The 141,462-nt window shown below is 49.6% G+C and overlaps 2 protein-coding genes, 2 non-coding genes and 2 pseudogenes across 10 annotated transcripts; 5 read left to right on the top strand and 1 right to left on the bottom strand.

Moving 5' to 3' along the window:
- The first annotated feature begins 4,188 nt into the window (after positions 1-4,188).
- Positions 4,189-71,408, top strand: ZNF710 (zinc finger protein 710). Of its 5 annotated transcripts, none has more exons than XM_060097383.1 (7): positions 4,189-4,347; positions 5,753-5,833; positions 6,326-6,417; positions 59,609-61,097; positions 63,936-64,127; positions 64,617-64,791; positions 68,675-71,408. In XM_060097383.1, the coding sequence occupies exons 3-7, from the start codon at positions 6,344-6,346 to the stop codon at positions 68,842-68,844; spliced, it is 2,100 nt and encodes a 699-aa protein (XP_059953366.1). In that variant the 5' UTR covers positions 4,189-4,347; positions 5,753-5,833; positions 6,326-6,343; the 3' UTR covers positions 68,845-71,408. The 5 variants fall into 5 exon arrangements, with proteins under 5 accessions (XP_059953366.1, XP_059953369.1, XP_059953368.1 ...); XM_060097384.1 differs by lacking the exon at positions 4,189-4,347 and adding an exon at positions 5,017-5,320; XM_060097386.1 differs by lacking the exon at positions 6,326-6,417 and having other exon boundaries at positions 4,190-4,347.
- A 1,311-nt stretch (positions 71,409-72,719) lies between these two features.
- On the bottom strand, positions 72,720-90,134 carry IDH2 (isocitrate dehydrogenase (NADP(+)) 2). Of its 3 annotated transcripts, none has more exons than XM_060097388.1 (11): positions 89,890-90,134; positions 80,225-80,316; positions 79,085-79,250; positions 77,347-77,507; positions 77,119-77,262; positions 76,015-76,151; positions 75,676-75,827; positions 74,058-74,170; positions 73,786-73,883; positions 73,597-73,689; positions 72,720-73,119 (listed from the first exon to the last, which is right to left on the bottom strand). In XM_060097388.1, the coding sequence occupies exons 1-11, from the start codon at positions 90,002-90,004 to the stop codon at positions 73,032-73,034; spliced, it is 1,359 nt and encodes a 452-aa protein (XP_059953371.1). In that variant the 5' UTR covers positions 90,005-90,134; the 3' UTR covers positions 72,720-73,031. The 3 variants fall into 3 exon arrangements, with proteins under 3 accessions (XP_059953371.1, XP_059953372.1, XP_059953373.1); XM_060097389.1 differs by having other exon boundaries at positions 90,052-90,113; XM_060097390.1 differs by lacking the exons at positions 79,085-79,250; positions 80,225-80,316; positions 89,890-90,134 and adding an exon at positions 78,324-78,409.
- Positions 90,135-94,460: 4,326 nt separating this feature from the next.
- Positions 94,461-94,533, top strand: TRNAG-UCC (transfer RNA glycine (anticodon UCC)). The gene has a single exon. It is a non-coding gene; the product is annotated as a tRNA-Gly (tRNA).
- A 1,513-nt stretch (positions 94,534-96,046) lies between these two features.
- LOC132488189 (acireductone dioxygenase-like) lies at positions 96,047-98,356 on the top strand (annotated as a pseudogene).
- A 13,019-nt stretch (positions 98,357-111,375) lies between these two features.
- On the top strand, positions 111,376-111,935 carry LOC132487595 (molybdopterin synthase catalytic subunit-like; annotated as a pseudogene).
- A 29,171-nt stretch (positions 111,936-141,106) lies between these two features.
- TRNAV-UAC (transfer RNA valine (anticodon UAC)) lies at positions 141,107-141,180 on the top strand. The gene has a single exon. It is a non-coding gene; the product is annotated as a tRNA-Val (tRNA).
- The last annotated feature ends 282 nt before the right edge of the window (positions 141,181-141,462 follow it).

Raw genomic sequence — 141,462 nt, forward strand, 5'->3', positions numbered from 1 at the left:
AAGGGATACGCTAAAGAAAAGGAGAAAACAGAGATGCTGAAAGGAACTCCCAACTGGAAATTCTGGCTGCAAATTCTGGCTCAGTCACTCAATAGCTATGACCTTGGAAAACTTTTAAACTTTGCTGTGCCTCAGTCTCCCCAGCTGTAAAATGATGATCAGAATATGACATTGGGAATTCACTGGCAATCCAGTGGTTAAGACTCCGCCCTTCCACTGCAAGGGGCACGGACGGGTTTGATCCCTGGTTGGGGAACTAAAACCCTGCACGCCACGCAGCACGGCTCGGGGGGAAGAATATGATATTTACCTGGCACAAAGGTGACTGTACAGTATGTCTATCATAGTGGGTCCATAAAAGTGAAAAACTGGAAATATCCCACAAGTCCAGCAATTTGTTTAAACAGGTAAGATAAATGCATACCATGGAATAATATCATTTGTTAGGAATGATAATGTGGATGTTTACAGACAGGGAAAGCTATTTGTGACATATTATGGGGTAAAAGTGGTTGCCATTCAGTAGGAATAGCGTTACGTCATTTTTGTAAATTTTGTTAATATATTTACATGTATAGTCATTCATTTAACAATATTCACTTTGCATAGTTTTATTACTATGTGCATTTTACATGTAGATATGTGGATATAAAACGTCCAAGGACACATACAAAAATATAATGTCTCTACTGGAGTTCTCTGTTTTGCTTAGCTGGTTATCCTCACAATGAACTTGTGTCATAAAGAAATAATAGAAGCGTAAGAGGTTTACAACGCAGGAACTGGAACCCTGGTGTCTGTCTGGATCCAGGGGGCATTTAGTTGGTGCCAAGTTCATCTGCAGGTTGCTTGGAGAATGAGGAACCCAAGCAAAGGACTAAGAGGTTTTGAGGGATTTAATTCAGGCTCTGGAAGAGTCCAAAGTCTCTTTCTCCCCCTCTCTCCTCCCCGGTGTGAACTTCTGTGTCTACTTCTCTCCACTGAGCAAACACAGCCAGGCGCCTGCTCCAAGGGGCCCTCCAGGATTTTACGAGGCCCACTCTCTTCTGATTCCTATTTGTTCTTCAGGCAGGCTACACCTCCACTGATCAGGCCAGGCCTTGGTAACCACAGTCTTCACATTCCGGTCCTGTTCCTGAGACGACACACTGGCCATCTTGGCCAGACGTAGGTATTCCCCAATCCTAGCCACTTGTGGGGACACAGGGTATCTTCTGAAGGAATGCTTCCTCCACAGTCCGCTCATTGCATTTCGAGCATGGTGACTCACTCTAGTTTCAACCCAGAACATAAATCTCGTTTCTGGGTTGTAAGGGCACCTCCCTGTCACTCCTTGATCTATAATAACAGTGAATAAAAGCTACCATGTATTGGAGCTTATGTGCCAGACACTGAGCTAGGCATGTCTTAAGCCTTTTAAGCCTTGCAGAAACTCTGTGAGTCAAGTGTTTTCACCCCATTTCACAGATGAGAAAACTTATATTCAGAGAGGTCAACTGGCCCAGGGTTATGCAGCAAATAAGCCTGGGCGCTTAAACATAAGACACTGTCTCTGCAGCCCACCGGTCTTCTTACCCCCATCTTATAAGGAAGGAAACTATAATCACCCAAGTTCATGAAGTTAGCAAGTGGGAGAGGCTAAAATCTGAAGAGGCCCCTGATATCCGGCCCCCTCCCTTACTTATTGCCTGACCCACTCCCCACTCTCCCCTCCCCCGCCTTGTGCCCTGACACCAAAGTGTCCCCACTCCCCCACTGTACTCTCCACTGCAGCAAATACTTGTGGAGGTTCCCAGAATCTGCAAGAATGTGCTCTCTTCCCTTGGGGCCTTTGGACAGGCTGTGCCTTCCTACGCGTTTACCTGGCACAGGCCTACGCATCTAGATGTAACCTCCTCCAGGAGAAGCCATCTCTGACCACCCTAGTCCAAGCACCCTTTTTTTAGGTGCTTCCTTGGTTCATCCTTAACATGTAACATGTGGCATTGTGGTTGCCTGTCTTCTTGCTTCTTCCCCTGCCAGTCTGCAAAGCCTAAGTGAGGACCGCGTGTACCATTGGTTGTTAGGTCCTTAGCACCCAAGCATAGGAGCAGGCACAGAGTAGACACTCGGTAAGCATTTGTTACGTGAATGCTGGACTATCAGAGCTGTTTTGCTTTATTTGGAGGGTATAGCTTAGGTGCACTAAACAGGACCTAAGATGACAGAAATGTAGCTCCCTGTACACCCCACTAAGAGGGCAAAGTAGGGGGGATGCTCTGGGGTCATCCAGGGCTCAGTGCACTGACATTAAAATCATGGTGTCCTCCTTGCTAAAGCAAGTACCAGGCTACTGTTTTCTCACTCCCAGTCAGAAACAAATCATGTTCTGAGTGACTGGAGTCATTGCTCACACCAGGAGCTGGTATAGGGTGGGGTGAGGGTCAGTGGCCTTGGGGCTCCAGTCTGTAAAGGCCCAGGCCTGCGGGCTGGGGGGAGGGGTGAAGAGTGGCAGGTCCTGTCCCCGGGAGGCTGCAGTCACTGAGGGGGAGAGACAATGAGGCTCAGCATCTGCTCCTAGCTGGGAGAAGGGACCCTCCAGTGAAAAGCCAGGGAGAGCAGGGAAGTGTGGGAGGAATTGATGAGGAGAAGGGGTGGAGCCAAGGAGACGCAGCCGGGAGGAAGGAAGAGAAGGGGAAGGAAGAGAGGAGGGAGGGGAGAGGATCCAGGCTTTCCTTCCTCTCGATGACCTGGTCCTGAGCTGCAGTCTCCTCTGGCATTGTTTCCTGTGGAAACTCTCAGGGCCCATGAAGACTCACGTTTCTCCCCAGCCCCTGGCAGTAGCCCCAGTCCAAGTGCCGGGCATCCAGCAGGTGCTCAATACTTCCTTGGGCAAAAGAGAAATGTGGCCAACTTTGCTCTGGGAACTTTCCCCGTTTTCTCCCCACCTCTCTGGAGAAGCAGAAGGCAGAGCAGGTCTTGGGAACACGCCCAGGCGCCCCATGAATAACTGACCCTTCGGGGAGGCTCTACCGCGCGTCCTGTCCGAGGGCTCGGAGTGGAGAAGCGGCTGGAGGTTAGAGGCCGAGGGTCGGGTCGGAAGCCGGGGAGAGGCAAGGCTGTGCCAAGCCCCGAGGCCCTGCAGGAAGGCGCCAGGGGCTTGACCCCCGCGCTGCCAACGGCCACGCCTCGGCGCCCCCCAGCAGTGCGCCCGGGGGCGAAGGCCCGGGCCGTGGGATTGGCGAGCCCACGAGGGGCCGATCCCAGCGGCTCCTCGGAGCCCCTTCCCCACCCGGGCCCTGGCGCTCGCAGTCCGCACCGCTCCCTCGAGTCTGGACGTCCAGGGCTCTGCAAACAGCTGCTTAAAGGCTTCTAACAGTTTAGTGCTCCGCGGGGATGTTTGTTCCACGCCCATCTGCCTACTTTAAAAATACATAAGTGAAGAACACACCCAGCCTTCCACCTCTGCCTGGGGAGGGGTGGGCTCCGCGGCCCCCGCCCGCACTTCAGAAGGAACCCGCACCCAGAACCCGTGTCCCCCACCCCCAGCCCCGCCGACTCTCCTCTCGGGAGGACGCCCCAAGCTTCCCACGGTGGGGGAAGCTGGCCCCCTTTGTGGCGGGCAGGACCGGGCCCCCCATTTCCATGCGAGGTTCTGATGCTCCCCCTCTCTCCCGCTTCAGTTAATCTTTGTTCCCCTTTTCTGCTGAGGAGAAAAAAAGAGAGAGAAAGAAAAGGAGGAAAAAAGGCGTGACTTGATTTTCAAACGAAACTCCCACAGCAAACAAAACCCTTTTAGAGAAATAAGAAAGGAGGAAGAAGGAAGAAAAGAGGGAAGAAAAAAAAGAGAGAGAGAAAACCCTCCAGGCTTTCAATTTGAGTGGGAGAGTTGAACCGAAAGAAAGAGAAAGAAAGGAAGAAAAATCCTCTCTGCGGTAGAAAGAGAAAAGAAAACTTGGGCTGACAAGAGGGGGGTGTTGGGGGGTGGAAGGAAGTGAGAAAACAAAAGAGAGATAAAAGGGCTGCTTTTCTGTCTCTCTTCCTCCGCGAGCTGGGTTAGGAGGAGCTGTTTTGCATCCCTTCACGTCAGCCCTGCCTCATTCCCTTCTTCCAGGGAGGGAGAGAGAGCGAGCGAGCGAGCGAGAGAGAGGGGGGGGGGAGAGAGAGAGAGAGAGAGAGAGAGAGAGAGAGAGAGAGAGAGAGAGAGAGAGAAAGAGAGGAGCCGGAGGGAGGACGGCAGGAGCAGGCGGCGGGCGCGCGTGGAGGCGGGCGGCGGGCGCGCAGCAGCAGCCCGGGCGGTGGGCAGCCAGGAGCCCCCGGCCCCGGCCCGCCACGGGCCCCAGCGTAGGAGCCGCGCCCGGACCCAGGGTGAGTGTCCCGCGCGGGCCCGGGCCCCCGACCCCGCAGCCCCGGGCGGCGCGCCGGCGGGGGCGCGGGGGGCGCGGGGGTGGGTCACTGCGGCCACGGCCGACCCGCCCCCCGCCTCTCCCCGGGGACGGCCGCGCGCAGGCCCGCGCCGCAAACATGTCGTCTTTTCCTTTCACTTCCACATTCCCTCATGCCGGAGAGCTGGAGGGAGACATGGAGAGCTGGGGAAAGAGGGAGAGATGGCGTCTGGCGGGGGGGGGGGGGTGTGTGGAGGGGGAGGGGGAAGGGAAGGAGGGAGCGAGCGAGCGAAAGAGGGCGAGAGCGAGGAGAGCGCGCGAATGAGATAGAGAGAAAGGGAGGGGAGAGAGAGAGAGAGAAGCAAAAATGAAAGGAAAGCGCGGCGGCGGCGGCGGGGCGGGAGGCCCGGAGGCGGCGGCGGCGGCTCGCGGGCCCGCACGTGGGTGTCCCGGCGCCCAGTACGCTCCCCCCGCCGCCCGCCCGGGACTCAAAGTTTCACCCCCTCGCCGCGCCGCCCCGCCCAGCCGCTGCCCACAAACTTTATTCTCCCGGCGGGTGGGGTTGCTGCGCGTCCCCGCCGTCCTGGGTGGGGGAGGGCTGGGCGCGCCGCCGGGGTGTCGGGGGCGCCCCCGGGGCAGCAGGCCGCCGCACGTCCCGCTCCCCGGGGCGGGGACCTGTTGAAGGCGCTCGCCGGCCGGCTGGGTCTCCATGGCCTGTCCTTAGCCTCCTCAGTCTCAGTTCCCCTTCCTTGTCGCCCACTCTCTCCGTCTCCTCGCGGTCATTTTCCTAATTGGACAGAGCTGTGGGGTGTGATCGCCGGCGTCAGATTAGTGGCCCCGAGGCTGCCAGGTGGGCGCGGGGACTCGGGGACCAACGGGACAGCCCCCGCCAGCGTGCAGAGCCCACAGATCCGACCCTCGTGCCACCGCCCCCCTAACCGCGGACTTGCTAACTAGTGCGTATCGGGTTTTTTTCCAACTTGCCTTTTAAGATGACTTTTATGGTGGCTGCAACTGCTTCCCTCCAGTCTGAGCAGTAGTTTGGGAAGATTTAAGAGGCCAGGGAGGTGCTTGCGTGGGTTTTAACTAACCCGAAACGATCATTAATGTATCTCTAAGCTCTGCGATGGTTCGGGCAAGGCGTAGCCGCAGCCCGGTGCGTCTTCACAGGGTCACTACGAGGTGCTGGTCCTTCCCGGTCTGAGCGGTCCAATGAGGGACTGTCCTCGTGGCCCACCCTAGAGCAGCGGACCGAGCGCCCTAACTGCTAAGGGCACCCAGAGCGCCTTTATTTCTGTGCAAAATGGAAACTCCCAGCCAGTGTAGACCTGGAGGGGACATGACCAGTTCCGGTGGGCGCCTGGGAAACTCACAAGATTCCTCCATAGGTGTGCGGAGAGGGACTTTGAACCTTGGGGCTCACCCAGGCAACTTTGAAGCTGCTCTTTCAGTCCTGCCTTTGTACACGTGTAAGTAAAAACAGTCAAAGTTCATTTCTGCCAAGTAGAGGGCCTGGAGCCTGCATCCCTGTTTTGCCCTCACCAGGGGCCTTCAAAGGACCCGCCGGGCCAGGTGGGGGAGGGGAAGTAAACCACCCCTAATTGTCTTTAGACTTTAGAAAATGCATTCTTAGTGTTTGTGATCAAAGCCATGGGCCTGTCTGGTTTTGACTTTTGAGACTTAGTATGGCTGTCCCTTTCTCGTTTGTTTTAAAGCGAATGTTATTTTCTAGAGCTCTCATGGTGGTTTTGTCAGCTGGCCCTCGAACCTTGCATCCCTCTGTGCCAGGCACCTGCCAGTCTGGGAACAGGACCTCTAATTGGTCACCTGTAGTTCTAGCCGCACTAGTGCTCCAGTAACCTGCAGGACCTGGCTTTCTTGCATGAGGGCAGTGGGGGTAGGGCTGCTTTCTTTAGGGTAGGGGGGGTTGGCCATTTGGGTCACATTTTTCTTTCCTCCAGGCTCACCTGGTTGCCTGTATGCCCATGGAGGCAGGTGCAGTGAATTGCAGTGGGAGCAGAGGTTCACTCTTCTCCTCAGAGCGGATTCCCGGGTGAGTCCTTGTCCTGTGGTGTGTGGCCAGCGGGCCATTTGTTCTGCACTTGGGTCACTTCCGTTCCAACCAGGCATTTTCTACCAGGGAGACTTATTTTAGGCTCCCTGTCTAGAGACAAGGAGATGGACAAGGTCTGGAATGGTTTTTTGAGTTGGAGGAAGGGAGACTAATGGGCCCACCGGAGATTTTGCATGCCTTCTATTTTAGGTTTGCCTTGTGGCCCAGGGATATTTCTATCAGAGTTGTGCTTGGAAAGCTCAAGTTTGAAGTTAGAAGGGAGTAAATAAGTAAAGGAGTAGTCGGGTGCATCTCAGGATGCTGTCCACAGGCTCTTCATCGGCTTGCTCACCCCCCGGATCTGAGGGCAGGGGCTCATTTTTTGAATTAAGGAATCTGTGAGTCTCCTGTGTCTCATGTTAATGGTGGTTGATCCCAGCCCTTAGACTGCAAAGCTGGAAGAGGACCTTAGAGGTTATCTGAAGAAAGTGAGGCATGAGAAAAGCTCCATGCCTGAAATCACACAGTAAGTGACAGAGCCAGCACTCAAACCTGGGCTTTCAGAGTCCATTTCCAGTGCTGTTAACACAAGGCTGCTGCCTGTATTCCTGCCGGGGAACCCAAATCAGGCTTCATCCAAAGAATGTGACTGTGAGAACATGAAAACATGGGCTTATCCTACCCTCATGAGATAAGTAAATGAAGGACCTTATTTTCTAGTTGTGTTACACATACTGTTCTGGAGGATTTGACGGCTGGTGTGACTACTTGGGGAAACCGGGTGTTTCTGGCTGTTATAATGCGTACTTCTTCAACGTCAACCAGTTTAGCGGGGCAGCAGTTTAGTCATCAGGATGTGCCCAAGTCACACTGAGCATTTTTTGATCTGGAATGTTTTCTTCATGCTTTGTACTTGTGTGTGATTTATTTAGGCTTAGTCAGGGAAAAGAATGGGGACGTAAGGAAGGGCCGGAGACCCGAACTGATCTCTGTTCGTGGGTTAGATCTCTTACTACTTTCAGTTCACGAGGATAGAGGTCTTTCTTTGTTCATTGCTAAGCCCTTGTGCCTAGAACAGGGCCTGGCACATAGTGGGCCCTCGATAAATACTTGTTGAATAAAGGTACTGGACATGAGGAAAAAGATTTCCCTCCCAGCAGGGACCCACAAATGACACACAGAGGCAGAGACAGGGAGGTGATTGATGGGAACTGCAGAGTTTTGCAGTGAGTCATTGCTTAGAACAAGCTCCAGACAGGTAAGGCAGGAGGGGCTGGGAAGAGTAAATTTTGAATGAGGTGGAGCCACTGGGTGGAGACTTGTGTGAAACAATAGAGAGATCTTGAATTGGACCGGATATGGGGAGGATAATAATAATCGTAGATCTTGGGCCAGGCTTGTGTAAGTGATTTATGTGTATCATCTCCCTTAGTCCTCACAGGTGCTAGTTACTGCATTGTTATTCCCATCTGGCAGATTGGGAAACTGGAGCACAGAGAAATTAGTTACATACAAGGGCACAGAACTGGTGGTGTCTGAACACAGGCGGACTGACTTCAAACTTGGCCACCCTAGAATGATGATGAGTGCAGGTATCTCTGCCCACTCCAAGGAGCTGGGCATTCAGAGCTTTGGGGTTGCTAGAAAGGATGGCAGCAGAAAAATTGGAAAAGAAATTGTTGGTCTGCAACAGAATGAGGCTGGTCAGGGAGCAGACCCTCTGCTTCTTTTGCCAAGGCCCTCACAGTGTCTGAGGACTGTAAGGGAATATTTACTGGGGACCTAATTATTCCCCAGGCAGAGTGGCTAGTACCAGATTGGGACTGTTTTGCAGTTGATAAAGACTTTATAAAAAATTTATCCCACTATTCAAATTTATTTTTATTTACCACATATATTTGTTCAGTACATCTTTGATAAAGGTTTAGGAGACTTTTTTTTTTGGTAAGGTTGCTTTTCAAGTTACATTTTAGTTGGCATGTATTTGAAACTGGTGGGAATTTTAAAGGCAGAAGTGTCACCCTTGGCCATGAGGCCTCTAGAAGGTGTTTCCCACCAGTGCAAGCCTTCCCTTCCTCCTCCAAGGATGCTGGTCCAGGCTGCTCCAGCCCACAACAGCTGCCCTTTTATCGACAGTATGCTGGTCCGGTCCTTGTGGAGCTTGCAGTCTCCCTGGGAGACAGGCATTAAACTAATAATTAAACAAATACTCTTTAATTACAGTTGTTATAAATGCTTCAAAGGAAAAAGTACAGAGACCATGGGAGCTGATAATCAGGGAGGACGGGGGAAGGGAGGCTTTCCTGAAGAAAGGGCATTTAAACAGCCATGCAAAGGGTGGGTGAAGAGGCTTTAACTAGGTGGGATAGTCCATTAGCCTTGATAGTCCATTAGCCTTGCTACTCTGTATGTGGTCCATGCACCAGCAGCATCAGCATCACCTGAGAGCTTGTTAGAAATGCAGGATCTGGGGCCTACCCCAGACCTGCTGAATCTGCATCTTAACAAGATTCCCGTGCGTGGTAAAGTCTAAGAAATACTGATGGAATCAAAGTACCGAACTGGGAGGTTCACAGCTTTGCTGCGAATGAGTTGGGTGACTCAGGCAAGTCACCCAACTTGGAATGACTTGGAGGAGTAATAACGAGGGAATTAGATCATCCCACAAGTTCCTTCTGGCTTCTCAGATCTTTGGCTTTTGCTGGTGTGTGCTGTCTCCAAGCTTACTGAGGGAAAGGACCTGGCATTACACAGCATACACCTCTACGGTGCCTTTGGTGGGGGCCAGCATATGCTACTAGTCCATGCTCTGGTCTGACTTCAGTAAGCACTAAAGGGGGGCCAGACCATCCTTTGGAAAAAGATGAGAATAATTTGCAAAAAGCATGTGGAGGGCCTCCCTGGTGGCGCAAGTGGTTGAGAGTCCGCCTGCCGATGCAGGGGATACGGGTTTGTGCCCCGGTCTGGGAGGATCCCATATGCCGCGGAGCGGCTGGGCCCGTGAGCCATGGCCGCTGAGCCTGCGCGTCCGGAGCTTGCGCGTCCGGAGCCTGTGCTCCGCAACGGGGGAGGCCGCAACAGTGAGAGGCCCGCATACCGCAAAGAAAAAGAAAGAAAAAAAAAAAAAAAGCATGTGGAGCTTTGTGGCACAGAGAGATTGTCTTAAGGTGACCCAGAGATGAGTTGACCTGAAGCGAGAGAAAAATTGGTAAGGGTCAAAGGGCTTTGAGGAAGAAAGGTGTAACATTTCTGCCAAAAGTGGAGCCTAAACTGAGGGCAGGAGGAACCTGCTTGACAGTTCCATGCATATGAACATAATACTTCAGGAATTACCATGGTATTCTGCCCCTGAGATCCTCACATCACTGTAGAGAGAACCAGAGCGCTGGAACCAGGGCTCCTTGACCCTTGCCGCTGTGGATGGGCTTCAGCTACACCTGCAACTGTGCAGAGGGTTACATGTGTGTGCACTTTTCTAGGGAGAGGACCTGTAGCTTTCACCAGCCTCAAAGGGGTCTGCGGCCTCCCAGAACTAGGGGCAAAGGGCTTTCTTGACTAATCTCTCCCAGCTCTTTTATCATGCAGTGCTTACTGCTATGCCAGGCACTTTCCATATATTAGCTCATTTAGGTTGAATACTTTTCCGGAGTTCACACACCTAGTAAGTTTCAGAACCAGGATTGGCACCCAGGCATTCAGGCCCCAGAGTCCCTGTTAGCAAAGCCTACCTTAGTAACAGGGCAGGTGGGGCTAAGGGAGAGCTCTTTTTGGTAGAACAAAAATTGAGATTATAGAGGCCCCCACTTTACAAGTAAGCATCTCCCAATAGTTCGTGTGTAAAACTGAAAGGATTTTCCCAAGGGAAATGTGTTACAAATAGCACAGGGTTGCCAGGCTAGCCCGTGAGAGCCTGTGTTGCTGTTGGGCCCAACTCATGATTGTTTGCAAAAAAAAAAAAAAAAAAAAATTTAGAAAACAAGACTGCTGCAGTACTGCAAGGTAAATTAAGAATTCTAGAATCAGATAGAAGGTGCTTGAACACAGTCAAATAAGGGGGGGTGAGGTGGTCGCAGGAAATTGGGGTAGATTCTGAAAGGGGGGGATTAAAGGATGTTAGAGGCCAAAGCAGAGCCAAATGTATGTCGAATCAGCAGCTTCAAAAGGTAAGATAGGGCTTCCCTGGTGGCGCAGTGGTTGAGAGTCCACCTGCCGATGCAGGGGCCGTGGGTTCATGCCCCGGTCCGGGAAGATCCCACATGCCGCGGAGCCGCTGGGCCCGCGAGCCATGGTCGCTGAGCCTGCGCGTCCGGAGCCTGTGCTCCGCAACGGGAGAGGCCACAACAGTGAAAGGCCCGTGTACCGCAAAAAAAAAAAAAAAAGGTAAAATAACTGGCTTTTATTACCTACTAATTAATGTATGTAGCTCACAGACCTGACCCTTCTGCCACCCCTAGTGCTTTACCCCAAGTACAGAGGCCTTTGTCATCTCTCTTACTCATTTGAATATTTACCAGTATGTATTATCTTTATAGTCTATATATTTGTAAATGGAGTAAAGGGACTATTAAAAGTGGGTTGATCTCTAGAGAGGTTTTGGTTCTGTCTTCTACAACCATCATCAGAAAGGAGTTTCTGATATTAAATACATATGCTCTATCATGTGTATATTTTGGGAATACTGAGAGAACTGTTGGAAATGTGAGGATTTTCAGTGCAGTTGGAAGTTGAGAATAAGGGATCACATTGTGGCCCAACTGCCTTCCTTTTCTTCCTTCCCTGCCCCCCAGGGTATAATAAACAGGGAATCAAAATCAGGTAAGAATGATCACTACAGAAAGCAGGAATGTCCACCCTGCAGATTTACATGGGAGACTAGAACTTCTGTGATGACTCTCGGTTATGTGTGGTTTGTCTTCTGGATCGGGAAGGTTGTCCTGCATGGTTTTGGTAAAAAAAAAAAATTGTACAAACTTTAATGGTTGCTTTATGCACCACGTCAGAATGTCCTCACAAGGACCACACCTGAGCGGGCCTCTCAGTAAGCATTAGGGACCCTTTGGAGGCTGGCGGTGCTGGTTGGTTAACCCCACCCTGTGATGTCCAATCCTGGGGTCCCTAGGCCCACAGTCTCAACCTCCCATCCATTTGCTAGCCACAGGACCACTGTGGACTTGCCATCACCTGGAAGCAGGTCACCTCTGAAATTCTGAATCCTTCCAGGCCCCCCACTGCACAGCCCTACTTGAAGCAACCCCGCCCACCGCTGCCCCAAGCTGGGATACCTCTGCCTGCTCGCCTGGGCCTCATGCCCACCATCAACCCTCGTTTCCATGTCCTGCCCAGGCTGCCTCCCTACGACTGAGCACTGGGCATCCTCCTGTGCCCCAGTTCCCCGCTACAGCTACTGACACACCTGTCTCCCTCTCCTTTGGCCCTGCCTCTCCCCTGCACCCCTCCCATTTCACTTCTCTTCACCCTAGGACTTCACAAAGAAGAGGCCACAATTTCCATCTCTACTTCCTCTCTCCCCCTCTCCTCTCCAGCTCTGAAGCAGCAGGTTCACCCCCACCCCACTCCCAGAGGTCCCCAGCCACCTCCTGATCACATCTGGTGGCCTCTACTTACCTGGCTTCTCTGTAGCTGTACTGTCGTGATACTCTTGCCTGTCGTGGGTTCTGGCTCATCACTCTGGGTCCTGCTCCTGCCTCTCTATTCCTGCTTTTTCTGCCACTCCTTCCTCTCCTGGCTATGCTTTGGTGCCTCAGCCACGGTTCTTTGCTACTTGCTTCCCGTCCCTGTCTATGGCTTCACCCTGCACAGTGAGGACTCTCTGGCCTGTATCCCTGCCCTCATGTCTCCTGTGAACAACCTAGTGCTGGGATTACATTAGTTATAGTTTTGGGTATATATGGATATCTTCCTACCATCTTAGTTTGTGTTTTCTGTTTCTTCTTTTTCTGATTCTTTCCTCTGTGTTTGTTTTGTTTTGGTTTGGTTTTTTTCTCTGCTCTTTTTTTCTCTTTACTGCTTTGGAACTTACATACTCTATTTCTGTCCTTTTGATGCATGCAGACTGCATAAGGTTTAAAGTTAGTTGGTATCCATATCTTTCTTCAAGTAATGCAGTGCAATGAAAGGTTGGTTAACTTTTGATTTTCCACATAGTTACCATTTTGTTTACCCATATTTATCCCTGCATCTCAGGCTTTCCCTCTGGAATCAGAACATCATGTGGTGGAGGTGTTTTAATCATAAACTTTCAGTTCCTGTTTGGCTAAAATTTTATTTCATATTTATTGTTAAGAGATTGTTTTACTGGGTATAAAACATTAGCTCGACAGTTATTGTCTCTTAGTATTGAAAGATGGTATTCTACTATCTTCCAGCTTTCCTTATTGATATTGAGAAGGTAGTAGCCCAGTTATTGGTCTTAGGTAATTTCTTCTCTCTGGTTGTTGTTTTGTTGTTGTTGTGGTGGTGGTGGTGTGTGTTCACGCACATGTGCATGTGTGTGTGTGTTTTGCAGTTTAATGCATTTAGGAGTGGATTTTATTTTATTTGTCTAAGGATTCATTAGACTTCCTGAAACCAAAGATTAGTGACTTTGATCAGTTTTAGAAAAGTTTCATCCTTTATCTCTTTGACTTTTATCTCTCTATCATTCTCTCTCTGGTTTCTCCTTGGGAACTCCAATTAGATATATGTTCGATCTTATTCTATCCTTTACATCTCCTTGACATCTTCTTTTTTGTTTTTTAATTTTTATTGGAGTATAGTTGCTCTATAGTGTTAGTTTCTGCTGTACAGCAAAGTGAATCAGTTATACATATACATATATCCACTCTTTTTTAGATTTCCTTCCCATTTAGGTCACCACAGAGCACTGAGTAGAGTTCCCTGTGCTATACAGTAGGTTCTCATTAGTTATCTATTTTATATATGGTAGTGTATATATGTCAGTCCCAATCTCCCAATTCATCCCACACCCCCCTCTCTTAACTTCTTTTTCATTTTCAATCTTTTGGGTTTTTTTAGTGTTTTCTGGGTAATTTCTTATTTGTCTTCCAGCTCATTAATTCTCTCTTCAGTTATCTCTAATTTTCTGTTCAGTCCTTCCACTGAGGTATTTTTAATATCACTATTAACTCAGAGATTAAAAAAATAATAATTTTATTTATTTATTTATTTGGCTGCACTGGGTCTTCATTGCTGCCTGCAGGCCTTCTCTAGTTGTGATGAGTAGGGGCTGCTCTTCATTGCCGTGTGCAGGCTTCTAATTGCGGTGGCTTCTCTTGTTGCAGAGCACAGGCTCTGGGTGCACGGGCTTCAGTAGTTGTGGCACGCAGGCTCAGTAGTTGTGGCTCGTGGGCTCTAGAGCACAGGCTCAGTAGTTGTGGTGCATGGGCTTAATTGCTCCGCGGCATGTGGGATCTTCCCGGACCAGCGATCAAACCCATGTCCCCTGCATTGGCAGGCAGATTCTTAAGCACTGTGCAACCAGGGAAGTCCAACTCAGAGATTTTAATATACTTTATGTGTTTTGATCCATTGTAGTTATTTTCTTTGATGTTCATTCTTTAAGTTTTTAATCTGGATGAGCATCATGTTTCTATTTTATCATTTTTCAAATATGTGTGACTTTTTAAAAATAATTTCTTACTCTTTAAAAAAAATTTTTATTTATTTATTTATTTAATTTTTGGCTGCATTGGGTCTTTGTTCCTGCGTGCAGGCTTTCTGTAGTCGCGGTGAGTGGGGACTACTCTTCGTTGCAGTGCGTGGGCTTCTCATTGTGATGGCTTCTCTTGCTGCAGAGCACGGGCTCTAGGCACGTGGGCTTCAGTAGTTGTGCCACGTGGGCTTAGTAGCTGTGGCTCACGGGCTCTAGAGTGCAGGCTCAGTAGTTGTGGCACACGGGCTTAGTTGCTCCGTGGCATGTGGGGTCTTCCCGGACCAGGGCTTGAACCCGTGTCCCCTGCCTTGACAGGCGGATTCTTAACCACTGTGCCACCAGGGAAGCCCAATAATCTCTTACTCTTTACCTGGGTTTTTAACCCCTCATTTCCTTAATCATATTAAACATGCTTTTTTTTTTTTTTTTTTGTATCCAGTAATGCTAGTATCTGAAGTATTTACAGGTTTAGTTCTGTTGTTTGATGATTCTGCTCCATCCCACTCATGAGGGCTTATTTCTTTTTGTGATTTTCTATTGTGAGCTTATATTTGTTAGAATTCTATCTGTGAGAATTCTTTAAGGTGTGGGATGAGAGTACATTCTTCCAGGGAGAATATGTGTTGCCTTCTGCCAGACCCCTTAAGACCCTACAGATGGGTCATTTATTTATAATTCTTAGCTTGCAGTTTTGAGGACCAGAGCCCAAACCCACTTGAGGGCTGGCTAATGACCACAGATTCTCAGAGGAGCCTTTTCATTTAAAACCCTGCCCACAGCTAACACTAAGCCAGAGTACTTCCTTCCTGATGATATACCACCAGACCCCCCACTTTGTCCCATTGTTCCCTTATTGCCAAATGCCTTCTCTCCATATTTGGACAAAGTCCTAGTCATGTCAGGCCCAACTGAAAACTATGTATCTTCTGAGCCTTCTCCATGCCATCCCTTGCAAAATTAACCAGTCCTTCTACATTCATTGGCCATTGTCATCTTATCTATTAGTCTGTGGATGTGTGTGTTCAGACCCCACACTGGACTCAGAACTTCTTAAAAGGTCAGAGCTGTGTCATTTATTTCTGGAGCCCCAGTGCCTGTTCACTGTTGGGCAGAGTAGTTGCTTAATAGATATCTATTGATTGAATGGAATTTATGGCAAAATCAATATTTCTGTTCTTCTTGAATAGTAATAAAAAAAATCACAAGCACTAAGCTACCCTGTGATCTTGGACAGGTCCGGTTTACCTCTTTGGATCTGAGTGTCCTTAGCTATAAAATGAAGGGACGCTTATGAAATCTCTACTTGCTCTAAGATACTGAGATTCAACATAATTTTTATGACTGTCAGTCATGATAACATGGATCAACTCTTGGCTCACAAATGGAATGAAGGGATGGGAGGGCCTTGGAGAGAAAGAGCGTGATTCTGAGATAAAGGGGCATGATTTGGAAGAGAAGAAAGAAAAGGGACTAAAAGATAAATTGATATGAAAGGTGACATTTTAGAAAGGTGGCATTTTAAAATTTGTGACTTGAGACCACCTGATGGCTGTCTAAAAAAAGAACACTTTATAACAATAAATTTCAGATGGATTAAAAATGTTAAATATAAAAAATGACCTCAGGGAAAATACTTTTTAACTTTGACTTAAAACCCAGAATCCATAGAAGAAAAGATTAATATATCTGACCCTACACAAGTAAAAAATTTCTGTGAGGCAAAATCATCATAAACAGTCAAAAGAGTCTCCTACTTCTCAAAACTGGGAAAACATTTTTGCAACATATATCAGAGATGGGGCTAATTTCCTTAATATCTAAAAAGAGAAAATCAATCAGAAAAAGACTATCAACCCAATTTTTAAAATGGGCTATGAACCAGTCACAGAAAAGGAAATACAAGTGGTTCTTAACCATATAAGGTGTTCAGCCCCACTAGTAATAAGAGAAGTGTTAACTCTGCTATGGAGAAGTGACAGTGGGAATAGATGCTCTCGTAACTGTTGAAAGAGTGTAAGTTGGTACAACCTGTATAAAGAGGGTTTTGACAATATTTATTTATTTAATCAATTTATTTATTTTATTTATTTATTTTTGGCTTCATTGGGTCTTTGTTGCTGTACACGGACTTTCTATAGTTGCGGTGAGCGGGGGGCTACTGTTCGTTGTGGTGCGCGGGCTTCTCATTGCGGTGGCTTCTCTTGTTGCAGAGCACGGGCTCTAGGCGTGCAGGCTTCAGTAGTTGTGGCACACAGGCTCCATAGTTGTGGCTCGCGGGCTCTAGAGCGCAGGCTCAGTAGTTGGGGCGCACGGGCTTAGTTGCTCCGCAGCATGTGGGATCTTCCCAGACCAGGGCTCAAACCCGTGTCCCCTGCATTGGCAGGTGGATTTTTAACCACTGCACCACCAGGGAAGCCCGGCAATATTTATTAAAAGTGCACAAGCAACTCCACTTCTGGGAATTCCTCTCACAGATATGAGCATACATGTGAAATGATGCATTTTTCAAGATAGTTCATTGCGTCATTGCTTGTAAAAGCAAAAAAGGGGTGGGGGGAACAACCTTAATGTCCATCACTAGAGAACTGGTAAATAAATTATCCTATAACCATGCAGTGCAACTCTGTGCAGCTGTACGAAAGAATGTAAAAGCTCCCTATGTATCGATGTGGTTGCTGAGATATTTTCTTAAGCAAGAAAGTAAGAGACAGAATGCCTGGCTATGCAGCATTCTGCAAGGATACCTAGGAGACTGGTAATAGTGGTTTCCCGCAGCAGATGCTGACTTTTCACTGTGTTCCTTTTTCTACATTTTGAATTTTGTACTTTGTGCATATACTACCTTACTTATTTATTTATTTTTGGCCATACCGCGTGTCTTGCGGGATCTTAGTTCCCTGACCAGCGATAGAACCCATGCTCCCTGCAGTGGAAGCACAAAGTCCTAATCACTGGACTGCCAGGAAATTCCCTATATTACCTAATTAAAAAAAAAATTTTTTTAAGGAGGTTAGGGTGGAAAGAAGGGAGGGTGGGAAGGAGGGAGGAATGGAAGAGGGATCACACCTTTGTTCTGCATTTTCATATAGGGTATTTTAGTTACTCCCCTCAGCAGCCCCTAGGGAGATTACCATTTTTATTGACCAAGAAACTGAAGCTCGGAAGTCTGCAATGACTTGCCCAAGTTCATGGAGAGAGCCTTGGAACCTGGCACTGAATCCAGTTCTCACTCCAGAATCATTGGGCTCATGTCTGTAGATCAGAATTTTCTTGTTTCCTTCCTTTATTTTTAACCGACTTCTCATAGGTCAAGGACCAATGGCTGTGCACCATGGCCTGGACAACCCCACCCCCCACCCCCTGTGGGAGTGAGTGCAAAGTTCCATCCCGCCTCCTCCAGCTGGCTGGCTGGCTCACAAGTCCTACTGGGCAAAGCTCAGGCAGTAGGTGGTGGAGCCAGCCCAGAACCCAGCCCTCCACATCAGACACAATGAGGAGGATTAGGGATGGGCTTTGCAGTCCTATCTTTGAAGTTCCCAGCTTTTATCAGAGTGTCTGAACCTTAACACTATTTCAAGGGAACTTTTATGACTGTCGTTATGAACTGGCCTCAGGTAGGTACCAGCTGCTGCCAGGTGCCAAGGGAGCACTTCCTGGTACCGTAAGCTGGTGCCTTCACTTTGTTTTACGGTGGGGACGTTTTCAGGGCTGAAAGTACTTAGTACATGGAAGATTCTGGAAGAACAACTTTTTCTATTTTTCTATACACAGGTGCAATCCCTTTAATTAAAGGGAGGAAGAGGTGGTTTTTTGATTTTTGTTTTGGTTTTTGTCTCACAGAAACACCTGTGCTGTTTTCAAAGTAGGGTATTGACTGCTTCCTCTTTGCTGAAGAGAAATTCTCCACGGAGAACAAAGCTAAAGGTGTTGGCCATATATAATGCGAGGCTGTAATTTATAGGATACAGCTTCACCTGGGGGAAGAATTTGATGTCTTTAAGAGACACAGAATCATCCAGCACCAGCTGTCCTCATGTGTGGTGTCATATTTATTTTCCAAGTTGGAGTCATCATTTCTTAAGAGAGAGTCAGGGTCCACTGGGGCTGAGGAATGCTCATGGGGGTGGGAAGCCTTCAGGATCCATGGGCCTGAGCTGGCATGTCCAGCACCCTGTCACTGTGCTACTTGGTATCTTTATGAGGGATGCATGCTAGTGACCCATGCTGTCCGTTTTTGTTTGTTAGGCCAGTGGAAGTGGAAGTGCTTTGAACATCACAGAGTGGCACCCACAGCAAGTTTGCACCTGGCTGTTTGCTGAATGCGTGCATGGATAGGAGGCACCCCATAAACGTTTCCCAAATCGATGAATTTTGATATCTGAGGTAGATTTTAAAGCTTTTGATCAGAAAGAGGACTGGATTAATTTAGACATCTCCCATTGCTCCTCAGGTTTTCCTGATGCTTGAATAATTAAGTCCACGTCCTGGGGGATTTTTCCTACCTTGGGCTCTAGGTCATCTTACGCAAAGGCCACCTTCTGTTAATGCTACACCTAGTACTCTTAACGCCCTCCCGAGCGTTCCACTCCGTTATCTTCTTGTGTTCTAGCTCATTATCTGGAAAAATTTCTGTGTAACATCAGCTAAGTTCTTTTGCTTCAATTACAGAGCTTGTCAGAATTTCTTTTCCACACCTCTGTTTGGGGGCTTCTATACCTTGGTTGTAAAAATTCATTCCCTGTTGCCAGGTAGATGAACAAATCTCACTCAGCTTGAATTCACTGTCTAAAGAGATAGCCATTGTCCTTTCCCTGATCAGGGACAAAAGTAACAATTGTTTTTTCACACCTTGGCCCCTCTGCCTGTTCTCATCCCCGCCCTCTACCCCAGCCCCTCCCCCACCACGGCAGTTACTTTAAGGACAGAAATGTTGGGTCCTGACTCTTCTGGGGATTTGGCTCCCTGGTCCTGACTCACCCTTCCTGCACTCACTCAGGCCTTCTGGAGGATTTTAATTTCCCTTCACTGGAAACCACCTCTTAGTCCTTGAAAATATTCTTAGGTGGTTTTAAGTGTCTCTGTCCAGTTTTGTTTTGTTTTGTTCAAATCCAGTTCAGATTTGAATGTCCAACGAATGCACAGTCTCTTGGATCTTGGATCTGTTCCTTTTGTTTTTTAGAAAATAGCTTTTATTGATTTTTTTTCTTGTTACAGAGAGATTTATGATTGTTGCAGAAAATTTAGGAAATAGAAACAAGCAAAAAGAAGAAAATTAAAACCACCTATAATTATTAATATTTCAGTATATGATATACCCTTCCACATATTTAAGCAATCCCCTAAATTTAGGTGTTTTCCTCTTCTCTCTTATAGAGAATGCCGTGGTGAACATCCTTGGGTATTTTTTGATTATATCCTTGGGATATATTTCTAGCAGGGAATCCACTAGGCCAAGGACACATTCTAAATGCTCTGGATATAGATGGTTAAATTGGCCTCCAGAAATGTCGTGTAGTATTTTTGATTCCTTTTAGGTGAATACTAAGTCTTATTCTTTTAAAAGCTGATTATGCGTTTTTAAGACACCGCTTTTCAACTATTTCACGCATGTTGGTTAAGAGGCACCGGCCTGGGAAAGGCCTGAGAGACCCGGGGCACAGCTGACCTATGTAAGAGAACCTCCCATTCTTGTCCCTTTGTTTGCAGTGGGCCTCTAGCACTGAGGCTGGAGGCCTTTCTTGTCTCCTCTGCAGGCACCTGGGCAGGCCTGTGGCTTCCCAGGGAAACCTCAAGGGGCCCATCCTTAGGGTGCCTGGGGCAGTGCTGACTTTGAGGATTCCAGACTCTCTCAAGGAGCTTAGGCTGGTCTTTCTTTGAAGAAGATGCTCATAAAACAAACATCCTGCCCTAACTCCATAGACTGAGGTTGGTTGGTGTTTGTCGGGGTGGCATGGAGATTTCCTGTGCAGGCTTCAGACCCTGTCCCGTGGGTCCTTCCCAGGGGAGTGTCTCTGCCCAGACCTTCAGCCCTTGCAGCCAGATTCCCCAGCCATCACTTTGCGGGGGTGGGGGGCTGGCGGGGGAGGGAGGTTTGACGGAATTACTGAGGAAGTAACATTTGCTTGGGCTAAATTGGGCCTTCCTTTCCAGCTCCTAGCTCCCTCTTCCTCCTTTTCTGCTCTCTTCCTCCTCCATACCAGCACATTCTTTTTTTTTTTTATTAATGAATTTATTTATATTCTTTTGGCCGTGTTGGGTCTTCGTTGCTGCGCGTGGTCTTTCTCTAGTTGCGGCGAGCGGGGGCTACTATTTGTTGCGGTGCGCAGGCTTCTCATTGCGGTGGCTTCTCTTGCTGCGGAGCACCGGCTCTAGGCACGCAGGCTTCAGTAGTCGTGGCTTGCGGGCTCTAGAGCGCAGCCTCAGTAGTTGTGGCGCGTGGGCTTAGTTGCTCCGTGGCATGTGGGATCTTCCTGGACCAGGGCTCGAACCCGTGTCCCCTGCATTGGCAGGCGGGTACTTAACCACTGTGCCACCAGGGAAGTCCCCCAGCACATTCTTTACGCTGGTTGATGAGGCCTCTGAGGACCTTCCCTACTTCTTAGTTCCTTCTTTCCTCTTAGCTCCTGGTGACACCTAGGCTGCTGCCTACCATCTGGACCTTTCACTTCCTGCTCTTTCCCTGCACCCACTCTGCTCTGGTTCCCATCCCCCCATCGATCCCCTGTCCAGGTGGTGTTGTCCCACTGAAGCTGGTTCCAGCCTGCCCTCCTTTCTCAGGCCTGGTGGGAAGGCCACAGGGGCTCAGGGAGTCCCAAACTCCATCCCCACCATCCCCCAGAGACACAGTGTGCCAGCTGCTGCCCGTTGGATTACAGAAAAACAAAAACACAAAACCCAGCCCCTAGAGATGAGGGACATTTCGGTTTCTATGAACTTGATGACTAGTGTGCTGGAAATGGGAGGCATGGGTAGGGAGAGGGAGGCTGGAGTTTCCCCTGGGGTGGGCTTTGTTTAAAATTTAATATGCTCTTTCTTTCTCTCAACAGGCCAGCACGGCTTCTAGCTCCTTTGTCATTTTAGCCCTGTTATCTGTCTGGTGGATGAGATCTCTTATCTGCCGGGTCCTGCCTCTCTTCCCTGAATGGCCCATCCCCATTCCTCAGTCTCTACCCCCTTCCCCCATTTGAGACACAATGTTACAGACCTCATTCTGTAACCTTAGATTCCAATGAAAGTCGTCACCTTGCTTCTTAACTAATTGATTTGGAGAAAACCAGGGTCCACTTTTAATGATGTTGGACCCACCAAAGGCACAAGAAATGGGCAGCTTTGGTGTCCTATGAGAGATGGTGTGGCCCCCACCCTTAGCAGTGTGGGAGAGTAGGGTCCAAGGGTGAGGGTCTTGGCTCTGGGTGGCCTGAGACGTAGTCGATTGTTTGCTCCCGTGTGTGCTATAACTTCTGACCTGGCCCTTTCTTGGCCTTAGGAGGCTCCGCAGGACGAAAACTACATTAATCACAGAAACACAGAGCTGCTCTTCTCCCCACAGGCAGGGATGGATCTAAAAGGTCGCCTGCCACGGAAGTGGGCTCACAGGCAAGGGGAGGACCTTACTGCAAGCCGTGGGACTCAGGATCAGAGGAGCCATGGCCTTCCATCCTGGCTCTGATGAGCCCCAGCCTCCCCAGCCAAGCCTTGATTTCGTGACCTGCGAAATGGGTTCATGTGCCTACTTTTCATAGGTGTGCTCTGTGTTGTGTGATACGTGGTAATCATTGTTACCTGTGGACCACAGGCCTGTGAAGTCTGGGAGAACCCCGCACCATTCTGAAAACTCTTTTCTGTTACAAACCTCCCTCTGTCATTTCTTTATTTCTTCATTCAATCAGCAAACATTTCCCAAGCACCTACTAAACTCTGATATAAAGGGGAATGGCATGGTCTTTGTCCCCAGCAGGCCCTCAGCCAGAAGGGATATGGGATATGCAGACAAGAGCACAGGAAATTCGCTTTTCAGACGTGGTGAAGGTGCGGAGGAGTGCAGGGAAGACTGGTGGAGGTGGTGTTTCGCTGAGTCTCAGCAGACAAGGGAAGCAGGGGCATTCCATTGGGGGACTAGAATACACGAAGGCAGAAAGTACAGGCACATTCAAAGAGTCAGTGGTGGTTTGGTGTGGATGCAAGGTAGGGTGTAGAGGTGGGATGGTAGAAGATGGAGCTGGAGGGGCCAATCTGGGAATGTGTCCAAAGACGTGAACTTCATCCAGAGGCCTGGGGGAGCCACCAGTGGGTTCTGAGCAAAGAAACAACGTGACAGATCACTTTGGCATAAGCCAGGGCACTCGGGGTTTTTGCTGTTACTCCATGTGGGGAAATCCCCTTGGAAAAATTGATCTGAGGGTTGAGAAATCCCTCAGAGGAATAAGTATAGCACTTTTGCTTGAATTCCTTCTCATTTCACCTAAAATTTCTGCTCTGTACCAGCTGTTTACAGATAATGTATAAAAGTACGTTTTCTGTGCTTGACCGTGTTTCTTAAAACTCACCAAGAAATAACCCCAAGTAAAAATTTTCCACTGAGGTGTATTCTTTTTTTTTTTTTTTTTTTTTTTGCGGTATGCGGGCCTCTCACTGTTGTGGCCTCCCCCGCTGCGGAGCACAGGCTCCGGACGCGCAGGCTCCGGACGCGCAGGCTCAGCGGCCATGGCTCACGGGCCCAGCCGCTCCGCGGCACATGGGATCCTCCCAGACCGGGGCACGAACCCGCATCCCCTGCATCGGCAGGCGGACTCTCAACCACTTGCGCCACCAGGGAGGCCCTGAGGTGTATTCTTAACACATAGTTACTGAATTGAAAATGTAAGAAGGTCTTCTGAAATGTTGCATGAGTGCATGAGATCTTCAGGATGGTTTTCCTCAATCCCAGCAAGGGAAGGAGAAAGAGGACCAATGTTTGTTGACCACCTGCTCCGGGCCAGACACTGGGCCAGACTCTTCTAATTCAATGACTCTGTAAGAAACAGCATTCCTGACCCGTTTTAACATTTAAAAAAAAAAATTTATTTTTGGCTGCGTTGGGTCTTCGTTGCTGCATGTGGGCTTTCTCTAGTTGCAGCGAGCGGGGGCTACTCTCTGTTGCGGTGCACGTGCTTCTTATTGCGGTGGCTTCTCTCGTTGAGGAGCATGGTCTCTAGGCATGTGGGCTTCAGTAGTTGTGACGCACGGGCTTAGTTGCTCCACGGCATGTGGGATCTTCCTGGACCAGAGATCGAACCCAGGTCCCCTGCTTTGCCAGGCAGATTCTTAACCACTGTGCCACCAGGAAGTCCCCCTGACCCATTTTAGAGGAAGAGAAACTGAGGTTCATGAAGGCAGCCACTTTCCCAAGGCCTTGCACCTATAAGGGATGGTAGCAGGATTTGAACCAGGTGTGATTGAATCCAGAGTTCACACTCCATTCACTGAACCTCTCTGCCACCTAACTCCCAAGACACACCAGAAAAGTAAAGCAGGAGATGCAGAGGTGGGTCAGATGAGCCGCTGGAGAGCCTATTGATTTCTAGGCAAAAATTAGAGCTGAAACACTTGCCCACTCCCATTCTCCCCCAGCAAGTTCTGGGGGCTGATGCACTGGTAGCACCCCCCCGCTGAAGAGCATTCTTCCAAAGGGCAATGGCTACATTCTGATTTGGGCGATTCATTCCACTGTGTAGACACTGCATGGAGCAGAGGGCAGGAAGTTGGTACCTGTAAGTGGCAGCAGGATGAAACATAGACATACTTGAAGGTCACTGCCCAGAACAGCCAGGGTGGTGGGCAGAGCTGCCTGGATATAGGAAGCCACAGGGGTGGGGGGCGAAAGTTTATCGAGAAAGGGACAAGAGATATTCCCAAGGGACAAGCCACTCCTGGGGCACTCGGCACATGCCAGCATCTTTTTGCCTGTCGCTGCACTTCCTCTGGCCCTTGCCATCTTTGCTTGGCCATCTTAATACATTCCCTGTGGGTCAGGATTCTCTTCCGTGACTTTCTGAGAGTGTCCCCAGACTCCCCGGGGCTCAGTGGAAGCCAGCTGAGGCATCTGTCTTCTAGCAGAGGACTTGGGTGAGCGAGGATGGAGGACAGAGAAACAGAGCAGAAAGACCCCAGTGTGAGATGACTCCTAGTAAAGGTAATAAACGCAGGGCCAGGGCGCCTGTGTGGTACCTTTGCCAGTCGCATGCTTGTGAAATGCTTCTGAAAGGGTGGGTCTCCCAGCCTCTCCCTTAGCTTCCCTCCCTGTTTTCTCCTCCGTCCCAGAGCAGGCTTCTGGACGTCTCTGGAGTTTATGGTCCCACACACGGAGCGCGCAGCTCGTGGGAGCGTGGCTGCCTCCTCTCCAGAGCTGCTGGTGTTGGGCTGAGTGGCAGGAGCTGGGGGCACAGCCACCTTGTCCATTTCCAGGGGCCAGAGCTCCTCTGGATTCACACGGGCTCTGCAGTTGACCTTGGGTTGAAAATGCCGTTTTGGAAGTGGGCCTCAGAGATCGTGCTGAGGTAGAAAGGAAATAAAAGCCTGCATGCATCAGTTGCAGTAGTTGGATTTCACTCTTTCCCTCTGAGGGAAAACTCCTCCGTGACAGTAATGGGGGGATGGTCATTAGCATGAGGAGCATGGAGGGACGAGGGTGGTGCACCTGGGGGCCCCTGGGGAGTGAATCCCCTCCCGCAGGGGGGACCTCCACAGCCTGAGTGACTGTGGGCTCCTCTCAGGGCCACCGTCTTCAGGTGTGGACACTGTTTGGGGTCCAAATCCAGTTATCCCTCAAGTTCTGCCTGGTGACTTCTTAACTCTCTGGCCAGGGGGAGCTTTGCAAAGACAAAGATCAGAGCAAGCATTTCTGTTACCAAACGTTTAAAGAAATCTTATTATGAAAATGGTAAATCTTATGCCTATATAGAAAAGTTGAGAATCCAGAAAATTGTAAAGAAAATAAAAATTGCCCATAATCTCACCCCTTAGAAATTACCAACCCTGTTTAGTACCTTTATATATTTCTTCACAGTCTTTTTCCATGCACATAGGTAAATATATTGTATTTTAAACTGGTTACAAACACCCTGAACTTTATATCCTTTTTCATTTGACATAACATTATGGCAAGCAAAAACTTTTCAAAAGCACTTGGGCTTTGCAAGCGAGCATATGCTCTGCAAATATTTCTGTCAGCCACCAGTAACCAACTGTAAGAACTCACGGTCTACCCAAAACAGAAGTTGTGCCAGTCAGAGAGTCCTGTGATCACCATGCAGTAAACCTTGCCAAAATATTATAAATTTAAACATTCTAGAACTAAAGCCTAACCACTTGAAATAAATTAAAACTCTCCTAGATTGCTGTTGGGTCAAGGAAGAAATAAAGAACATAGTGACAAATACTTAGAAAGCATTGAAAACCAGAGTGCCCCATAACCAAACCTATGGGAGACATCTGGCACTATTCTCATTGCCTTAAATGTTTTTATTATTAAAAGTGGAGAGAGAAAAAGAGAGTAAATAAACCAAGCATTCAGCCTGAGATCTTAGGGGGAAAAAAAGAATAAAAAACAGCCCCTAAGGAAAATGGGAAAGATAAAAAGTAAAGATAAAGGCAGAAATAAATGAATTAGAAAATAGAAATACAGTGAAATTAGCAAGTATATCCAAGAGCTGATTCTGTTTTTAAACAAACAGTAAAGTGGCCTAACCTTTGGCAGATCTATTTGAAAAATAAAAGAAAAGAAAAAAATAATAGGAATGAGAAAGGGGACATTGCAATAGGTAGAGGGGTTTTAAAAAATAAAAATATGTGCACACTAGGCTTAAATTTGAAAATCTCATTTAAACGAATGCTTTTCTGAAAATGTATATATGTTGTTAATTGAGAAAAAATTTGCAATCATCATCAACTACTGCCCCCTCTACCTAAAGAAGACACCAGTGCCAAGTGTTTTTACTAGGTAATTGTTTTAGATTTGATAATACTGATAACGTTAAGCTATTCCATGGCTTAGCAAAAGATGGAGAGCTCTCCAATTCATTCTTCAAAGCAAAATCAGCCTGATATTAAACATGGCAAAGAGACCATATTAAAGAATGAAAATGCTATGTCGGAAATAGAATTCAATAATATGTTAAAAAAATCATCCACCATAACGCAGTGGGGCAAGTGGGGGGGAATTGTCAATATTAGGAAAGCTTAATATAGTAACTGCGTCATGCTAATGGGTTAAAGAAGTAAAATCAGATTGATTCCAACATATGCGGGGGATAATTGATTAAAATCGAACATCCATTTCTAACTAATCAATACACCAAAAAAGGAATAGAAGGCTGCATTCTCAGCTTAAGGATATCAATTTCAAACCAATAGCCAATGTTAATTAACTGAGAAACACTAGAAGCATTCCTGTTGAAACCAGTAACAAAATAAGGAGGCCTGCTATCACCATCACTGTTTAACATGGCTTTTAAAATGCTAGTCACCAGGATAATACTGAAACAGAAATATAAAGGAGTAAACATAACAGTATGTACAATTTACTCTATAACAAATTTTGGGCTGGAGGTTGATTTCCAAAGTTGAGAAATAAAAAAAGTCATCAAAAAATTCAACAGATTTGACTACCTTTAAAAAATTGTAACTGCTATGTAAATTCTACAAAACAGTTGAGAGCTGTGGGGAAAAGAGCTTCTCATGAGACACTTGAAGGGTTAATATTTTAATTCTACCAAGAACCTATACATATTAGTTTTAAAAATCAAGATTTAAACTTGAAGACAAAGTGAACAAACTATATTAATAATTAGCAAATAAACACCCAACCCAAAGAAATGCCAGGTGGTATGCTCCATGAGGTCAGGGACCAGGTCAACTCACTGCATGAAAGATACTGTATTGAAGTAATATTTGTTGACTGTGTTGAATTATTATCTGTTGAACAAATAAATGGATGCAATGCAAATTTTTAAAGCATGATACCATTTTTTACCTTTTAAATTAGCAAGAGGTTTTTCCCCAAGGTTTTATTATGAAAAATTTCAAATATATAGAAAAGTTGAAAGAATAGTACAGTAAATACTCGTACACCCGACTAGATATAACAGAAGTGAACATTTGCCATATTTGCTTCATCTGTACATGTGTATGTTTTTGTCCTGAACCATTTTTAAGTAAATTGCAGAGCACATATCACTTCTCCCCTGAATACTTCAGCTTGCAAATGCTAAGTCTCCCAGAATTTAGCAATCTGTATGGAGGATTTGGGGAGCTGGCACACCATGCTCTGAGGGTGTCTCTGCAGATTGCCCTAGTCCTTGAGAAGGCACTCAGGAGTCATAGTCATGACCTTGTGATATATGAGAGAAAAGAAGTCACACATCTATTGAGTATCAGGCCCCTTGCTCGGTGTTTTACTGATGGTCTCCTGTTAAATCCTCTCCACAACTGTATGATGGAGGTGTTATGCCCATTTGGGAGGAAATTGAAGTTCAAAGAGGTTAAGTAACTTACTCAAGTTCATGCAGTGGCATTATTCAACCAGGCCCATCTGACACCTTCAAATTACACAGCATTTGCCTCTTCCCTCTATCTTTCTGCATGAATGCATGAAGGCATTTTGTGGGCAGTGTGGACAAATTGGAAGCAACCTGAATGTCCTTCACTGCAAGAATGGGCAGGCGAACGGTGATCTGTGCACTCTTCCGAATGTTCTGTGTTTATGAACATGGATTATTGATTATGAACATGCAACATGGAAACTTGCCAGTGTCATCCAGGGAAAATAAGCAGGACACCAGATTGTACACACCATGATCAAAACCATGTGAAAAGGGCTTCCCTGGTGGCTCAGTGGTCAAGAATCTGCCTGCCAATGCAGGGGACGCGCGTTCGAGCCCTGGTCCGGGAAGATCCCACATGCCGCAGAGTAACAAAGCCTGTGCGCCACAACTACTGAAGCTAGCGTGCCTAGAGCCCATGCTCCACAACAAGAGAAGCCACTGCAATCAGAAGCCTGCGCACCGCAACAGAGGGTAACCCCTGCTTGCCGCGACTAGAGAAAGCCCGCATGCAGCAACAAAGACCCAACGCAGCCAAAAATAAATTTAAAAAAACAAAACAAAACAAAAAAACATGAAAACCATACGCTTGAAGAGGATGAGGAAGAAATACACAAGAAGCGGTTGAGTTAGGATGAGAAGGAGTATTAATTTTTTTCACTTCTGTCTTTGTCAAACTCTTTGCAGTGGGTGGTTTTATTAACTTTATAATAGAAATTTTAATCAAAAACAATTTATACCCACTTTATAGTTTTGTAAGCTCATGGCAAGGGAAGGCTCTGCTCTCTTTATTGCTGTTCTTTTGTGTAGTGCCCAGCGCCATGCCCTGCATATTATGGACATAATAAATGTTCTGGATGAGTGCCCACTGCGAAACCTCTCAGAGGGGCTCAGCCCAGGGACATGTTTGCAGAGAACTTCCGCCAGCCAGCTGGTCTCCCCAAGAACAAGCGCAGGCCAGGTGTGTGTCATGGGGTGGGATATTTGAAGGGTGGTTAGCTTTTCCGGCCCATAACAAAAGTCTCTACCAAGGCTCAGAGACTATTCTGGCCATTCAGCATGTCCAGGGCATTTAGTGCTAATAAGAACCATCTGGAATAAACAAATTCCAGCTCACATGGAAACAGATTTTATGTCATCTCTGACTTTCAAAATTGATAATGATTATCTGAACAGTTATTATTTATTAAGTGCTTACTAGAGACCAGGCTAAATATGCTTACAAAGCCATTCCCTCATTTAATTTTCACAACAGCCATGAGAATAAGGTATTATCTCCATTTTATGGATGAGGAAGCTGAGGCACAGAGGACAGAGGCATGAGTCCCAGGGCAAGTCTTGGTTTCACCAAGAACTTGACTTTCAGCAAAATCACAAGCCTTCTGGGCTTTAATAACCTGGTCTGTGAACAACAGCTGACACTAGTTGAGAGTGTGCTATGTGCCAGGCCCAGCTAAGTGGAGAATATGAGACCACCTTCAACAAACAAATAAACTGAATTTATTCCGTGGGTCTCTCTATGCCAGGGCTTGATGTAGCACTTGCCTCAGTGGAATAAACCCAGTTGGTTTTGTTTGGGCTTGTTTTACTTTCCCAAGACCAAATCTTTTGGGCCATTGGTCACACCCCTTCACTCCTGGTTCTTATGCAGGAGGGCGCCTTCAGTGGCCACACCGTTTGTTATTCCCTGCTGGGGAGCTGGTTAAAATGCAGTTCCCTGTGTCCAGCCCCAAGTCCCCAGGATCTGGGCGGGACCCAAGCATCTGCATGTCGTAATGCCTTCAGGTGGTTCCCAGCTGCCAGTCTTGTTACGGCCAACATGGACCAACTATGAACTGTTGAAGCGGCCTTTATCTTTTGAGATTTAACCTATAAATGCTTCAGCTGGTATAAACCAAAGCCCGTTTTCATCTGTAGGAACCCATTGGAGCTATGACCATAGTTAAGGACTGCAAATTTTGTGCTCTGTTCTGAGCACTTGTGAATTTCTCATTGACAGAACATTTTCTTCACACCTCAGCTTCATGGAACTCAGCAGGTCACATGTCGTTGAATGTAAATTCCAAGAACACTTAAGGAACTTAAGTGTATTATTTTCCGTTTTTAAGAGAGAGGAGAGGCAGGAGAGATGATGGTGGAAAATCAAACACCCCAAAACAGTGAAGATTAAGAACGCATGTTTGAAATATTAAGAAAGGGCAAATTTGAGGCTCTCTTACCCGTGGGTAGAATTTTCATCTAAGAGGAAAGATACACCTCTGAATTAAAAATTTTTGAATTTGGGCTTCCCTGGTGGCGCAGTGGTTGAGAGTCCTCCTGCCGATGCAGGGGACAGGGGTTCGTGCCCCGGTCCGGGAAGATCCCACATGCCGCGGAGCGGCTAGGCCCGTGAGCCATGGCCGCTGAGCCTGCACGTCCGGAGCCTGTGCTCCGCAACAGGAGAGACCACAACAGTGAGAGGCCCGCGTACCGCAAAAAAAAAAAAAAATTTTTTTTGAATTTATAAACAGTCATACGTTCTTAGGCTAGCGCCACACAGAAGGATGGGCCATGGACCGATGCTAGCCAGCCATAGTTTAACGTTGCCATGACGACATCCAGGTGGGTGATCAGCAGCTCCATCTTGATCAGGGTGTGGACCAGGCTGGGCATCACTGACTTCACGTGACAGGTCGAGGGACCAGGAGCTGCCTGTTAGTCCTTCCAGGGATTCAAATAAAACCGATCTTCCAAGGCTTCCCTGGTGGCGCAGTGGTTAAGAATCCGCCTGCCAATGCAGGGGACACGGGTTTGATCCCTGGTCCGGGAGGATCCCACATGCCGCGGAACAACTAAGCCCGTGCGCCACAACTACTGAACCTGTGCTCTAGAGCCCACAAGCCATAACTACTGAGCCTATGCGCCACATCTACTGAAGCCCCCTCACTCTAGAGCCCGCGCTCCGCAACAAGAGGAGCCACCACAATGCGAAGCCTGTGCACCGCAATGAAGAGTAGCCCCCGCTCGCTGCAACTAGAGAAAGCCCGCGTGCAGCAACAAAGAGTCAGCACAGCCCAAAATAATAAATAAAAAAATAAGTAAATAAAACAGATCTTCCAATGCAGAGAGTTTGAGAAGCACTGGCTATGTTAAAAGATGTGCTCTTAAGTTGAAGAAGTGGAAAGCAGAAGAAGAGTTGGGGGAGAGGCGGAAGACTTCTCACCCCCACCCTCCAAAGCCCAAGAGGCCAGTTCATGCAGAAGGGAGTCCACTGCCACACCAGCTGACTCCTCTATTTTGAGCCGTTCCTCTCGTGCCATAGGATTCCTGTAAACCCTGGTCATGGAGCCTGGGGGAGAGATTGGTTGGTCCAGGGTGGAGCAAGGTGATTTAAGGGATGGTTGTCGGAGTCCTGCCAAGCCTGGCCTTGGAAACTCGGGCACTACTAGCTGTGACCTTGGTCCTCTCCCTTTGCTCTGCACCTCAGAGTTCAGAAAACGGGGAATGGCATTCCCTCCTGGAAAGGTTTTCGTGCAAGATAGAAATGAGATAACACACACGAGGGGCTCCGCACACCATCTGCACTTGGGAAAGGGAGGGTGCTCTGTGTTGTTTTGTCTAGGGTATTTGAAAAAGTGGCTGCATTGTGGGTCTCCAGGAAGTTGCCAGCTGCCCTCCCTGTTTCTGAATTCCTGTGTGTGTGTTTTCTGTGCTCGTGGTGGTGGTGGTGGTGGTGGAGTTGTCAGGAAATAACTATCAGTTTCCTGCTGATTAATTCGGTTCCTGGCGGGCCCTCCCTCTCAGGCCTGGCCTCCTGCTTCCTCGGCTTACTCTCCTGGCCCCTTCTGAGAGGCCTGCCTGCCCTTGGCCCGGACACTCTGCAGGCCTGCTGAGCCTGGCTTTGTCCTGGCCGTGGGCGGGGTGCCAGGGTCCAGCTGCCTCTGGTTTTGCCTGCAGGTGTGTTTCCTTTGCACACCTGGCACCTGCGGGGACTTAAGCCCCTTCCAAGTTACCCTCCAGATTGGGCTTGAGAGGTTTTGATGATGTGAACTACAAGCCCTTGGAAATGATGCTGCTGTAGGGTCCTCTGCCGCTTCAGGAGAGGAGGCCTGATGGCAGGGGCCTCGGGAAGAACCCCAGGCTGGGGCAGCAGACCCCAAGGTTTCCCTGCTGGTGCGAGGGAAGCCTGCAGGGACTCTGCCTTTGGTCTTCAGAAAGGAGGTGCTGGCAGGGAGAGAGGCCAGTATAGTGTTGGGATTTGGGGGTGCCTGGCCTGTATCTTGGCCCTTGAGTGAAGGAGCAGCAGAGAAGGGGAGCACTAGTAGGGGAGGGACCTGGGCTTGGCCGTGGTGTTGAGCTGGGTCCGCCTCAGCACTTCACTTGGAGACCTGGTGACCCACTGGTGACAGTGGTCTTTCGAATAATGTGGGAGCCACAGCACAAGGCATACTCGTGGTCCCAAACACCGCAGCTGGCATCCCCCATGGTGGAGGATCCGGAGGCGAGGAGGTCCTGATGCCTCCTCAGCCGCCAGCCAACTGGAAGGCGGGTCTCCCGGGACTGGGCGGGTTTTTTCAGGCTGGCTCTCAGCCTCAGCAGGGCCATGCTTTCTGCACGCAGCGCCGAGATCAGGACCCCTTGGTGCCTGGTGTGTGGCAGACCCTCACAATCTCTTTTTTTTTAAAAATATTTATTTATTTATTTGGCTGTGCTGGGTCTTAGCTGTGGCACGTGGGACCTTCGTTGCGGCACGCATGCAGGATCTAGTTCCCTGACCAGGGATCGAACCCGGGCTCCCTGCATTGGGAGCGTGGAGTCTTAACTGCTGGACCACCAGGGAAGTCCCCCTCTCAGCCTCTTGAACGCTTACACTTAAAGCACACGCACAGGCACAGCTCCGCGCACATTTCATTGGAGTCAGGCTCTTCAGCTGGGGTGGGGAGCCCTGTGCTTACTATTACCTGGTGGCTGAGTCAACAACGCCGGGCGAGTATTTGGTTAGCAAACAGGGAGAGCAGCCAGAGCCGGCCCCCGGCCTTCCTGCTTCTGCCTTTGTAGCAAAACGTCCTTTGGAAAGGTCAGCCAGGACTGGCTACATAATTTGCGCGGGGCCTGTTGCAAAATGGAAATGAGGGCCCCTTGTTTGAGAATTAGTACGAATTCCTGGACGGCCACAGCAGAGCATGAGGCCTGGGGCCCCATGGGACGGCACCCCGAGGTCAGCGTTGCCCAGCCTTGTGAACTTCTGTGTGAGGCTTCTCTTGGGTAGAGGAGGGACTTTACATCCAAACCAGCTGCGAGTTCTGAGACACGCTGTCCCCACTCTGCCCCATGGGCAGCTCTTCTCAAGGGTTGGAGTGACTCCCACTTCAACTTCTCTTTTCTGTTCCTCCTGCCCCTGCTTCCCCCTTTCTCTGTAACCTGAGAAAGCTCTGAGACCCTCCCTCCCTCCCTCCATCCCATCCCTCCTTCTTCTTTCTCTCCTCCCCTCCATCCTTGCTGCCCTCCCCCCTCCCTCCACCTCTATTTCTCTCTTCCTCCTTCCATTGCTTTTATCTGGGGGAAAACCCTTCCCGTGTTTGCTGTATAACATTTTCCACCCATTCATTTGGTGCCTTTTGAGTTCAGTGTCCCTTTGAAGGGCAAAGGGAGGGTGCTCCTTGGATTTCCAAAGCCTCTCTCTGGAGTGGTCCAAGCAAGCACCTTCCCCCACCGAGGGACAAGGGACGTCCCTTCAGTGGCCTCTGGTTCTGTCCAGATGGTCTTTGCCCACTGGGAGCCTGGGATGAATTCTCACTGTTAGCATGTGTCACTCACTGCCTCCACCCCACAGTCAGCTGTCAGCACTACTGGCCACAGTGGAAAGAAAGCCTGCTCCGTTCTTCCCTGTGACACGCGTGAGCCCTGGGGACAGACCTGGCATGGCTCCCAAGGCAGCAGCTTCCATGCTTCCATGCAGGCCTGGAGCCTGGGGGGCAGGGTGCTACAAGGGGTTAAGTAGATAAGCCCAGTGGGACACTGTCCTGGCCTTCCCTCACCCTCTCCACACAGTAACCAGAAGGATTTTCAAAACAGCCATCGGATCATGATATATCCTCTCCTAAAAGCCCCTCTGGTTCCCCCATGCCTGTGAAAGGCACCAGATCCTATGTGTGGCCTTCACGGCCTTGCCCTCTGGAGAGGCAGGCAGCCTGGGGTTCTAAAGGGACACTTGAGCCACAAGTGTCTTGAAGAATGCAAGAGGTCTTGGAAGGTGGGGAGAAGGAGAGGGATGGCAGGCTTCCGAAGGTGGGCATCAGGAACAGCTGGGGGTGGGGAGGGGCAGCGGGACTGAATTAAAAGTCTGGCTCAGTTCTGAGGACCTGGTCCCCTGGGAGATGGACTCCACCCTGGTCACATTTAGATCATCAGAGGGGCTTTTAAAAATTACCAAAGTCTCTGGAGGTGGACCATCCTGGGTGTTTGCATTTGCTCCCCCAGGGCCACAAGTCCAGGAATCCCTTATGAACACTTTGGGAAGGTGGCAGGAGGCAGTTGCCAGACTTGCCCAGCACGGGAATGCTCTAGGATTTTTCTTGGTTGATGGGAAGGCTGTCTTGCTCACCCAGCTCTGAGCCCTGATCAGGATGAACTAAGGGAGCACTAAGCAGAGGACCCCTAGAGAGTCAGCTGGAAGGGACCTTCTTCAGAAGGGGAAACTGAGGCCTGATCACCAGTGAGTACCGCCCCTGGGCAGCAGAGCCAGGAGTTTCAGGCCACCACCTGGCTAGGTGAGGGCTAACTAGAACGTTACAGTCAGAATGATCTCCAACAGGTGTGCTGTGGTTCTAACTGATAGAGCATCTTTGGCATTCATAATCCCCACAGTCTGCATCCTTGTCTTCTGCCCGCAAAGAACTCGGGATCTGGGGAGTGATGGGCCCAGGCATAAAGTACTACAATCTGGATGTTGTGTTTCCAGACCTGTAGGGAGATAGGTTTGAGGGAGAAGGTCCCCCCCTTCCCCCAGGGGAAGACTCGATGAGGAAGCAGAGAAGCAAGTGAGAACCTGACAGTGTCTACCCTCCTTGACCCACAGGCCTGGCTTGCCTGCCAACATGCTGAGCTGAGTGCTGGAGCCACTAAGCCGTGCCCAGGTATTGATTTCCCCTCAGCCCTCAGGCACCTGGGCGGGGCAGGGCTGTGTACCCCAGTGTACAGTCCCAGTATATTTCCCCATTATATTTTCCTGCATGAACTGTGCAGATTGGGAAGCACTGCAGTGGCTCATCTCTTCCTCATTAGCACATCACTTTCTGCATCGGGCAGGTTGGGTAACAAACCAAGATCGGCCCAACAAATGCAGAGAACAGTCACAATTCGCCTGCATGGTCTGTTTCCTCATCACTTTTTATTTTTAAATGTCAAGCCTAACAGAAAAGCTAAGAACCTTCATCTAGGGTCACAATTGTTACCATTTTGCCACGTTTGTTTTATCTTTTATCTCACTCTCTTTCAAATGGTTTTGCTGAATCATATGAAAGTGAGTTATAGGTAGCATGATGGTTCACCCCTGGAAAGATACTTCAGCAGGTATCTTTTAGGAGCGAAAGAAAAATTACCCTTATTCAATAATATCGCCTAGGGCTTCCCTGGTGGCGCAGTGGTTAAGAATCCACCTGCCAATGCAGGGGACACGGGTTCAAGCTCTGGTCTGGAAAGATCCCATGTGCCGTGGAGCAACCAAGCCCCTGCGCCACAACTACTGAGCCTGTGCTCTAGAGCCCGCGAGCCACAACTACTGAAGCCCACGTGCCCAGAGCCCGTGCTCCACAACAAGAGAAGCCACCACAATGAGAAACCCGCGCAACACAAGAGTAGCCCCCGCTCACCACAACTAGAGAAAAGCCCGCATGCAGCTACGAAGACCCAATGCAGCCAAAAATAAATAAATAAAATTAATTAATTAAAAAAATAATAATATCGGGGCATCCCTGGTGGCGCAGTGGTTGAGAGTCCGCCTGCCGATGCAGGGGACACGGGTTCGTGCCCTGGTCCGGGAAGATCCCACATGTCGCGGAGCGGCTGGGCCCGTGAGCCATGGCCGCTGAGCCTGCGTGTCCAGAGCCTGTGCTCTGAAACGGGAGAGGCCACAACAGTGAGAGGCCCGCGTACCGCAAAAAAAAAAAAAAATAAATAATAATAATAATAATAATATCACCTAATAAACAGTCCTATGCAAGTTTTCCCAGTTGTCCTCCAAAAATGTCTTTTTTAGGTTCTTTTCCTGGTCCAAGAAGGCTCACGTGTTGCATTTGGTTATGCTTTCTTAGCTTCTTTTAATCTAGAACAGTCCCCCTGTTTTGTGTGTGCGTGTGTGACATTGGCTTTGAAGAGTCCAGGCAGGCCTTGTAGAACGGATTCTGGCTTTGTCTGATTGAGTACATTCAGGTATAAGTCTGCATGGTTTTGAAACTCGCCTGATAATTGCTTCGTTGTGTCTAAAAAAAGTCCTAAGGCAGAAGGTACGGTGGAGGGTAACTCCTTTGTCCCCTACCCCTGTGTGAGTCTGGGATGTCCTGTCCAGCTACCCAGAAAAAGAGGGGGCTTTAGTAACTTGACATTATATTCATAAAATGCTTCAGTTGACTATAAAGAGCATTTCACTTGATCCACAGCAAGCCTAGCTTGATTGGGCAAAAGGCGTTCTCTTCATTTAGTAGATGGGATTCTGAGAGGTTGAGTTTGTGCCCAGGTGCGTGGCTTTGGCAGAACTGGACCAGAGCCCAGCCCTGCTGACCCACCACTGCAGTGGCATCTGGGAGATTGGGCAGAGTTGATGGCTTTGTTGTGTTTGCCCCAGGACTGGGTAAGTTACAAGGTGGTGTCACCGAACCTCAGCCCTGGACCCAACACGCGCATCCCGGAGTGCTAGACTGATACTATTGAATATGCTCAATACCTGTCACCTGTCCTGATGACTCTGAGTCATGGATGTGAGTCTAGTTACTGAACTGTGTTCTGAGGTGTTGCTAACCCCGCCCCAAATGGTCCCAGGCGGCCGTTTGGTGAATTTTTTATCCTGCACCCTCGCTGTCAGTTCTTAGACCCTGCAGCAGTGGCATGCCTCCCACTGCCCTACTGCTTCTAATTTGCAGCTTGCATCTGCTGTGGTCTGGGAAGCCAGATAAACAGGCTTGTGAGAACTGAGTCCAAAGGCTGTGAGTGAGGGGCTCTGTCCCATGGAGGGAAGAGTGACTGTGACACCAAAGGCCCCTCTTGGAGGCACTCGCTTCAGATTTACTTGTAGGCCTTCTGTGCTTTGGGGATAATACCCTGCATTCTCTATTCTTGGGGGAATTTTACGTTGAGAGGGAGGAGACCCCTGGACAAGTGGGGCGTTGGCTGTTACGTGTTTCAAGTTTAAAAGGTTTGGAAAAGATTATAACATACAGCAGGAGTGGCTGGTGAGAACAAGGAGCACACGTGTGCGAGTGCCAGAGCACGAGGGCCCTTCCGGTGCGGCGGCCACGACGCTGAGTGTAAGCTCGGGCTGGGGTGGGGTGAAGTGAAGGGCCCCCGGGCTCAGGCTGGCGCGCTCGACCACCACCCTCCCTGTATGTAGACCATGCTGCCTTCACCCAACTCGGCTGCATGAATACACCCCCTGAGGATCTGGGCCCTTGCAAGAGAGCACTAGGTAGCCGCACCCTGGTCTCTGGATCTCCTGGTTCCCCAGGGAAGGGTTCCTCGTGCTATGGGTCTCCTTGTTAAAACCACATGCCTGTATTCTGCAGGTTCTTTCCTCAAGATTTTTTCCCTCCGTCCTGTTCCCCCTAATTGTGTTATCTTGGGCAGGAGCCCACTGAATTCTGTTCTTTCTCAAAGCAGTTTCTATTCTCATAAGCGTATAAGCACGGTGCCCTTTCTGTTTCTTGGCTGAGTCCTCCAAGGAGTTCAGAGTGATCCCAATTTGACTTAACAGTGACTCCTTTGCCAAGCCTCTTTTGCTTGTTTGCTTGCATTTAATTTTGTCTTTTATCAAAGTAATGCATATGCATCTTTTTTTATGTCAAACAGTACTGAAGGGCTTACACGGATAAAGCAGCAGGCCCCCTGCCCACCTCACTCCCCGCACTCCAGCCCTCCAGACCGGTTCACTGTTCTCAATTCCTTTTAGTTTCTCCTTTCTGTTATTCACCTCTATACTCTGAACAAATGTTTATTCTACTGCTTCTCAATTTACCAATTTTGGATGTTACCGATTGTCTCCATATTACTGCCTTTCCTGCTAATATAATTCTATCATGATTTGGGGGTAAATTCACAATATAAATATTGTTCACTGCTGAGCCTAGCACTGAGCTATTACTTTTTTTAAATTTATTTTTGGTTGCATTCGGTCTTCACTGCTGTGCGTGGGCTTTCTCTAGCTGTGGTGAATGGGGGCTACTCTGTTGCAGTGCGCAGGCTTCTCATTGCGGTGGCTTCTCTGTTGTGGAGCACGGGCTCTAGGCATGCAGGCTTCAGTAGTTGTGGCACGTGGGCTCAGTAGCTGTGGCACACAGGCTTAGTTGCTCTGTGGCATGTGGGATCTTCCCGGACCAGGGCTCGAACCCATGCCCCCTGCATTGGCAGGCGGACTCCTAACCACTGCGCCACCAGGGAAGTCCCTGAGCTATTACTTTTTTAAAAAGAATTCATTATTGTCCTCACCTGCTTGGTTTTCTCTATCTGATTCTTTCCAGTACACCAAAAGATCGAGAAAACATCTGTCAGATATTTTACCTATTAGTTCATTCATCGGTTCTTTTTTGTTTTCTGGACACTGAGGTATCTCACCAGTGAAATTCTTTCAAGCTTCTTCAAAACAAAGGAAAATTTAGTTCATTTTGATATATTAAAAAGACTCCATGCCGCTTCCTCTGAAAAGGCTTCCCTGACACACCCACCCCCTCCGCTGCCCTGCCTGCCACCTCCCCTAGGCTGCTCCTCCTCTGGGCCCCCATAGCCCCCTGCTGTCACCGTCACACAGACCTTAGTGCACTAAAACAATCGCCCATTTTCTTGCCTGCCCCCACCACCACCGCTGGGTCCTGTTCACTGCTGTCTTCCTAGGAATGCCGAGGAGCTGGTGGGCACATAGCAGGTGCTCAGTAAATATTTGTGGAACTCGCATTTGTTGGATTGAAGTGCAAGCGTGATGATATGCTCCTGGTGGTTCAGTGACTTTTCTGGCCCTGAGTTCCCTTGCATTTTCTGTGTGCCCCCTTCTCCTGGCTTCCTTTCTTGGGTTTGGAGGCCCTTCTGGGCCTGTTCCAACTTAACAACAGCCTTTCCCAGGTGAAGCTAGCAAAGGCAGGGTTTTCATTCCCGGATCTGTGCTGCACCCCACCCCCATCACCCACTAGGTTGGCCTCAAGCATCTCAGGGCCTCGGATTGGTCCTCGTCAGCTTTATAATCGCAGCCCACGCTGCAGAGCTCCGCACAGACTGATTGCTCAATAGATGAGTGAGGTTGAGGCTCGCTCAATCAATCAATAAGCCAATCAGTCTTCCTCCACTCAGCCTCTCTGCTCCCAGGCATTTCTCATTATCCAGCGTCTGGATGATCAGAAGGAAAAAGAAACCTCTGCATAAAGGTGACCCCATTTCAGGTTTCGTCATGACTCACTGAGTATTGAGAGACAGGAAGAGCAAGAGAAGGGAAGACAAAGAGAGGGGCCAGGGACGCTCACCTGCGATCTCAGAGGGACATCTGGGGAGACATTTGGTCACTAGACTGAGGGTCGTAGGCGGGCAGGGACCATCCTGTGCACTGCTCACCCCAGAGCATAGCACAGGCCCCACACATGGTAGACACCCCGTCATAACCGATGTCTGCCTGCAGAAAAGAGGGAAGGACAGAGTCCAGATCCAGGCCTGTTTCGAAAGAGGGACTTGAGATAGTTTGGTGCACCTACGTGTGTTTTAGTCTTTGGGTCTTGGCCAACTCAGGAGAGTGCTGATCTGTGATGTGACCACAGTGCCCACAGAGGCCCCTCCCTTGTAAGGACACTGATCCAACAGTTGGCAGCCAGTGAAACAGATGAACACACCACCCTCTCACTCTCCTGGAACCACGGCCTGGCCTGAGCAGGCACTGGGCTTCCTTAAAGCAGTTCCAGGAGGGGACACCCCGTCCCAGGGCCGATTCGAAATGTCATTCCCTCCACTGGTATCCAGTGCCTCCTGAGTGGACACGGCCCAGGCTGGCCTCCAGCCAGAACAGCTGTCTTGCTCAGACCCTCCTCCTTTGCCCTCCTACCTGGGCTCTCAAACTCTCAGGCTAGAGCAGGAGAACCAAGAGGGCCAAGCTGCCCACGGAGGCCAGGCTTCACCCACAGTGTCGTGGCCTGGGGCTCTCCCGGCCTTGGCTCACCCGGGACCCAGTGGGAGGAGCCACAGCTGGGCAGCCAGGCCAGTGCAGGGGCGGCTGACCCTGAAATAAAGCTGATGGCTGCCGGCCTGTGCCCCCCACTCCCCGAGAGGGAGCACTTCTCTTGTGGGTGTAGTGAGTTTCGGGGGAAGTCTTTAAAGCAGCCCTTTGATGCTTCTCCAGGGGAACTGCATTTATTTTCTGTACTTTTAGGAATTAACTTGCAGTTCCCAGCCTCTCCCTCCCTCCCTCTCTCCCCAGAAAGGAGAGAAGGAGAAAAGAAAAAAGGGTCTGCATTGTCCCGGTGATTGGCACCTTCTGTGAATGAGGGGTCACTGCGTCTGGCTGCTCCTTTTCAAGCGCTCCCTTCTCCCCTGCATGCTGTATTCACGCTGGAACATTCTTTCTTTCAAAGCTTCTGTCTTTCTCTCCCCCTTTGTATCTCTGCTTTCCTTCCCTTCACTTTTCTGCCTTTCATTCTCAGCGCTCACCAGCTCCCTCGGGGACCGCTCTCTTCTCCTTCTCTTTTTTTTGTCTCTTTTCTTCTTCTTCTATTCAGTTGCTTTTTTTTTTTCTTTTTGCCTCTTTTTTTCTCTTTTTTTAAAAAAATTCCTTTTTCCTTTTTCTTTTTGAATGGTGCTTCTGTTTCCAAGGGACGGGATGAGTAGAGAAGTCGGTTTATTTGAGGAAGGGAGATTGTGGATGTTTTCATTTTCCCCCGCGCTCTAAATGTGTAAAAAAGAACCACCATGCAGGACACCGGCTTACTCTGGGCTCCTCCTTTGAGAGGGAAGGCTGTTCGGGAAGGGTCTCCATTAGACCGGAGGAAGCTGTTCATCACAGGTCAGGCAGTTCCTGAATCGGTCACCAGGACAGTTGGCTACAGACCTGGTGGCACTGCCTGCAGGATGCAGACACAGCCCTGGGGATGGGCTCCCTTTCTGCCTGGCCCCAGGGCGGGCCTTGATGTGACAGTGAGGACCAGAGGTGGATGAAGAGCCCCCAGACCTCCCTCTTCTGTGGGAGCCTGGCCTTCTGGCCGGGGGAGGGCTCAGGGAGACCGTGGGAACCTGGGGCAGGGCTGAGCACGGGGAGGAAGGCCAGGTTCACACACGGCATCATGGTTGTCTGGCGTGGCCCCGGCCGTGGAGACAGCGGGCCTGCCTTGGCTAGCCCTGGAGTCCTGGAGAGGAGGCTGGAAAACTGGGACAGCAGAAAGGAGAGAGCTGGCAGCAGTGGCTGGCTCCAAGGAGCCGAGTGATCCTTGGGGTTTAGACAGGTGCTGACTGATTGAAGGTCTGACGTCTAGGGAACGTTGCAGGGCCCGGGTAGAGGCGTGGGTCTGGTGGCATCAGCACAGAGGTGAGAGTTGAAACACAGGGGAGAGGCTTTCTCCGAGGGAACCCCTGTAGGACGAGAAAGCAGAGGCCAAGGCCTGAGCCTGGCACCACTGGGATGAAGGAGGCAAAGGAAAGGCAGAGATAGAGGGCAGCGCGACCGGCCGGAGCCGAGGTGGGGAGGCAGCTGTTGCCTGGTCGGGGAGAAGACCCAAATCAGAGCCTCTGTTTGCAGGGCTCACCTGTTACCTTCCAGAGGACAGTTTAGCTTCAGTAGAGGAGACAGAGAGCAGGGGTGGAGGAGGTGATGGAGGACGGGGACCCGTCCCCCGTTCAGGAGGTGGAGAGAAGGCAAGAGACTGGGGAGTGTCAGGGGCTGCACCTAGACATGGAAAGCCACGTGAGAGGAGCAGGGCTGCCTGAGAGGCCGGGGCAGGCCTGGAGGAGAGAGGGGCGAGGTCTGGGGGCCTATTTCTTCCCTGTGGAGGGAGGGCCTCAGCCTGCAGGTCTGGAAATCCCTTTGCACCCTTTCAGAACACAAGATAGAGGGCCAAGTCTGCAGCTCTGGGTCTCCGGGACATAGGGACCTCAGTCCAGCTCACAATTGCCCAGGGACCCCAGGACGGGGCCAAGGCACCTGGAGAGACACAGGGATCTCTGGGAAGGAGCCCTGGGGTGTGTGGCCGGGGTGAGGTGGAGCTTGGGCTCCAGGCCCGAGTGTCCTGGCACAAGCTGCCAGGCCTTGAGGTCTGGGTTGAAGGGAACCTCCCAAAGGTAAGCCCTGTATCTCCATCCCACCCAGAACAGCTGGCCCATAGTAGGCGCTTCATAAATGTTTGTTTTATGTTTTCTTTTTTTTTTTTTGGCCGCACCACGCGGCATGTGAGATCTTAGTTCCCCGACCAGGGATCAAATTCATGCCCCCTACGTTGGAAGCGCGGAGTCTTAACCACTGGACTGCCAGGGAAGTCCCTCATAAATGTTTGTTGAAGTGTCAATTGAATTTGTCCTTAGCAGTTGTGAAATGGATACAGCACAGCACACAGCCAAGTGCTGTGTAATTGGAGAGCCCCAAACAAAGGAGGGCCCCATCCCCTACCCGCTCAGGGCACAGGACCCTCCCCAAGCAAAACTGGGCCAGGGTCCCAGCCACATCCATGGAGGAAGGTAGAAGGACAAGTCAGCACCAGGCACAGAGGGTGGCATGAGCAGGGAGGGACAGCAGGACAGGTGGGGACAATGAGCAGGCTCATTGGAGGAAGAACGTCAGGGAGGTGGTTCTGAACCCCCCGAGGGGTGGTTTATTCAGGAGACACGGGTGGAGCACCTACTGTGTGCAAGTTCAGTGGATGACATACCCCTCGGGGGAGGACAGCCTGGGGCTCCAAAGGGCTGGGAAGAGGCTGTGTCCTCCCTCTGAGTCTGGGTGACCGAGACAGGTGAGCTGTGGGTGGAGGTAGCAAATCCTGCCTCCACGGATGGTAGGGATTTGTACTCCAGAGAAGGGATGGAGATACCCAGCAAGCAGACACCATCCCTTGCAGCATCTCCCTGGGGGCTACCACTGTCCCCCTGGCCCTGCCAGCCTCTTAAGACACCTTGCTGCCAAACCCAAGCCTGCCAGGGCAGGCCTGGCTGCTCATCAGGTTTTTCCAGTTTGGGCAAGAACATCTCCTTACACCCCATTAAGGCAACCACAGCACCCTGGCCTGGCGATGAAAGGGGAGCCTGGGAAGGCAGCTCTCTCCTGGCAGGAGCAAGAGGGTCTGTATTTGTGAACAGGCTTCGGAGACAGACATGTTTCCTGGGTCCCCCGATTCCAGGGTGGCAGAGGGCCTGATGGTCAATCCCCCCTTTAAGACCTGGCCGCAAGGAGCTGGCTCCTCTAGTAAGTCTCTTTGTGGCCCCAGGCAAGTTACCGAATGCTAATAATAGTAGCAAACAGGCGGCCAGGTTCTGCTATAAGCTCTTTGAATATTTTCATTCGTGAGGCAGGTGCTGTCAGCACCACTCCCCCCTTAGTCAGGAGAAATAGTCACAATGATGGGGGGTAGCAGAGGTGGGATTCAAACTCAGGCCTTCAGATTCCAGAGTCTGGACACTAAACCAGTACTTCTCAACCTGTTTTTAAACTATTATTATTCTTTCTTTTTTTTTTTTTTTGCGGTACGCGGGCCTCTCACTGTTGTGGCCTCTCCCGTTGCGGAGCACAGGCTCCGGACGCGCAGGTCCAGCGGCCATGGCTCACGGGCCCAGCTGCTCCGCGGCACGTGGGATCTTCCTGGACCGGGGCACGCACCCGTGTCCCCTGCATCGGCAGGCGGACTCTCAACCACTGTGCCACCAGGGAAGCCCTATTATTATTATTTCTAATCCTTGCAGACTCATAACTTATCAACCTTGCCTAGATATCATAGCAACGTCAAATTGCTGTAAAGTTTCTGAATGCTGCCGCTTATCCCTGTGGAAGCGGCCACAAGGAGCACACTGCTCTAAAGGCGTTCCTAACCTTTCCGTGTCTCAGTTTCCTTATACGTAGAATGAGGGGGGTGGTACCAGTACCAACCACACAGACTATGGTCGCTATTAGATAATGCGCTAAGAGTGCGCACAGGCTGGCACTGTAGCTCGCAGGACCGTCAGCCAGTCCACTAACATCAGGATTTTGCCACCTGTCGAATGGGAATAAGAGCAGTGCCCACACAGGTGCTGCCCATACGGCTGGCTGCTCAGACCGGGTGGGGAGGACCCAGTGGCATCGTGCCTGGAAAGGACTTTGTAAGCCGTTGAGGGCTCTGCCCGTGGAAGTGGGTGTGCTTGTTCCCCTGCGCAGCCTGTGTTTCTGGATCCCAGAAGAACTTGTTTCATTGTGCACTTTTACACTCAGATCTGGGGGTGTTCAGAGGAGGGAATCCACTGAGCCTCTCGGAGGAGGTCCTGAGTGTTCCTGACCTCCTGGCCGGCGCACATATAAGTGTGCATGGTCTTCACACAAGAAGCTTCCTGGGCATTTTAGTTTCAAGGAATTGAGGCTAGCACAGGAGTCTTATTCTCAGAATCTCCCCTTCACCCTGTGACCTATCGGGGCTCTGTTTGCTAAGGGTGGGTCATCCCAGCTATTAGTGGTGAGACTGAGAAGGTGCCCAGTGATCCCAGAAAGAGACTACATTCTGGTGAGGAGAGTTGGGTTTTGTAATTCTCTTAGAAATTTGGTCTTTTGAGCTACCCCGTTGAGTTGCAAAATTTCACGAAAGAGAAAACATCTGGCATCTGTGATGAAGGCTTCTCCACGTGTCCCAGGAAAGGTCTTCCCACCTCTCCACAGCTCCACTCTGGGTCCTGGGGCCCAAGGGACCCTCACGGCCCCCTCAGGCAACCCAGGGGTTCTTGTGTGGTCCAAAAACTTGAGCTAGAACCTTCCTTCGAGACGGGGTTCAATTCCAGCATCTCTCCCCTTGCACCTGATTTGGTTACTTTTTCTCCCTCAAAATAGCTGCTTTTTCCAAATGTTCATGCACTTATCACTCCTTTGTGGGATTTATGACAGATATTTTTAGTGACAGTAAGAAAATATCAAATATTTCGGGGCCGTAGGTGATTCACATTGTGTGTTTACATATGTTGCAATGGTAAAAGCGAAAAATTACCATTTATCAAATGGCAGCACCTGTGCCAGGTCCTTTCACTCACATCATCTTGGCCATCCTGTGGGAAAGGCAGCTGTCATTCCCATTTTATAGTTGAGGAATCTGAGGCTCTGAGAGATGAAGCAGCTTGCTTAAGGACTTACAGCCAGGAAGTGGCCTAGCTCACTCCAGACCTTCCTGCTGCCCTCAGCCAAGGGGCCCCACCCTGCATTCCACGGCCTGCCCTGAGGACCCTCAACCCCACAGGCTGTCCCCACCACAGGGAGAGTGGTGAGGAAACCTTCCAAGTCCACCGCAAACATCTCTAGCGATGGCCAGACAATTTGCTTATTCTATAATGGTCACCTCCATTTAAATCATTTTGGCCTTTGGGTCACATACCACATGCATTTGAATTTTAGTGGCTGGGGACACATGGCCCAGAGCTCAGCCTTCTGCAGGTGATTTCTTCTCTCTCTCTCCATATATATATTTGGCTTCAGTGTGCCGGGTCTTAGTTGCAGCGTGCAGGCTCTTAGTTGCGGCATGGATCCCTGACCAGGGATCGAACCCCGGCCCCCTGCATTGGGAGCGTGGAGTCTTAACCGCTGGACCACCAGGGAAGTCCCAAGGTGAGGTCTTCTAATGGACCTCAGTGTCATCCTTTATGATCCAGATCAAAGAGGAAACCAGTTCCCACTCTGGGCTGAGCTGGCCACCCTGAGCACCTTCTCCTCTGATGTCTGTGGACCCACCCTCCTCCAGGGACCTGCCCTCAAGGCCCTCCCGGGCCCCACTGCCCTCCGGTTCTCCTCCCACCTCTCATCCAGCCTGCAGATGAGATTCCCCCTCCCTGTTAGCTCCTGGTAGTGTACAGACCCCAGCAGGGCCTGTCTGCGGTGCCCCCGTCCTCTTCCCCCTGCCTTCTCTCCGCAGTCTCACCTGAACCTTTTATCTCATGTCTGCATCATGGGCTGCCCCATGCCCCCACATGCATCCTCCTGGCTGGACTGCAAAGTACTCAAGACCACGGGCATCCACCCATCATGTGGGTCCTGACCCACATCTCACTGTGTGAAAGTGTGGTTCATTAGGTGACTAAGGAAAGAATGGGCTGGGCTTCCCTGGTGGCGCAGTGGTTGAGAGTCCGCCTGCCGATGCAGGGGACACGGGTTTGTGCCCCGATCCCGGAAGATCCCACATGCCGCGGAGCGGCTGGGCCCGCGAGCCATGGCCGCGGAGCCTGTGTGTCCGGAGCCTGTGCTCCGCAACGGGAGAGGCCACAGCAGTGAGAGGCCCGCGTACAGCAAAAAAAAAAAAAAAAAAAAAAAAAGAATGGGCTGCACAGTGTTTCTGCTTGCCGCTGCTGATAGCTTGCATGGACAGCTGTATGCGTCAGATGTCTGCGTGTGTACACTCAGCCTAAATGTTTCCCCAGCTGTCCCTCCCCTCAGGAGATACATGGAGGCATTACGTGAATGAGAGAGACATTCTTTACTCCTCTCCTGGCAAAAATCCGTACTCGACTTGGGTGTGTGGGTGACTGCAAAATAAATGTTGATTACAGCATCAGCTTCAGGAGGCAGACGCTGCCAGGGACGCTGCTGGGATGGAGGCCGGGGATGAATCACGCTGGCTGCTGTGAGAGAGGAGAGGCCAGGCCACACTTCTCGGCTGTTCTCAGCCCACTGCTCTTCTGCATTTTTACCTTCCCTTCATCTCTGGCTGCATCAGATGGGGGAGGGGGCTTCCCAGCCAGGTTCTCCCGTCTCTAGGCTTCCCCATCCCCTCCGCACAACCTTTGTGTACTGCATACCACAGAACGTGCTCGTTGGGCTAACGGGCTCAGCTCTGGGAAGTGGGACCATCATCCCGTGTTACAGATGAGGGGATCGAGGCTCACCCAAACCAGTGTGTAAGGGGGTGGGGCTGGACCCCCGCCGCCCATGCTCTGAGTCTCTGTTGACTCCCAAAGTGCTGGTTTACGTGCAAGAATGTCCCTGACCCCTTAAATTAAAAAAAAAAAAAAAAAAAGCAGTTACTCTGTCCTTTTGAGGTACCCCATGCATTTTGTGCTTATTTCTTCTCTGATATCTTGCTGTCCTGTTTCGTGGTTCTTAGTCTTGTCTCTCTGACCAACATGTGAGGTCCCTGAGAGCAGGGATCTTTGTGTCCCGCCAGCAGCCAGAACCAGCCTGGCCCTGGGAGTGGATGATGAATGGAATGATAACAATAGCAACAGCTCCCAGTAATTGAGTCCTTACTATGCACCAGCCTTGTTATCAAACTCGTCGCAGTCGGGCTGACTGTACTATACCAGTTTATATAAGGGACTTGAACATTTGCAGATTTTGGTATCCACCGGGGTCCTGGAACCTATTCCCCATGGATACCTGTATTTCCCTTATTTCCTTTACCTTAAAGAGCACTTACGTTGACCCAAGAATGAAACCCGAACTCCGCTTACTCCTCTCGTGTATCTGGTGACCTTGGATGAGTCACTCAACTCCTCTATGCCTTGGTTTCCTCCTCTGTAAAGTGGGTTTGTTATCAAGATGTCATGCTTCCTGTACATGATTTCATCAGGCACAACCCTGGCCAAGAAGGAAGGGCTCAGTATGTGATGGATTCTTTTCATATCACTGTCCCCATCTTACAGCAAGGAAATCAAGTCCCAGGGAGGTTGAGGAACTTGCCCAAGGCTGCCCAGCTCATATGTGGCAGAGATGGGGAGGCCGGCCAGGCCTGCCAGACCGAGAGCCAGGTTCCTTTCCGCTCTGTTTGTTTGTGGAGTGAGGGGCTGTCCTTCCCTGTTCCCCTTCCCCCTCTGTTGCTTCCCATCTCTTCCTCCTCGGACCCTGCTCCCAGAGTTCCTGAGGCGCCAAGCCAGCCTTTTAGGGGAGAAGCAGAGCTGTCGTGTCATTGACACCTCCCTGGGCTCGGCAGGCTTGGGTTCCTGGGCTTTGCTGCGTCCTGGGGCCGGGCCTTGCCAGCCGCCCGGGGCTACTCCAGGGGCGCCTTTGGGTCCCAGGGCTTAGCGGCCACTGATACTTCCCCCCTGGTCAACAACACATCACAGCTCCAACAGACACTCACACTGCCTGTGGGGCTCCTGAAGGTCCAGGGCCCCTTTCTTCTCCATGTGGTTTTGGTTTCCCAGGGGACTTGATACCATTTTCCACAAGCCCCTGTGTTCTCTCTGTTGCTTTGAGACACTGGGGCCCCAGCCACGATCGGCTTGCTTTGTTTTCTGTGGTAAATCTGTTTCTCTTGTCACTTCTGATCACTCCAGATTAAACACAGAAATGTAGAAGGCAGGGGCTGGGGAGGCTGGGCTCTGGAGTGGCGTGACCCTCCCCTCCGGGGAACACAGGAGGAAGGAAAGAAAAAGGGGAAGAGCATGATTTTAACCTGCTCAGATCCCACCTTTACCTCCTATTGGCTCTGTGACTTGGACAAGTAACAGCTTTTCCAAGCCCCAGTTTGCTCATCTGTAAAATGAAAATTAAAATGCTCATCTCCCTGGGATGGCCTGGATCGTGTGCCTGTTTGGTAGTATAAGCTCAGTTAACGATGGCTAAAAAGAAGTTAGAAAAAACTGACAGCCCTTCCTCCTGCCTTAAACAGTGGAGACAGAGACATGGGTCAGACAGCCCACAAGTGGGTGCTTCCTTTTCTCAGAGGCCGTTTAGGATCACAGCGAAAGAGTGAATTTTGAAGAATGGGTGTGAATCTCACTATCCTGTTTGGAGTGAGGGGAGCTGGGTACCTTGACCATTGCTGTGTGCCTCAGCCTTGGGCCAGGCCCTGTGTCCCATTCATGCATTCACACAAGGCAGGGTGGAGCCTGGAGGAGGTATGGGGCATGGGGCAGTGTACGCATGGACTTTCCCTGAACTGCAGGAATTCCTGCAGAGGGATGCTGGGCCCCCACTTAGCCCTGGATCTAGGTACGACCTTGTTCTCTCCTGAGGGGGCCTCTGGCACCTCCCCTAGCCTGGCCTCAGAGAAGCAGGGCCAAACCCCTTAGGGTGCCTTCCCCCAGTGAGCCCTCGCCCCCTGGACACCTCCCATCTGTGTTTCCTTCCTCCCTGCAGTAAGTGAGGTCAGTAGAGGGCCTGCATGGTGGCAAGGCAGGGGGTCCATTCTGGGATCTGTCTGAGTCTAGCCCTTGGAGAGAACCCAAGAGAAAGAAGGCTGGGGCTGATGAAATGGGGTTTCTTTTTTTCTCCTTTCTTTCTTTCTTTTTTTTTTTAAGCAAAGAGATAAATAAATGTCGCCCTGAGATGACAAGAGAACATTGAAAGAGATAAAAGGCGAGTAAAAGGGACTAGAGACCAGAAGCAAAGGACAGGGAGGGATTTGGACTATACACTGCGATGAGGGGAGAGATGAAAGAGGAAAGAAAGAGATGGGAATGCAGGACCGAGTGGCAGAGCGGAGGATGGGGTTGCCACGGAAACGGAAGGAGGGAGAGGAAGACAGGATGGAGAGGGCTGAGAGCTCAGTGCCGGCGGGGCCTGAGACAAGGCTCGGGGAGGAGGAAGGGAAGCCATGAGGGGCTCCCAGGTCTGAATCAGGCCCCGGTGTGGAGAAACTGAGATTGGCAAGGGAATAAGACCCGACCCAGAAAACTCATCCTCGCCCAAAGGTGGTAGGGTGGAGAGAGCTGGGCCTGGGCCCCCCGGGGCTGACCCAGCTGGGGTCTTCTCTACCCTACCTCTCAGGGACTGCCACTCTTTAAGCCTCAGTTTCCACAACCGTAAAATGGAAATGGTACTCCCAACCCCAGAGGGCTGCCTAGGAGCCTAGAAATTGCACGTGGGCCTGACACAAGTTCAAGCCCAATAAATGCTCCCGTTGTTCCTTCATTTGTGGTTCTTATCTTTGTCCGTGAACTTGTGAGCCCAAGTTTTATTTGTTTTTCCCTGTTACATTAAGCTGGTGATCTTTGGGTCCAGCAGAGTGTACTTGTTTGGAGGATAGATGTGCTTTTTGCTTCTGGAATTGGAGGAAAGACACAGAGCCTTCCAGAAACATGAGACCTGCTGTCCCTTCCCCTGGGAACAGGGACTAGTCCTGAAGTTCAGGGAAAGGAAGTACAGACTTGGGGGTTTCCACCTGGGGCTCGGCAAGGGGCCTCTTTTTTCTTTGCACTTGAATATGGATATTCTCAAAAGGGCAACAATCCATTCTGTACGTGCACTCTGCTAGGAATGCACTGTGAGCACACGGACGAGTTCTCTGCCCTCTTGTAGAGTCTGTGATCTAATGGGGACACCAGACATTGAGCGAGTACTTACACAATCAAATCTGTCATTAAAAATTGTGATAAAGCCCAGGAAGGAAAAGTATTAACCTTATAACTGCTTAGAACTTGGGGGACCAGAACTGGTTGGGGAGAGGGGCGTCAGGGAAGGTTCCTGAGCAAGTGATGCCTGATTGAAAGCTGAAGGATGAGGGACAAGGAACAGCATGTGAAAAGGCCTCACGCAGGAAAGTCTGTTATAGAAAATGAGGAAAGCCCATGTGGCTGGAGGGTGATGAGTAAGGGGACAAGCAAAGTGCTGTGAAGTTGCCACATAAGCAAGGGCCAATCAAGCAAGTTCTTACAGGTCTTTGGTAACGTGTCTGGACCTGATGCAGGCCAACAGCCTGGTAGGAGAGCCCAAGTGTGTGGGGTGGCTGCCATGTTTGATGTGGATGGATGGATGCATGGAAATGCACCGGGAATCAAGAGCTCTCAGTTTGGTCCCCATTGTGGGGTGGGAGCCTTGGGGGCCTCAGTTTCCACATCTGTGAAATGACAGCATTGGACAGGTGGGTCCCCAAAGTTCCTTCCAACACTGCTGATGAAGATTCTAAGACCAGCCTCGAGGGTACACAGCCAAAGTGGCCTGGGCAAAGGACCTTCAGTGAGGCCACTGTCCTGCTGTGGGAGAGCCCAGCTTTCCTCCTTTGTGGCAAGTGAGGGGTCAGGCAGAAGGACCCAGGGCCCACGGCTTCTGGGTACCTGGTGACTTCAAATCAGAGGCATCACATCACTCCTTTACCCGCATCCACGGGAAGCGGACATGTGCTCCGTGTGCGGCTCTGCGGGCAGCTCAGCGTTTGCCCCCAGCAGTTAGTGTGGCAGACGCCCTGCTACTTTGGGCTCATTTCTGCAAGGGTCAGGGACCCACTCAGTTTTCCTCAGGACACAGGGGTCAGCGAGGGTTCCCTAGGCCGGCAGCAGGGGCTGGCCCCATCCAGGGACCAGGGCTCTCCAGGAGCCCACAGGCTTGCTTCTCTGGATGCACTTACTCCCTCCTCCTCGGCCCGGCTTGCTTAGGGTCTCTGCCCCCTGGTCCCGACTCCACCTCACGGCACGCCTTCACGTAGTCTTTGGTTGAGAGTGTAAGGCTTGGTGCGTAGCCGTATTTCCAAGAGAGGAACCTGCTTGGCCTACATCCGTCTGGGGCGTGAGGAGGAGCAGGCCAGCGGTCTGGCTGTTGGTCTCAGCTCCTGCATGAACCGCCTGTGGTTGGTGGGGGGGTGTGTGTAGGGGGTGGGAGTGGGTCTGCTGCATGGGGGCCCTGGGCTGGGCCTGGGACCCCTACGGGGAGAGGGAGGAGAGGGCCCTTCAGGTGTAGGTGTCACAACTTCAGGGGGAGGGCACTCTTCCCTCTCCTTCAAGGCTAGGTCACGTGAGAGTGCTTGTCAGCTCTTACCAATTAATTTCGAGAATCAGAATAAATTGGGGAGTTTGGGGGAAATACGATGTCCAGGCTCCAGACCCAGAGATTCTGGTGTCACTGGCCTGGGGTGAGGCCCGGGCACTGGTGCTCTCATCAAACAATGCCAGTCGGGCCCTGTGGAGCCAGTGTCTCTGCCCTCGGAGGAGTTTGAATTGAGAGGTCTCGTGCATACAGTGGGCCCAAGGTTGTGCCTCTCGCCGTGGGGACTCCATGCCTCCTTTCCTAGGGTTTAGGGGTCCCTGTGACCTCCCTGGAGGCGGGGCCCTCACACAGCGGCCGCTCTGTGGCAGCCAGGACTGCCTCAGCCCAGCTCACCTCAGCTTGTGGAGACAGAGGTGTGGCTCCCAGGATGGGTCTCGGTGCCCGGGGCCTGAGAGAGCAGGAGGGGAAGCGCTTTCAGAACAGTCCTCGCCGTCATAGGGCTGGAGGGACCTCAGTGCTCCTGGGCCTTCTCTGTGCAGCCTGGAGGCCACCCCAGGGAGGAGGCGGGACTGTCCTGGAGGTGAGATGGGTCAGGGCGTGGGGAAGAGCTCAGCATTTGTAGAACTCTTCCGCAAGGAGGCAGGGATTTCCCCTCAGTCTCATTCATTCATTCATTCACTCATTCTGGGTCCTCGACGACTAGGCTTCCTCCCTTCCCCTTTCCCTGCCCTGGCATCCTTCTCTTCGGACACTCCCCTGCTGGGCCCTCTCTGCCCACCCCCCTGCAGTCACCATCCTCTGAGGTGGATGTCTGGTGGGGGAGATGGCCCATAAACAGATACAACTATGAATCAACATGATTTTATCAGCGTTCTCTAGAGAAACAGAACCAGCAGGATATATACACACACAGAGAGATTTATTTTAAGGAATTGGCTCACACGATTGTGGAGGCTGGCAAGTCCAAAATCTGCAGGGCAGGCTGGCAGGCTGGAGACCCAGGCAGGATTTCTGTGATAACAGTCTCAAAGCAGAATTCCTTCTTCTCTGGGAAACTTCCGTTTTTCTCTGAAAATTTCAACTGATTAGATAAGACCTGCCCACATTAAGGAGGGCAATCTGCTAAAGTCAACAGATTGTAGATGTGTTGCTGTGTGGCTCACAGCAACATCTATCAAGAGATTAGCGTTTGGCCAAACAACTGGGCACCCAGCCTAGCCACATGTAAAATTAACCTGATGTTCTCAGGCTGTGGAAGAGGCCCTCGCCCTGCCCCTGGCTAAGGAATATCTCCCGGGAGGCAGTGCCTGCACTGACTCCAAAAAGATGAAGGGATATTCACCCAGTGCAAGGGAAGGGCAAGTCCTGGCAGGGGAGTCAGGCTGTGCAAAGGCCCAGAGGTAGGAAACAGCTCCATGTATGTCTGTGTTTGTGTGTGTGTGTGTGATGCAGAGGGACAGGAAGGCTTAAAGGAGGGTCAGGTAGAGCTTGGCTGGGGACAGCCTTGGGCAGTCAGCTAAGGCACGGGAACTTCATCCTATAGGCCATGTGGCTGAGGGTGGGCTTCCGGGCCAGAGACCTGCTTCACGAGCATTTCACTGTACGACCTTGGACCAGTCCCTTCCCCTCCCTTAGCCTCTGTTTCCTTATCTGGAAAAGGAAGTAGCCATACATGGTGAACGTCAGGTCCTCCTGTGGTTTGTGGGTTGGTGGCCCAGCCACTCTGGCCTCTGGAGGCAGGGCTTAGCAAATCTGTCCACAGAGAAAAGGGGAAGCTGAGGCAGAGAGAGGCCCCTATAAGGAGGAGACTCATACACTTCCCCCTTGGCCACCCCCACCCAGCCCAGCTGCCTCGTCAGCCCTAGGCCCGGAGCTGCTGAGTGGAGTGCGGCCTTGTGGGCTGGACAGAAGTGAGACTGTGCAAGGAGCTCTGAGGTTTGCACAAACCTCCAGCTTTTGCTTTCGCTTCCTCTTCCTTTCATGGGATGTGAGCAGAGTTTACCCTTAAGTCTACCATCAGGGGGACATGAGAGGAAACAAAGAGGGTGGTTTTGCTATAAGTTGAAGTCCCGTGAGTGGTTTTTTTGTTTGTTTTTGGGGGGTTTTTTGTTTTGTTTCGTTTTGTGTATTTTTTTTACAGCTGTGTGCATACCTGGACCTCCTTCTCCCCTCCCCGGGCCCAGCTACCTGTTCTGCCCCATTCCGGGTTCAGTTTTTCAGGACCCAGGGGCTGCTCCACTGGGCCCTGTCCCCACCCGACCCTGGCGCTGCACTTCCTACCTCCCAAAGATCCTGGCGCTTCAGGTTTTAGACTGAGCTCGCTCAGAGCAGCTCCCTGAGGATGGGAGCTTATCGTGCTTCCTACTGTATCCCCACGACCAAGAATGGCACCCAGCACCTGGCAGGTGTGTTGAGTCAGTGATTCAGTGGCAGGACTGGAGACCACAGCCTCAGAGTTGCCTGGTGATTCAAAGCCAAGGGGCGAACCTTTTCCCCCAGCAGAAGCCTGGGGCACTGTGGGGCCTGTGTCAGGGAGCAGGCCCTGGCACTTGCTAGGCCCTCAAAAATAGTCATCAGGGTGCTTGGTGACATCCCAAGTCTGGGCTCACAGAAGCCCCAGAGCATTCCTATGTCTTAAGTTTGAGATGTCCTGGTGGTGAGCATGGGGCAAAGAAGAGCCAGCTGGTCACCAGGTCCTACTGGTTCTTCCTTCCAAATGGCTCCTGTCCTGCCAGCCCCAGGCCAGCCAGGCCTCAAGTGCTCCGCCCCACTCTCTGTGTTCCAGAGCTCCTCTGAGCTCCCTGACCCTCCCCTGGTGCTTGAAGGGGGGGTCTCGGTGAGTGGAAAGGATCTTTTAAAGCAGTGTGGATGAGAAAAGGTCTCGTCTTGGGGAGGGAACCCTGGAAGACAGGCAGGTAAGCCAATGGATTAACCTGCCCTCAAGGTTCCAAGAAGCCTCTTGTGCCCATCTTACAGATGAAGAAACTGAGACCCTGAAGGGTCAGGTGACTTGTCCAGGGTCACACAGCAAGTCACTCGTTAATTCATTTGACAAGCTTGTGTCAGTGTTTACAGGAACCATAGTACAGCAATAGATGAAGCAACAGTGAGAGGTCTGGAGGACCTGGGTCCCTGCCTGGGTTGGGGAGACCTCCTGCTGGGCCTCAGGGAATGAGCCTTGGGTCACTCCCCAGGGCTGGCCTGGCGCTCAGGCCTGGGAGGGGGTGATGCTGAGCCCTGGGAAATAGGGCGGCCCTGGGCTTTTGGTGTCACCGACACAGTCCCCTCCTCTCTCTCCACTCTACTCCTTCCGCTCCCCCCCCCCTTTGGTTTCTTGGCCTCCACAGCCCTTCTCTCTCCTTCTCTCTCTCTGTCTCTCTCTGTCTCTCTCTCTCTCTGTCTCTCTGTCTCTCTGTCTCTCTCTCTTTCTGCTATGGCCTCCCTTCCCCCTATTCCCAGTGCAAGTCTTTAAACTACAATCAGGCAGTGATTCCATTTCCTCTATTTCGCTGCCTTTGCCATTTCCTTTCTCTCCACCCTGGGGACTGAGGGTGTCCTGGTAGGAGGCCGAGCTGCATCAGCTCTGATGGCCCCTCATCTCATAGTCCAGGCTGTGCAGAGCCCGGGGTGGTCTGAGCTCCCCTTTCTCTTGGACATCGTAGAGAGCTTTTGTTCTGAACCCGCGGCACAAGAGGTGGGAGAGAGGCCTTGCCCTGAGAAAGGAGGTGCCACGGGGGGCCCAGGCAGATGACAAAAGCGTCCTTGAGGTGTGGGGCCCGCCCTGGCACACAGGTGGGGCACACCTGGTGGGCTCTCGTCCTGCCCTGGGCAGCCTGTGCCAGGACATAAAACTGGAGAGTTGTGGCCTCTGAGAATGGGGGGACCAAAAAGATGGCCCAGGAGGAGGGGGAATAATGGCACCAGGGTTGCAGAGCCACCAGTTTCCCACTCCCCGGCCCTGTGTGTGATAGGCGGACTGACACATATGCAAAACGCAGGTGAATTAGATTCCCTCTGTTTTCGTTCTTCCTTCTGTCGCAACAAACAGAGCCCCTCCTACACACATGAGCACACACACACACACAGCCTGCCTGGCTGCCCCAGTGAACACTGAGCCCCATAAGCCCCTTAAACATGTATTTACAGGGTGATATGTGTCTGGTCAGGCAAGTATCCATCCAGTAAAAGAAAGCAGGGGCCTGCCGGGCCAGATGGGCAGATGGGTTGATGGAGGCTCCCAGGAAAAAGTGCTTTCTGAGTGGAGACCCAAGGAAAGGCTGTGGCTGCCCTCGAGGGGGACCCCAGTTCCCCAGTCCGGCCGGAGCCTTGGACCAGCCAGGCAGGGACAGGTCTGAGGCTTCACGCTGCGCTTTGCCCAGGGCCTGCCCGTGCTTTGCTGCTGGCTCCTGGGAGCCTGAGGCGGGCAGGGCAGCACCCGGTTGCTGAGGAGGCTGGGCTCAGAGCCATGACGTGACCTCCCAGGTTGCACAGACGATGCAGCGGAGCCTGGATGGGGCTGGGCGGCGGGGCCCGCGTGCTGACCCAGCTCTGCCCTCACTGCCAGGGCACTCTTGAACTTGCTGTTGATACTTATGCCCCAGATTCCTGGGCTGTGGAGTGTGGTGCTGACTACCTCCACCCCCACGCCGCCCCCATGGGGTTGTTCTTAGGATGAAATGGCTTTCCTGGGACCTGGTGAGCACTGTCACCACCTCTGTGGTTAGTTGTTGGCACCTCTGCGTCCCCACACGTGGGCTCGAACCCCTTGAGAGCAAGGACTGTGGGCAGGTCCCCGTTTACACCCAGGCACAGGCTCCAGTCCTCAGCCCCAAAGTGAAACCTGCCACCTGTCCCTGCAGAAGGGGGACACGTGGTGGCCAAGGGCAGGTTCGGCTTGCACCTGGGATCCTGGTGTGAGCCTTAGCAGCGGCCCCTTTCACTCTTAGAAGGCCCCTCCTAACAGGGATGGAATGTTACCTGATCACCCTCCGTGTAGGGGACCACAGCAGACCTGTGCTCCAGCTCCCACAGGCTGACACTGGCTGACTTTTTCGCCGACTCATCTGCCAGTAGAGTGATGTTATGGGTTTCTTTGCTCCCGTTCCCTTCAGCTGCCAGAAGAGGGGTGGTGCCAGGGACTGGGGCCAGAAGAAAAGCACAGGTGAGGGAACTAACATTTCCACTGGCATCCTCATCTCATCTCCTCAGCACCCCAGGACTCAGGCACCATATCCCCCTCCGCAGAGATGAGGAAACTGAGGCTCAGGATGTGACAGGATATACCTAAGCTAGAAAAGGATATTGTCCAGATTTGAACTTAGAATCCAGGGCCAAGTCCTAGCACAGGCTCCGCTGTTGAGGGTCGGTCCCTCCCCTCTGCTGGCCCTGCCTTTGAGGAAGTCTAGACAAAGTGCTGAGCCGCCTGTTTTCTCAAACCCCCAGCAGACACGAGGGCTGCTGCTGGGTGCTGCTGGGCGCTGTGTCAGATGGGCCACTGCCATCCAAGGCAGTGATGCTCCCCCACAGGGTCTGCGGCGGGCACAGCGGTCATCTCTGGACACCACAGGGGTGTCCTCATCTCGCTTACATCTCCAAGCACAGGGCCTGACCCATAGCAGGGATTTAGCAAATATTTGCTGCACTAATCAATGAATGAGTTCTTAGTCTCTAGAGGCTGTCGCAGAATCACCCAAACCTTTGCTCGAATTTCGGGCCCCAGAATGGAGAAGTCTCTTAGCTCTGTGGTTTTCATCAGAAAAGGCTGCTTCCAGAGATCTGGGCAGATAAATAATAGTGACTCTTTACATTTGGTGAGGGCTTTATAATTAACTAACCCCCTTCATCTACGTTCTGACCTCTGGGCTCTCACAACCCTCCCATGGGTAGGTGTTTCCATCCCCATTTTTGGACGGGGAAACTGAGACGCAGAAGTGACTTTGAAGTGACTTTGCTTAGTCACTTGTACGCGACAGAGCTGGGACTTGAGGCCAAGCTCAAGTGGGTGCTCTTTCCAGCAGGGAGGTGGGAGGTGGGCTAGCCCCCCAGCCTGTTCCAGGTGGACCCAGAGGTTTCCTTCCATCTGACCCCCTCCACAAGAGCCCTGGTTTAAGCTTAATAGTTTAATCTTTAGTGTCTGTTTCAAGGAGGCTAAATTCCTCCCTGGGGTATTTTATTTTTAGCCGGCTTCAGGAAGGGGAAGCTCCTCTGGCCTGTGGGGGGAGGGAGACACCAGGCCGGGAGCTGGTTTCCTGAGGAAGGGCCGCTGCCGGCCATGCACCTGACCCTGGCCCTGGGAGAAGAGCCGGCAAGGCAGGCAGGAGCCCCCCCTGTCCTGTCTTCCTTTCCCCTTCCTTATGGGGTGCCTCTGATGTGCTGTGCCGGGCACTGAGCCGGAGGCGGGGTACAATCTGATGAGTATCCCAGGCCAGGGAGGAGGCCCTTCCACATCCGGGCTGGTGGGGAGGGCTGGGAAGCCCCAGGAACGGGGAATTTGAGGGAAGCCTGGGGCGCGGGTGAGCGGAGCCGGCAGCTCACCGGGGTTGGGGAAAGGGCACCCGGGTGGGAGAATCCCTGTGCAAAGACCGGGCTACACAGAGGGCACTGGTGCTCCTGGAGCCTCTAGGAAGGCAGGAAGCTGATGCACCTGGGGTTGGACCCTGATAGGTGGACTCATTGGCTTTTTTAGAAACACCTGTTGGATCAGAGAGCATAGCTGTGAACCTGGGAGCCAGTTTCAGCATTCATTTCAGCCAGTTTTCTCAAACTTGGTAGCCATCATGGAGCCCTTCTTTCAAATCAGATCTCACATGGAATTCCAGTGTACAAATCAGACACAAGCTATACATGTTTTTTTTTTTTTTAGCCCACTAATATCTTTTTTTTTTTTTTTGGCTGCGTTGGGTCTTCGTTGCTGCGCGCAGGCTTTCTCTAGTTGCGGTGAGCGGGGGCTACTCTTCGTTGTGGTGCGCGGGCTTCTCATTGTGGTGGCTTTTCTTGTTGCAGAGCACGGGCTCCAGGTGCGCGGGCTTCAGTAGTTGTGGCTCGCGGGCTCTAGAGCACAAGCTCAGTAGTTGTGGCGCACAGGTTTAGTTGCTCCATGGCATGTGGGATCTTCCCGGACCAGGGCTCAAACCCGTATTCCCTGCATTGGTAGGCGGATTCTTAACCACTGCGCCACCAGGGAAGTCCCCACAAGCTATATTTTACTTGGTATAAATTTAGGTATTTAAATATCTAACATTTAGCTAATCAAGAACAGTGACCTGTTGTGATGGGCACAGTCATTTAGCATCAGGGCGGACAGGAGGTAGCTGCTGTCTGAGATTGGCCTCGGCACCTAATTGATTTTTGTGTGTTGCCTTGTTTTTGCCCAATATATTTTTAAAAAAACCAAAAGACCACATTCACATGGCCAAGCCGCTACAAATGGTGACAGTTGTTTAACACCTCACTGTACAGTCTCAAAGTCTGCAAAATTAATTATACCTTGGCAACAAAGCCAGTGGGCCTACTGAATGTGTAAGAGTGAGGTATATATTACATTTGAGTAGATGGGTTTTTAAAATAGCAGAATCTTTATTTTTTGCAATTTTGGATCTGATTTTTTTTTTTTTTTTGAACTCCTGAAAGACATGCAGAACATAGTTTGAGAACCACTGGGAAATCCAACCACCCTGTTTCACAGATGGGAAGACTGAGGTCAGCAAGGGGGCAGGGCTTACCCAGGACCCCACCGGGAGATGGAGGACATAGAGATGATCAGATACACAGAGGGTTATCACTGCTCCCCGTAATTACAAGTGTGCCCTGTTCCCAAGGCAGGAATAGAAAGGCGTCAGGGACAGATACGCCCCAAACTGGCTGAGCCCTTGCCGAGTGTGTCTGTCCGTTGTCTGTCTGCGCAACATTGAGCAGCAGTGCTAATGTTCCCTTCTCCTCCTGCAGCGATGCCCTCCTAGCCAGCCGCCACGGGATGGAGGGCTTCATGGACTCAGGGACACAGACGGATGCCGTGGTGGTGCTGTCCTTGGCTCAGGCCGCCGTGCTGGGCCTGGTCTCAGAAAATGAGCTCTTTGGAGCCACCATAAGCGCCGAAGCCTTCTACCCGGACCTGGGGCCAGAGCTGTCAGGAGCGGCCATGGGGGAGCCCCGGGCCCCGGGCCCTGATGTCTACCAGCTGGCCTGCAACGGGCGGGCCCTGGAGGAGCCGGCAGAGGAGGAGGTGCTGGAGGTAGAGGCAGCCTTCGAGAAGCACACCCGGCGGAAGACGCGGCCGCCCGTGCGGCTGGTGCCCAAGGTCAAGTTTGAGAAGGTGGAGGAGGAAGAGGATCAGGAGGTCTACGAGGTGTCCGTGCCTGGCGACAACAAGGATGCGGGCCCAGCAGAGGCCCCCACCGAGGTGGCCAGTGGCGGCTGCGAGGCCCTGGTGCAGAGCAGCGCCGTCAAGATGATCGACCTCAGCGTCTTCAGCCGCAAGCCCCGGACACTGCGGCACCTTCCCCGAACCCCGCGGCCAGAGCTGGACGTAGTCCCCTTCGACCCGCACTTCCCCGACCCGGCCCGGGACGGCTTCCCCGAGCCCAGCATGGCGCTGCCCGGGCCGGAGGCCCTGCCCACGGAGTGTGGCTTCGAGCCGCCGCACCTGGCCCCCCTGAGCGACCCTGAGGCCCCCACCATGGAGTCCCCGGAGCCCGTGAAGCCGGAACAGGGCTTCGTGTGGCAGGAGGCAGGCGAGTTTGAGGCCGATGCAGCCGGCTCGACGGTGGAACGCCACAAGAAGGCCCAGCTGGACCGGCTGGACATCAACGTGCAGATCGACGACTCGTACCTGGTGGAGGCGGGCGACCGTCAGAAGCGCTGGCAGTGCCGCATGTGCGAGAAGTCCTACACATCCAAGTACAACCTGGTGACGCACATCCTGGGCCACAACGGCATCAAGCCACACTCGTGCCCGCACTGCAGCAAGCTCTTCAAGCAGCCCAGCCACTTGCAGACACACCTGCTGACGCACCAGGGCACCCGGCCGCACAAGTGCCAGGTGTGCCAGAAGGCCTTCACGCAGACCAGCCACCTCAAGCGCCACATGCTGCTGCACTCGGAGGTCAAGCCCTATAGCTGCCACTTCTGCGGCCGCGGCTTCGCCTACCCCAGCGAGCTCAAGGCCCACGAGGTGAAGCACGAGAGCGGCCGCTGCCACGTCTGCGTCGAGTGCGGCCTGGACTTCTCCACCCTGACCCAGCTCAAGCGCCACCTGGCCTCGCATCAGGGCCCCACCCTCTACCAGTGCCTCGAGTGTGACAAGTCCTTCCACTACCGCAGCCAGCTGCAGAACCACATGCTCAAGCACCAGAACGTGCGGCCCTTCGTGTGCACCGAGTGCGGCATGGAGTTCAGCCAGATCCACCACCTCAAGCAACACTCGCTCACCCACAAGGTAAGGACGCCACAGGCCTCCCCCAGCAAGGCCCCGGCCCCTGGGGTCTCCCCCCGCCTCCCCCCGGGGGCTTGGCCCCAGGCCTGAGGCTCTGCCCTCTCCTCTTGCCATGCTTTCATCCAGTGCTTCCCGAAGCGCTGCCTGAGATCTTTTAGGTGGTGGACATCTCTCATTTTTATAGTTACATATTTTTGATGAGTGTTAGAAAAGAATGTACTTGAAATTAGTTTTTTAAATAGTAAAACTTGACTCGTTTTAAAACTTTTTAATTGAAATGTTTGAGGATATCCCTGCAGGACCCAAGGAGCACAGTTGGAGAATCGCTGATTCTCTATCTCATGGCTGGGAGGACCGAGGCCGGAGAGAGGCCAGGGTGCCACGGGGAGGTGGATGAGATAGATGGTCAGAAGCTCAGAGGGCTTCCTTTGCTCCTTGTAATTACACGAGTCTATCAAAAGCTGTGTGCCTTCCCTTTAGGAAAATGCTAAATATATTTCATTTTAAAAGGGAATAGATATAAGGAAAAATATTTGCAATGGAAAAGTACAATTGGTTCTAGAATATGACAAAACGAAGCAAAGTGGCTTGTGGGGACAGAAGGTGGAGCAACACTGTCCTTTTCCACTGTGTCCCTAGACATAAACTTGACCAGTTCTCCCCTACCTTCCTCTTCCTTCAGGCCACTGGCCACCCTGCCTTTCAGCCAACGTCACCTCCTTTGAGAGGCTCTTACGTCCAGACGGGGAATGAGGCCTCTCAGGTCCCACAGTCCCACTCTGGCACTTGTCCTGACCCATGGTTTCCACCCCAAATCCAACCAACTTCACTCTTTGAAGCTGAACATGCCTAGAGCTGCCACTCTCCATAACTGTGGCCTTAGAGACACTACTGGCCGGACTCCTGTCCTTATCTCTCACAGTGGACACTACAGTGAGTAGGGAAGAAACAGCCTGCCAGGCTGAGAATCCAGCCTTTCCCAGCCCTGGGAACTCTTTCTGCTGGAGCAGAGGTGATTCTTAGGTTTCAGTGCAGGTGCTCCTCATTCAATTGGTGTAGCTACCTAGAGTGTAATGCTAAGAAGGATTCTGAAGCTGAATCTGGGCTCAGCTGTAAAACCAGATGATTGATTCTTTCTGCCTGCGGGGAGTTGGGGGTTGCAGGGGGGTGAGGGTGGGGAGAGTGCAAAGTGATAAGTACACGTGCTATATATTTGCCATCTTTCTCCTCTACTAGGAGACTTAAAAATCCCCACAAGTCCACAAAGTGTTAAAAGAGAAATAATACTGTGAAGAAAAGGCGAAAGCAAAAATCAAAGGCTGATAAAATTGAAAACATTCCCATTATCAGCCTCAGTTTACACATGCGCACACCATCCCAAAGGGCAGGGCCCCCTCGTGGTCATACACATCATCTTCACTCTGTCAAGCAAGCATACAAGACAGGAGACACAGCCTGTCTGCTGAGAGAAATAGACACGGGAACTGTTAAATTATAACATGAAACTTTGTACCAAACAAGCAGTTGGGACAGCAGCTGTGACCACAGAAATGTGTCTGTGCCACTGGAGTTCTACTAAATTACTGGGGTTCTAGGAACTTTTGTCCTCACTTTCCTCCCCAGACAATACATTGTGCTTCCTGTGCACACAGCACCCTGTCCTGCTCTGGGGGTCACCTCCAGACCATGGAAAACATGTTGACCATCCAAACCAGAGGGTTTTCCCGTGGAATCTTTGTCTCCTGGGGCTGTGTCCCAAAGTCCATCAGTGATAAGAATCACCTGCTGAACCTGTTGGGATTAAACATTCGTGGGGGGCTCCCCTGGTGGCGCAGTGGTTGAGAGTCCGCCTGCCGATGCAGGGGACACGGGTTCGTGCCCCGGTCCGGGAAGATCCCACAGGCTGCGGGGCAGCTGGACCCGTGAGCCATGGCCGCTGAGCCTGCGCGTCAGGAGCCTGTGCTCCGCAGCGGGAGGGGCCACAACAGTGAGGGGCCCGCATACCTCAAAAAAAAAAAATTCGTGGGAATTTGAATCTCCAGGGAGGGGCCCCAACAGTGAGGGGCCCGCGTACCGCAAAAAAAAAAAAAAAAAAAAAAATTCGTGGGAAATTTGAATCTCCAGGGAGGGGCCTGAGAGGCTTTATGTTCCACAAGAGCTACAGGTTGTTCTTATCACAAGAGAAGCTTAGAATACACTCTCAGGGGTTGTGGACGGGCTCCGAGGTTTGAGAACTCTTTAAACTCTACACAGACCTGAGTGTTTTGTCATTTTTCCTGGGGTGCTCATACCTTTAATCATACTCTCAAAGGGGTCTGTGAACCAAAAAGACCACTGAGAGACAGCACTGAGGTGAAAAATATATACATAAATCTTGATCTCAGGAAGCCATCCAGGCCCCCAGGCTAAGGCTGTGTCTTCTTGGCCACAGGCCCCTGGTGCCTGATGTGATGCTGACTTATAGCAGGTGCCTGGTAAATGGTTGATGAATGAATGAATGAATTAACATGCAAACGAACACGCTTGCCTCAGTGCCCTGGTACAGACCTCCAAATCCACCTGCCCTCTTGGGCAGGGGACGGCAGGTGTATGGGTCAGAACAATAAGACTCAGCCAATCTCTCCCTATCACTGGAATGCTTTCCAGAGTAAATGGTTCTTCCCCAACATCCTCCTGGGCATTTCAAACAGGTGGCCCCTGTTTGGAACATCCCCAGGAAGTCATTTCCCAGAAACTATGACCCTGTGGTACACACACACACACACACACACGCACGCACGCACGCACTTCCAGAGCCTGTGTCCATTGTGTGACCCTGACCATCGCTCCCACCCCCCACAGGGTGTGAAGGAGTTCAAGTGCGAGGTGTGTGGCCGGGAGTTCACCCTGCAGGCAAATATGAAGCGGCACATGCTGATCCATACCAGCGTTCGGCCCTACCAGTGCCACATCTGCTTCAAGACCTTTGTGCAGAAGCAGACCCTCAAGACCCACATGATTGTACACTCGCCCGTGAAGCCATTCAAATGCAAGGTACCAGGCCTTCGGGCCCCGAGGTGGGACTTCCCCACGAGCAGCCTCAGCATGACGGCAGCAGCCGGGACCCGGTGTGGGCAAGGGAGCCATGGTTGGGTGAAACTGCCTGGGCTCTGGGGGTTGGGGTGGGCGGTGAGGGTTCAGGTCCTACAAGCTACTGAGGTTGTTTTTTGAGAATTGGAGGAGGGGGTGAAGATCACGGTACAGCCGCAGGGAAAGAGCCCCGGCCCGAGACTCAGTGCACCCGGAGATCCGAGCCCTGGGTTTCTGACAGCTTCAGCTCAGGGACTGTGGGGCAGACACACAGGAACGGTGACCAGCAGGGAGTGGCTCAGTCCTCGGCCTCTGAGGTCACATAGGAAAGGACGAAGCGAGTGCTGTCCACAGCCGATGGGATTCCGGCCCAGCCGTGGAGGTAGGAGTGGCTGGGGGTCCGGAGAGCGCGGGTTCCCAGGCTGATGAGGCCGGGTGGGGGGTGTGTTCCAGGTGTGTGGGAAGTCCTTCAACCGCATGTACAACCTGCTGGGCCACATGCACCTGCACGCGGGCAGCAAGCCCTTCAAGTGCCCCTACTGCTCCAGCAAGTTTAACCTCAAGGGCAACCTGAGCCGGCACATGAAGGTCAAGCACGGCGTCATGGACATCGGCCTGGACAGCCAAGGTGGGTGGGCCACACGCAGTGGACAGAGCAGGAGCGGTACTGTCATGGCACACTCAGGAGGCTCCTGTCCAGTGAGGGGAGTGGGGAGGCTGGCCAGGCCTGAGACCTCATTGGGGTGGGCTCAGGTCTGGAGAGGGAGCACCCTGGAGGGCCACCATGGTGATAATGATGGGATATTTGTGTATTCTTCAGAGGACTTACAAGGGCTCACATAAACAATAATAAAAATAATTTGTTGAGTGCTGTGTGCCAGGCCTTTATTAACTCATGTAACCCTCACAGTGAGGTTGGCCCTGTTATTATCGCCATTTTACAGACGCAGACACTGAAGGACAGAGCAGTTAGGTAACTCATGCAAAATCATTACTGAGAGATGACATTTTACAAAAAATGAATGGGAAAGAAAGTAACAAAAGGAAAATTGGCAACTGTAAAGATAAGGGAGAGCCAGGTGAGGTCACAACCCCAAGTACACCATGGGAGGTCCTATGGGCATGCAGAGGGGAGCCCTGAGCTTCCTAGTCACCAATGCAAAAAGGGATATACAATCAGTCACATTCTTCATAGTGCCTGCCAAAAAGAATGCAGCCCACATACTCAGGAGAAGTGTCCTTACCTCTACAGTTGGTGGAGGTTTCATTGGCTGTTGGTTATAACATCCCTACATGTTAGTGATAGCCTCTCCCCTCAACACTGGTCAGTAGTGGAAGAACTGTAGTCGCTCTGGCCTCTCATGGGGAGGAGGCAGTTTAGAGATCCTACAGGAAGGAGAAGCCAACCACACTTCAGGAAGGTTCCTTGTATAGTCTGGAGCTATTTGACTTTCTGGTGCTCCTTCTGAGACAAATTAGCTGGGAATGTGCCCCAACAATCACCGGGTGAGTTGACTTGCCATGTGAGATTACTCTCTAGGAGTCAGTCAGATGCTGGGGGATGGTGCAATAACCCTGATTTAGTTTTGGAGCAGTGAATGGCCGGGGGGCGGGGGGGCGGTGTTCTGGCAGAAACAGGTGTCATCAGTTTTCCATTCTGAGTGAGGATGAAACGCTGTTGGCTGCATATAGATGCTCTGTAGCCCCTTCTTACCCAAAATGTGGTTCTAGGACCAGCAGTATTGGCATCACCTGGGATCTTGCTAGAACTGCAGGCTCCACCCCACCCCAGACCTGCTGAATCAGGCTCTGCAGTTCCAAAAGATCCCCAGGTGATTTGTTTGCACCGGAAAGTTTGAGAAGCATTGAATAAAGTGATGGTTTTCAAACTTGAGCAAGGGAGCATGAGAATCACTCCAGGCTTGTTAAAACAAATTGCTGGGTCCCACCTTCAGAGCTTCTGATTCTGTAGGTCTGGGGTAGGGTCGGATCATTTGCGTTTCCAACAAGTTCCCCAGGTCAAACCGAAGCTGCTGGTCAGGAACCTCACTTCGAGAACCTCTGACCTAGACTCCAGAGAACTGTTCTAAAACTTGGCTGCACATTGGAATCACTTTGAGAATTTTTTAAATGCTGATGCCTGAGTCTCAACCACAGAGATTCGAATGTAACTGATCTGGCGTGTGGCCCAGGATCCGGACTTTTTTTTAAGCACCCTAGTTCATTCTATGTGCAGTAGAGTTTGAGAGCCAATACTCCAGTGGACATGCCAGGTAGCTAATCCACCAGGAGGGACCAGAGCAGGACTGGTCCTTTTGGAAATAGTTGTCGCTGCACACCTTGCTCCCAGGGGGTGGTTAAGGCCTAAGCTGTTTCCACCTGAGGTCAGTGACCAGGGATGCCTAGGGTTGCTTTGTTCCTGATTGTACCAGATGACAGAAAGTAAAGCAGGGATTGGCACAGGAATGGCTGGGGCCCAAGTCCACCCACCACTCACGTATAACCTTGGTCTGAGAAGCTCAGGCTTGACACTTGTGCAGGAGGAAGGCAGCATACAGTCTAGATGGAACCACCCAATAAACTATAGGACTGTAATTCAGGAAGTAGATCAACGTCTTTGTAAAAAAATGGTACAGAGTATTCCCTGGGGCCAACTGGACAGGCAAATAGAGTTAATAAAGGAAGGTTGGGAGGATAACAGAGACCCAGAGGTAGAAATTTTCCCAGGGTCTTTATTTAGCTTGTTTTTAATCAACTATATGGTATGAAGGTGTGGCACTAGGATTTGAGGAAGAAAGTGCCCAGGGGCTATAAGATTTGGTACAGCTGAGGGAACTCCCTAGCGGTCAAGTGGTTAGGACTCAGTGCTCTCACTGCCCAGGGCCGGGGTTTGATCCCTGGTCGGGAACTAAGGTCCCGCAAGCCGTGTGGTGCAGTGTGGTGCGTGCAGCCACAAAAAAAAAAAAAAAAAAGATTTGGTACAGCTGGCCTCATTTTATAAAGTCAGATGCTATGGGCACAAGTAAGAGACACCCCATTCAGACTGGTTTAAACAATAAGGAAATAAATTAAGAAACGACTTGCAGTCCAGGCTATCTTCAAAGTTGGCTGATTCAGCCCCTCAACAATGACAGGGTGAGGCTCCCTCCCTCTCTGTCCACATTATTAGCTGTGCTTTTCCTCATGGTCGCAAAATAGCTGCCAGTGGCCTTTAGGGCAATATGCTTCCTTGTTCACCTCCATTGGAAGAGTAAGAGCCTGCTCTCCTTTGTTCTGTGAAACTAATAAGAACATTCTAAGAACTCACTAGCAGGCCTTTCCTCATGATTCAGTGGCCAGAATTGGGTCCCATCCCTAATCCTGAGCCACTCATTGGCAATGAGTGGGATTACCCTTCAACCAGTGGTTCTCAACTGGGGGTGAGTTTGCCCCCCAGGGACATTTGGCCATGTCTAGAGACATTTGGTTGTCACAGCGGGGGCAATGCTACTGGCATCTCGCTGGTAGAGGCCAGGGATGCTGGGAAGCATCCTACAATGCACAGGACGGTCCCCCACAACAAAGAATTATGGCCCAAGATGTTAGTAATGCCAAGGTTGGAAAACCCTGCCTTAGACTCATCAGGGCTACCCCTGGGCTGGGGTCCATTTCTCCCCAAACACATCACATATCCCAGGTGGACAGGGGCAGAATGCACACTGGGGCTCAGCCACAGTCCCTGCCAGCAAGACTCCCAGGTCCCCAGGTCACACCCTGGGCCTCCCTCCCTCCATAACTCATTGGAAGGCAGCCCCACCCAAGCTCCTTTGTGGAGTTTTCTATCTGGCTTTTGTTCCAACAGTAAGAGCTTTATAAAAGATTTCAATGTGATAAAATTACAAGAGGCCTCTTAGAGTTTTTATCTCATCGTCTTTGTTAACCTACCTTGAGTGCTTGGCCTTGGAGAGCTAGGCCTGAGGATACCACTGGGTAGAACTGGCACCAGGTCAGAGGAGAAACAGCTCCCTCCAGCCAAGTGAGGTAGAGTTGCACAGTGGATCAAAACAACAGCACTTGCTGGGTGCCCTTTGGCAAGTTGATTAACCTCTCTGAACTTCCTTTTGATCTCCTAAACAGGGTTGCTGTGAGCATTCATGAGATGATATATGTGAAGTGCCTGGCATACAGTAGGTGCCAAACAAGTGGTGTTGCAGACATGATATAGTACAGGAGGCTTTCATATGGCAAAGGGGACTAATGAGTAATGTTGCAAAGAATAAATAAGGGCTTAGTGACTTAGGAGGTGCAAGAGAGGCATGACCCCAGGAGTTAGTCCAGGCCTGTACCCACTCGGCACACATTTGAGAAGCCATGGGAGTCGGGGGCCTCCCAGAGCAGGAGGGCAGAGGAGGCAGCTGAGAGTCTTTTGGAAGCAGTGACTGGTAATGACTTCTTTAGTTCTGCTTCCCATGTGGGAGTGACTGGCTCTTCCCACAGGCAGCAGCCAGGCCTAACTGTGCCCTCTCTTGCAGACCCCATGATGGAGCTGACGGGCACTGACCCCTCCGAGCTTGACAGCCAGCAGGAGATCGAGGACTTCGAGGAGAACGCCTACGCCTACGCCGGTGTGGACAGCAGCGCCGAGGCCAGCGTCCTCACCGAACAGGCCATGAAAGAGATGGCCTACTACAACGTGCTATAGCACAGGCCGGGCCACCCAGGACGGGGCAAGGAGGGCGTGGGGCGTGGGGGGAGACCCATGTGCTGCAGGCTGCACCTCCTGCAGCTGAAAAACAAGCTACTGCCCCACTGTCCTGAGCCCTCCCTCCCACTCAGTCGTTTGCACCACTAGGGACTTGTAGACCAAATGGAGACTGTACTACTGGCCTCAGCTGTGAACCAGGCACAGGCCCCAGGCATCCTAGGGAAAGAAGGCTAACACGGGAGGCCCAGGTCTGGGTCTCCTTGGCCTGCTGCTGTGGGAGAAATGCAGATGGGGGCCGTCTGGGGACAGGTCACAAGGGCATAGGTTCTCAAGTCTCTCCAGGCCCAGCAGAGCTGGGGCGGCCCATATGGGCAGGGCCATCCTGATGGCTCCTTGGGGGTCCTGTCACTGGAGGGAGATCTGTTGAGCCATGTCTTGTTTCTCCTCTGGACCCTCTCCTGCCTCTAGGGATATTTGAGCTCCTGTCCTGGTCAGCCTTGCCCCCCACCCTTACCCCCCACCGGCCCCTGGGCTGTGAAAAGCTCAGGCCCAGAGCCCATTCCCCCACCCTGTCCATGGACAGCCAGGCAGGGCCCTCTGCCTTCTACCTCCTGGTGACTCCCGCTCTCTCCTCCAGCCAGGTGTGCATGCGGCCTGGTCCTGGCCTTAGGAAAGCGGGGTGTAGCCCAACCCCCAGCTACCGTCCTCTCCAGCCGACCCCCAGAAGGCTCCCATCTTACAGCCCTGTTTGGAAGTGGGCATCCCTAAAGTGGATTTCAGCAAATTGTTATCCAGTTCTGTCTCGAAGTGGGGCACCACCCCAGGGTCCCCCGACAAAGCCAGGACATGCCTTGCATCAGACACACACTAACAAAGACAGATGGAGGCCCCTTGAGCAAGGGGACCGGTGACGAGGTCGTTGGGGACCAAGAGGGGCTGTCCTCAAGGAGGCCAAGGAGGGCCTATGTAGGGGTGGGGGCCTGGAGTTTTCCTCTTATTTAAGGTCTAATAAGTATGCAATTTGAGGATGCGGACAGCCAAGAGTCAGCAGGGTCCCAGGAAGAGCAACGTATTTAAAAAGGAAAATGAAGACCATAGAGGGAAAAAAAAATGGTTTTTTGAGCAAAGGGGGGTATTTTGAAGGTAATTTATTTTTCTCCTTTCCAACTGTGTCACCTGTTATCTTTTCTGATGGAGATCATTTTCTTTTTGCCAGCGGAAGCTTTCTTGTGTGCTGTGCGTGCTTTGTGCCTCCCCAACCAAGAGCAGCGTGGCCTGCCCTGGCGGGACTCGGGCTCGGAGGGCACTGTCGGTCTGGCCCTGGGGCTTCAGCTGCTGGCAGGAAGCCTCCGGAGGCCAAGGCGAGAGGCAGGAGGCGGCAGAGCCCGGCAGGCCGTCCACCCTCTCCCAGCCCCTCCGGCTAGTGACTTGCTCTGCACCACCCAGAGCAGCGGCCCGGGCTGCCGCCCCTGCTCAGCTCACGGTTCGCTCCCTCACCAGCCCGCTCTCATCTCCTCGGTCCCCGCGCCAGCTCCTGCCCCGGAACTGAAGACTGCAGGCCCAGGGCTGTGAAAGAGCACATTCAGGAATGCTGGGGCACCCAGACGCCCACCCACTCGCCCCCCGCGGCCTCCGTGGAGGGGAGCAGGCAAGGCCATTCCCAGAGGCACAGGAGGTGAAGCCACCAGCTTCAGCCCAGAAACCAGGAAGCGGGGAGCGGCTGGGGAGGGAGGTGCCCCCAAGGCTGTATCCTTAGTGAAGGACCAAGCCAGGCCTCAGGGTGGCTGAGATCAGGACGGAGGGGAGGACGAGGTAGCCTCGGGATCAGGCAGCCAGGTGCCCCTTCCTTCTCTGCTAGAGTTCATGCTAAGCAGCAAATAAGAGGGCTGGGGCTCACGGGAGCCTCGCCCCGACTGTGGCTCTCCAGACCCCGAGGCCCCCCAGCCTCCCAGGTGCCCGCCATGATGACCCTCAGGTGGCAGTGACCCCGTCACTGTAGAAGACATTTTCTCCTGCTGAGCAGAAGCATCATCCCCCGCAAACTACCTCTTCCCACAACTTCTTTCTCCCCTGGTACCAAAAAGAACCCTGTACCTCCTCTTCCTCCTCTTCCCTGCCAGTGCAGTGGCCTTGGTCTTGGAAACCCATGAGAGAAGGTCTGGCCCCCAGGGTGGGGCTCTCCTCTCTGCCCGCAGCCCCGCCATCAGCACCAGCCCTCTGCGAGGTTCGATACTTGAACGCCCCCCCTGCCCTGTGCCTTGGACCTGGGCAAGGCTGAGAGAAGGAAGCAGCACAACTCACAATTGGAGCTGGGTGGGCGGTGGTCTTGGCAAGGCTCCGGTCCTCACCCCCCACCCCACCCCAACCTTTTCAAAAGAGGCGTGCAGCCTCGCGGGTGACTTGGAAACTCCTGGACAAATTCCATTCTAACTTATTTTGACGTGTATACAAACCAACTGTTTAGAAATTCCACTTGTGCAAAGCCCTACTGTGTTTATATGTTCCTGTTTAAAAGAGAAGTTTACTTAGCAATAATTATAAATAAATGAATATTCTTTAGTGAGGTGACTGCGAGTGCTTCTTTCCATGGTTCTTGGGGACCTGGTCCTCACCCCTCCCTCAGAAGGAGCTCCCTACAAGGCTTCCCTCTCTGGGGGCCCAGAGGAGCCCCAGCCCATCCTTTGCACTAGAATGGCCACCTGCAGAGCTCCAAGCCCGTGAGAAAGGGGCGCAGGTCAAGGCCCCAGAATTCCCACCACTCGAAGAGAAAGCCCGCTTCCCAACACCAACAGGCCACCAGGACAGAAGCCAGCTCCCGATGCCAGACTGGGCTTCAGAGGCTGTGCCTTCTGGGGAGCTGCCAGCCCTTCGTTACTGATGGGGAAGAAGGGGCCGGAAACCTTGAGCTTCCCCCCAGGAGTTGGGCCAGCCAGAGTCAGCACGCCAGCTTTTCCTCCTAGAGCGCCGGGAGTCCTGTGATTACTGAGGAAGAGTGGTCTTAGCACAGAAGGCGGCTGTCAGTGGAGGTGGGCAGCTGGAGCCCATCTCAGAGCTACCAAGGCTCCCAGCTATTGGGTTTCAGAATACATGAGAGCCCACCCAAATTTGGGAAATGGACTTTGGGTTGCCAAATATTTATTTTCTCAAGTCAAGATGACACAAGTCCGGAATTCCCTGGTGGTCCAATGGTTAGGACTCCGCGCTTTCACTACAGATCCTGGTCAGGCAACTAAGACCCGGCAAGCCATGCGGCCCCCCCCCCCCAAAAAAAGACAACTCTTCCCTAGGACATTTTAACACCAAAAGTAGAACATAATCCCTGAATAAAGGATAGCCCTTTAAGTTGGATCTGTTTAGCTTTATAGCAACTTTATAAACTTACTTTTCCATTCTTTTGCCACAGAATGGTGAAGAAGAACCCAAGTCTGGGACTCACTAGCCTGGACCACATGGGGGCTCCACTCACAGGCCCAGGCCCGAGTCCCAGGCAGCCGTGGGGAAGAGAACTGAGGCGGCCACTGTGTGGGACCTGTTTGAGGACTGAGAAACAGGCAAATAAAGAGGTCTGGGCACGTTTAGAAAGTTAAAACTATCAAAGACAAAAATAAATAAAAATATAACCGTACTCTATCGGAAGTGACAATCTCAAAATGGAAAAGAGGATACAGAAGCCAGATCGTGCTAGGACATTCCAGGGAACCCACAGGCCTTCTGCCCGGCCCCCTCCCCCCGGCGGCCCCCTGACTGCACAGAGGCCTGCTGTGGCCCGAGGCACCCCGGTCAGCCCCTGGGGGAATCCGCCAGCCCTTTGAGGGCTTCTGCCTCTAGGCCCCAGCTGCCTCCTCCCCGTCAGGGACAAACACAGCAGACTGTTTTGTGAAGAGCTTTTTAGTAGCTAAATATGGCACCATGTGTTCCGAGGGCAATATAAATTACAGTATGCAAAACATACCACTGGCTGAGGTAAAACACACTGTTCCTGCCTCATGTCACCATGAGGGGAAACACACAGATACTTTTAAAAACATCTTGCTTATAAAAAAGAGTGTCCCCTAGAAAGGCCTCCAAAGAGGGGTTGTGAGGCTCACCCTCCGCTGCGGGGCATGTCGGGGTTGAGGGGGACCTGTGGCCACCCGCTCGGCCCCAGCCCGGCCGCCACGGCAGCCAGCAGCGCTCCCACCCCGCTACTGCTGGCCCAGAGCTTTGTCCAGGTTGCTCTTGATGGTGTCCAGGAAGTCCGAGGTGTTCAGGAAGTGCTCGTTCAGCTTCACACTGCCAAGAGAGCACCTGCACGTGAGGGCCGCTCCGGCCGGGCCCTCCCAGGGCAGAGTCTGAGCTCAGGCATCCGGACGGCAGCCCCCTCGTGCAGTCATGGGGAGGTCTACAGGCCAGAGGCACCTGGAGCCAATGGTCAAAAGGCCACAGGAAACTCGGCAGGAACCCAGTAAGGCCTGTCTTTGCTTTTCCAGGTGAGTGGGCAACTAGGTACAAGCTCTCTGGGGAGAAGCTGGGAGACGGGTGCAGCAGGGGATGGAAACATTCTGAGCAACTAGCCTCAGGGATGGGGACCCACTCGCTATGCCTGGTGTGCGGAGGCTGGCCCGAGCCATCCCCCAGGCCATGGACCTGTCCTGCCCCCAGCAGCTAAGTTAACTCAGGAGGAGGCCTCTAAGAAGGACCCTGGGCTTCTTTCCACCTGACCCCGAGGTCCCAGAAGGCCAGCCCTGCCCTCTACCCCAGGCCACCCACTTGCTGAGGCCATGGATACAGCCCGCCAGGTCCTTGGTCATGGCTCCACTCTCCACTGTCTCGACGCACACCTTCTCCAGGGTCTGGGCAAACCTGCAGGGAACAGGGCGGAGCGAGACCCCAGCTGTGTGGAGCCAGGGCCCAGATCCAGCTGCCCAGATCCAGCTCAGGCCCTCCCTCTGCACTCACCTGATCAGGTCCTGGTTTCCGTCCAACTTCCCCCGGTGCTCCAGGCCACGCGTCCAGGCAAAGATGCTAGCGATAGGGTTGGTGCTGGTAGGCCGGCCCTGGGGGAAGAGGTCGCAGGGGCATGAAGAGCCAACCAGCCAACAAGAGGGCCACCTGGACACAGCTGCCCACCTCTAGACTGACAGGACCAGGCCCGTGCTCCCAGCCCTCAGGGCCAGTGGGCTCGGGCCCCGGGGGCAGATGGGACACGCGGCCACGGTCCTCGCGCTCACCTTCTGGTGCTCCCGATAGTGGCGGGTGACCGTCCCATGAGCAGCCTCAGCCTCAACGGTCTTCCCATCCGGGCAGATCAGCACGGACGTCATCAGGCCAAGGGAGCCAAAGCCTGCAGAGTAGGAAGACCTCTCGGTGCCGGCACCTTTCCTCGGGCCACTGGGGTTGAGCCCACCTGCCCTCCTGCTGTTGTAGCTGCTTCCTTGCTATGTCTCCACCCACCCCCACCTATAACTGGGAGAACAGAGACTGTTTCAGGCTTGTCTACCCTTGTCCTAGGTCTCCAGGGCCCAGTACAGGGCAGAGGGGCACTCAGAGGTGGCTGTCATCAGCCTGTTAGCATAATTCTGCATCCCCTACCTCCAGGTGCCCCAGAGTCTATGGCCCCCCCAGGGCATAAGATCCCCCCAAATTCTGCCCACCCACCCTGGCTGGTGACCAGGAGGCTCATTCAAGCAGAAAGAATAAAGCCTGCAGCCAGCTGTTTCACAGTGATCACTTTATCTGCTCTTTCAGGCCACTTTAAAGCTTTGTGATTTATTTCCAAGTTTTCCCAAATTCCAGATGTCAAGCTTTTCTGTGGCCAAGGTCTCCTAGTTTTCAAAAGCACCCCACAGCACCAAAATAAGAATTCTGAATGCCCAAGAAAGAAAAAGTGGGCAACTTCTAGTGGAAAATTATTTGTGTAAGACTTTTTGCTGCTGGGGCAGAGGAAGGGGGAATCCCTTCTCCATTTGCACCTGGGACCTTCACACTCACCAATCTTCATACACTTAAGGGTAACTTTCATGCCTTTCTCTTGTCTGCTAGGGCTTTTCATGCTCCCATCCTAGATGGGAATTGTTCTAGTGAGAGGATCACACCAAACTTTTCAAAATAAAGTCAAAAGTTTTTATAAAGCACTGAGACCCTCTGCCTTTTCATCACAACCTGGCGTGGGCTTCACGTTTCTCCTTATCAGGAGCTAGACCTCGCCCCCCCTCACAGAGCCTGGTTTCTCTTCCACTCGCTATGGATACATGTTGCCTCCTCCCACTATCCTTCCTGCTCTCATTCCCAATACAACTGGGCTATTTCTTTCTGTTCTTCTCTAACGGCTTCACGCAGGCTTTCTGCTGCACCCCAACTTGTGTTTCAGGATGCTCTGGGGCCTGGGGGTTTGCCATCATCCCCAGTATTCTCCTACATCCAAAAGGTTTACTGTGCAAAACAAATTCTCTGTAATTTAAAGAGCATCCGGTTGTGCTTACTCCCCTTTTTCTACTAGAGCCAAACCTAGTCCAAACCTGGAGCCAAGCAGAGTCACTTGGCCCTTTCATGGACAGGAACCACCTCGGGGCTGACACATCTAGCCCTTTAGGACCTGAATTCCTACGTCCTCCTTCCTCTGGAATGGCAGCCTTAGTAATACCCCGGTCCAAAGCTAACTTAGGATCCTTCCTCACTCAAACTCCAGGGAGCCCCTGGTCCCTGCTGTCCACAGGAGACCCTGGAATGAGCAGGCGAGCCCCAGTCCTGCTGCTCCGCTAGAGAAGTGTTCTCCCCAAAGGAGAAAATCCCCCCAGCTGGGGAAAAACAACAGTCCATCCCCGCACGGAGCAGGGGATGCCAGCGTACCTTGGGCCAGGATGTCTGACTGCACGTCTCCGTCGTAGTTCTTGCAGGCCCACACAAAGCCGCCCGAAGACTTGAGGACCTGAGCCACCATGTCGTCAATGAGGCGGTGCTCGTACCAGATCTTATTCTTGTCGAACTCAGTCTTGTAGTGCCTGGGAGCAAAAGGGCCTGTTGTGGGGAGAGGGCGGGAGGCTGACAGGTTGGGGATCCCTCCCTGAGCCTCTGAGCTGAGACAGGTGCACTGGGACAGCCATCTCCCTGGGTGGGTAAGGGCGGCTGAGGGGACAGGGAAGAAGGGCCATGGCGTCCCTGAGAAGTATTAAAGGGAAAGGCCATTACTTCTCAAAGATCTCCTGGAAGATGTCCTTGAAGCGCCCGTCATAGGCTTTCAGAATGGTGTTCTTGGTGCTCATGTAGAGTGGCCACTTCTTCTGGATGGCATACTGGAAGCAGCTGTGCGCAAAACCCGAGATGGACTGCAGGGAGAGAGAGGTCAGAGAGAGGTCCCTGGTGTGGTCCCCCAGGGCAGGCCCAGGCCCTGGGAACAGCATCCCTTCCCTCCACAGGACCCTCGCAGGCAGCTGGGGTTAACCCAGCATCCCTGGAGTGAGCATCTGTTGTTTCTACTGGCCCAGCATCCCCCTCCCAATTTCTGGGAGTAGCCCCACCAACTGCTTTGGAAAGCTACCACCCGCCCCACTTCTTAGACCATATGGCTGGGGTGGGGCTAATGCCCTCAGCCCACCTGCCCATCTCTAGACTTGATAGTGTGTCCTGGGCTTATCCAATCAGAGCCCTTCCTCCCCTGGGCCTCCATGATTGTCTCAGAGATGGCCATGTGACCCAGGCCTGTACTTTTGCTGGAATCATGAGCAAAAAGGCACTTTTCCGGGACTTCCCTGGTGGTCCAGTGGTTAAGACTCCACACTTCCACTGCAGGGGGCACGGGTTCGATCCCTGGTCCGGGAACTAAGATCCTGAATGCCACAGCGCAGCCAAAAAAAAAAAAAAAAGCAGGGCTCTTTTCTGATAGGGTAGCCAGGCTGGCAGCGATAAGCCTGGAGCTACTGGTGGCCATTTCCTCACAGTCTGAGAATGAGCCCAACCACAGAGGAAAGGAAAGCCAAGAGATGGGGGTAGGGAGGGGAAGAAGTGCTTACCCAGTTCGCTGTAAGCCCAGAGTTGACAACCAATATGCCCCCAAGGACGCACCCGAGAGGGAGTGCAGGAATGGTGGGGAGCACAAGCGCCTGGCTGGGCAGGAGTGGGACAGCCCTCCACACCGGGCCCACTGCAGGGGCCTCGGAACACACCTAAGATGCATTTGCTCTCAGGCCTCAGACCTTCAGGCCACCGATGCAGGACTAGTCAGAACCACCAACCAGATGTGGCTGGAGACAGAGAGACAGGTGTGGGGGAGGGAGCCGGGGAGCCGCTGCTCACCTCATCCGTGTTGTACATGCCCATGCCCACGCCACCGGCGGGGAAGCTGTACACCTCCCACTCCTTAGCTCCGCTGCCGTCCTTTGGGGTGAAGACGATCTTGAATGTGCCGGCCCGGTCAGCCACAAAGTCTGTGGCCTTGTACTGCAGAGGTGAGAGGATGGCTCAGACCAAGTGCTCCAGATGCAGGACCCAGGCCCTTGGAGCCCCACTCCCACTGTGGCCGACCTGGTCGCCGTGGGCGTGCCTGCCAATGGTGATGGGCTTGGTCCAGCCAGGGACAAGGCGTGGGATGTTTTTGCAGATGATGGGCTCCCGGAAGACAGTCCCCCCGAGGATGTTCCGGATGGTTCCATTGGGACTCTTCCACATCTTCTTCAGCTTGAACTCTATGAGGACAAAGATGAAGTGGCCCCACTGCAGTCCCCACCTTCCAACCAGAATTTGAACCCCAAGCAAGAACACATCCAGATGGGGGTCCTAAAAATCATCTGGGGGGAAGCAGCAGCAGAGTCTAGAGTGTGCACATGGGCTCCCAAATCAGATTTCCTGGCTTCAAGGTCCAGCTGTGGCACTACCTCTGACTGTCAGCCTTAGGCAAGTGGCTGAACTTAAGCCATAAGATGAAACTGTTGATAAAACACCTGGCCTTTTGGGTTGTTGTGAGGATTAAATGCATGCATGTGTAAAGTACCTAGAACAGTGGCTGGCACATGGTAAGGCCTCTGTCAGTTATTTTATATATATATATATACTTTTTTTTTCTTTGGCTGCACCGGGTCTTAGTTGTGGCACGTGGGATCTTCATTGCCACATGCAGGATCTTCAGTTGCAGCATGCAGGATCTTTAGTTGTGGCATGCATGTGGGATCTAGTTCCCTGACCAGGGATTGAACCTGGGCCCCCTGCATTGGGAGCATGGAGTCTTAGCCACTGGACCACCAGGGAAGTCCCTTCTGTCAGTTATTATTATTCCCACATCACACTTGGACGTAGCTGTCAGATGAACCTGGCAGTGTATGGCCTCACTCCAGATGCTCTAGTTCTAGCCCCAGCGCTGCCACTCACCGCCGGGTTCAGCCTAAATTACTAAGACTGTGACCCTCTACTTCCTTGTCCATAAAGTGGGGATGTATGAATCCCAGGGTTCAGGAGAAATAAAAGAAAACCAGCTGAAAGCGCTTAGCACTAAAATGATTCCATACCCTAAAGTCGGGAACAACCTGCATGACAGGAGGAGGCCTGCAGAGTCTGGAGATGTGTCTTGAAGGTTTCCTTCAGGCCCCTCATACTGCAGGAAATGGGGAGACAGAACTCTGCAAGTTCTGAAACCACCCTTTCTTGAATTTCCCAAACCCGGATCCTTTACCCACACACTGGTGCCATTTCATGGAACCCTCGAGAACAACCCCCAGAACCGAGGACCAGCAGCCAGTCCAAGCCTGATGGGGCACTTCTCTGAGACCGCTCCACGGCCACAGAGGCAGAGGGCAGACCTGCAGTGCCAAGACGGTGGCGGGACACGAGGGACGTTCCGAGGCTCTGAAGGACACAGGCCTGACACCCAGCACTACCCTGGACAGAGGTGGCCCCAGAGTCTCTCTGTAAACCTGCCTGCAAAGCAGTCCAGGAGGCCAGAGGGGGCAGGCTGCCCAAAGAGGCTGTCCTCACTGTGACAGTGTCAGCATCAGCTTCCTCCTTCTCCTCTCTGTGACCGGTGACACCCACACTGGCCAGAGCCACACGGCACAGCAGAAACACCGCCAGCCTGGGAGCAGGGGACACAGACCCTGGCCCCAGCTTTGCCACCCCCAACTGTGGAACCTAGGCCAGCCCTCAACCTCCCCTCCCCAGCCTCCTCCACAGGGACCTTGGAGGCTCCGCTGTGTGCTGGGCATTCGCAGGGAGACCAGGGTCATGTCCCAGCCCCCACTGTCCCAGCCGCCCGCCCCCGTGCCCCTCGCACCTTCCACACGGGCCTCGTCAGGGGTGATGGTAGCACACTTGACAGCCACACTGTACTTCTGGGTGGCCAGCGCAGAGTCGATGGTGACCTGATCATTGGTCTGGTCACGGTTTGGGAGCCCCAGGTCAAAATACTTGAGCTGGACGTCCACATGGGGCAGGATGAGCTAGAGACAGACGGCCGGGGCCTGGCATCAGCCCAGATGACTGTGACTCAGGGGCATGTGGGGACGGTGGCAGGGGACACCCCATCAGGGCGTGGAAGAGGAAAGGCCAGCGGTGGGCTGGCCAAAGCTGGCAAGAGGCCGGGCTCTGGAGAGAGGCCGGCAGACCAGGCTGCAGCCTCTCGGAGGGCTCATCCCCTAGCGTGGACCACACCCCCCCTGCAGTAGCCAGCCCATCAATTCAGCCAAACCCCAACTCCAAGTGCATCTAGGGTTCTCTATACAGCGGGTTCCCTCTTCTTCCCCACTCAGAAGTGGTGATTCTCAACCTTCTTCTTGAGGACAGGCACATGGACAATGTGCTCTCCCAGGCAGACCCAGCCCACAGCAACTCGGAGCCCAAGCAGCCACCCTGGGAACCATCTGCCATGGTGGCTCAAACATATCACTGTCCTCCAACAGACCCCACGCCATGACTCGCGATGACATCCTTGAACCGCTAAGGAAAGGTTAATGATGTGGTCCCCCCACATTCCGGCCCTGTTCTTCTCTCACTCCCTCAAGGAAGCACATAGGAATGTAGGGGATCAAGATGACACATTCAACTATACTCCAATAAAAAATAAATTGAAAAAAAGAAAAGAAGAAACTCCCGAAGGATAGTCAACTCATGCTGAAACACGAGTTTGTTTGAAAAAACAAAAAAACGACATGATACAGGGTCAGGCTTGAATCTGCACAAATTTTTAAAAACATGCTGGCTTTGGCACGTGACACAGATGGCTGAGGACAGTCCCCTGCCTGACGTCATAAGAGCCATGAGTGGCTTGGACATGACAGCAGGGTGGACGGAAGGGGAAAAACAGGACTGCTCCTGCCCACCAGGGTGACGGGTGAACCCTGGGGACCCGAAGTGGGGACCGAACACTGAGCCCGGCCGGCCATGTGAAAGGCCGCCCGCTTCGGGAGGGAACTACCTTCTCCTTGATGAACTGCCAGATAATACGGGTCATCTCATCGCCGTCCATCTCCACCACTGGCTTCGCCACCTTGATCCTCTTGTCGGCATCTAGGACCAGACACACATAGCACATCACACCCCTGGGGAGGCTGGTGGGGGAGCCCCTCTCCTCTCCGGCCAGACCCACCCTTCACTATGGAGGGAGGAGTGTCAGCCAGGGCCCAGCTGCCCAGCATTCACTCCCCCTCCTGCAGGAGCAGCTCCGAGACCACCCAGGGGAGCTGGATCCCCCACTGAGTCTGGCCAGCTGGGACTAGCCAGATGCCAGCCTGGCCAGTCAGATCCTTTCCCCTGGAACCTGACAGCAGAGGAGACCAACACAGAGAATGAGAGCGAGCTGGGGTCACCTTGTCAAGCAGCAAGCCGGGCAGAGGTTGCCTTCGGCTGCTGCCACCCAGTTCCCCAGGGCAGCCCGGAATTCCCTCTTGTCCCATCCCTGCAATTCTATGAGCTACCCCGTGTCCTTCCAAAAACTTCCTCTAACTGTTGCTTGCAACCTGAGAGCCTGACTAACATGAAGCGAGCAGGGAAACTGTATAGATCACCTCCCATGGGCCTGAGGGTGTACAATACCCTTCACATTTAATCCTCTGAACCACTCCCAAGGGGAGTACAGTAAGTCCCCTACATACGAACCTTCAAGTTGTGAACTTACAAAGATGCGAACGTGCATTTGCATGTCCAATCACGTAAGTTAGCTCATGTGTCTAGTGTACATTGTCACATGCTCACACCCTCTACAAGTGGGTGTGCTTTTGTGTACTTTACTGTACAGTACTGTATAGAGTGCAGTAGTGCAGTATCTTTATTTCAAGCCCAGGATATGAATGAGTGAAACTGCAGCTCGCCCTCCGTCTCCTGTTGCTGACGATCCTTCAGCTCTACCATCTCCCACCTCCTCTCCCTCCTCCAGTCAGTAACTTCTTGCCTGTTCACTCGATGCCAGTCCCTGGACGTCAGCTGTTGCACTGTACTACCGTACTTTTCAAGGTACTGTACTGCAAGATTAAAAATGTTTTCTTTATTTCTTGTGTGTTTGTTTTTTATGTATTATTTGTGTGAAAAGTATTATAAACCTATTACATTACAGAACTAGAGAGCCGATTTTGTTAGTTGGGTACCTAGGCTAACTTTGTTGGACTTATGAAAAATCGGACTTAGGAACGCGCTCTCTGAACGGAACTCATTCATATGTAAGGGACTTACTGTATCATTATCTCCACTTTAAATGTGAGGAAATTAAGGCTCAGAGAGGTTGTCAGCTCACTGCCAAAGCTCACACAGCTTGAAAACAGCAGATCCAGGAAGATCCACACCTTCCTTGATGGGCACCTGGGAATGGAATGCAGAAGCCCTGATCCATGCAGGCTCAGGTCCGCCAGTCCTTCCAGAGATGCATCAGAGGACTGGACGAGTGACTGATCCAGGCCCAGGGAGATGGTGGAGGAGGAAACAGGAGCTGGTGGAGGCTCTTCAAGGAAAGTCTGACTCATGAGAAAAACCAACAGTCTGGGAAGTGAATTCCAAACAAAACTCAAGAAAATCGTCCACGGGACTTCCCTGGAGGTCCAGTGGTTATGACTCCGTGCTTCCAATGCAGGAGGTGCGTGCTCGACCCCCGGTCAGGGAACTAAGATCCCACATGCTGTGGGGCACGGCCCCCAAAAAAAGAAAGAAAATGGCCCGTCCTTGGGCTTCCCTGGTGGCACAGTGGTTGAGAGTCCGCCTGCCGATGCAGGGGATGCGGGTTCGTGCCCCGGTCTGGGAGGATCCCACATGCCGCGGAGCGGCTGGGCCCGTGAGCCATGGCCGCTGAGCCTGCGCGTCCGGAGCCTGTGCTCCGCAACGGGAGAGGCCACAACAGTGAGAGGCCCGCGTACCGCAAACTAAAAAAAAAAAATGGCCCGTCCAATTTATCAGTGCAGGCTGCAGTGGGTGAGGCTTATTGACCCTTAACCTGCAGCAGGGGTACCCAAGCACCAGCATGTGCCTCTGGCCACAGCCTTGGAAGAAACAGCAGCTGCAGAGCACGGCAACAAGATCTATGTGAAACCTACAACCCTGCCTCAGTCACCCCAGGAAGTGTCACCGTCTGCTGAACCCCAGATAAAAGCAGGACCCTGTCCCCAAAGGGGCCCTCCTCAGCCCTTACTTAGGGCCCATTTAGTCTTATGTTACACACAATCCTTACAGATGTAGCTATGGGTCTTTCACCTCACCGAAGATTAGACACAGCAAATCAGAAGAGGGGACAGGATGAAAACCCCAAGTGACATCTGCTAGGCTGACAGCAAGGGACAGAAGCCTGTGAAAAGCAGGCCTAGAAAAATGAAGAAGCATGGCTACCTAGGCTCATGAAAACAAAAGGGACCAAAGCCCAAAAGACCCCAAACACATCACTGTCCTATGAAACACACCACTGCCATGACTCATGATGACATCCCGACCCGCTAAGAAAAAGGTGAATTATGTGCAGCAGAATGACTCACTTTCCGAAGATGTGCAAACAGATTTTTTTTTTTTCTTAATCTAAAAGGGAAGAAAAATGAGACCCAGGAAGCATGGCGTGTGTCAGGGTCAGGATAGGCCTCACCTGTGTCCCAGGGCCCTGGCTCAAGTGCAGCCTCTGGATGCCCTTGTGGGCCATATGTAGAGAAGCAGAAAGCAAACACAGACTCAAAATATTTCATTCCCCAGAAAACATGGTGGACACGGCTGACACTGCTTCAGCTCCTCCCAAGATGCAGTGGGGACTTTGGACCCAAGCTACTAAATTCCTTCAGCATTTCTGGTCTAAAGCTTGAGTGGAAAGAGCTTTAGGACCTGCAGAAAGTCTGTTGGGCTGTTGCGAGCTAGCTTAGTTTTTAGGAGCATCTTCTATGAGTTAATGTGATGAGAGCCGATCAATTTTTTTTTTTAAGGTACCAAGCCTGCAGTAATCAAGTTCCCTAAATAGAGATCCATTTGGGGCCAGTCCTAAAGGGTTCAGCCTCAGCCTGGGCTCTGCTCAAGCTTTGGGTTTCAGGCACAGCAGCTGGTGTCTTTGGACACCACACTCCTCGATGGGGGAGCTCAATATCAAGATCATAGCAGGCAGCCTTCCCAGCTGTGTATGCAGGTGTCAAACCCTCAGAGACCACAGGACCCACTTATTTACAACCAGGTGCTAAGGGTAAGCACCCCTTCCTGAAACACCTAAACACAACAATGCCTGTCCTCAAAGAGTGAGTATGGAAGGGAAAACCTATCAGAAATGGAGAGAGCAAGCAGCGCTGTTATCAAAGTCAGGTGTGCAGCCTCCCTCAAAGCAACTTCCCAGAGGAGCTGGGGACTGGGGGCAGTGATGTGAGTCATAGCAGCAGAGGCTCATTTTGTTTGGCCCAGGTGGTAGGTTTTTTTTTTTAATGTTGCTTAGTGACCAAGGCTTAAAAATCAGGCAATTTCAATAACAACAAAAAAACAAATAACCTGATTAATAAATGGGCAAAGGACTTGAATAGATATTTCTCCAAAAATGGTCAATATGCTCATAAAAAGATGTTCAACGTCACTAATCATTAGGGAAATGCAAATCAAAACCACAAGGAGATACCACTTCACACCCATTAGGATAGCTACTATCAAAAAAACCCAAAGGGCTTCCCTGGTTGTGCAGTGGTTGAGAGTCCGCCTGCCGATGCAGGGGACATGGGTTCGTGCCCCAGTCCGGGAAGATCCCACATGCCGTGGAGCGGCTGGGCCCGTGAGCCATGGCCGCTGAGCCTGCGCGTCTGGAGCTCCGCAACGGGAGAGGCCACAACAGTGAGAGGCCCGCGTACCACACACACACAAAAAAAACAAAACCCAAAAAACAAAAGCCCAAAAAACATAAAGTAACAAATGTTGGTGAGGATGTAAAGAAACTGGAACCCTTGTGCATTGCTGGTGAGAATGTAAAATGGTGCAGCCACTATGGAAAACAGTATGATGGTTCCTCAAAAAAATTAAGAAATAATTAAAAGCAGGGTCTCAAAAATATATTTGTATACCCATGTTCATAACAATTATTCACAATAGCCAAGAGGTGGAAGCAACCCAAGTGTCCACCAACAGATGAATGGATAAACAAAATGTGATATGAACCTTCAAGAGGAGAATAGGACTCTGGGAACTAACCCAGGAAGTTTAAGAAAAACTTTCCTCCAAAAAGTTAAACTATATTCATGATTCCAAGTTTTTTTTCCAAAACTGGGCTGCCCATCACTTCAACATGGATGTACTTGCTTTGAAACTAAAAAAGGAAGTGCTTCCATGTTTAAGTGATGGATCTGGACCTACCTCAATAGCTTTTGCCGCTTGTTCTTTTGTTTCAAACTCCACAAAGACAAATTCCCTTTGGATCATCAGTAGACTTTTAATGTGGTATACTTATATAAACAACATCACCACCTTTCCCAAATACTTTGTTTGTTTGTTCTTTGGAGCAGAAGATCTTTTAATTAAAAAAGCTTCTCTGTTATTTTTAATTACATGCATTATTACTTTTGGTAATTACAATGCAGTTAAACAGCAACAGAGACTTATTTAACCCATTCAGTCAAACTGTGGACCTCATAAGCTGTAACACCTAAAACAATTCTCTATCAGCATATGATAAAACCTTAGGGTGCTTGCTCCTACGGACACTTTATATATTACCCAAATACTTTTTCAATCCAGCTGTGATTAACATTTTTGGGAAATAACTCATGATAAATTAGAAACAGTATTAAATATGTAAGGATTTAATAACTATATCACCTAAGCTTTTCACAATTCCTATACCTTACTCAGAAGGTCAATAGATTTTAACTTGAATTTTTTTTTTAATGTGCTATATACAGACAATGGGATCTTATTCAGCCTTAAAAAGGAAGGAACGCTGACACACTCTACAACATGGAAGAACCGTGAGGGCATTCTGCTAAGTGAAACAAGCCAGTCACAAAAAAACAAATACTGTCTGATTCCACTTATATGAGGTACCTAGAATGGTCAAAATTATAGAAACAGAAAGAAGAATGGTGGTTTCCAGGGGCTGGCGGGGAGAGGAGGAAGGGTAGCTGTTTAATGGGTACAGAGTTTCAGTTCCGCAAGATGAAAAAGCTGCGGAGATCGTTGAACAACAATGTGAATGTATTTTACACTGCTGAACTGCACACATAAAAATGATTAAGATGGAAATTTTTGTTATGCATTTTTTACCACAATAAAAAATAAGAAATTTAAAAATTCTTTAATGTTTAATTTAAACCAGTTCCCCCACCAAAAGAAAAAAAAACAAAAAACAGAGAAGATTTTACATAAAAATCCAGTCCTTCTTGAAGAATGAATCGCTTCGTCCCACTGAGCCCATGCTCACTCCTGGCAAAGATGAAGGATGGGCTGGTATGAGGGCAGCCCCTCGCTCCATTCCAGGCCTGCCACGTGCCCTCCGGAGTGCCCCAAGGCATCGGAGTTTGAGACCTTGCCTGTTGTTTAGCCACTATGGTGGAGACATCCACACCGTCTGCCCCTCTCTGGGAGACAAGAGGTGACAGGTAACCTGAAATTCAAAGAACAGTGGCTGGGCCTCCCTGAAGGCCTCCTAGGGACAGCCACCATGATCTCTTCAGATGACAGGCTGCACAAACACTGTCCTCTTGGCCAGGGTGTGGGATGAAATTACATCAGTCACAAGAGGTCCATTAGGCCAACTCCTAGTACCAAACACCAAGTAAGGATTTCAAAACCCATCCCCAGGGACTTCCCTGGTGATGCAGTGGATAAGACTCCACGCTCCCAATGCAGGGGACCCAGGTTTGATCCCTGGTCAGGGAACTAGATCCCACACGCATGCTGTGACTAAGAGTTTGCATGCCACAACTAAGGAGCCTACATGCCGCAACTAAGGAGCCCTGGAACCGGAACTAAGGAGCCCGCCTGCCGCAACTAAGACCCGGCACCACCAAATATATAAACATTAAAAAACAAAAACAAAACCAGCCCGGTTTCAGTATCTACTTGCTCCTCAAGTAAGTAGACCTAGCCTCCAGGCTAGAGGTCCCTCCCAAGACAGCCACCCCTCCACCCGCTGTCTACTTAACTGAACTGCTTTCATCACATTCCTACCCATGCTGCTGTCAGCAGAAGAGAGGCTGCTCAGCCAGCATGGCCCAGAAGAATGAGGGGGGAAGCCCCCAATTCCCAAGGGCTCAAGAAGGCAGGGCAGCAGTTCTGGAAGAGGCTCTAGTATTTTCTTTGGTGTCATCCTTCACTCCTGCCTTTCTCTTACACCCACATCAAAACCATCAAAAAAACTCTACTGGCTCTTCCATCAAAATTCATCCAGAATCCACCCACGCCAGTACCGCCACCAAGGTCAAAGCCACCATACTCTCTTGCCAGATTCTGACTACGGCCTCCTACCAGGTCCCTGAAGCCAGGATCCTCCTGTTAAAATGTAAATCAGGGCCTCCCTGGTGGCGCAAGTGGTTGAGAGTCCGCCTGCCGATGCAGGGGATACGGGTTCGTGCCCCGGTCTGGGAGGATCCCATATGCCGCGGAGCGGCTGGGCCCGTGGGCCATGGCCGCTGAGCCTGCGCGTCCGGAGCCTGCGCGTCCGGAGCCTGCGCGTCCGGAGCCTGTGCTCCGCAACGGGGGAGGCCGCAACGGTGAGAGGCCCGCATACCGCAAAAAAAAAAAAAAAAAAAAAAAAAAAAAAAAAAAAAAAAAAAAAAAATGTAAATCAGGTCACAACACTCCTCTCAAAACCCTGCAAAGCCGCCTCTTTCACTCAGAGAAGGCCAAAATCCTCAAAAATGGCCTACAAGCCCCCCATGACCTCCACTGCCTGACCTCATGTCCCATCACTCGCCTTCGTGCACTCTGAGCCAGCCTTACTTTCTGCTTCTCCAACAAGCAAAGGTGCCCTCTTGCATCATGACCTTGGCACCCGCAGTCCTCTCTTCCCCTGAACACTAAATGGCCTGCTTCCTTCACTCCCTCAGTACTTCATTCAGTAGGGTTTTTTCTGGCAGCCCTACCCAAACTTTCACCCACACCTTCCTTGCTTATTTGTTCTCCTTAGCTCTTGTCTACTGTCCATCCCCACATTAGAATTTAAGTTCCATAGGGCAGAAATCTTTGTCTCTTATTCCCAGCTCTGTCCCCAGTGTCCCTGGCACAGTGCCTGGCACAGAGGAGAAGCACAATATTTGTTGAATCCATGAATGAATGTCAAGTTATGGTCAATTCGATCTGTGGTAAGGACTGCTCTGCCATAACCTCCTCTTTGGATGAAAAGTACTCCCTCCCCTCCCCCATCCTGGGATGCATTACCACACAGAAGCCAGTGAGTCCTCACCACAAAACTGCACCAGACCATCACAAATGTACATGGGTGGCATCTCTGCCAGTCAATGGGCTCCCTGTCCTGGAGTAGCTCACAGTTTATCATGTGTTAATATTTGCAATCCGCTGGCATTTTAAACATGGTTTACACAAGTGTAAACTCCAGGGCGCCGGCCACAGAGGCTGGTTTCCAGTAATCAGACAGCAGTGTCCAGCACCCCATCCTGGAATCAGTGAAAGAGGCCTCAGCCTCACATAAAGGATCTGGAGGCAGGCCCCAAGCCTTTCTAGAGGCTTTTCCTCATAAACCTACTGGGCCTAAACACGACCACCCAAAAATAGCTCTGATGGGATAGCTGTGGTCCTATCTGATGTGGATGAAACAAGGCTCAGTGGAGAACACACAACTCTACTGGTGGGTCTGCAAAACTGAACAATCACTAAATAATTTCCTCTGGAATCTAAGAGTGCAGGCAAATCACCAAGATGTGAAAAGTTAAGGGACAGGGTGAGGAAATGAAGAAGTTCCCAGACTAGGAGTTGAGCCAAGGAAGGATAGATAATTCTCCCACGGAGCTGTCTCCCTCACTGCCCCAAACTAACTTAATCAGAACCACCACCAGCAGTCGCTGGAGGCCTATGAGTTGCAAAACTAGAAGGAGACACATGTGGGAATTACCTGGCAGCAAAAACACAAGAGTTATTTTAGCCAAAGCATATTCTTTCCTTGTCATCAAGGGGAATGCCAAGTATTCTGTCTCCAGCAGTGTTGCCAAGTAACAAGTTAGCAGAGGTCACAATTGTACAGTCTCATGTCCAGCTCAAACACCAGGCCTTCTCCTCGTTAATAACCAACCCCACTTGGGGGCTTCTGGAAGGACCTGAAACTGATTGCTCTTTTCATGTGTTATCAAAATTCAGGCCTCAAAGGGGCTTTTCTTGTTTGTGTGGGTTTTTTTTGTTTCTTTTTTTACCATCAGTGCAGAAAAAAAAAAAAAAAAAAGGAGAATTGGAGAATGTATCTAACTTCCACCATATTTTGCTGAAGGTGGTACTATATGGGAAACTTTTTTGGGGCCTGGGGACACTTAGAACCTCGAGTTGCAGGGCCGACTCCTTAGAGATAAATCCCATGTGAAAAACAGAAATGCCCCTTTCTCCTTGAAAGGGGAGGTGGGGTGCTGGGGCTCTTCTCAGCTCTGGTCAGCTGCTTCCACACTAGGTTAAAGATTACCTACTCTAGCAGTAAGACCAGCTTGCCTGGGCCCCACCCCCTCCTCCTCACTCCAGGCAGCTGCTGGCCAGGTCAGGATAGGGGTTTCCGTGGCAACAGGCATTCGACAGAGTCAAGGGACATACATTCCCTGTCTCTTGTAGCTGGCGATGGAGAGCCAGGGGGCCGACCAATGCCAGACCTGGCAGCCTGCCTTGGTAATGGAAGTTCAGGCTACCTCTTGCTTATTATGCCCTGCTTATTAAGACTATTGTCTTCTCTCCTAAGCAGGAAACTAAGGGTATCACAGAAGCTGTGACGAACGATTTGGGAAAGTGACATTTTGGCGCGGCTGCCGGGTCTCCCCTGTCGGGTGAGCGGGGCAGGGCCAAGGAGCAGCTCAGGAGCGGGCTGGCGAGAAGAGGCAGGTCAAGCCAAGGAGAGGCCCCAGGATGGAGCTTCAAATGCGTCGACAAGGAGAATGCGGGCGTCCAAAGCGAAAATAAAAAGGAGACTCCTCCATCTGTCGCGTAAAAGGCTCCAAAAATAGCTGACGAGGGCCTGACAGCGAGGAGGGATCACTGCGCGCCCGGGTGAGAAGGCAGGGGAAGTGGATACCTCCTCCTTCCCCTCCTTTGTCTGAGCAGGGACAGCGCCGGGACCCTCCCTCACTCGCGTGGAGCGGGCCAGGCGCTCCAGCACCCACTCGGTTGCTTTGTCTCCCTCCAGGGTCGCAGGGCGGGCAGAATACCCTCCGAGCCCGGGATACCCCCTGCACCCCCTGCAGGAAAATCTGGGGGCGCGGGGCAGTAGGACCGGCATCGCCCGGGCCACCAGTTGCCACCTTCCTTCAAGTCCTTCCCCCGCCCCCCGCGACTGGCACGGCCTGGAAGGTGGGTCAGGGGAGCACGTCCCCGTCCGCCGGCTCTTTGTGTGCCCTAACCCGCCGTCCCCGGCTCGCGAGCGTCCCGGGTCGCGCTCGCTAGTCCCCGCCCGGAAGGACGCCACGTCGCGGTGCCAGGCGCGCACCCCGCCCGGACCCTCCTCGTGGCACTCACAGTGGCGCCGCGGCTGCTCTTGCAAGCTGGGGGCTGTCACGGCTGCCGGCGCCCAGGCCGGCCCGGAACCGGAGGCTCTACAGAGCAAGCGTACAACCCGCAGGTAACCAGCCATTCCGAGCGGGTGGGGGGTCGGACTGGCTGGCGAGCGAGCGAACGAACCGGGATAGGCGAGATCCTAGCGCCGGCCACTGCTCCCGGCTGCCTGGCGGCGGGCTACGAGGCCTGCCAAGCGCGGGCTGAGCGGGCAGGGCCGGGGCGGGACTGCCGGGGCCCGCCACCCTATTGGGCCTCGCCGGGAGGAGGCGGGGCCGGGAGGGGCCGGACTCCTCCTTGGGCCCTGCACCAGCCCGGACCCCGCCCCCGCGCCCGGTGCGCGCTTCCCTGGGCACGGCGGAAAGATCAGCGCTACTGAAGCGAGAGAGGGGTGAGACCCACCGGGACCCGGGAGCTGGGGGTGGGAACTGGAGGATTAGGGGAGCCGTTAGCGAGGAAAAACCCTCTCTCCAGGATGCCCTATTTAAACCAGAGTGTCAATTGGTGACACATCAGCTCAAGCCCCAAAAGGCAAATCTGAACAAACTCCTGCGTCCTTCGCGTTGGCTGGGCTGAAACTCCAAGGCGCATTAACCAGTGCGCGTTCCGCGTTCTTGAACTAAGATCGTGGTCACCTCGGGTCTCCTCACATTCGTTCTCATATAGGAGTATCCCCTCCACGCGTTAGGTAGACTGACCCGAGTCAAGACTTGAAATCCCGGGCTTCCCTGGTGGCGCAGTGGTTGAGAGTCCTCCTGCCGATGCAGGGGACACGGGTTCGTGCCCCGGTCCGGGAAGATCCCACATACCGCGGAGCGGCTAGGCCCGTGAGCCATGGCCGCTGAGCCTGCGCGTCCGGAGCCTGTGCTCTGCAACGGGAGAGGCCACAACAGTGAGAGGCCCGCGTACCGCAAAAAAAAAAAAAAAAAAAAAAAAAAGAGTTAAATCCCTCTGCTTCTCACCAGAAGGTCAAGCTGCTAGTCCCCGAAGTCATTAAGCGTAGCCAGAGTCTGTTTCCTCCTTTCCAAGATGGGAACTAGTTAACAGCAACAGGGCTGCCAGGAGACTTGGGTGAAATAACGTATGTTAAAGACTTGGGACACACCCTGTGCTCAACGACAACCAACGATGCTTGTCAGACAGTACTCAGGCAAACGGTTCCATTTTTTGCCTGCTTTCATACAAAAGACAATACCGACTGGTTCTGCCATAAACAACCAAAGTCTCTCTCTCTCTCTTCACTCATCTTCTTGAAATGAGACACCAGTTGGGGCTGGGTTTTATTTAGAAAAATCTGACCCCAGCCCCCCACTTTCCCAGCTACACCAACCCACTCGAATGCTAGCCACCTCTTTCTGCCCTGTATTCCCAGCTCTCCCCTTCATTGCCTCAGAGTCAACATTGCAGATGGAGCTGGGCCAGGAAAGCGACCTTGAATTACTGACTTCAAAGCTTCCTTCTCCCTGTCTCAGCCAGGCAAAGCTACTACTTTGGCTCAGAGATCTAGTAGACTGGGCCCAAGGGGAGGCTGTTCTGGGGCCACCCCCAAAGTCTGAGGCTTCATTCAAAGGCCTAACCTTGAGCCAGCATGTCCTAGAATGACCCATTATCCCTTTCATTCTGTTCCAATTCTCTTGCTCAAAACACAAGCAGAGGGACTTCCCTGGTGGCGCAGTGGTTAAGAATCCACCTGCCAATGCAGGGGACGCAGGTTTGATCCCTGGTCTGGGAAGATCCCACATGCTGCGGAGCAACTAAGCCCATGTGTCACAACTACTAAGCCTGTGCTCTAGAGCCTTCAAGCCACAACTACTGAGCCCACACGCCACAACTACTGAAGCTCGTGCACCTAGAGCCCATGCTCCACAACAAGAGAAGCCACCACAATGAGAAGCCCACACACCACAAAGAAGAGTAGTCCCCGCTTGCTGCAACTAGAGAAAGTCTGCACGCAGCAACGAAGACCTAACACAGCCAAAAAACAAAACATTAAAAAAAACAAAACACAAGCAGAGACCATGGAAGCCTCTGGTATTTGGCTTTCATGCCATCCTAGTGTTATCAGGTACCAAGGCCTCAGTGTCTATACCTATAAACTGGGAGGATGACTGCTCCCCCAGGCTCCTTTTGGCCCAAACAATCAGATTCTGTTATGTATGACAACTACCTATACTGCCACTTCTGAAATGGTCATAAAGAAATTGCTCTCCACCCCCAGGGGCTCATTTGTTTCTCTGTATGGTGGACCAAGGTGTCAGAGGCCTGGCAAGAGGCAATACTAGAGCCTCAGTGTGTTCCAGAGTCTGGCCTTCACCTGCAGAGGGATCAGGGTGAGAGCACATGGGTCCTTTGCAAGCACAACAGCAGCCCAGGACAGTCAAGGCAAAATCTTCCGATTAAACTGCTCTCACTGCCCACCTCCCAGGGCTCCAGCTCCATGCCAGCCTTCCTCATGCAGTATCTATTTGGTGAGGCAGCTGGTGTCAGCTCCATTGGCTCAGAGAGGTTAGGACACTTGCTCAAAGTCACACAGCTAGGAAGTAGCAGAACTCTAGTTCATACTCATATACCTGGCTAATAGTCCATCATTCTTTTAAGGAGAAAGAATAGGACCCAGAGCCCCTGTTTATTGTACTTCTTTGGAATTTTTTGTGATGATAACTGCTGGCCCTGTAAGCCACCTCAGAGAAAGGTGATATTTAAAGGAAAGGTGCTTATATCCTCCTTTGGGGTCAGCAGATTTGGAAACTCTCACCCTTACAGATTTCATTTATTTATTTATTTATTCATAATTTTTGGCCAAGCACAGAATGTGGGATCTTAGTTCCCTGACCAGGGATTGAACCCACGCCCCCTGCATTGGAAGCATGGAGTCTTAACCACTGGCCTGCCAGGGAAGTCCCCTTACATATTTTAAATCAAACCTCAATTAGTTATTGAGTCTAGGTCATGTGCAAATTCCCCATGGAGGCACAGAAATGCATATCACTCAGTTTCTACCCTCTGGGAACCACAAATCACCACAAACCAGGCACAAGGGAAAAGTGTCCCAGGAGGAGTTTAGATGACACATTAGGCATCTGGCAAAGAGAAAATCACCTCTGATGGGGGAGACCCTGATAAGCTCAGGGCAGGAACATCCATCAAGTGTGTTCTCACGGATCTTTAAGATGTGGAAGGAGGCTGACCATGTAGACACGAGTAGAGTGAGGGCCTTGCACTTCACCCAGGTGGACACACCAGGACATTAGTTTCGTGCTATGTTTGTAGGCAGGGAGTAACATCTGGTAACATCTGGCACAACAGTGAGGGGATGTCAGACAGTAGAGAATCAGGCCTGGGGAAGGGAGACCAGGGTTCTTGAACCAGAGAGACTTGACACAGGGTCCTGGCAGGACCCTCAAGAAGGTGCAAGAGTGCAGAGGCAGTGCAGAGATGGCATCTGCAGGAACTGCAGCTAGCTGGACGGGGGAGGAGTCACAGTGACTCAGACTTCCATCCCTGGGGCTGGGAGAATGGTGATGCCATTATTAGAAATCAGAAGATGGGAGGGAGGAAGGTTGAGGGGGAGGCGTTGATAGCAGAGCTATTTATGGTCATCTCTAAACTGATTTCCCTGCCAATAGTCAGTCTATGCTCCCTCCCCCTCCCATCAGCCCTCCCCGACACTTCCAGCGCTGTCACCCTGAAGCACAGCCCTGAGCAGTCACTCCACAGCTCAGATAGTGAAGTAGCTCTCCACTGCCTGATACAATAAAATCTGAATAGCTTATAACATTTCATGGCCTTCACCTACCCCCCCCCCAGTTACTATTCCCTCTCCACAAGAACCTTAAATTTAGCCATTCCCCTGAGTAGTCCTTGACTCTGAGCAGTTGCACTGTCCCTTCCTTCCATCAAGTGGGTTCTTTCCACTCCGCATTGCCAGACCCAGCTCATCCTTGAAGGCCAAGTACAAGTTCACCTTCTCAAGCCTGCAGTGGGGGTGGGGATAAAGGGGGGGTATAGCATTCATTTACACTTGAATCATCATGAAAGGTAAACAGACCCCCCCCAATAAAAGAACACAAACTACTACTCTGATTTTTTTTAATAAATTTATTTATTTTATTTATTTATTTTTGGCTGCGTTGGGTCTTCGTTGCTGTGCGCTGGCTTTCTCTAGTTGTGGCGAGCGGGGACTACTCATCTTTGCGGTGCGCGGGCCTCTCATCGCGGTGGCTTCTCTTGTTGCGGAGCACGGGCTCTAGGCGCGTGGGCTTCAGTAGTTGTGGCACGTGGGCTCAGTAGTTGTGGCTCTAGAGAGCAGCCTTAGTAGTTGTGGTGCATGGATTTAGTTGCTCTGCAGCATGTGGGTTTTTCACGGACCAGGGCTCGAATCCGTGTCCCCTGCATTGGCAGGCAGATTCTTAACCACTGCGCCACCAGGGAAGCCCTACTACTCTGATTTTAACTTTGTTAAAATAAATCTGTGGACAGTAACAGGTGGGGTCCAGAAACAAATTTGGAAGATTTTAAAATACTATTTAGGGAATTCCCTGGTGGTCCAGTGGTTAGGACTCTGCACTTCCACTGCAGGGGGCACGGGTTCGATCCCTGGTCAGGGAACCAAGATCCTACATGCATGGCCAAATAAATAAATAAAACTTTATTAAATTTTGTGAAATTTTCTCTTAGGTTGCATAAGTTAATTAATCCTCAAGATTCCTAATAAAACTAGAGATCCAAAGTTGGAGGAAGGGGAAATGATTGAAAGGGATTAAAAAGAACTAGAGGCAACATTACCATCTTGGTAACAGATTCCCAGAGTATAAAGCTTTCTCCCTGTTTGTGGAAGTCTTTTTTTTTTTTTTAAGTTTTTTGGCCGCACGGCATGAGGGATCTTAGTTCCCGGACCAGGGATGGAACCCGCACCCCCTACAGTGGAAGGGCGGAGTCTTAACCTCTGGGCCGCCAGGAAAGTTGTGTGGAAGTCTTTTGTCATGATTATCTCATGCCTGGGCAAGGCACTTAACTTCTCTGAGCCTCAGTTTCTTCAATTGCAAATGGAGACAATAAAAATCCCTACTCCTAGCAGTTATTAGGATTAAATAAATTCATGAAGATAAGTTGCTTTGAATGGTGCCTGGCACACATAGGAGAAGCCTGCCCATAGTGTTAATATTATCTGTTCATTCACATCCACTCCACACCAGTTTACTGAGCTCCTATGACATGACAGGTGTGACCCACAGATGGACAAGAGGGCACATTCTATTCGTGAGAGGACCAGAGTCCAGTGAGGGTATCCGGAAGATAGAGATATGAACAGATCATTTCAAAATATCGTTGCTGTGGCTGGATGGAGTGTTGGTTAGTACAATCTCTTTGGAGGGCAATTTAGTAGCATCCATCCTACTATAAAGTGCACATAACTCTTCATCCGGAAATTCCACTCTGAGAGACTGACAGCATAGAAATACTTACCAAATTGTACAGACACATAAGTGCAAGGTGTTCACTGCGGCACTGTTTGTAATAGGGAAAAATTGGGAATGACCTAAATGTCCATTGTCATTAAGAATGAGGTAAATCTTTGCTGATATAGAAAAATGCATTGGGGGACTTCCCTGGCAGTCCAGTGGTTAAGACTCTGCATGGTTAAGACTCAAATAAAGAAGAAAAAGAAAAATGCATTGTGATATATTAAGTGAAAATAGAAAGTTGCAGAGAAATATCTTAACATACATACATACATATATATGAAAAATTAAAGGCACAGAAACCTAAGAGGGTATGGAAGTGGGGTATAGTGGGAGACTCTCAATTTCTACTTTATGCAATTCTGTGGGGGTTGAACATTATATAACAAAAGCATCTATTACTTTTGTAACCAGAAAAAGAACAATCAATATATATATAGATAATTTTTTTTTTTTTAAACAAGCTGTCACAGTCGTTTCTATGCTGTGCAGAGTGTTCCCTGTCCCAGGACCATTCACTCTGGTGGCTTCTTTTACTTATTTATATTTTTTTTGCGGTATGTGGGCCCCTCACCGATGCGGCTCCTCCCGTTTCGGGGTACAGGTTCCGTACGGCCAGGCCCAGCACCCCTGGCTCACGGGCGCAGCTGCTCCGCGGCATGTGGGATCCCCCCAAGACCGAGGTACGAACCCGCGTCCGCTGCAACGGCAAGCGGACTCTCAACCACTGCGCCACCAGGGAAGCCCTGGTGGCTGCTTTTAAATTGAGGCTTTTCCTCTCGCGTTCTTTCCGTCCTTGGGGAAAACGAAGGGTTAAAGGGGCTGGGGGAGGGGAAGAGGAAGTGAGGTAAGGGAAAGAGGGGTGAGGGCCCCTCGGGTACCAGCTGCGGTGCTGCGCTCGCCACGCCCCGCAGCTCTGGCTCCGGCTGGAAGCAGCCGCCCCAGGTGCTCGAGAGGAGGCCGCTGGCCTGGTTCTGCGGACTCCGAAGGACGAAAGATCAGAACTTAATGAATGTAAAGTTAGGTGGAGCTTAGGACAAGATGCTGCGACCTAGAGCAACTGACGGTTATCAAAGTTGGTCCGCGGACCCTGGGGGAGGAGGGGCACCACGACATCTAAATAATTTTCGTAATACTAAGTCACTTGCCTTTCTCACTGTGTTAACATTTGCCCAAATGGTGCAAAAGCAATGGTGGGGAAAACCGCTTATACCTTACCCTGAATCATGGCAGAGGCACCAAACTATACTAGTAGTGATTTTATTGCTCACCATCATGCACTCTTTTTTTTTTTAAGTCTATTAATACGATGTACTAAATAAAGCAGTAAAAATTAATAATTTGATTAAATCGTAACTCTTGGGTATACATCTTTCTAATATCCTATATTATAAAAATGGAAGTACATACAAAGCACTTGTGCTGACCCTGGTAAGATGGTTGTCTCCTGGAAAAGCACTGAGAAAGAACGGGAGTGCTTTATTTGAGCTGTGGGTTGAAGCAGCTGCTTTCTTCACAGAACAACATTTCAACTGAAAAGAACAACCGATACAGAAGCCATTCGGACTCAAATATTTGGCAGATATTTTCTCAAAAATGAATGAAATGAGCCAGTCACTTCAAGGAAATAGCTTATAGTATCTGTTACCAATGATTTTTTATATTGGAGCTTTCAAGGGAAAACTAAAATTTTGGAAACCTTGTATATACCCTGAGTTTGAGAGCTTCTTAATTCTTTTTTTTTTTTAATATTTATTTATGTATTTATTTGGCTGTGCTGGGTTGTGTGGCACCATGGGATTTTCATTGGCGTATGCGGCATCTTTAGTTGCGGCATGCGGACTCTTAGTTGCGGCATGCATGTGGGATCTAGTTCCCTGACCTGAGATCAAACCCCGGCCCCCTGCATTGGGAGCATGGAGTCTTAACCACTGGACCACCAGGGAAGTCCCAGCTTCCTAATTCTTCATGATGTTTCTAATGAGATTAATGGTCTACCAAATGTGATTTTTTTTCATATTGTGTAATGAAATGTGTCAACTTTTGGAAGATCTGCATAACTCAGCCAGTATTTTCTAAATGACCAATGCATGGTGTTAAAAAGTTATGCATGGGTAAGAGACCTATTCCAGAATGGATTTGAATGTGAGGGGTTTGAATGTAACAGAGTAGGAAAGGCATATTGGTGTTGTTTCAGATTCCACATTGCAATTAACCTTTGAGAAAGTATCACTTGTACATTTTGTTATCGTAAGTGAATACCGTGAGTCAGGCCTCGCCCAGTCTCAGTGACCGGGAAACGGGGGTTGGGCAGTGGCCCAAGCTGGGATGCCCCCCTAGAAAAAGGCCACTGGGGCCTCGACCAGCTCAGCCCATGCAGATCAGGGAGCCCCGGGTGATGCACCACACCGCCCCCATCCCAGGCCCAGACCGTGGTGCAGGTCTGGTACATGGAGGAGTCCCAAGATGACCTGAGGTGGCCCCTTGGCCTGGAGCCCAGCTGCCCATTCCTCCTGGAGCAGCTGCACCAGCTTGGAGTCCTTTACTGGAAGCTGACAAGTATGAGAATGATCCAGAATTAGACTACTCTTGGATGGGCATAATAAACATATGCAAAAATAAATTTCCAAATTATGAAGAAAAGGTTAAGATGTTTTGCTGGGACCATTCGTACTAGGATGTAAAATTTGCTACATCTTGGATGGCAGTGGATACTTTGATGAAAGAGATAAAGAGGACTTCAGATTTTCATGGAGAAAGGAAACATGATAACTCATTCTGCAGGAGTTTATCACTGCTTCACACTGGATGAAAAGAACGCTGTGACAGCTGTGTGGATGCTTGTGGGAGAAACAGTGTGGACTGCATACAACCAGTCGGCTGACCATTTCCACGCTGAAGGACAGGATGTGAAATTTTGGGCATGAACAGCAAGGGGTGCTCCCTGGGGCCTAGCACACTCCTTGTAAAGATCCTAAACATGATAACTGAGCAGAAAATCATTTACTCTTTGCTTTTATATTATAAGCTTGAAGCTTAAAGGCTTGAAGTTTATCTTCTTTGCAAGATTATTTGATCAGAATATTTTTTAATGGTGGACTTCCCTGGTGGCGCAGTGGTTAAGAATCTGCCTGCCAATGCAGGGAACACGGGTTCGAGCCCTGCTCTGGGAAGATCCCACATGCCATGGAGCAACGAAGCCCCTGCACCACAACTACTGAGCCTGCGCTCTAGATCCTGTGAGCCACAACTACTGAGGCCACATGCCACAACTACTGAAGCTGTGCACTTAGAGCCCATGCTCTGCAGCAAAAGAAGCCACTGCAAGGAGAAGCCCTCACACCGCAATGAAGAGTAGCCCCCGCTCGCCACTAGAGAAAGCCTGCACGCAGCAATGAAGACCCAATGCAGCCAAAAATATAAATAAATAAAATAAAAATTTTAAAAAAGAAAAGCCTTATGATAAAATAAGTCATAGCTATTTTAGAAAAGAATATTTTTTAATAAAAGTCGCTATAAAACTGATTTTTACGTGGAAACAACTGGAGAAATGTGGATAAATCACAGTCATTTGCTCTAACTCAGTCAAGATCAGTGGTTCAGACACGTGTTCAATTTTAACCGGAATGAGAGTCTTATCGGCTGTGTGCTTTATCTGGACACGATTTTTAGACTTTAAACCAGATATCAGTCAATGCCATGCCTGCCTTAGAAGAAAGTTGTGGCAGAGAAGTATATTTTGGTCTTTGTCCCCATTTTCTGGCATAGAGCTCCTAAAACCCTTGGAATCTCCTGAGCGATAGGAGTGTCCTTCTGCTATTCATAGGTAATCCTCTGTGAGCATCTCAGTTCCACTGGGACAGAGCGCCTGTGCTCAGGACCCTTCTGGACCTCACTCTATGTACCTCCTTATCTGGCTGTTTATCTGTGGTCTTTATGTATCTTTTATAATAAATTGGTAAATGTAAACCAACATTTCCTGAGTTTTGTGAGCTGTTCTAGCAAATTATGGGACCCGAGAAAGGGGTCATGTAAATCCCCAATTTTTAGCCGCTGAGTCAGAAGTACAATTGTCCCAGATTTGTGATAGGCATCAGTGTTGTGGGACTAAGCCCTTAATCTGTGAGATCTAACACTATCTCCAGGTAGATAGTATCAGAATTGAGTTAAACTGTAGGACATTCAGTCCTGCTGAATCGGTTGGTGTAGGAAAACAGACTAGAGGTGTAATTGTAGATAACATAACTAACTAGATACAGGATGCTTTTTCCTCCCAAAATTATACCTTGGACTAAGGAGTGCAGGGAGGGGAGAGCTGTCTATTAGGGGCACATTCTCGGTTGCTTATGCCACTTGCCACTTTCCGTTCAAACTAAAGTAAATGCCTTGGGAATTTCCTGGCGGTCCAGTGGTTAGGACTCCATGCTCTTACTGCCGAGGGCCTGAGTTTGATCCCTGGTCGGGGAACTAAGATCCCACATGCTGCGGCGCAGCCAAATAATAATAATAATAATAATAAACACCTTAATTTTAAAAAAAAAAGCCACTCTGGTCCCCTTCCTGTTGCAGTGAAATCTCAAGTTCCACAGACTCCTGCTGGCTCATCTAACCCTGTACTTGTTTTTCTCATTTCTTATTCTTTTTTTTTTTAATGAAATGATCTACTTATTATTATTATTATTATTATTTTGGCTGCATTGGGTCTTCGTTGCTGCATGCGGACTTTCTCTAGTTGCAGCGAGAGGGGGCTACTCTTCGTTGCGGTGCGAGGGTTTAATGCGGTGGCTTCTCTTGTTGCGGCGCGCGGGCTCTAGGCACATGGTCTTCAGTAGTTGTGGCTCATGGGCTCTAGAGCGCAGGCTCAACAGTTGTGGTTCATGGGCTTCGTTGCTCTGCGGTATGTGAGCTCTTCTCAGACCTGGGCTCAAACCCGTGTTCCCTGTGTTGGCAGGCGGATTCTCAACCATTGCGCCACCAGGGAAGTCCTTATTTCTTATTCTTTTAAAATTCATGCTTAAGTCCTGTGGGAGAGAATAGCTGTAAACAGCTTTAATTAAATTGTACTTATAAAAAACTACTTTCTTCTACTCCACTTTATGCTTTTGGTATTGTTGATCTTTAAAAATTAAATGGTCTTTGATAATGGGGGGGAAAAGAGAATAGTTCTAACATCTAAAAGAGCTATTAAAATATTCCTCATTTTTCTTTTTCCAGCTACACATCAATTTGAGGCTGGATTTTCTTTGTATTCCTCAACCAAAACAATATACAATAGCAGACTAAATGCTGAAGTGGATGTGAGAATCCAGCTACTTCTGGTAAGTCAGATATGAAGAGAGTTGCAAACATGTAAACAAAGCAACTCTTCTCATTAACTCTTTTATTTTGGAAAATGTAGTTATTTTTAAATTAATATATAAACATGTTTCAAATTTTCTGTCTTAACTTTTAATTCAGTAAATAGGGTTTTGTATAACCTATATAAACAAGAGCTCTTTGGAGTCCTCAACAACTTCTCAGAGTGTAGAGTGGTCCTAAAGCCAAAAAGTTGGAGAATTATCCTAGAGGAAAGCACTAGGAGCTCAACAAAAATGGGGGCCACATTATCCCACACAAGAAATCTAACATTTATACAATAATGCTATATAATGTATAGTCTGTATTAAATTGTCCCAAGATGTCCCAATAATTCCTTTAAATTTGGGAAGGGGGGATTTCCGTGGTGGCGCAGTGGTTAAAAATCCACCTGCCAATGCAGGGGACATGGGTTCGAGCCCTGGTCCGGGAAAATATCACATGCTGTGGGGCAACTAAGCCCGTGCGGCACAACTACTGAGCCTGCGCTCTAGAGCCCGCGAGCCACAACTACTGAGCCCATGTACCACAACTACTGAAGCCCGCGTGCCCTAGAGCCCATGCTTCACAACAAGAATCCACCGCAATGAGAAGCCCGGGCTTTCTCTAGTTGTGGGGGGCTCGCTGCAAGTAGAGGAGGCCCGCGCACAGCAACGAAGACTCAACGCAGCCAAAAATGAATAAAATTAAAAAAAAAAAAAAAAGAAAGCCAGGAATTTAAAAAAAAAAATTAAGGGAAGGGGGTCCGGGATCTAGAATCAAGGCTCAGGCATAGCATTTGGTTGCCAGGTCTCATTAGCTTGCCTTTTTAAAAAAAATATTTATTTTTTATTTGGCTGCATTGGGTCTTGGTTGCAGCATGCAGGATCTTCGTAGCGGCATGTGGAATCTTTCATTGAGGCGCGCAGGTTCAGTAGGTGCCACACAGGCTTAGTTGCCCTGCTCCATGTGGGATCTTAGTTCCCCGATCAGGAATCAAACCTGTGTCCCCTGCATTGGAAGGCAGATTCTTAACCACTGGACCACCAGGGAAGTCCCCCCTTTTTTAGTTTTCTACTGGATCAATGCAGACTTCTTTATTCTCCCTTACGCCCTTCACTGGTTTAGAAATTATACATTCTACTTCTGCTCGTTTAGAAATTAAATTCTTAACTTGACTATACAGAGTTTAAAATTCATCATTGTCTTTATCTTTCTTAGAAATATGAGAAATTTAGATGACTTCTGTCCAATTTCTCCTCTCCTATCTTCCATGTTATTATTCCATCATACTTTAGTTCTACTGGGTCTTCTGAGCCCCCTCATTTTTTTTCAAATAGGTTTATCAACATGTTTTCCGGTTTCCTAGCTGAGCAACGTGTCTTACTTTCCACTCCTATGTGCTGAATTCAATTTCGTGATAAGTGAAGGGCATCATTGAATAGGTCTTTCAACAAAGATCTGTGAGTAATTAACTTTCTCTATCTCGAATTGTTCAATTTTATCCTCATTTTGTAAGCTTTTTACTGAAGTATAATATATACATACGTGTAATACAGAAAGTACATAAGTTATTAGTGTACAACTTATTTTTATATAAATTTATTTATTATTTATTTATTTTTGGCTGTGTTGGGTCTTCGTTGCTGCGTGTGGGCTTTCTCTTAACTGTGGCGAGCGGGGGCTGCTCTTCGTTGGCAGTGCGTGGGCTTCTCACTGCAGTGGTCTCTTGTTGCAGAGCACGGGCTCTAGGCAGGTGGGCTTCAGTAGCTGTGGCTCGCGGGCTCTAGAGCACAGGCTCAGTAGTTGTGGCGCACAGGTTTAGTTGCCCTGCGGCATGTGGGATCTTCCTGGACCAGGGCTTGAACCCGTGTCCCCTGCATTGGCGGGTGGATTCTTAACCACTGCGCCACCAGGGAAGTCCCTACTGTACGACTTATGAGTGTTGACGAAATCACTACCCAGATCAGGAAATGTAACATCACCAGGACCCCCAGAACCTCCTTAAACCACCTCCTAGGCACTATGTTTCCCAACTTCCCTTTGCTATCTTAACTTCTACTAAAATAGACTGGTTTTGCCTATTTTTGTTTTCCTGTAAATGGAATCATATAGTATGTACTCTGTCGTGTCTTACTTCTTCTCAACATTGCATTTCTAAAATTCACCCAGGGACTTCCCTGGTGGTGCAGTGGCTAAGAATCCGCCTGCCAATGCTAGGGGACATGGGTTCGAGCCCTGGTCCAGGAAGATCCCACATGCCGCAGAGCAGCTAAGCCCGTGCACCACAAATACTGAGCCTACACTCTAGAGCCCGTGAGCCACGACTACTGAGCCTGTGAGCCACAATTACTGAAGCCTGTGTGCCTAGAGCCCGTGCTTCCCAGCAATGAGAAGCCCGTGCACCACAATGGAGAGTAGCCCCCACTCACTGCAGCTAGAGGAAGGCCATGTGCAGCAACGAAGACCCAATGCAGCCAAAAATAAATAAAATAAATATATATTTTTTTAAAAAATAAAATAAAGTTTTCAAAAATAAAAATAAAAATAATCCAGGGACTTCCCTGGTGGTCCAGTGGTTAAGAATCCTCCTTCCAAAGCAGGGGACACGGGTTCGATCACTGGTCAGGGAACTAAGATCTCACATGCTGTGGGGTAACTAAGCCCGCGCACTCTAGAGCCCGCACGCCACAACTAGAGAGCCCGAGTGCCACAACTCCTGAGCCCACGCACTCTGGAGCCCATGCACCACAACTAGAGAGAAGCCTGTGCGCTGCAAAAAAGATCCCGCGTGCTGCAACTAAGACCCAATGCAGCCAAATAAGTAAATTAGTTAATGAAAAATAAACATATATTTTTTAATTAAAAAAATCTATGTTTTTGCATGTAGCTGTAATTTATTAATTCTTCTGTCATATAAAACTCTATGTTATGAATATGCCACAATTTATGTATCCATTCTACTATTGATGGCCATTTGGGTTGTTTCCAGTTTGGGGTTATTAACGATGCTTCTCTGAAGGTTCTGACACTTGTCTTTTGCTGCACATATGTATGAAATTCTGTTGGATGATACTTAGGAGTGAATTACTGGGTCATAGGCTACATACTTAAGCATTCGGCTTTAACAGACACTGGCAAACAATTTTCTGAGTGTATTCTTCCAGCAATGTATGAGAGCTTCAGTTTCTCTACATCTTTGCTAACAGTTGGCATTGTCATTCTTTTCAGTTTTAGTCATTCTTGTGGGTGTATAGTGGTTCTCATGGTGGTTTTAAATTGCCTTTCCCGTGGTCTCTGGGGCGCAATTGGTCAGTGCATTAAACTGATAAATAGCATTTCCCTGGAGACTAAAGAAATTGAGCTCCTTTTCGTATACTTATTGCCCATTTTAATATTCTCTTTTCTGAAGTGCCTGCTTCAAGTTTTTTGCTTATTTTTTCCATTGGATTGTCTGCCAGTTTGTGATTTGTAGGAGTTCAATATACATTCTGATATGAGTCCCCTTTTTGGATATATGTATCGCAAAAGTTTTTTTTTTTCCATTCAGTGGCTTGCCTTCTCATTCATTTAAAATGTATTTTGATGCACAGAAATTCTTAATTTTAATTTAGTCCAACTTATTGACCTTTTATGTTTATGTCTTATTTCCTGTTTGATAAATCTTTTCTTAACCCTATAGTATCTTCTGGAAGTTTTATTGTTTTATCTTTCACTTTTTAAAAAAGATTTATTTATTTATTTACTTATTCGGTTGTGCTGGGTCTTAGTTGCAGCAGATGGGCTCCTTAGTTGTGGCATTTGAACTCATAGTTGTGGCATGCATGTGGGATCTAGTTCCCTGACCAGGGATTGAACCAGGCCCCCTGCGTTGGGAGCGCAGAGTTTTAACCACTATGTCACCAGGGAAGTCCCTACCTTTCACTTTGATACCTATAATTCTCCTGAAATTGATTTAAAAAATTTTTTTTTTACTTTTGGCTGTGTTGGGTCTTCATTGCTGCGTGCGGGCTTTCTCTAGTTGTGGCAAGAGGGGGCTACTCTTTGTTGCGGTGTGCAGGCTTCTCATTGTGGTGGCTTCTCTTGTTGCAGAGCACAGGCTCTAGGGCTCATGGCTTCAGTAGTTGTGGCATGCGGGCTCAGTAGTTGTGGCACACAGGCCTAGTTGCTCCATGGCATGTGGATCTTCCCAGACCAGGGATCAAACCCGTGTCCCCTGCATTGGCAGGTGGATTCCCAACCACTGCACCACCAGGGAAGTCCTGCAATTGATTTTTGATGCACCCTATTTCAGATATGTTAAAATGTGGAAAACAGTATGTATCCAAGAATTGATAAAATTCAGTTACTTTTTAACCATTTAAAATTTAATACGTAACAGGCATTTTTCTCTACCATTAAATGTTCTTCTACAAGACTTTTTTTAATAGCTGCCTAATAGTTGTCTAAAAAGAGACAGCAGGAACTTCCCTGGTGGTCCAGTGGGTAAGACTCCGAGCTCCCAATGCAGGGGGCCGGGGTTTGATCTCTGGTCGGGGAACTAGATCCCGCATGCGTGCTGCAACTAAGAGTTCCCATGCTGCAACTAAGAAGCCCGCGTGCTGCAACTAAGACCCAGCACAGCCAAAATAAATGAAGGAAAAAAAAAAGGAGACAACATGCCCCAAATGGATTTGAAACCGTGCAACTCACACTGGGACTTAAACCCACCGTCTTTTTTTTTTTTTTTTTTTTTTTTTTTGCGGTATGCGGGCCTCTCACTGTTGTGGCCTTTCCCGTTGCGGAGCACAGACTCCGGACGCGCAGGCTCAGCGGCCATGGCTCACAGGGCCCAGCCGCTCCGCGGCACGTGGGATCCTCCTGGACCGGGGCACGAACCCGCGTCCCCCGCATCAGCAGGCGAACTCTCAACCACTGTGTCACCAGGGAAGCCCCCCCACCGTCTTTTAATTGAGATCACACACCTGGTCTCAGAACTTAATGAAGCTCAGTTTCTTGATGTCTTATGGCAGAAAGAATTCAGTGAGAGACAAAGTGATACATAAGAAGTGGATTTATTTAGGGAGAAACACTCCACAGACAGAGTGTGGGCCATCTCAGAAGGTGAAAGTCCCCAAAATATGGCGTGGGTAATTTCATAGGCTAATGAGTGGGAGGATTATTCCAACTATTTCAGGGGGCTGGGGGAAAGGGCGGGGATTTTCAGGAATTGGGCCACTGCCCACTTTTTGGCCTTTTATGGTTAGCTCTGACCTGTCATGGTGCTGGTGGGTGTGTTATTTAGCTAATGTATTACAATGAGCGTATAATGAGGCTCAAGGTCTACCGGAAGTCAAATCTTCTACCGTCTTGGATCTAGTTAGTTCTAACCAGTTTTCGTCATGTCTTATGGCTATGTCATTCTTTTAAAGGTGCCCTGTCCCCTTCTGTTTCAGATTCACTTGTGCTAAACCCCACATCAGCAAATCAAGACTTAATACCTAACCTATAACACAACATTGTAAATCAACTGTACTTTAAATAAATAAACAAATTAATATTGGCAGTTTCAGCCTCTCCCAGGAATGTGACCTTTAGTCAGCCAATGTGGAGTTACCTGGTCAGCACTAGTGAGGTAATCTGCCTGAAGGACCTGAAACAGGAGGGAAGGAGGCAGGGCAAAAGGTTTGAAAGAATGACATAGCCTGAGGACATGACATAAACTGATTAGAACCAAGTGGATCCAAGATGGCGGATAAGTTGACTTTTTCCACTAGACCTTTTTTTTTAAAATTAATTAATTAATTAATTTTTGGCTGTGTTGGGTCTTCGTTGATGCAAGAGCGCTTTCTCTAGTTGAGGTGGGCAGGGGCTACTCTTTGTTTTGGTGCACAGGCTTCTCACTGTGGTGGCTTCTCTTATTGCGGAGCACAGGCTCTAGGTATGCGGGCTTCAGTAGTTGTGGCACATGGACTCAGTAGTTGTGGCTCACGGGCTCTGGAGCGCAGCCTCAGTAGCTGTGGCTCACAGGCTTAGTTTCTCTGCAGCATGTGGGATCTTCCCATACCAGGGTTCAAACCCATGTCCCCTGCTTTGGCAGGTGGACTCTTAACCACTGTACCACCAGGGAAGTCCCTCCACTAGAACTTGAGCCTCAGTATCAGCAAGCTCACATCAGCAAGCTAAATGACACACCTACAGGTGCCATGACAGTTCCGAGACCGACCATAAGGATCAAAAAGTGGGCAGTGGCCCAATTCCTGGAAATCCTGGTCTTTTCCTAAAATAGCTGGTATACTCCTCCCACTCATTAGCTTATGAAATTACCCACTCCAATAAAAACTGACAACCCCATACCCTGGTGCCTTTCTCACCTTCTGAGATCGCTGGCCCACACTGTCTGTGGAGTGTGTTTCTCTCTAAATAAATCCACTTCTTACCTATCACTTTGTCTCTCACTGAATTCTCTCTGTGATGAGACATCAAGAACCTGAGCTTCATTAAGTCCTGAAACCAGGTGTGTGATCTCAGTTGGAAGACTGTGGGTTTTGGCTGCGTTTGAGTCCCAGCCGTTTGGGTTCAAGTCTCAATCAGGGTTTTGGACGGGTTCAAGTCCCGGCCACGTGGGTTCAAGTCCCAGCCTGAGGTGCATGGTTTCAGCCCCAGTCTTCCCCAAAAGGAAGGTGGCCTTGCCTGAAACAATCCACTCTTAGCTAGAATAACTTCCTTGACCCGCCTCCTTCTGCCTGTAAAAGTCTTCCCTTTGTACAGCTCCTCAGAGCTCCTTTGTTTGCCAAATGGGAGGCTGCCCAAGTCATGAATCATTGAATAAAGACAAATCTTCAAATTTATTCAGTTGAATTTTGCTTTTTAACATACTCATCATATGCCTCTCCCTGGAGCAGAGGCTCTGGAATCAGACAGGCCTGGTTAATATCTTGTCTTCATCTCTTAAAAGCTGTGTAACTTTTAACAAGTTATTTAAAGACTCTGGGCTTTAGCTTTCATGGGAGGTGCCCAGGTCTTGAACTGAGTTGGTTTCATAGTTGAATCTCAATTCCTAATTAATAATTGATTTAGAAGCACTACATCAACTGAAACAGTGGATCAATTAACTCTAGAACAGTCTTATTTATTCATTAAAGTCTCCTAAAGACCTGGGATAGGCCACATCCTGTGAGCCCACAGTTTTATTGGATGTGACTAAGAAAAATAAAATGACATCAAAATGGATGCCCTTTGGTAGTTGAAAACTAAAGTCAGGGTTGGTGCCATGAAAAAGTGGCAAATGAACCACTTAATCACATTTCTTTATCAGATTATCAGATTATTCTTTATTTGTAGTGGTTATGAGAGGATTCCACCTTGTTTTTCCTGGTTGCCTTGGGAGAGAATTGCTTACTTTCTCTGTGGCTCACTTTATCATCTGTAATTGGTAGAGTAAAAGTTTAATACCAGCCTCATGGTGATGTTGTGAGGGTGAGCTGAGGGAGGATGAGACAAGTATTAAGTGATCAGTAATGGCCACCGTTATTCACACCCTTGGTGGGGTATAGACCAGTGAGATTTGGGAGCTCACTCCAAAACTAGAGTGGGGAAACTCAAAAGGCTAGAGTGGGACTCGGGCCCTGTTTATGTGGAGCAGATGGAGACTGCCAAAACTCATAAGAAGTGGCTAGGGACTTCCCTGGTGGCGCAGTGGTTGAGAATCTGCCTGCCAATGCAGGGGACATGGGTTTGATCCCTGGTTCCCAAGGATCCCACAGGCCGCGGAGCAGCTGAGCCCGTGCACCACAACTACTGAGCCCACGTGCCGCAACTACTGAAGCCCACATGCTGCAACTACTGAAGCCCACACGCTGCAACTACTGAAGCCCACGAGCTCTAGGGCCCGCATGCCAGGACTACTGAGCCCGCGTGCCTAGAGCCGGTGCTCCGCAACAAGAGAAGCCACCGCAATGAGAAGCCCGCGCACCGCAACAGAGAGTAGCCCCCACTCTCCGCAACTTGGGAGAAGACCAAATGCAGCCAAAAAAAAAAAAAAAAGAAGTGGCTAAAGACAAAATTTCAATGGGAGTTCCCTGGTGGCCTAGTGGTTAGGATTCCAAGCTTTCACTGCCATGGCCTGGGTTCAATCCCTGGTCTGGGAACTGGGATCCCACAAGCCACGTGGCCAAAAAATTTTTTAAAATTCAGACATCAGTTTATGCAGGGAGGTGCTGGTAAATGTTTTTAACAACCAGGGTGTGTGTGTGTGTATGTGTGTTGATTTATAGCATTTCTGTGGTGTAGATACTTCCACCATGGCCAATGTCTAACTACCAACATAATATCACTGAACACAGAATTGCATAGTATTTCCATTTTATAGTATTTCTACCAGATAGATACAATAACTGTAAATATCCTCAAGAGAAGAAATACTACAGTAAAAAGGAAGTGATGAGTTTTGAGTCTTCTAATATGTTTTATTTAATTGTAAGTTTACATAACTTAATTTTTAATAGTGGCTATGTTTAATGACTGGCTGACAAAATTCCTGAAAGTCTAACGATTGGTTCTCATGAGCCTGTATAAGCTGGCTGCAGCCACCACTGAATTAGCCCACGGGTCCTCGTTTGGATCCTGTATCTTGGACAAATAGCATTCATGTTTAAGTTCAGGACCTGGCAACTGGACAAGTGCTAAGGGCAGGTTCAACGTACTTCTTAAGGACCAGTACTCGTTCCCCTGATAACAGTGTCCCTTCCCCCAGGACACGGCCCAAAAGGTGACCTTTTACTTCCCTGGCTCTAAACTGTTTATCATTCTGACCCACCAGCACCTCCCCCAACTTCAGGGCAGACTGTCTCAGGAATGCCTGGGACATGCACGTAGGGCATCGTGGCCGGCCACCTGCTGAACCCACGTCAGGTGCTTACAAGGTCAGCCAGGTGGCCAGAAGGAGAGCAGAAGGCCTGAGAAGGAGCTGCCGGCTCCTGGGCTCTCAGCCCTATGGCATCTGCGTTGTTGAGGTAGGAATGCCCTTGGCAAATATACCCCATCAGTCCACTGCCCTCCTATGTTTCAAAACCTGGGTCCAAGCTACTATTTCTCAGTTTAACCTCACTTCTCCCCATTGCTTCTCTACCCCTGCAAATAACAGAGCCATAATGTTGACAAGTACAGGCACTGGGTGCTTGTTCTAGAATTATCCCACTTAAGCCTCGTAACAACCCTATGAAGTAGGTACTATTCTTATCCCAATTCTGTGAATGAGAAATCCAAGACTTGGGGTGGTGTGCTCATTTGCCCACAGTCATAGGGGAAGGACCTGGTGTTTTTCCTTTCTCCCTCAACTGTCTTCCTTCACGTGGTAGCCTCAGTTCATACATGCTCATTTTGCATTCTTCAACATGTTGCTTCCTCCTAAGTGTTCTCAGCCTAGAGACGGTGGTGGAAGCCATGGGTCTGAAAAGATTGCTCAAGGAGAGAGTGTGCTGTGAGGATGGAGAAGAGGAGGGGAGGAGGAGGCGGTGATGAGACCCTGACGGGCACCTACACCTGAGGGCCCCTGAGGAAGAGGAGACCCAGAAGGGCTGTCACAGAAAATGTGAGATAGCCAGGGGATGGACTGCAGTGCGGAAGTTACAGAGTGGATGAGGAAAGGAGCACCGAGACGTGTCCCCTGGATTTTGCTGTCCAGAGACATCCGTGACCTTGGCAGGGGCCGTTCCTCCATTGCTCTGCTGGATGGTGAGGAGGCTGCAGCAGGGAAAGCAGGAACTCAGCAGGTGGGTTGAGGAAAGCCTGGGAGCTAGTAAAGTGGGTCAGCCAGTGTAGACCTCTCTTTCAAATGAAGCAGCCTGCGCGCTGCATCGACCTGGCACCTCGGCTTCCGCGCCGGGATACCGGGCTAGGGTTCCCTGGAGGGATGGTGCCGCGGTGCCAGGTGACGGCCTGGAAGACGAGCTGGTTTCTAAAGGCACCCGCGATCTTTGCCCTTGCTTCTCAGATTGTTCGTTTCTAAGAAGACAAGTTTTCAATTTAAAAAGAAATGCACTTAACTAAGAATTCTTTGATGAAATGTGCTCCATCTGTGCATTTGCGAACCCTTGATTATTTTCAGACCTCTGATTATTTCGTAGAGAATGATTTGCTCAGAGTCACAGGTGGAAGTGTTGTATTTTGCAAAAAAATTCCTGAAATAACAGGAATTTGCGCAGACACCATTTCTGTGCCACAAGAAATAAAAGCATTGCAGCGGTGGAATGAGACAGAAACGCGCCATCCTGGATTGGCTGACGTCAGAAATCAGGTGATATCTGCTGTTCGTCAAGAATATGTCGAGGGCTTCCCTGGTGGCGCAGTGGTTGAGAATCTGCCTGCCAATGCAGGGGACATGGGTTCGAGCCCTGGTCTGGGAGGATCCCACATGCCGCGGAGCGGCTGGGCCCGTGAGCCACAACTACTGAGCCTGCGCATCTGGAGCCTGTGCTCCGCAACGAGAGGCCACGACAGTGAGAGGCCCGCGCACCGCGATGAAGAGTGGCCCCCACTTGCCACAACTAGAGAAAGCCCTCGCACAGAAACGAAGACCCAACACAGCAAAAATAAATTAATTAATAAAAAAAGAGCACTTGTAATAAAGATGTTTGTAAGGAAAAAAAAAAACATTAAAAAAAAAAAAAAGAATATGTCGAGCTTGGAGATCAGCTCCTCCTGCTTCAATCAGGAGGCGAAATTGTCATTATCCCCCTATTAGTGGAGGATAGTGCTTTTGAGCCACCTGGAAAAGGTATAAATGAAGTTGAAGAGAATCTAAAGATATAATAAAATTCACATCTGAGAAACTTTCAGTAGATGAAGTCTCACAGCTGGTGATTTCTCCACTCCGTGGTGCAATATCCCTATTTGTAGGAACTACAGGGAATAACTTCGAAGGGAAGAAAGTCATTAGCTTAGAGTATGAAGCATATCTACCAATGGCAGAAAATGAAGTCAGAAAAATTTGTAGTGTCATTAGGCAGAAATGGCCAAACACGTAGCAGTGTTCCATCGACTTGGCTTAGTTCCAGTGTCAGAAGCAAGCATTATCATTGCTGTGTCCTCAGCCCATAGGGCTGCATCCCTCGAAGCTGTGATACTTTAAAAGCCAAGGTGCCCATATGGAAAAAGGAAATGTATGAAGAGTCATCATCATCTTGGAAAAGAAACAAAGAATGCTTTTGGGCAACCGATGATAAAACCACTTAGATTTTTAGAGTCCTAAAATTTAAACTTGGTAAATTCTTATCTTTGATCATGTTTTGATTTTTCTTCTCCAGAAGATAGTTTACTGAACATAATCTCTTATGTTACACCAGTGGAACAAAAGAGAGAAAAAAAAGCAAAATAAATGAGTGTTTAGGATGAGGGCTTATACGGGAACTAGAGATAGAGGAAAGAAAGGCTTTAGGGAGAAAAATGGAAGAATAATTTAAATGTAAGGAAAGATGCCTGTGGTAAACATATTCTATGACTAAGTTCTAACCATAACCTGACTCGCACTGAGGTGTGGCCCCTCCTCAGTGACTGTCTCAGAGGCTGCCCCCAACCCCCTACCCCTATGCCCAGTGATATTGTTTTCAGGGATGTGTTTTGGGAATGTAGGCAGAACTGGAAGGTAAAAAAAGTCCTTATCGGATACTCTTGGTATGATATATTTTTAGAATTTATATATTTTTAAAATAAGCTAAATAAACATGATTTTTAAAGTTTAAAAGCAATATTTTCCTGTTTTTAAAAATTCAGTGATAATACCTAAGATATTTCATCATATGAAGCTTTCTAGTATTTCAGAATCAGTAATCTCACCATAATACTTATTATATTTTATTAGTTATTAGTATTGTATCAATATATAAATTAGCATAAAATTGTTGTAAAACAAGGCAAACTAGCAACAAGGGTGCTTTGTGTTATAATGTTATAAAATTTTATAACATGTTAAACACAACCAATTAAAAAGGAAAATTGTATAATTATTTGGTAAAATATTTTCAGATAGTTTTCTTTTTAGCTTAAGCAACATTATCATTAATAAAGTTATGTTTTCTGCAAAAAAAAGAAGGAAGCAGAAAAAAAGAATTAAAAATACCCAAAAAAAGGAAAAAATTTTTAAAGTTTTTAAAAAGATTTTTTTTTTAAATGAAAAGAAAAGAAAAAGGAAGCAGAAGGGAGAGCCGAGGTGGAAGGAGGGCTTTGAGAATTTGGGTTTTAGATTGGTTGTTTGGTCAGTTGGTAAGCTGGGACTACCTTTGGCAAATGTATTTATTTATTTATTTGGCTGCACTGCGAGGCTTGCAGGATTTAAGTTCCCTGACCAGGGATTGAAACCAAGCCCCTCAGCAGTGAGAATGAGGAGTCCTAACCACTGGACCGCTAGGGAATTCCCAATCTTTGACAAAAAAAAATTTTTTTGTGTGTCCACGTAGCATGCAGGATCTTAGTTCCCCAACCAGGGATTGAACCTGTGGTCTCTGCGTTGGAAGCGTGGAGTCTTAACCACTGGACCACCAGAGAAGTCCCTTTGGCAAATTTCAATGCTGAGGAAAAGGAGCTGGCTGAGGTGAGGCTGAATATGCCAGTGAGAGAGGAGGGTAAAGGCGAGAGGTGGCAGAGACCACAGACCCTGAGGGGTCCAAGCCCCAGATGGCAGACAGGAGAACCTCCATCTTCTTTCCTGGGGAGAAGGGAGCCGTGATGGTTGCTGCCTGGTGACCTCTTTTTCCTCTGACGAGTGGGAGGCAGAGAGTGAGGGGGATGAATAGTCGGGAGCACTAAGGAGGGTGGTGGAGTTTATGACAACCAGTCTGGGAGAATTGTAGAAGGAGGCTGGCAAGAGATGAGCTGAACGGGCTTCCCTGGTGGCTCAGTGGTTGAGAGTCTACCTGCTGATGCAGGGGACACGGGTTCGTGCCCCGGTCCGGGAAGATCCCACATGCCGCAGAGCGGCTGGGCCCGTGAGCCATGGCCGCAGAGCCTGCGTGTCTGGAGCCTGTGCTCCACAACGGGAGAGGCCACAACAGTGAGAGGCCCGCGTACTGCAAAAAAAAAAGAGATGAGCTGAAGTAGGAAGTAACACGTGTGCAGGGGACAGTCCCCACAGGAGTCCTTGCCCAGCACCACAGACAGGCTTCTTTGTGAATGCTGGTGTGTCTGTAGCCCTTAAGCTCATTAAGTTCACTCACCATCAACTTTCTTACTGCTTTTGCCACCAGGAGGGGACAGTCTCTCCCGATACTAAGGACAGCTCACTGTGACTCCCAGTAAGAACTGCATGAGCGTGTTTCTGGATTTCTTTCCACCACATAAGTTTACAAGGAGAAGCCAGTTGTCTGTAACCTGGAAAAGGGCTCTCACCAAACATGGAATCAGCCAGCGTCTTGTTCTTGGACTCCCAGCCTCCAGAACTGTAAGAAGTAAACGTTATCTGTTTCAGCCGCTAGTCTGGGGTAATTTGTTACAGCAGCCTGAGCTGACTGGGACAACATGCATAGTAACCCCATGCGCAGAATGAAGAAGTGAGTCGTTTTGCCCAAAATAGAGCAGGACTTCCAGCTCCAGATCAGTGAATTTTCCACTGTGTCACGGGAGGTACTGCAAGGTGCCATGTTCTCCCAAAGTCTCCCCTCACTTAATTAAATAGAAAATATGTCCTTGGAACTGGCCTCTCTGGACTTAGCATAGATATGGGAATACATCAGAAGCATTAGCCCTTTTCCTTTGAACCAGATTTACCTCTTCAGTCATTTAAACCTGAGTTTCATTAGGAGGTAATTAGGTTTCCTCTCTGATCAATTGGTGGTGGTTACACAGAAGGCCCACCTGGAAAAGTTCTGTGATCAATTAGCCATGTCTGCCGGGGGCAAGGCAGCGGGAGAGTTAAGACCTGTGCACTAAATATATGCCCAAGCTGGTAAGAAGTGGAAACAGTGATAGACATTAGGATTACCTTTGCAAAAAGCTCAGAAAGGAAAGAGATGAAAGATTCTACGGAAGTCCAGGTTTTTCAGTCTCCTGGGTGAATAGTTGAGGGTGGTATGCTTGCCGATTGAGAAAATTTGTCTATTTGGGGGAGTCAAGGCAGGAGTGTCCAGAAGGGAGAAGCACAAACAGTAGCTCTTGGAGTTTGGACACCCCCATCCCCTCCCCCATACCACTCCCACTCCGCCCCCCACCCCAACCTTGAATTCAGGGTACAGTGAGCAGGGCAGTTACCAAGATTCCTGGGCAAAGTTTCCTCTTGGCACCCAGACCTGAAGAGATCAGGGAGGCCAAGGGTGTGTTGAAATAGCCTGGCAGGACGAATGCTGAGTTTGTCTTCCTGCCAGCGGCAGGCACAGGATGAACCAAATACAGCCTGGTCTAGATACAAATGAATCTAGATTTTGTGGGGCCTGAAGCTTACACAGTTGGGTTGGCTGGGCAGGGGATTCTTTTTAAGAAAATAATACAAAATTAGGTAGACCCTTGGAAGGGGCCTATGTGAGTGAGGGATCCTGAAGCTTAAGCTTCAGAAAGGGGTATGTGTGGAGAAGAAAATAAAATAGTATGAGGAGATAAAGCATAAGGAAGGGGAGGCTACTCTGGACTGGAGTAGTCAGGAGAGGTTGACTTCTGAGCCGCAAACCAAATGACAAGGATCTGTGCAAAGAGCATTCTGATCCGAAGGAACAACAAGTGCAAAGGCCCTGAGGCTGAAACGGTCTTGGAATGCTGGGACCGGGAGAAGGTCAATGTGCCTGGCATATGGTGAGCTAGGGGAGAGGGTTGGGTGGTGAGTTCAGAGGAACAAGCAGGTACTGGTTCACATTGGGCCTTAAAAGCGTGGTAAGGACACCATTATTCCAGGATTGGTGGGAGGCTATTGAAAGCTTTTGTTTTTTCTTCAATATTTATTTATTTGGCTGTGCCGGGTCTTAGTTGTGGCATGTAGGATCTTCGTCGCAGCATGCGGAATCTAGTTCCCTGACCAGGGATTGAACCCGGGCCCCCTGCATTGGGAGCACAGAGTCTTAACCACTGGACCACCAGGGAAGTCCCTATTGAAAGCTTTTAAGTGAGGCTAAATATAAAAAGAGCATTATGGTGGTGTGTGGATAATGGCTTGCAAAAAATTCTAAAAGAGGGTAGCCAGTGGAAGGCGGAGGTGTGTCAGCAGGACCTGGTCCTTCCAGGTCTGACAGTCAGGGGGACAGCCACTGGGACAGAGGGGTGTTTCCTCCCGTTTCCTCTGAGGCTCCCTCTGATGAGCCTCTCCCAATTACTGTCACTCACATTCACCCCACAGAGCAGTTTGGGAACAAAAGGGCTGCTCTGTATCTGCACTGCTGGACCTCATGGTCTGGACAGCTTCTGAAGCCCTGGGTCGAACCCATGGGATAAAGACAACCTCAAGGTACCCTTAGCAACCTCCAGGGACCTCAGGAGTGAGCACCCTTGTTTCCAGAACATCTGACAGCCACGTTTGGGGTGGACGGGAAGGACACCCTCTGAGCACCCTGCTGCGGTCTGGCTGGGACAGCGGTGGCCATATGCTCTCTCCTCCGCCTCCAGAAGGCTGATCTCTGTGGGAACCTCTGAGGTGCTCCAACCGTAGAAACATGCCACACAGGGGAGGAGGAAGAAGGAATTGTATTGCTGCAGGTGGCTAATGAATAGGTCTGCCCTGGGGCCAGGAGGGAAGGAAATGTGGAGTGGGAAGAGAATCTTCAAGCCAGGGAAGGAGGGATGCCATGGGGGCCTGCAGAGCTGAGCATCAGTGAATATGACATGTGCCTGGGAAGCCTTGGCCTCACACAGGTTCCTCCCCTCCGCCACTGAATCTGCAGGGACTAAGGGCCTCCCTGGACAAGGCCAGGACAACATCTTTGCATGCCCTGGAATCTAAGACAAGAAACTGGGGACTTCCCTGGCGGTCCAGTGGTTAAGACTCTGCACTTCCAATGCAGGGGGGCACGGGTTCGATCCCTGGTCAGGGAACTAGGATGACGGATGCCCAGCGGCACAGCCAAAAATAAATAAATAAAATAAAATATTTTTTTAAAATATTATCTTAAAAAAAAAAAAGACAAGGAAACAATCAATATGGTAGCCCAACTGTTTGGGACTTGGGAATGGGAAGACCCAGGAGGTGAAGAGCTGGTCTCCTGGTGGAGTCTGCTGCTGAAGTGGATTTGGGTTTGAGCACCGAGTTTGAGATATCCAAACAAAGGGCTTGGGGCCAGGTCAGAGTGATTCTTAGGGGACCAAGAGGAAAGTGTTTGCCCACAGTTCAAGTAATGAGAGGAGAGACAGAGAGAGGGAGAGAGGGAGTTAAACTGTAAAAGAAGAGGTAGAAAAACACCTTGATAAACTTGAGAAAATGGTTAATTGGTTATGGGATCCCAGCGGGCCTCTCTAAAACGGAACAATAGTTGGGGTGTTGCTGGGGATTCCCAGAAAAAGCCAACCAACCAACCATCAAACAAAGAAAAATGGAAATAAAGACACAGACGTAAAGAATGGACTTGAGGACACGGAGAGGGGGAAGGGTAGGTAAGTTGGGACGAAGTGAGAGAGTGGCATGGACTTATATGCACTACCAAATGTAAAACAGATAGCTAGTGGGAAGCAGCCGCATAGCACAGGGAGATCAGCTCGGTGTTTTGTGACCACCTAGAGGGGTAGGGTATGGAGGGTAGGAGGGAGAGGCAAGAGGGAGGAGATATGGGGATATATGTATACGTATAGCTGATTCACTTTGTTATAAAGCAGAAACTAACACACCATCATAAAGCAATTATACTCCAATAAAGATGTTAAAAAAAAAAAAACAATGGAGAGAGACTGGAAACAGTGGTTGTGACCTGGATCCTTTACCCCAGTGATGGTGGCAGTCACAGTGAGACCCTGCCCCCAATCAACAGAAAATTAAGGCAGAAAAAGCTGTCTTTGGGACTTCCCTGGTGGCACAGTGGTTAAGAACCCGCCGGCCAATGCAGGGGACACGGGTTTGAGCCCTGGTCCGGGAAGATCCCACATGCCACAGAGCAACTAAGCCCGTGCGCCACAACTACTGAGCCTGTGCTCTAGAGCCCGCAAGCCACAACTGCTGAAGCCCATGTGCCTAGAACCCATGCTCCACAACAAGAGAAGCCACCACAATGAGAAGCCCATGCACCTCAACGAAGAGTAGCCCCTGCTCGCTGCAGCTAAAGAAAGCCTGCAAGCAGCAACAGAGACCTGATGCAGCCCAAAATAATTAATTAATTAATTAATTAATTAATTAAAGCTATCTTTGGAGAGGTATAGCAGTGACAGTTGTGTTAAGCAGTCAGTGGACAAGACCAAAAGATTGAAAAGACTCTAATGCAGGCAATCTGGGTGGGGCCCCAGGAAGATAGGACTGTAAACAGGTAGGGGAAACCTCATTCCAACTCCTTTTCTTGGTCAGGACAAAGCTCTTCTTGGGATGGGGTGGGGCAGTTAGTGGACGAAGAGCCAGAAAGTGGCAGAGTCTACCCAGGGAGGGGTGGTGGGCAGGGCCCCTGGCTGAGGAGGTGTCCCTCATCCAGCCATAGCCAGAGTCACCCAGGTGTGCAGCCCCTTATGGCCCCTTGCCCTGATCCAAGCCTGCCAGGCCTTCCTCCCAGACCTGGTCCCTGATTTGGTCTGCCCATGAGGTAAGGACAGGCAGGGACAAAGTGCCCAGTCAGTGACCTGTGTGCCAGCTGGGGTAGTCCTGGCCTTTGAGATCTAAATAGAATCTCCTCCACTCCCATCCCACAGGAAGTGGGGCCCCTAGCATCCCCCTCACTGTTTCCAGGGTTCAAGAAGGCTTGTTTTGCAGTCCCCCGACCAGAGTCCTGCACCACTGACCTCTCAAGCTCCTTCCTCTCACTTTCCCACCCTTTCTCTTCCCTATGCTATGCACCCATCCTAGACTCAGAGTCACTCTCTTATCTATCATTTCTCCTCACACAAGACTTAGGTTGGGGAGAATAAAGGAGTATACCTGGCAGGAAAACAAACTATTTAAAATGGAATATTACAGATCCTGGGCTTAAAAGTTCTTTGGTATCAAAATCCCAATGATGTTTCTTGCAGAAATGGGAAAATCCATCCTAAAATTCATATGAAATCTCAAGAGGCCCCAAATAGCCAAAACAATCTTGAAAAAGAACAAAGTTGGAGGCCTCACACTTTCTGATATCGAAACTTACTGTAAAGCTACAGTAATCAAAACAGCATGCTACTAGCATAATGAGAAACATACAGGCCAAAGAAATAGAAGAAAGAACTCAGAAATAAACCCTCTTGTTTATAGTAAAATGATCTTCAACAAGTGTGCCAAGACCAATCAATAGGGAAAGGACTGTGTTTTCAACAGTTGGGGCTGGGAAAACTAGATGTCCACATGCAAATGAAAGGTTGGACCCTTACCTACCACCATATACAAAAACTAACTGAAAATGGATCAAAGACCTAAACATAAGAGCAAAAACTACAAAACTCTTAGAATGAAACGGGGTAAGCTCCATGACATTGGATTTGGTAATGATTTCTTGGATATGACAGGCAACAAAATTAAAAATAGACAAGTTGGATGACATCAAAATTAAGGACTTCTGTGCATTAAAGACTACAATCAACAGAATGAAAAGGCAACCCACAGAATGGAAGAAAATATTTAGAAATCGTAGATCTGATATGGGGTTAATAACCAAAGAATATAAATAACTCCTACAGGGGGCTTCCCTGGTGGTGCAGTGGTTGAGAGTCCACCTGACGATGCAAGGGACACGGGTTCATGCCCCGGTCCGGGAAGATCCCACATGCCATGGAGCGGCTAGGCCCGTGAGCCATGGCTGCTGAGCCTGTGCGTCTAGAGCCTGTGCTCCGCAACGGGAGAGGCCACAACAGTGAGAGACCCGCGTACCACACACACACAAAAAACCTCCTAAAACTCAACAACAGAAAAACACACATCTGATTAAAAAATGGGCAAAGGTGGGACTTCCCTGGTGGCACAGTGGTTAAGAATCCACCTCCCAATGTAGGGGACATGAGTTTGATCCCTGGTCCAGGAAGATCCCACGTGCCGCGGAGCAGCTAAGCCCATGCACCACAACTACTGAGCCTGTGCTCTAGAGCCCGCAAGCCACAACTACTGAGCCCACATGCCAAAACTACTGAAGCCTACACACCACAACTACTGAAGCCCTCGTGCCCAGAGCCCGTGCTCCACAACAAGAGAAGCCACCACAATGAGAAGCCCAAGCACCGCAATGAAGAGTATCCCCGTGCTCACCACAACTAAAGAAAGCCCACGAGCAGCAACAAAGACCCAACGTAGCCAAAAATAATTAAATTAATTATTTTTTTTAAAAAAAGGATTCAACCACAAAAAAAAAGGGGGTGGGCGCAAACGACTTGAATAGACATTTCTCCAAAGATAGTATGTAAAAGCCCAGTAAGCACATTAAAAAGTTGATCAACATCTCTAATCACTCGGAAAATGCAAATTAATACCACTTAACACACATTAGGATGGCTACTATTAAAAAAAGAAGAAAAAAATGTGGGTGAGGATGTAGAGAAATTGGAACTCTTTTTTTTCTTCTTTTGGGTGCACCGCATGGCTTGCAGGATCTTAGCTCCCGACCAGGGATGAACCTGGGCCACAGCAGTGAAAGCGCCAAGCCCTAACCACTGGACTGCAAGGGAATTCCCAGAACTCTTTTTTGTTTATTGAGGTATTAGTTGATGTACAGTATTATATAAGTTTCAGGTGTACAACAGTGATTCAAAATTTTTAAAGGTTATATTCCATTTATAGTTATTTCAAAATATTGGCCATAGTCTTGTAGCTTATTTATTTTATACATAGTAGTTTGTGCCTCTTAATTCTCTACCCCTATCTTGCCCCCAACTTCCCACTGGTAAGCACTAGATTATTCTCTATATCTGTGAGTCTGTTTCTTTTTGTTATATTCACTAGTTTGTTTTATTTTTTAGATTACACATATAAATGATATCATATAGTATTTGTCTTTGTCTGACTTATTTCACTTAGCGTAATATCCTATAGGTCCACCCATGTTGTTGCAAATGGCAAATTCATTCTTCTTTATGGCTGAGTAATATTCCATCGTGTATATATATATATATATATACTACATCTTCTTTATCCATTCATCTTTTGATGGACACCTGGGTTGCTTCCATATCTTGGCAATTGTAAATAGTGCCGCCATGAGCATTGGGGTGCATGTACTTTTTCAAATTAGTGTTTTCATTTTTTAGGATATATACCTAGGAATGGAATTGCTGGGTCATACGGTAGTTCTGTTTTTAGTTTTTCGAGAAACCTTCATACTGTTTTCCACAGTGACTACCAATTTACATTCCCACCAACAGCATATGAGGATTCTCTTTTCTCCACATCCTGATATGGAGATAGCCACTCTAACAAGTGTGAGGTGATATCTCATTGTGGTTTTAATTTGCATTTCTCTGATGATTAACGATGCTGAACATCTTTTCATGCGCCTGTTGGTCATCTGTATGTCTTCTTTGGAAAAATGTCTATTCAGGTCTTCCACCCATTTTTCAATCGGGTTGTTATTTTTTTTATGTTGAGTTGTATGAGCTGTTTATATATATATATATATATATATATATATATATATATATATATATATATATATATATATATATATATATATATATTTGTGTGTGTGTGTGTGGTACGCGGGCCTCTCACTGTTGTGGCCTCTCCCGTTGCGGAGCACAGGCTTCAGACGCGCAGGCTCAGCGGCCATGGCTCACGGGCCCAGCCGCTCCGCGGCATGTGGGATCTTCCTGGACTGGGGCATGAACCCGTGTCCCCTGCATCGGCAGGCGGACTCTCAACCACTGCGCCACCAGGGAAGCCCTGTTTATATATTTTTGATATTAACCCTTATCAGTCATATCATTTGCAAATATTTTCTCCCATTCTATAGGTTGTCTTTTCAGAAATTGGAACTTTTATGCACTGTTGGTGAGAATGTAAAATGGTACAGGCACTGTAGAAAATAGCATGGCAGTTCCTCAAAAACTAAAAATAGAATTACCATATGACCCAGCAATTCTGCTTCTAGATGGATACCTAAAAAAATTGAAAGCAGGGTTTGAAAGGGATATTTATATACCCATGTTCATGGCAGCATTAATCACAACAGCCAAAAGATGGGAGCAACCCAAATGTTTACTAATGGGTGAATGGATAAACAAAATGTGGTTATACATACAATGGAATGTTATTCAGCCTTAAAAAGAAAGAAAATTCTGACACATGCTACAACATGGATTAACCTTGAGGACATTATGCTAAGTGAAATAAGCCAAACATAATACAGTATGTTTCCACTTATATGGGGTACCTAGAGTAGTCAAATTCATAGACAGGAAATAGAATGGTAGTTGCGGGGGGCTGGGGGAATGGAAAGTTATTGTTTAATGGGTACAGAGTTTCAGTTTGGGAAGATGAAAAGAATTCTGGAGATGGATGGTGGTGCTGGTTACAAAACAAGGAGGATGTACACCTAGAAATGGTTAAGATGGTAAATTTTATGCTATGTGTATTTTACCACAATTTTTTTAAAAAGTCCCTTCCCACTGCCACTCTGTCCCTGCCACTGGGAATTTCTCACTAGACACATACCTCCCAGGCTGAGGCTCCTGCTATTTTGTTCTGGTCCCTTTTCATTTTTCTGACCTTCTCCCCTGTCTTCTCCTGTCTTTTGGGGGTCCCTTTCCCCAAGTTCTTGTTAACGACCCCTGTAAAGCTGTTTAGTTCCTCATGTGTTTAACCATGCCCTGGCACCTCCCCTTCCTCAACCAAAGTGGCTGATCCAGATATTTTCCAAAACAAAAACTGTTCTCACCGTGCTAAATGCATTGAAAACGTGGCATCTGGTGTGTACAGTGGCCTCCTGAGAAACTGAGTCATCCAAGTCCACAGCTGAGACTCCACCTTCTCTCCACCAGCTGCCAGGACGTGGGTAGACCTGGGGGCCCCAGGAGTGAATTTGTCAGAGTAAAAGCTGCTCTGGGCAGCCTCTTGGCAGCCTGCTAACAGCCCCTGCTGGCAACGTTCCATCTGTCTGAGCATCACAGATCAAGCCTCAGAAGTGCAGGGCCTGAGGAGAAAGCAGAGAACGATGATGGCAAAAAGGGATCCCCAAACCCAGGCCAGGTGAACTCAGTGCAGGATGCAGAGGTGCTTGGGGACCACAGTTGCAGGGGTGACAGGAGGTGATGGAGGAATGGACATCGAGAAAGTCTACACCTGCGTGTGTGTGTGTGTATGTGTGTGTGTGTGTGCCCATGTGTGTAGACATCCCTGGAGAGGTCTTGGGGGTGGCGAAGATTAAAGGAAAGACCGGGAGCTCTCCCAATGGGTGAATATGACAAAATCCTGCAGGGAAACAGACAATGCATTTCCAGGCATAAATTTCCAAAACAGAGGCAGGAGAGGGCCCCTGAGAAGTCTTCAGAACAAAAACCGCCACTTGATAAGTGCTTACCAAGTGCCAGGTGCTAAACACTGATAGTAGTTTCAGTTACTCCTGCTACATGCCAGGCAGGCCCTGTTGTAAGCCAGCTGTCTAATAAACATACAGTGCCAGCCACATATATAATTTAAAATATTCTAGTAGCTGCATTTTATTTTATTTACTGTTTAAGAAGTACAAACAGGGGACTTCCCTGGTGGCGCTGGATAAGACTCCATGCTCTCAATGCAAGGGGGCCCGGGTTCGATCCCTGGTCAGGGAACTAGATCCCACATGCATGCTGCAACTAAGAGTTCACGTGCTGCAACTAAGGAGCAAACGAGCCACAACTAAGGAGCCTGCCTGCCGCAACTAAGACCTGATGCAACCAAAAATAAATAAATAAATAAATAAATAAGAAATATAAACAGAAGTTAGTAACATGTATACCTAATGTACACATGGGCGATACCCAGGGGGAAAATTAGTAACTGCTCTGTATTTTAAAAAGTTTTCTTAAAAGTGAAATTAACTGTAAAATATATTCTATTTAATCTAAAAGATGCAAAATATTAATTATCAGTGAGATGTTTCACACTCTCTTTTCTTATTAAGTCTTCAAAATCCAACGTGAATTTACACTTACGGCATATCGCAGTTTGAAGGAGCCACATTTCAAGTGCTCAACGGGTGCCGGTGGCTGATGGCTACTCTACTAGACAGAGTAGTTTAGATATATTAATTCTCAATATATGTACTTTAGATACATTAGTGCACTTAGTCCCCATCATCATGCTTTTGTAATCCTCATTTTACAGAGGGCAGAAGCACTTTGCCCAAGGCCACCCAGGAGGAAGGTGGCTGAACCAGGACCTGAACCACCAAGCTCAGCAAGTGGGGGCTGGGGATCTGGTCTCCTAACCGCTGTGCTGTGCTATCACCATTACGTGTCTCATCTCCCTTAGGACTTAAAGAAAAAGGCTGCATGCTCTTATTCTTTCTGCTTTACAGTGGGAACTGAGGATAAGAGAGCCTAAACGGTCTTGCCCTGTAGGTGGTCCCAGTGGGATCTGAGCCTACGTGGAGCGAAAACTTGGGAGACATCATCTCACACTGCAGTGCATTCCAAGGAAGGAAAGGGCGTGGCTACCTGCATCCCACACTGAAGGTTAAATCTGCTTTGAAAAGTTCAAAGGAGGGACTTTCCTGGAAGTCCAGTGGTTAAGACTCTAAGCTTCTACTGCAGGGGGCACGGGTTTGATCCCTAGTCGAGGAAATACGATCCCACGTGCTGTGCAGCACAGCCAAAAAAAAAAAAAAGTAATTCCTGAACCTGTGCGTTTCTCATGACCAGCGATAACCTTCAGTGTGAAATTCTGAAAAGCCAAGAGCTTGTTTTATTGCCTTTTCTCTCTTTATAATTACACAGTGTATTCGTTTGCTAGTGTTGCCATAACAAAGTACCAGAGACTGGGTGGCTTAAACAACAGAAATTTATTTTCTTACAGTTCTGGAGGCTAGAAGTTCAAGATCAAGGTGTTGGCAGGGTTGGCTCCTCCTGAGGCTTCTGGGTTTGCAGATGGCCATTTTCTCCCTGGGCTCTCTTCTATGAGCATCTGCGTCCTAATCTCCTCTTCTTATAAGGACACCAGCCATATTGGATTAGGGCTCACCTAATGACTTCATTTTCACTTAATTACCTCTTTAAAAGCACTGTCTCCAAATACAGACACATTCTGAGGTACGGGGTGGGGGGTTAGGACTTCAACATACAGATTTGAGGGACACAATTCAGCCCATAACACATGTGTTATATTTCTGTGATTACCAAAGCAACGTATGTTCACCATAGAACATTTCCAGAGATGAAGACACTAAGGTAATAATCTCTGCAAAAATCATTCTTTTTCGTAGTTTTTTGTAAAGTATATAAAGTGAAAGTGAAAGCCTACCCCTTTGTCTCCACTTCTACCCCCTCCTCCCCAAAGAGCACGACTGTAATAATGAGGGGCACATCTCACACCTTTTCTGGGCTTGTACAAGCTGCTGCCAGGAATGGCCTTATCCGAGCATCCCACCTGGTCATGCCATGTTCTACATGGTCACCTGTTCCTGGAGAAAACATCCCTTGTGCTGGGGGGTGCTGTGGATTAAATCTTTGTTCACATTCACAATGATTCTAGAATTGTATTGTAGGAGGGCATACAAACTGTTCATCATTAGAGCTTAGATTTAAAAGGCGATTGTAAAAAGAAGGCATATAAGGATAAGGGACACCTGTCGGAATAGCTTCCGTAAGGCACTGAAATGTTTTGTTTTTAAAGGTGTGACTGGGATTTTTTTTTAAATTTTTATTGGAGTATAGTTGATTTACAATGTTGTGTTAGTTTCTGGCACTGAAATGTTGACTGTGCTTGACCTTAGGTAAAGGGGGCAGTACGTTATTTTTCCTTACTCCTTCTTCCTACTTAGCTGGATTTTCTACATTTTCTTTCTTTCTTTTTTTTTTTTTTTTTTTTGTGGTATGCGGGCCTCTCACTGCCGTGGCCTCTCCCGTTGCGGAGCACAGGCTCCGGACGCGCAGGCCCAGCGGCCATGACTCATGGGCGCAGCCGCTCCGCGGCATGTGGGATCTTCCCGGACCAGGGCACAAACCCGTGTCCCCTGCATCGGCAGGCGGACTCTCAACCACTGCACCACCAGGGAAGCCCCTCTACATTTTCTTAAATGAGTTTATATTACTTTTTATAATGGAGGAAATAAACAACTGTAATAGAATACTGCCAGGGAGAACAATGAATAGGAGCTTTTAGTTCTCTTCAGAGCAAGGAGATGAAAGAAAGAGCAGGCCTGCTGCTAGATGCTGGGGGTGGAATGCTGGAAGGTGGGAACTCATCAGGCGATGGGGCCTTTGCCTTTCAGACCTGGAGGAGAAGTGTGTGTGTGAGTGAGTATCGTCGGGGAGGAACTAGCTCTTAGCTAGCCCAAGGTGGGTTAGAGAGTTTGTAAATGAGCTCCTGGCTCCTTGAAATAATGTTCTTTGGCCTGGACTCATTATATCCCCGCCACTGGGAAATGGGACTCTGAGTCACTGCCTGTGGTTTTTGAGATATTTCAACAGAAAATGAACTGGAAGGTTGGAGAGGGTCAAAAGTCCATTCCCGATATTAAAAGGAAAGAAAGTGGAGACTTCAAACATTGAGTCAGAGGGCTGAGCAGGAATAAAGGGGTGATTTGGGAAGCCCCAGAAAAGGAAGCAATGATTCCTGGGAGCCAGAATGGGTTCACCAGCCTCAGCTCCACAGCACCCTTGGCTTGAAATGCTAGATGCACATATCCTTGGGTTCAGCAGGTCTCCAAATAGACTTCTGGTTGTAGTCTTGTAGTGGAGAGGGAGAAGTACAGAGTAGATATACCAGTATAAATCAGTCGGACGGTAGCAGATTGAATTATCAGAGCCCCCAAATCAGTGGACTGATTGATGTCAAGGTCTATGTTGAAAAGCTCTGGGGACTTCCCTGGGGGTCAAGTGGTTAAGACTCCGAGCTTCCACTGCAGGGGGTGCATGCTGCGAGGTGCGGCCAAAAAAAAGCCTCTGTCCTGTTCAACATTTTTAATCAATTGCTAGGGACTGGGGTACAGCAGAAATCAAGAAAGACACACCCCTGCCCTCATGGAGTTTATAAACTGGTATAATCTATTCGTTTATTAAGGAAAATTTGTTTTTGTTTTAAGGAAATACAACCACTTCTTTGACCTCATTGAGAGAGGTATATGTAGCTCATGTAGCTATGCATTCGTAGTTTACAGGACTTTGCTGCCCAACAGGTGAGACAGGTTGCAAATCTCTGCACTCAGGTAGAGCCTGGCAATGCCCTAGAGCAGTGTGACTGGGCAGCGGGTCCATGCAGGTGAGACACAAGTCACTCCCCCAGGCGCAGCCCCGAGCTGAGGCCACTCTTTCACTCACTGCAGGAGACCCCACTGCCTGTCCACCCAGCAGCCATTTCTCACCCCTTCCTTTCTAAAAATGCCACCATCCTCCTGCCTCTGGTTTCCACCTCTCTTCCCTGTATCCATATGCCTCAGCGAACGTTGCCCCCACCCCAGGAGTGACCCCCATTGGCCTAAGGGGAATCCTATGCCCCTTGAGGTGATTGGTTCAGGAAAGGACATGTGACCCAATCTGACCAATGTCCTGAGGGGAAGTCCAGAAAAAGGGGAAGGGTGACTTCTGGGAAGTTTTCTCCCTCCTAAGAGAAAGCCGCAGTGTACCAGTTAGGAATGTGTCCATCAGCAAGTAAGAGAACGCACCGCCCTCCGCCCACACCCTGACAAATAATAGTTTAAGAGTGAAGATATTTAATGAGCTGTGTACAAAGTCTGGAGGTAGGTGGTTCCTGCTGTTGGTTTGGTGGCTCCAATAATATTAAGATCAACATCTCTGTGACTGTCTTTGTCTTTCATTTATGGTGTCAAGAAGGCTGCCACTCCAGCCATTCTGTCCATGTTAAGGCAGGAAGAAAGGGGCTATGCCAGTGACACCTGTGCTTTTTCTAACCAAATCTTTCCCAGAAATTCCCTTGTACTCTCCCACTTTCGTCTCATTGGGCAGGACTGTGTCCCATGGCTGCTCCTTGCTGCAAAGCAAACTGGGAAAGTCAGTTTTTAGCTCTTCTTGTCCAAAGAAGAAACAGGATGGGAATTCCCTGGCGGTGCAGTGGTTAGGACTCGGTTCTTCCACTGCAGGGGGCCCAGGTTCGATCCCTGGTCAGGGAGGTAAGATCCCGCAGGCTGCACGGCGAGACCAAAAAAAACAAACAAAAACAAAGAAGAAACAGGAAAGGGAGAAGGGGGTTGGGAAGTGGAACTGGGTTAGCTACAAACGGAAAGTGACAAACCTAATTTCTGAACATCTCAATGTCTAGAACGGCTGCTGCCATCTTGGTTCCAGCCTGAGCAGGAAGCAAGCACTAAAAAGGCCAGAGCAGAGAGATGGAAAAAACCCTGCGTCCAAGGTCAACAACGCAAATGGAAAGTGAGCAAAGTAGGTGAAGGCAAAGTTCACAGAAAAGGAAAAATAAGTAAGTAGCCCTTAAGCATAGGAAAAAATGCTCAACTTTACTCATAATAAGAGCGATTAAAATTGAAATAACACTGTTATACCACTTTTCACCTATCAGATTGGCAAAAATCCAAATGTTTGACAATACATTCTGTTGATAGGGCTGTGAGGAAGCAGGGACTCTCATGCATGAAGGGCAGAGTGGCACAATCTCCTATGTCAGGGAAAGAGTGAACAAAGGAACACATGAACTGGGGTCTTTATGTCCTCACTGAGATGCTGTATCAGCTTACCTGGAAACCACCCTCTCGTGGGACTTCCTATTAAATGACACAACAAATGTCCTCACTGATTAAACCAGCTTGAGTAGGGTTTCTGTTACCTAGAGCCAAAAATATCCCAAATGATGCCCTGCCCACCACCCTGAGCCCAGGAGCAAAGTTGTTCTGTCCAGAAGCCAGATCACAGAGTCTAATTGGGTTATTCAGGGACTAGCCAAATCCAAACAGGTACAGGTCCAAATGCTGAGGTCATCAATGACAGCAAAATCCCTCCCAGAGAAAGGGCCACAAGCTCTTCCAAAAGCGGTGGGTGGGCAACTGCCTAGGATAATATACAGTCCTTACAGTCATGAGAGGGGGCTGCATCCTGAGTGGTTAAAAGGCCTGGTGGAATCCAATGTAGAGATGATCCTAAAAAGTTGGAACTTGGGGAGATAAGATGACTGCCTTGGGCTTTCTTGACCTGATGTCTTCAGCTATTTGGTTCATCTGATTGTCTTTATTTGAATTTCTTATTCACTGAGCAATTTTCTAGTTCCTGAGGATTTCCAAACTGTGTGGCAATTCTATACCCTACTAAAATGAATCAATTAACGTTCTCTTTGTCTTTTGAAAAATTACTAGTGAAGAATGGACAGACCCAGTGGAATCTCTCAATCCTCGCACCCAACATTCCTCACTAATGACCTTCCTGGTCTGAGATGTGGTTAAAATAGTTGACTCCTGCCCTCAAGCTACACCACTTCATGTATAGCATTTCATAACCCCTGACCTCTATACTGAACCCAATGACTGGAACAAACTTCCAGGCTATTCACAGTCAGAGTGCATGGCTACCACCTGTCGTACTAGAGCCCCATCCATGTACAGGCCTGCATCAGTCCTGCCCAAGTGTTCGCTGCCATGACAGTGAGAATACCTGGCTTCTGGGATTGGGAGACTTCATGACTCTGGGGATCCAAAGAACTTGGTTGACTCCCTTCTAAGATGGAAGCAGGACAAAGGCATAATCAGTAGAACCTCACCGAGGTTGTACTGGCAAGGGGTACTCTGATGCCCCCAGGAATAGCCTTGGGTCGGCTAGAGGCAGTAAGAGGTGTACATGTGGGCCAGGTATCCCTGGTAGTGGTTCATGTTTGACCATGTGGCAGCCCAATGATAGGAGCAGGAGGGTGGGAAGGAGTGTGGGGTCTTTGGCAAGGGTGGAACAGTGAGAGGAGGTGCCAGGTAGGCCACCATGCCTTGGAGGCATAATGGTTGTCTCTCCAAAGTTGTGTAGATGCTGGCCTCCTTCTTGACAAATATTCAGCCCCAGAAGGCCTCAGTCTTCGGGCCTGACATTCTTCCAGACTCCTCTCAGACCATATTTCCAACAAGTGTCCTGCCATCAGCCTTCCACCCACTCTGATTACTGCTCTCAGCACATGTATGTTTAGTTTATACCCTGCTGTTAATTTGTGATTGTTTGCAAGTTGTGTCATGTGTGTATATCCTGTCTAATGTGGATACAGCCCCTGAGATCAGGATCTGTCTTGTATTTTATTTTTTTCAATCTCTATCCTCCTCCTGCACAAACACTACCACCAGCAAAACAATGAGCACCTCATACAGGGCATTACGTATTGTAGACAAAAATGCTTGTAAATAAGTTAATATCACCAGTGCTCAGAGGTTTGCCCCCATTGCAGACAAACACTATGCAGGTGAAAAGCTGAGTTTTCAAAGCTGAGAAATGTGTAGAGAGGAGCTCTTTACCCTCACAGCTTATTTTGTGAATGAGGTATCCACTTGCCCTGACAGGGCTGTGAGAATCACAAAAGAAGTGGGAGGCATGTTCCATAACCTCACGGAACATATTAACCTGGGAAGACTCTTCACAGAACTGGAAAATACCTAAAACAACAATTTTCAGACATCCCATCCTCCTGCTTTAGCAGATAAACGTAAAAGAAATTAGAGTCAGAAAAATTTGCTTTGGCGGTGGAAAATCTGAAATAGCTTTTTCTAGAAGTCCTACTATGAGTTTCCTTGAGATATAAACCTAACTTATGTGATTTGTGTGCTCAGCTTTTCAGAAATGTATTTCCTTTTTTAAAACTTCCCTAAAGTAAGGTAAAAGTGTAAATACGTCGTAGTCCGGGAAGACCAAGGTGCTGGCTGTCTCCTGGCCACAAGGGGGCATGGTCTCCCTAGTTCTGAGCTCAGGAGCCGACTGTGGTGACCCCAGCTATGCCCAGGCTCAGCCTAGCTGGGACTTCAAGCCCCTCCCTGTAGCCCAGGTCAGGGGCTCAATGGACACCAGACCTCTTCTCCTTTTTGGGCAGCTCCTGCAGCGGGTGCGTCTGGGGTGCAGAAGGCGACGAGCAGTCAGGCTGGGAGGAGGTCATGTTTAAATTACAGACTGGGCAGGAGTGATGTGCTGGCAGCTTCACCCAGGAGCCAGAAGGGCGGTGGTGTCTGGGGCATGACCTTGGGTAGCTGGGGTGCTGGTTAGGGTGTTGGGCAGAGCCTGGCTGTCGAGGCTGAGAGAGCATGGGTGTGGCAACCACAACAGAGGTGGGGGCCACACGGGGCCTGTGAGATCCACTGTCCTGCCCGGCCAGCTCCTACAAGCCCTGCCAGAACTGGGACTGTGTGGTGTGGCCCAGGCCACGTCCACACTTTCCAGCAAGGTCCTCTGCAGTCTGTCTTCAATCTGCCTTCCTCAACATTGCCTTCTCTAAAAGTAGCTCTTCTCCTGCCAAGCTGAATGACCTGCTCTTCCCCGAAATGACTTGCACTTTACTTCACTCACGTATTCATTCACTTATGCGTACCATGCAATAAACATGTATTGAGGAACTTCCCTGGTGGTCCAGCAGTTAAGACTCCGCACTCCCAATGCAGGGGACCCGGGTTCCATCCCTGGTCAGGGAACTAGATCCCGCGTGCCGCAACTCAAAAAAAAAAAAAAAAAAAGATCCCATGTGCCGCAACTAAGACCTGGCACAGCCAAATAAATAAATAAATATTAAAAACAAAAACAGGGACTTCCCTCGTGATCCAGTGGTAAAGAATCTGCCTTCCAATGCAGGGGCGCGGGTTTGATCCGTGGTCGGGGAACTAAGATCCCACATGCCATGGGGCAACTAAGCCTGCACAACACAACTACAGAGCCCACGCGCTCTGGAGCCCGTGCACCACAACTAGAGAGAGAAAGCCTGCACGCCACAACTAGAGAGAATCCCGAAAAGATCCTGCATGCCTCAATGAAGACCCCACGTGCCACAACTAAGACCCGACGCAGCCAAAAGCATAAAGAAAATAAATAAATAAAATAATTTTTTAAAAAAGATAGGATCTTTACGTGTATTACCTCATTTATTCCTATTAAAAAAACAAAACAAAACAGGACTTCCCTGGTGGCTCAGTGGTTAAGAATCTGCCTGCCAACGCAGGGGACATGGATTTGAGCCCTGGTCTGGGAAGATCCCACATGCTGCTGAGCAACTAAGCCCGTGAGCCACAACTACTGAGCCCGCGTGCCACAACTACTGAAACCTGCATGCCTAGAGCCCGTGCTCCACAACAAGAGAAGCTACCACATTGAGAAGCCCGTGCACTGCAATGAAGAGTGGCCCCCATTCGCACCTAGAGAAACCCCACGTGCAGCAACAAAGACCCAACGCAGCCAAAAATAAATAAATTTATTAAAACAAACAAACAAAAACCAAAATGTACTGAGTGCCCGCTGTAGCCAGGCACCATGGAGATACAAGACAATGCGCCTTCACGGACAAGAGTCTCATGCCTCCATATCTTTATTCATGATTTTCTCCCCCTCACTCTCTGCCTGGCCAGATTTTACCATCCCTCAGTGACTTCCTCCAACCTCCCCAGCTCCAGGAAGTCCCTTCTGATTACTCCAAAGTGAGGAAAAGTACTTAGTCTGTCCCATTCACTGTTATATCCTGAATGCCTAATACTGTCCCTGGCATAAGTAGGGGCTCAGTAAATGTTTGCTGATTTGAATGAATCAGGTAATCTTGTTTGTCTCTGCCTTCACAGCCCAGATTGCCTAAAACTTTCACTTGGCAAGTCATCAAGTCCTGCCTGTGACATCTCTCCTACTGAACTGCTGTGTTTATTACCACACAATGCTTGGTGGCTGGGTTAGGCAGGGCTCTTAACTCACAAGGTATGGGAAGGAACTTATTGGCTCATTGAAACACACCACCAGCAAATGGGCAGGAAGGGTTGAGCCTGCCTTAGGGACGACAGGAATCTGAGATTATCATGTCAGGACACCCTGCTACTCATCATGGCTTCTCTCTTTGAGGTCTTCATCCCCTGTTTTTTGCAAACAAGCTCTCTGCATCCAGATAATCGCTGTCATTTGTCCGGATTTATATCCTTCAAGCTCACCAGTCCAAGAGGAACAGGATTTTCCTCTCCAGCTCCAATTTTGAAATCCTGGTAAAAGCTCTGATAGCCTTGTTTTTCTGGATCACATACCCTTCTCCTGGACCAATCACTGTGTCCAGGGGCAGTGATGTAGACTGATTGGCAGCCCTTACATGAATGGCTGAGTTGGACCAGAGAAAGAGCAGTTTATCCCCCAAAAGATGATTGAGAGAAACAGGCATGGCCCTTGGGAAGAGCTGGGACCACCACCCTGATGTGTATCTACAACAGTGGTGGTACCTATGTTTTCATGTGTATTCCCTGTTATTGGGGGTAAGAAGCATTTACTGATAACAAGAACTTGAAAAATATTGGCTGATTTATAGGAAAAGGAGTTTAGTGTTTTGTCTTGTTTTTGGCTGAAATCCCTGGTGGATCTTCCCTGGTACTTTGCATGAGCCTACAACTGTCTGTCTTACTGCTGCTGCTGTGGGTGGTGTCGTCTGTCCCAGGGTGTGGAACTAGAGAGAATCCTGGTAGCCATGTTATGACTTGAGCCGTCACTTCTGTTTTTCCTTCTGAGAAAACCTTCTAAGTCCAGCAGTGTGCGTAATACTGGCTTTTTGTCTCAAATGGGGAATGGCTCTAAGACTGGTTTTTCTATTTGTGTTTCTTTGTTTATTTTGATAGAAAGCAAAGATGGCAATTTTGTAAAATGGCACCTTCCTTGAATGGTCTCAGGAATGGGGCCTTTTCAAAAGATGAGGCATGCCTCTCAGGAGAGCATCAGGATTTCAACAGCCCTATTGCATAATGTCATTGTACCTATTTCTTTGATGAGGAAACTGAGGCTCAGTGGTGGTAACATGCCAAGGTCACAGAGCTATGGGAAGTGGGGAGGAGGACAGAAAGACTTGGCTGGATGGAGAGCCATGCGCCAAAGGCTTTGTATATCTCAAATCATTTAAGCGGCACTGCAGTCCTCTGAGATCAGAATAAGATGACAGGCTTGGAAATTTTTAAATGCCTTGCAGAAGGTCATAGAGGCAAATAGGGCTGGGATTCATTGATTCCAAAGCCCATACTGTTTTCACTTCCTTATACTGTGTGACCTTGCACAGGTCACTTTATCTCCATGTGCCTCCATTTCATAATCTGTAGTATGTAGATGATAATAGTACATGCCTCCTGGGTTTGTTGTGAGGGTTAAATGAAATGTCTCTTGCACATAGTAAGTGAACCTATTGTTGTTATTATATCATGAGACCTCCCTCCGGGTCACAAGTCAGGCCACTCCCTGTTGCAGAAGAACCAGATCCCGTGGGAGCCCCTTCCTGGCCCTGGTGCTCCTGAGGCCCAGCTGCAGGTGCCTGAGAAAGTCTGCAATGGGAATAAAGGGAACAAAGCCTCCAGGTACTTGTTGATGCTTTCTCTGGCTGCAGGCCCATTTCCTGCTCAATCAGGTTGCTCTTGGCTGGCTGAGCTCCTGGAGTTGACCACCGCCCCCCTCCACTGCCAGCTGAGGGCTGAGCACTGGGCCTGGGGATGCAGGACGAGGCCCAGCTGGGCTATGCCCTTCCTTTCTGGAGCCCAGCCCTGGGATCTCACTGGCTGAAGCTGGAAGCCTTGGGGCGCTGGGCCCAACTTCCAGCTCTGCGGCCTCAGTGAACCCCCTCCCATCCTCCATTGGTGGGGTGGCCCTGGGGGCGAGGCTGGGCCTCAGGGACCAGGATCAGAGACCTGGGCTTGAATGCCAGCCCCAGGAAGGAAGCAGTGGGCCCCCCTAGGCAAGTGGCCTTTCCCTCTGCCTCTCAGTTTTCCTAGTATGTAGGTTTAGGAGGTTTGCTGGTTCCTGGATGAAGCCCTTGAAGGCCCTAAAAATTTCTTGGGGCCCCCAACATGGCATGTAAGAGATGGAACTTGCAACCCAATGGAGGCTGATCTTAGTTCAACACAAACTAGATCATGTCTCACTAGCCTCTCCTGAAAACTCACTGCAAGCCCTGGCTTGCTGCCCCACCTGCCTTCTCCCCCTGCAGCTCCAAACCACCAGCTTCTCGAAGTTCCTTGAACAGGAATTATTCCTGCCTTGGGGCTTTTGCACTGGCTGTCCTTTTGCACTGGAACACTTAGTGCTCCAGGTCTTCTCATGGCTGTCCTTGTCACTCACGTCCTAGTTCTCAGGTGCCACCTCCTCTGGGAAGCCTTCTTTGGTCACCCCCTCATTTAGCCCCATCTCTCCTTAACAGCCTCATCCTGTTTCATTTCACTCGGAGCACTCATCTCTCTCTGTAACTACCTGTTTTTATTTGTCTCCCTTCCTATTGTCTGTCTCTCCGTGGGATTCTAAGCTCCATGAGGAAAGGGCCTTGCCTGCCTTTCCTTCTGCTGCCTCCCCAGCTCCAGAGCGATCCCTGGTGCTCAGGGGCTCTCTCTAGATGGCCCCTTCTGTAAGACCCACTTTAAAATTTTTTTTTTTTTTAATTTTTGGCCACGCTGCGCGGCATGCGGGATCTTAGTTCCCCAACCAGGGATCGAACCCTAAGCCCCTGCAGTGGAAGCACAGAGTCTTAACCACTGGACGGCCAGGGAGGTCCCTGTAAGACCCACTTTTGAACGAGGGTCTTGGTGGCCATTCCCTTCACACTTCTCCGTTCTGGGCAGTGGACCGGAGCTATAGTGAGGCAGCTTTGCAGGTGTGAAGTCACTTTAGACTTCCAAAACACTTTCACACGCGGTGCCTTATTTAAACCTCATGTCACACCTACCTGTAAGACAGGTAGGGCAAGATCAGAAACCCCGTTTTATAGATGAGAAAATCGAGGCTTGCAGAGGCTTAAGGAACTTGCCTAAGGTCATATGCGTCATAGGTGCTGATCCAGGACTAGACACTTAGGAAGCTCTTTCCAGGACTCCAAGCCAGACATGAGAATGCCTTAAGAGAGAAAAACCCACATTCCAAACCCTTTTTTCCATTAGGTCATGTTACAGATGCGCAGATATTCAGAATTATTGTGTGAGGGGGTAGTACTCTGATCTCCGAGGTTCTTTTCTGCTTGGTTGTTTTTTTTTTCTCATTTTATTTTATTAAAAAACTTTTTTTTATTGAAGTATAGTTGATTCTAAGTTTTTCTAGAACTCTATGATATATGTGTTACCCTTAAGTCATATCCAGGGAAACTCTAAAATTTGCCCTCTTTCTTGGCTGAGAAACCCCAGTTTCTTCCCTGCTCTTTAGTAGTGCCTCTAAATAGTACCTAGTACCTAGTGCTTAGTGCATAAGTACATAGTACTTCGTACTCTGCATAGTCGTATGTCACATCCAGTTTCACATATATTCAACTGCAGGTGAGGCTCAGAGAGACAAAGGGACTTGCCCACCAGGAAAGTGGCAAAGGCAGGTCTAGAACTCAGCTGTAGAACCAGCTGGCCTGACTCCCAGCAGGGTGTCCTGCCCACCATGCTCATCTGCAAGTGAATTCACTTCCAGCTGCACGGAAGATGGAGTTCTTCAAGGCATAAATGATTCAAATCCTAAGGCCATCTTTAGATGCCTTTATTAGCTCATTAAGAGTTTATTAAAGTCTTGCCATGGCCTTCTACTAGATTTTGCAGCAAGAGAGGGAGGAGATGAGAGGCTTCCAGCTGCACCCATACGATGGAATATACAGCAGCTCCTCCAAAGGAGGGCTATACTGATTGGTAACTTGATTTGTATGTGCCTATGTGGCCATGCAGGCGTACATAGAGTCAGTTTGGAAAGATGTACTTCAAAATGTCAATAGTGCGACTTCCTTGGTGGTCCAGTGGTTAAGAATCTGCCTTCCAATGAAAGAGACGTGGGTTCAATCCCTGGTCGGGGAACTAAGATCCCACATTCCATATGGGACAACTAAGCCCACGCGCCACAAATAGAGAGCAGCCTGTGCGTCGCAACGAAGGATCCCGAGTGCTGCAACTAAGACCCGATGCAGTCAAAAATAAATAAATAAATATAAATAAACATTAAAAGAAATAAAGAAAAGAAAAGAAACCAAAATGTCAATAGTGGCCTCTCCGGGGATGGCCTGCTGGGTGATTTCCACTCTCGTTTTATGCTTTTTGGTATTGTCTGAGCAAGCGTTTCCTTTACAATCAGAAACAATAATAATAAAGATGTTTTCATCTAAAAAAGGAATTGAGAAAAGCCATTGAAGAGAAAGGAATGGGAAGAGCTCTTGATAGGCACGTGACCAATGTTTTCGGTCAAATCACTCTGGGAATGGAATGCAGGAAAACCTGTGTCAGCCACTATCGGACCCTCTCCTTGGGGGCCATTCAAAATACGAATGTAATAAGGAGTAATTAGACATCTTCCTATGAATGAGGCCAGCACTTATAATCCTCTTGGCACTCTCTTTGAACAGCTCTCATCTTTCTCAGACTCCAAACGATTAATGTCACAGCCCTTCCCAAAGATTGTGTAGTGGCGCTCAGAAGAAAACTGAGAAGTGAGAGGACTTGTTTATGGATAATTGTCTGAGTGAGTCAGAACTCAGTCAGTGAGCTCTGGAGTTTCCAGGCTGTTAACTTATCTGCCTGAACTTATGAGTCAGGATCAATCCAGCCCAAGTTGCATGTGTACGTGCTTCCCTGCCCTGCTCTCCCAGGCCAGCTCCCAGCCTTCACACATACACACGCACAGGCTGTCACCAGCCTCCACATCCGTAAATCCTGAGAAGGGTGCAGGCACACTTGGCTTATTCATCTCTCTCTAGGAGGTGCCCACAGCCCTCTTGAGTGCTGAGCTCAGGCTGTAAACTAACAGCAAGATATGAACCAAAAAGGGAAAGTAAATAGTAGTCCTTCCTTTCCCAGAAATGTTGCAACAGCCTAGCCGTAGCTTAGAGCATGTATTTTGTGAATAACCAAAAACAACCTATATGTCTGTCAATAGTGGTCAGTTGTAAAACATTATGGTATATTCAGAGAATAGAATACTATGCAGCTGTTAAAAAGAATGAAGTAGGGACTTCCCTGGTGGTCCAGTGGCTAAGACTGTGTGCTTCCACTGCAAGGGTCCCCAGTTTGATCCCTGGTTGGGGAACTAAGATCCTGCATGTTGCTGCGTGGCCAAAAAAAAAAGAAATGAAGTAGACCTAGGTAAAGTGATATAGGAAATGGTTAGTTTTAAGAATAAGAGGGAAGTTGCATAGCAGGGTGTATATTATGTTCCCAATTGTGTGAATGTGTATTATGACTCTTTTTTTAAAAAATATTTATTTATTTATTTGGCTGCGCCAGTCTTAGTTGTGGCGTGTGAGATCTTTTTTTTTTTTTAACATCTTTATTGGAGTATTGCTTTACAATGTTGTGTTAGTTTCTGTTGTATAACAAAGTGAATCAGCTATACGCATACATATATCCGCATATCCCCTGCGTCTCCCTCCCACCCTCCCTATTCCACCCCTCTAGGTGGTCACAAAGCACCGAGCTGATCTCCCTGTGCTATGCGGCTGCTTCCCACTAGCTATCTGTTATACATTTGGTATGTATATATGTCCATCCCACTCTCTCACTTCGTCCCAGCTTACCCTTCCCCCTCCCCGTGTCCTCAAGTCCATTCTCTACATCTGCATCTTTATTCCTGTCCTAGCCCTAAGTTCTTCAGAACCTTTTTTTTTTTTCGTGGTACGCGGGCCTCTCCCTGTCGTGGCCTCTCCCGTTGCAGAGCACAGGCTCCAGACGCGCAGGCTCAGTGGCCATGGCTCACGGGCCCAGCCGCTCCATGGCATGTGGGATCTTCCCGGATCAGGGCACAGACCCATATCCCCTGCCTCGGCAGGCGGACTCTCAACCACTGCGCCACCAGGGAAGCCCCGGTATTTGTTTTTCTCTTTCTGACTGACTTCACTCTGTGTGACAGACTCTAGGTCCATCCACCTCACTACAAATAACTCAGTTTCATTTCTTTTTATGGCTGAGTAATATTTCATTGTATATATGTGCCACATCTTCTTTATCCATTCATCTGTTGATGGACACTTAAGTTGCTTCCATGTCCTGGCTATTGTAAATAGGGCTCATGCGAGATCTTTAGTTGTGGCATGTAGGATCTTTTAGTTGCGGCATGCAAACTCTTAGTTGTGGCATGTGGGATCTAGTTCCCTGACCAGGGATGGAACCCGGGCCCCCTGCCTTGGGAGCATGGAGTCTTAGCCACTGGACCACCAGGGAAGTCCCATGACTCTTATTTTTTAAATTATAAATGGATATGTTCTCAAAGGATAAAAACTACAGAAAAATTTGGACTAAGACATGAAACTCCCCATCGCCACTTGCAGAAGTCAGGATAGGCTAGGTTATGATGTGGTAACAAACACCTCTAGACATCTCTGGCTTAAAACAACCAAGATTTCTTTCTTGCCCATGCTTAAATTCCCAACGTGGCTTGCATAGGCTCAGCACTTTGTAGTCAGCACCTTAGTCATCATTAAACTCTTATGATGCCACCATCCCAACATGAGGCTTCAGGGCTCACCACTGCAAGGGAAGAATGCATGAGAACTGCACACTGGTTCTTGAATGCCTCCCCCAGAAGGGACACGTGTCACTTTTCCTCACATTTCACTGGCCAGAGCAAGTCACGTGGCTATGCCTAACTTCCAGACAGTATGGAAGTATAGTCCTCCTATGTATCCAGAAAAAGAAGGGAACTGGAAATATTGGTGAGCCCTGGTAATGTCTACCACCCACCCCAAACCAGCTGCATCCTTCCAAGCCTTCGTGTTTAATTGATCTACATAGTAGTTCTACAGTAATTTAAAAATAAAACACAGGTTTGTTAGTCAGACAGACCTAGGTTTGAATCCCAAGTAGGTTGTTCACCTGCTGAGTTCCCTTAGACAAGATGCTTGATCTGCCCAAGACTCAGTTTTCTCGCCTGTACCTGCTTCCTGGGCCAATGCAGGCATGAAATGTAGTAGTATAAATGAAACCTTTAATAAACAGTAGCTTGCAAAAGTAGTGATGTCTAACTAGGAAATAAAGAGTACTTGAGGGTGGTTGTTTAGAGGGCTGGAGGTGGGGTGTACAAAGAAATATGGGAAAAGAAAGCCCCTTTCCATCTATCAGAGTTTCTTTGGCGGGGGCACACCCTGTGGCATGCAGGATCTTTGTTCCCCGACCAGGGATCAAACCCATGCCCCCTGCACTGGGGAGCACAGGAGCCTTAACCACTGGATCACCAGGCAAGTCCCTATCAGAGTTTTCTAGGGCAATATCTGGACCAGTTTTTCGTGTATCCCATGGCCCCAGCTGTGATGTGGGCTGGGAGAGAGGAGCATCTTATTGACCCCAGCAGTAGCTGCCTGGTGAGATGCAGCAGTGGATCAGGTGCAAAACAGCTGCCCTGCATCAACCAGCCCTGTTCAGTCGATCTGGGCTCTACTTCTTCCCACCCTTGTCTTCCCAAAGCTGAGTGTGCTGTTGAAGAGATTAGCTTTCTAATTAAAGAAGGACCAGGGCTTCCCTGATGGCGCAGTGGTTGAGAGTCCGCCTGCTGATGCAGGGGACACGGGTTCATGCCCAGGTCCGGGAAGATCCCACATGCCGCTCCCACATGCCGCGGAGCGGCTGGGCCCGTGAGCCATGGCTACTGAGCCTGCGCGTCCGGAGCCTGTGCTCCGCAACGGGAGAAGCCACAACAGTGGGAGGCCCGTGTACAAAAAAAAAAAAAAAAGAAGGACCAGCCTTCATATATAAATACGTTGTTTGAAGAAATAACAATCATCATAGCTTTTCTAGAGGACAATCTGGCAGCATGTATCAGAAGCCTTAAAAACACACAGACACTTTCATCCAACAGTCCACAGTGAGGAATTTATCCTAAGAAAATAACAGAACAAGTGAATAAAGATGGATTTTTATTGCTCATAATGAAAAATTGAAAACCTAAATGTCTAGACATAGGGGATTAAACAAACTATAGAATGCTTCATTTATCCAACTATATCTAGACATGAAAGGATGTCAATGGTCCACTGAAAAGTTATATGGAAAAGAGCAATATGTATATAAAAGTGTAGATAGATAGATGATAGATGGATAGGTAGATCTCCTATGATCTCATTGTTGAAAAAGTATATAGGGAATTCCCTGGTGGTCCAGTGGTTAGAGACTCTGCACTTACACTGCCAAGGTCCCAGGTTCAATCCCTGGTTGGGGAAGATCCCACAGGCCGCACTGCATGGCCAAAAAAAACAAACTTATGAAAATATATGCCTTATATATGTTTTGACATCGCAAAAGGATAAATGCCAGAATATTAGCAGTTATTTCCTCCAGGTGGTGGGAATATGATTTTTTGTTTGTTTGTGCAAAGAACATGATTAAGTAATAAAAGCCAAAGTTATTTAACTGTGTCTTTTTTTTTTTTTATTTTTTTTTTGCGGTACGCGGGCCTCTCACTGTTGTGGCCTCTCCCGTTGCGGAGCACAGGCTCCGGACGC

The sequence above is a fragment of the Mesoplodon densirostris genome, chromosome 4 (genome assembly GCF_025265405.1).
Source record: "Mesoplodon densirostris isolate mMesDen1 chromosome 4, mMesDen1 primary haplotype, whole genome shotgun sequence".
Lineage (NCBI taxonomy): Eukaryota > Metazoa > Chordata > Mammalia > Artiodactyla > Ziphiidae > Mesoplodon > Mesoplodon densirostris.

Coding starts and splice junctions, on each gene's coding strand:
- ZNF710 (XM_060097383.1), top strand. CDS start 6,344: ATGCCCATGGAGGCAGGTGCAGTGAATTGCAGTGGGAGCAGAGGTTCA. Junction 61,098..63,935: donor AACACTCGCTCACCCACAAG/GTAAGGACGCCA, acceptor CACCCCCCACAG/GGTGTGAAGGAGTTCAAGTG. Junction 64,792..68,674: donor CATCGGCCTGGACAGCCAAG/GTGGGTGGGCCA, acceptor CCTCTCTTGCAG/ACCCCATGATGGAGCTGACG.
- IDH2 (XM_060097388.1), bottom strand. CDS start 90,004: ATGGCTGGTTACCTGCGGGTTGTACGCTTGCTCTGTAGAGCCTCCGGT. Junction 77,508..79,084: donor TGACGAGGCCCGTGTGGAAG/GTGCGAGGGGCA, acceptor TTGTCCTCATAG/AGTTCAAGCTGAAGAAGATG. Junction 73,690..73,785: donor GGAAACCAGGACCTGATCAG/GTGAGTGCAGAG, acceptor TGTTCCCTGCAG/GTTTGCCCAGACCCTGGAGA.